This window comes from Varroa destructor, unplaced genomic scaffold (assembly GCF_002443255.2).
Source record: "Varroa destructor unplaced genomic scaffold, Vdes_3.0 BEIS01000001.1, whole genome shotgun sequence".
Classification (NCBI taxonomy): domain Eukaryota; kingdom Metazoa; phylum Arthropoda; class Arachnida; order Mesostigmata; family Varroidae; genus Varroa; species Varroa destructor.
Window position 1 is genome coordinate 20,446,349 of NW_019211454.1, and position 144,179 is coordinate 20,590,527.

The 144,179-nt window shown below is 39.3% G+C and overlaps 5 protein-coding genes and 1 long non-coding RNA gene across 32 annotated transcripts in view; 3 read left to right on the top strand and 3 right to left on the bottom strand.

Moving 5' to 3' along the window:
- Positions 1–1,965: 1,965 nt before the first annotated feature.
- Positions 1,966–59,002, top strand: LOC111244970 (uncharacterized). Of its 11 annotated transcripts, XM_086980220.1 has the most exons (13): positions 2,145–2,935; positions 3,327–4,404; positions 11,281–11,385; positions 12,353–12,431; positions 12,945–13,044; positions 22,913–22,979; positions 32,073–32,280; positions 32,426–32,501; positions 45,423–45,520; positions 54,398–54,610; positions 54,965–55,101; positions 55,505–55,716; positions 56,247–59,002. In XM_086980220.1, the coding sequence occupies exons 5-13, from the start codon at positions 13,023–13,025 to the stop codon at positions 58,754–58,756; spliced, it is 3,543 nt and encodes a 1,180-aa protein (XP_086836346.1). In that variant the 5' UTR covers positions 2,145–2,935; positions 3,327–4,404; positions 11,281–11,385; positions 12,353–12,431; positions 12,945–13,022; the 3' UTR covers positions 58,757–59,002. The 11 variants fall into 11 exon arrangements, with proteins under 11 accessions (XP_022648785.1, XP_086836383.1, XP_086836361.1 ...); XM_086980217.1 differs by lacking the exon at positions 11,281–11,385; XM_086980224.1 differs by lacking the exon at positions 3,327–4,404.
- A 6,315-nt stretch (positions 59,003–65,317) lies between these two features.
- LOC111247325 (nose resistant to fluoxetine protein 6-like) lies at positions 65,318–91,241 on the bottom strand. The gene is made up of 15 exons (XM_022798520.2): positions 90,813–91,241; positions 85,988–86,208; positions 85,350–85,470; positions 84,910–85,000; positions 83,992–84,059; positions 80,410–80,568; positions 79,651–79,747; positions 79,397–79,486; positions 77,610–77,781; positions 77,165–77,244; positions 75,551–75,670; positions 74,617–74,737; positions 72,957–73,143; positions 66,909–67,051; positions 65,318–66,635 (listed from the first exon to the last, which is right to left on the bottom strand). Exons 1-15 carry the CDS (start codon positions 91,171–91,173, stop codon positions 66,417–66,419), a joined length of 2,250 nt encoding a protein of 749 aa, XP_022654255.2. The 5' UTR covers positions 91,174–91,241; the 3' UTR covers positions 65,318–66,416.
- A 3,604-nt stretch (positions 91,242–94,845) lies between these two features.
- On the top strand, positions 94,846–106,378 carry LOC111254242 (uncharacterized). Of its 5 annotated transcripts, none has more exons than XR_015321835.1 (4): positions 94,846–95,356; positions 96,300–96,463; positions 96,590–96,664; positions 97,234–97,717. It is a non-coding gene; the product is annotated as an uncharacterized LOC111254242 (long non-coding RNA). The 5 variants fall into 5 exon arrangements; XR_015321830.1 differs by lacking the exon at positions 97,234–97,717 and adding an exon at positions 98,973–106,378 and having other exon boundaries at positions 94,853–95,356; XR_015321837.1 differs by having other exon boundaries at positions 94,854–95,356; positions 96,587–97,717.
- Positions 106,379–109,492: 3,114 nt separating this feature from the next.
- On the bottom strand, positions 109,493–114,826 carry LOC111246558 (nuclear receptor-binding factor 2-like). Of its 12 annotated transcripts, none has more exons than XM_022796370.2 (6): positions 114,649–114,811; positions 114,462–114,522; positions 113,957–114,150; positions 112,919–113,064; positions 112,146–112,366; positions 109,493–109,904 (listed from the first exon to the last, which is right to left on the bottom strand). In XM_022796370.2, the coding sequence occupies exons 2-6, from the start codon at positions 114,492–114,494 to the stop codon at positions 109,644–109,646; spliced, it is 855 nt and encodes a 284-aa protein (XP_022652105.1). In that variant the 5' UTR covers positions 114,495–114,522; positions 114,649–114,811; the 3' UTR covers positions 109,493–109,643. The 12 variants fall into 12 exon arrangements, 10 of the variants coding, with proteins under 10 accessions (XP_022652105.1, XP_022652132.1, XP_086837029.1 ...); XM_022796397.2 differs by having other exon boundaries at positions 113,957–114,124; positions 114,649–114,810; XM_086980931.1 differs by adding an exon at positions 111,672–111,703 and having other exon boundaries at positions 109,764–109,904; positions 114,462–114,825.
- Positions 114,827–119,488: 4,662 nt separating this feature from the next.
- Positions 119,489–137,429, top strand: LOC111246554 (cytochrome P450 4c3-like). 2 transcript variants are annotated; one of them, XM_022796338.2, is made up of 10 exons: positions 119,489–119,721; positions 121,946–122,186; positions 123,360–123,558; positions 127,733–127,923; positions 128,153–128,219; positions 128,355–128,544; positions 132,102–132,281; positions 132,756–132,929; positions 135,804–136,055; positions 137,030–137,429. In XM_022796338.2, the coding sequence occupies exons 1-10, from the start codon at positions 119,647–119,649 to the stop codon at positions 137,186–137,188; spliced, it is 1,728 nt and encodes a 575-aa protein (XP_022652073.1). In that variant the 5' UTR covers positions 119,489–119,646; the 3' UTR covers positions 137,189–137,429. The 2 variants fall into 2 exon arrangements, with proteins under 2 accessions (XP_022652073.1, XP_086837007.1); XM_086980881.1 differs by lacking the exon at positions 119,489–119,721 and adding an exon at positions 121,513–121,632.
- A 5,198-nt stretch (positions 137,430–142,627) lies between these two features.
- LOC111253132 (dnaJ homolog subfamily C member 5-like) overlaps positions 142,628–144,179 on the bottom strand; it is a 12,581-nt gene continuing 11,029 nt past the window's right edge. Inside the window, exon 5 of the mRNA XM_022812118.2 lies at positions 142,628–144,179. This exon is cut by the window's right edge and continues 315 nt beyond it. The gene's annotated coding sequence lies outside the window, so the exon portion shown is untranslated.

Here is a 144,179-nt window from a genome sequence, read left to right on the forward strand (position 1 = left end):
CCGCTAACGAATGATTTTCACGTACTTGCAGTAAACAATTGGCATTATTAGCTCGTAGAATCTTCCTGTGCATGCAGATATCAATCGTAGCTCTAAAAATAAATCTTTTACAACGGCAATCTATTGCTTTTAGACCGATTAGAAGGATATCAAGGCCCACGGCAGTGATTTGGAGAAGAAAATGCCCAAAGTAGACCGACCTTCAAGTGACCAATTACCTACTAAAAGGTTCGTCGCTTATCACACTCGGATAGAACCCTTGGAACTACAAAAGGGTTGGTGTAATACCAACGTTGGCGTAACAATAATCCTTGGATAGGCAGGTTAGTACGTTGTGTTATGAACGGCGACAAATAACTGCTAAAATAGCTTCTGACGAGATAAGTATGACGCTTAATAGGATCATAAAATTTGATGCCTACATAAATGATATGGTCAAGGCCACGGTCTGCATATGTTGTTTCATACGCTAGGTTAGCTTTGTCTAAGGCTAGACCAAAAAAACAATGGCCTTATATTAAGCTTTCGTTTTGCTTAAATTAAATATATTGCCTTTATTAGCAAAACGTCTTTTACCCAAAAGCATGATTTTGCACCAGAGCGCCCTGCAAACGTCTATGTAAAGAGTGCTCTTACGATGCACTGTTCCTTGTAAATTGGCCGTTCGTGTTAGCGTGACTAACTATTAGGGTAATGCCTTTTTTTCGGGTTTCTCACAAACTTTTACATCCAGGTAAACGTAAGTTGCACAGTAGCTCTTCAGTTCAGCTGGCCGAGATCGCGACGACTGGTATTACACATTATGCTCGCGTTTGGCTATTCTACTTTGTTCCCGCGACTATGTTTGTTATAACAGCTATTTATTATCGTTTTGTTAATCTGGAAAAGTTTATATTGTTCTGTGTTATAAACACATAGTTAATGCAGTGTGACTGACAAAGAAGATTAGTATTATATAGTATACGTAAGCATGGCCCAAATCGTGGAGAACAGCCCCAGCTTGCTTAGAGACGAATGAACAAATGACATAGGTAAGCCTCACAGTGTCGCTGTTTGTATGTCACTGTACGAATGCTTTTCGCCACGGAAGGCCGGCTGATCAATCAAAATCAGGATATTCATTCTGATTGTTCTGAGGGCTATCCAGAACTAGAGAACATCGTTTATTGATTCATGGCATGCCATGGAGTCAAAGCGTAAAAGTGTATCCGCAGTTACCAAATTTACTAGTAAAAGAAGTGTGACAAGAAAACATAGGCTACTACGAACGTTTCCTGAACGAAGGTGAGCACGAGCTTCGGCCGTAACAAATGTTTAATGCCGCCACTAGCTAGGATGACTAACGTTTCGTTAACGGTGAACAAACGGACGCGGAGTATTTTACCGATGGCATCAGAGTTGTAAAACTTACTCTTTTAGTCTTTGGAAAGGAGCGCTTTGAAGTTGACCAGTCAAACTACCCGGTAGAGGGCAACGTCCGTCTGATAAACGCAGCCTAGCCATAGTCAACAAATACGTGCACGTTGACGGCTATATAAATGCAGGAGAAATGGCTGCAGAACCCTTGTTTCTGCCTGCCAACGTAGACTACATACATACATATATATATATGCACGAAACTTAACGTCTGTGTGGACGATGCCATTTTTTTCTAGCATGGTGTTTCTTGGCTGTAGGATATCTTTCTTTTAAGCCCCGGAACATTTTTTATTGGACTCATAATTAATTGATTCTATTTAGGAGGAAGTTCTCATGCTTCCCGAAGTGTAAGTCATGGGATAATTCAGCAAACCTGACATTGTTTAGTAAACTTCTCTTGGAACATGCTATTAGCGAGATAAAGGCAGCGGGGAGAAATAAAAAGACAGGTAGACTTGCTGATGTTTCTTTTGCTACTGTATCAAATGGTGTTCGTTTGCGAGTTACCAACTAGGCTACGTACATTGTAGGGCAAGGCCACATCTGACGACGCCTTTCCGGGTGCCGGCAGCAAACAGCCAGTGCAACAAGGCCAGGAAAGTTGATAATTAGTCTCGAGCAGCAAAGATCGTTGAGGCAATTAGGCAATTTACTCAACAGTCTTCGGCCGTTTGGCCTCCGCCTTTCACAGCCTGGGAACCATATCGTAAAGGGTGCTGCCGCGAGGAGAAAGCGACCACTCAGCAAGACAGACATCCCAGCAACGGCCAGTTGCTGGAAGTGGACAACTAAAGACACTGTGCTGAAGGGCAAAGTCGGAAAAGATAACGACGATGACGACAGTGATGTAATAACAACAGCCATAGCTCCAGCAGCAAAAGAAGGAGAAAAAGCTTATACATATATGCTGACCAAGCATCTACTCTTCTGGTACAGGCGACATACTCAACGTTCGCTTAACATGCCTCGCCTTTACCGCCGCCTGAAACAAGAATACACCTACCCATTCATCTCATCTATTCATCATTGTGCATGTTCTCGCCTACAGTGACCGAAAATCCCGTTCGCGCTGTGTGACCAAATCAGTTATGTAAACCGCTTCCAATTAGAAGAAAAGCTGGTCTTAATAAGAACCGACGATTTTATAAAAAAAAAAAAAATACTTTGTTACGCTCTATGTTAACTCTCAGCTAGTTAGACGTGCTGCTTAATTACATTTGCCGCCACCAAGACAATCCTTAAAAAGAGGACATCTTACGAAAAATCCAATTAGTCGTGGAATCGGCCACAAGCTGATCTGCACATAAACACATGGGTCGGTCGAATTTAGAACTAGCTCAGTGCTGGCGAAACATTCGATTTCGGTCGCATATTGAGCTATCTCAGCTAATTTGACGACCACCTGTGACCTGACTCAATGTCGCTCGCCGCTAGAGCAAATCGCTGCCATTGTGGTGATGCTTCGCGAGGATTAATCTCTCTAAAAAGCGATGCAATGATCGGCACTGTACTATAGGTAAGTACCAGGGAATAAGGTGCAGGATGGTGATGTGTGAAATTTTCAATATAGACGGTCTGGAGCACAATGCAATAGGGAAGCATTTCTTAACAATTTTAATAAACAACGATATTAAATTCATTTAATAAACCGTGACCACAGTAATATATTTCGCATATAATTAACAGCCCCTGATTATTCTCGAGGAAGTTCGTCTGTTTATACATGCAGAGCTACCGAACATTTATATAAGGATAAATTCATGAAAATTACCTGCATATACTGCAGGTGAGCTGCCTGCTTGTTTTGATTTCCCAAATCACTGGTGGTTCAACTCCTATCCTCTGCAAATATGGTAGATCAATGCGCTGACGTTTATAACAAAAATTTCACAAATCTGGATTTACAGATTCGTATCTCAGCTCTGTAAATGTACGAGTATATCTGAATGAACGTGTGTGTAAGGGTTGGTAAACCGTCGATTATCTCTTCTGCCCATGTCCTTAATCAAAGTTACTCGCGTACCCCCTCCCCCCGAAAGGAGGTCATCTGTTGACGACAATATACGCTATTAGTTGATCTGATGCACCACAATTCTTTTTACTGAAACCTTTTGGGTAGTTTGCGTCCTTCCAAGTGATGCGCAGCTCGTTCGATGTTGACATGCTAAGCTGAGCTATATCGGAGAGAACGCTAGCTGAAATGAGAGATCGGTTGTTGGCCCGTACGTGTATACATTTAATACTATGGATAGCACTAATAGCTAGCCAACAGGTCCAATACCGTCAGTGTGAATTATACGCAAACACAAGAGCTATATTTTGAAATCAAGAAGGATACACTACACACAGTTGGGGTAGTAATGGCTGGGTAGAATCTAGGCGGAAAGGGCCTAGGCAAACCACCAGCAGGCCAAGGCAATGTAAGTCTACAACGGGGCTCCGCTGTACTAAGACGTCTCCTTCTAAAACTGTAGAGCCCTTCCCGAAGAAAGAAACCCGGTACAAAACGCAGGCTTCTAACCGGTTTTCAGTCAGCTATTGCGACAGAGCAGTGGGAAAGGAGTGCAAGAAGGAGAGCGACCGTGGCTATGGCTTTTAGCGATAGAACTGACCGACTGCTACTGGCCTGTGCTGTCCGTGTACTTGATCGCCTCAACGCTACACTGGTCAAAGTAGCCAGAGCGGTCGTCTTGAAGCTGAGCTTGGTGTTATCTGGTGCGGTAGGCTAGGCTCAGCGTTAGAACGCTATTAAAGAAGCGAGGCTCTACGGTTCGCTCGCTCGTAGGGTGTCGGTTGTTGCCACCGGGGAGCAGTCCTGTGTTGTGTTGCCTGTGAGAAGACCTTGAGTGCGAAATCATCGAGCAAAACTAATCAACTGAATTGAATTGTTCCTTAGTAATGTGTGCGTCGATCCTGCGAAGACTGTCTTCCAGGCTGCATAAGGACATGGATGATGCTGGCGATCATTTTATACACTCGTCAACGGTGCGTGTGCGAGCTCCTAAACATATACTTATCTGGAACATAACGTTTACTTAGTTTGGCTAATGATGGGAAGCGCATCACGCGGGAGACCTGCAACTTTTCCATTCAGCTAATGGGCCTTCGGCATTATTTTCGACCCTTCTTTGAAAAAACTCACCTGAATGAGCCTCTTGATTGGTTGACCCCTTATCAATTATGTGTTACGAACATATTTAGAAAACAGGCTCACCAATTTGCAGTTTCGATACATGTTATTGCTTAATTGTATTTCATAGATTCGCATCACAACCGATCGTGCAACGTAAAAGCACGGTACTACATGGTGAGTCATGCCAATCGCTATAACGGACGAATACTATGAAAGTATTGCGCACAAATATTAAACGTAAGAGGGTAAATTACCCAACGTGAATATGTAATATAACCCAATGTAGTAAAATAATAGAGGAAAAAATTGGTTCGGCTACGAACGTTAATTAGTAATTATCTACTCAGATAACAAAGCCCAGTACCATCGTGCGCACGCGCATACAATTATGCTAATTCTAAACTTCAAAGCACGTTCGTAAATTGTCTTAGTCTGTATCAAGCTCTTCTCAGCGAACTTGGGAAAATATTAACCTGTAATCTATATTAGTTCTTTACTCTACATATACGTTAGTAGCTTTCGCAAGAAGTTAGTGACTTCTGTTGGGACCGATTATGCGTGATAGCAAGAACGAATGATTGCAACGGGCAGTGATTTGAATTAAACGGATAGATTTTATGCTATTTTTACTTTGATATGGATTTGAGTACGCTGAAACTTTGGCAGCTAAGTGACGACTTAATCGGTCGAATAGGAATGTCCATCTGAGCTAAACTGTTGCAAAAGCCCAGATAGAGATAGCATACAGGGGTTGCAAGACCCGTAAGCAGCGAACAGAAATACGTGGCTTAAGGGCAATCAAATAACCGAATTTGGTACAGTGAAATATTGTGCAGCGTTGACTGAAAAGGACTTCGCAATACTGGAGAGACATTTCGACTGGAATACCTCTGACTGGTAAAAAAAAAAAGTAAGGAGCTTCAGGCGGGGGGTGATTGCCTCCAACAAAGAAATTAGCGAACATTCATCAATGTAGCCAAAATATGCTCACTTCATGTATTATTAATGTTGTTTTTTTATTGAAATTGATTTATAAACTTCGTGGGTGACACTATATGTATGCCAAAGAAAGAAACACGTAAATCAAATAAATCTGCCACGCACATTATGGGGCTTGCTTCTAAGTGACGTCAATCCTTAGTGACATACACTGAGGCTTATGTATGTGTGTTTTGGTTAGCCTATAGGGGTGGACGTGAGGAATCTTGGTCTCGCTAAAAGCAGCTAGGCTGTCTGGCATTTCTTTCGCACCACAACTCCGTCGACTCAGATGAAAGTATAGTTTGCGCACTTTGCAATGTACAGCGGGCACGCATCTCGACACGCAACCGTCCTCGTGATTGATGCATCCTGTTGAAAATAGTACAGCGGATTACTGCGTTGAGAACTCTCCCAGAGAATCGAAAATAAGGGCTGCAGTGTTTGTACATGCGCGTCGTTATGGCTGACTCTTATATTGTGTTTTGTTAAGACTTTGTGAGGAAACTAAGGAAACGACAGAAGGGCGGCCGCATGTATGCCGGTCGAACCCAAAATGTATGCCACGTAACCGGTAATCAGTACATCCCATATAGTTATCATTATGTAGATGTTCGAACAGCCTACGTAAATTTTAAAATACGCAAACTTGTATTGACTAGATGTGCTTAGCTAGGAATCATTATTGGTAGTTTGTATCATTTAACGACTTAAACACGTTACGAATTTGAGCTCGTCTTCTGAGCAACGTTCGAAGCCAGCTTCGACAGCGAATTCTGAACACCGAAGGTTTCCTCAAATACGCGTCAAGAGACCGTCATTTCTTCTATTGTTTGACTCTGGCCGTTCTTAGTAACTAGCAGTTGTTTGCCAGAGAGCGAATGCTTTGTGCGCTGGCCTTCAAGAACTGGGCCTCTTCCCGAGGTGAGCACCACCTCAGATCTTAGCAATGCCCTCTTGCTGTTAAGACATATTTTTCAGTAACGATCTCTAAAGATCACAGACGCAGCAAACGGGGTTTGGTGCAAAACTCAGCTTGCCAGTGGTAGATCGGGAACTGATGTCGGTGAAGTCTGCTGCCGCGGTTTTTCGTAAATTAAATTATATCAGACAGCGCTGTTACAGATATGTATGTGATAATGCAAGATAATTATCCGCTATGAAGAAGGCATGTACTCAGTTATTCATTTCGAACAAAAAGGAAAGGTATTAAAAATTAATTAAGTTGAACAAACGCAGTTTTGACATTGCTGAATCTTGCGATGCTGAAATATGTGGCTTTATACACCGTATTCTAACGGTCGTCTTCTTTTTCGTATATTTGTTAATTGATCGTAAAAAATACCGCTTTAGCTAATTCCACATGCTGATTTACACGCTACTAATTTGTGATTACGCAAAGGAGGGTCTTATCGAGCGTGCGTTTGGCTATAATGGCCTGCGCTAGCTATTACACTGGCATCAAGCAAGTGAGGTATGTTGACCCACATAGACACAAAAAAGGAGAGACGGTTTTCCCTGATGCGGTGTGCTAAGGTCAGACACTTATACCCACCGTTTGCGTCTAGAAACCCTTAGTATTAGTTGTTCACAAACAATCGTCGATTTCAGCAGCGCGTGCGAGATTCTTGCTTGCACCCAATGAGCGAGAGACATACCTTTCTCATTCTACAGTCCTTCGCCTCCATCTCTTCTTTCATGACTGATAAGGACCATTCAACTCCGTAACTGCGTCGAATACAAGGCTCTCCGGCTACCAAGGCTCTTCGAAGAGAAGTGCTGAAATCATCTTAGCATTTCTGCTCAAGTACCTGTCTCTTCGCTTGTCTGTCTAGGCTAGTTTGAAGAACTATACATCGGAAATTCATCCGCAATTAAAATGGAGCGCGTTGACTCACAAGCCCATTATGATAGTGCATCATCCGTTAGTCGCGCTCTTTTTCCCCTCACGATGCTACTACATCGCGACAGAAGGAGACAATATACTGCTATAGAAGAAATAGTCCAAAGGACGGGTAGTGGACGTCAGAAATCAGGGTACCTACCCCTTACTCAAACGATTTTAAGGCGTCATCGAAAGTGACTTTGATGGCTCGTAATGAAGATCGTAAAGGCAAGTGGCTCCTTGCTAAGGGACCACAAATTTGCCAAACAAAATGTCTAGCCAACAACAAAATTTGATCTATTTCATCTTAGCATGTTTTATTCAGGTGATTCTTCCTATTTCTATGCCCACTGACTACCCGCTTCACTAACACTACTGCTGTCATCGTAATGTTAATTTGATCGTCTCGAGCTGCATGACTGACTTATATAATGACTTGCTAAAACTGAACATGAGTGGGCATATGCGCACATGCGTTATATAACTAGGTAAACTAAGAAAAGGTTAAGATGGGGTTGAGACTGATCTTACGAAGAACAAGTTGGCTTTCATTACCGAGTAAGCTACAAAAGGATCAACTGGAGGACAACTGGATGATTCGCGGAGACCTTATGGTCTTCGGGACGCATCCAGTGAAGAGGATAGTCAATATAAATGGACCAATTGGCGTCGACCAGACCGAAAGGTAAATAAGAACCTTCAAGGGCCTTTGTAAGCTGGGAGCAAACTCGTTTTCCAATATGACATCGAAGGAACTCCAATTCTAAGGGAAAGAAGGATAATGCTATTATTAATGTCTGAATCATCTGACGCAGCTTATCGGAATCCGAGCATGGGAAATAAACAATAAGTGGATAGCAGAGATGAGCCTATATGAAAAGACTCGCCGCAGTGCTTCAGTATATATTATTGATGGAAAGAACAACATTAGGTAAACACCGTTTCTTCATATTGATTTACCTGCAGACTCAAAAGAGAAATACGTGGCAGAAGATTATTGAGGTTCTGTTTTTATGTCACATTTTTGGTTGCAAACCTTTAGAATAGCTTTTAGTTACATTCGCTAGCAGAAACAACAAACCGAAACAAAAAAGCATACCATACATAAAGCATACGTATCAGGAGCGCGATATTAAAGTTTTTCGTGAGAACTATTAAAACCCCTACGCTAACGCGCACCAGAATAACTGACCCAGTTATCGCTCGTTAAAGCTTGATCCGTAACTTTCTTAAAGAACTTCGTTTGTGAATTATGTTCATGGACACCAGCTTTCACTTCTAGGTGTTTGTTAGAAGAATGTAGGATTTTAGCCAGGGCTTTACAGTCGGCGTTCTCGTCTGTAAGCGCTTTCAACTGCTACACCTTCTCTTTTGTGGAGGAGGCGTAATGTTCCTGTTGTAAATAATATAACAGACAAATAATATCGAACAACTTAGTGCTAAAATTGATGACAATAACCGAAGTAAATCCCTAGGCGGAATAAACTATTAACTACAAAAAGACATGATACGTAGGCAAGTGCGAATCAAGTGTTACAGCCTAAAAAATTGTTCAAAAGAAATAAGCTAATGAATTCAACATTAAACTAGGAAACACGGAAGGTACAATCCGAAATAAGAGACAAACTTCACTTTCTACAAAGCCGTTTTTACCGTTCCTGCTCGTAGCCTGTATGGATAGTCCTTCCTACTGGCGCACCTACATTGAAATCTAACGACAACCGTTCACTGTTTGAAAATGAAGTAGATAACTATACAAAGAAATTTTTTTCTTTCGTTTATTTCGAGTGGCTTTTTGTAATTGACGCTAAGCGAAACTGGTCGGAAACCGTACGCTTCGTCGGAACAAGAAATTGCTTGGACGGAGCGCAAAACCTAAGCTGCGCTGAGATACAAATTAGACATTGGATACTATACAATATGCAACAGCCTCACTGTCGTCTGCGTCACATGTGGTACACGTCGTCTTTCCTCTTAGAAGAGTTTTGGAAGTAGCCGCTGAGGACCATCGTGATAGGTCGCTTTTCAAAAGATTTTCGTGTATAGCTCTCCAATTTTTACTTTTACCTCGGGACGCAACCCTTATCGTGCTCGCTGCTTTTTTTTGTAAATTGCTTTACCTGGCCTTTCCTTAGGCAAAAACCTGTATACAATTCATTTTTTCCCGCATCTTAACCGTAATTCATCATAGTACTGCCCTACTTACAGCAGTGGTGCCATAGGCGGCTCAGTATACTCTGCAGCGAGAAAGCCGCTGTGTTTTCCTTAAGCGGTCCTTGTTTTGTTTTGATTTCGTAGCGTTTGTTCAGACAGAGGCCCCTCATAGAACTACGGAGTACGCTACCAAAGCCAATAGCTTTGTTGTTCTTACAGCCAGTGTCCTGGGTCTCAACATTAACGTGCTAAGCTTCTGTGCAACTTTCTTTGTCGTTTGCTTCACGTGGGGTGTTCCAGTTGAGCCTTATTCGTAGGTGGCCAACTTTTATTACTGATTAAACCCGGTATTCCTTTGAAACAATGTCAAGGTCTCCGGACTGTTTCTGATGGCTAGCATGGCCTTTATTTGCTAGCTAGACTAGTTTTAGTCGATAGCTGCTGATCGAGCCCGCCGCGCTGCCCAAGGTTGGTTAAGTTTGTTTTGGTCTCGAGTCTCGTTTAACTGGATTTAGTTTGTTACTAGCACTAATTACCAACGTAATGTAAACGCTCCGTTGTAAGTGAGGCTATATAAAACTAATATCATGACCTGTAGTTAAATTTTTTGATTACTTAATAAGTTTAATATATTCCCTTCTCTCCTAGCATGCTTAATATCACTTTCAGTGCAATATTTCGAGCCATTTTTGAAGTCTCCGTATCTTTCGTCTTGTCTTGCCGCTCTCTCTTGAAGCGTTTCACGATCAATACGACGTTCAAAGAGGTCTATCTTTCTTAAATTTGAAGCAATTTTCTGAAAGAGCTTCCCTTCCGCCCATTTCGTTAATTAACTGGTATATGATAACGAGTTCAGTTATACTAACAACTATGCTAAGCAGAAGAGTAACCTGTATGAAATTGGTTGTTTAGTTGGCTTAGTAGTCTTAGGAATCAGTATCAACATAATCAATGTATAATTCCTTGGCAAGTGATCTTCTGCCAAGAATCTGCCGGTCGATTGTCGGGAACGTGGCTAAAGCAGTTTCTAACCCCATAATATACTGTTCTTCTATTTCTCCCACTGCTATTCTCATAAAACTGCTTTTGGGGGGTCAACTCAGCACAATTCTGGACTACATAGGCTACATGTTTCAGAAAATGACTTAATTGTTTGAAATTGGTATCTGATTTGAGATACAGTTGATTTAGGATTTTGGATGGCATTTCTCCTATAGTTTACCTTAAACTAACTCGTACCAATTTCACGAAAGATCGTCTTCGATTTCCTCGATGAGCTCTTATAACGGCTTTTCTTTGTTTCTTCTAGTTCCCAGCGTAAATTGGTTTTAGTTTTTTTTTTCAGAATACATACGATTACTTCATGAAACCCCTTCTGTTAGCTTCACATGGTACACGTACTTCTTTTTTTGCGCAACGTTTTCTAGCGTCTGCTTCTAGTAATTAGACCTTCGCCTATCGATCATGGAATGCAGTAAGTTTTCGCTACGAGCGAACGAGCGCAGTTGCCACTTCGCAGTCATCATTTCCGCTTTTATTGTTGGATTGTAACCCATAGAATCAAGGAAAGGAAACACGAAAGGCTTAGTACGATATCCAAAATCAAAAGGCAGTACTTTTTTTTACACAAGTCTTGGTGGGGAGTTGCAAAGGGAAGCCTAGTCTAAATACTACTTGCCATTGCGATCACCCTCGTTTCGGAAATTTTCAGTCTACTTCAAGGGCAAGATGAGCCCTTAAGGTTTTCTGTTATTTGCTGTGTTCGTAGCTTCAAAGCATCATCTGACGCAGTATCGCAAGAGTCATATTAGAAAAAGTGAGTCCTTCTTTAATGTCAACTGAAATCCTATATACATATATATATATATATATATCGGCTGTCATTTTACCAAAAGAATCCATCTCAATGATGGAGTTTCCAAGCCTGAATTGCTATCAGGTTAATCGGGCAACGCCGTAATAGAAAAAGTAAGGAATAGTGCCAATTCAAATCGCATGTGAGAAATATCCTAGCTGTCAGCACTTTTAGAGCAGAATAAAATCGAAAGAAAAAAGACTGAAGACGTAATATCCTTTAACGTTCGCGAAAACTTAATTTTTCTCTCAGAAAGGCCTTACACTGATTACCTCTGATTTCCACTCTGTCAATAAGCGTCAAATGCAAAATTATTGCGGTCCCACTAATCAAAACTTATTTTTTCAGCTATTTTAATTCGGGTTCATGTCAAGTTGACATTCGTTACGGAAGGCGATACAAAAAAAAGTCACTATTCAATTTAAAGAGCCTCCACTTACTGCAATGGAGAAGAACATGAACCGCGTATCCTAATATCATCCCTATATTCCTGTAATACTAAGCATACTACAGTGTGCCCTAATATTAGTTAATGAAACCGTTTGAATGGCTGTAACAGCCATTGTTGCAGTAATGGCATTATACCAATGTTATGGCATCATAGCATAGTACCGAAAAAATATAGAAACAGTATTAGGATACCCTCGTTACCAATACGTTGTACATTTGAGCCTGCCATTTTTTGCAATGATTTCCATATGTTCCGCTACTCGAAGAGATGTGAAATTAAAGCCCAATCTGTTAAGAGACTTTTCTAGGCTGTCCATTGATTGATTTCTGGCTCATAGTATACGTTCGATGCGCGGCAACGTTATGTTCTTTTATAATGCTTTCGCGAGGTCGTTAATCAATGAAATGTTTCTGGGAGGGATGTGCGAGGCTGATTTATTATGAGCAGTTTCAGATTGATTGAATGTTTTCTTTACAGGAGGCGCGGCGGCAGTCAGTCCACGATGATGCTGATGGCCACCTCATTTATAAAATTGGTGACGTCATCAACGAGAGATGTAAGCCAAAACTTAACCGTTACCTATCTATTTTTGTCTATTACCTAATGTGGCGCATATAGCTAATGTCGATGTTACCTGGAAATTTGAACACCATTTGGTTCCTTGTTACGAGTTAAATAACGATTTAAAAACACAATATCAAGCCCACTTGGGCTCATTAGCTAATGTTCGTAATACTTTTTTTAAAACGATTTATTTTTATGAATGCTAGTCCAGAGCTGCAGTGTTTTTCGTGACGGACGGCAAATGTGTAAGTCACGAAAAGCTGGACGTTTCCAAGTAGTTCTTGAAATTCTTCTAGCGCATCCGAGTTAATATATTACTACATACACTTACCAGCAGTGGTTTAGCGATAGGCCTTGCTTTGTTTGTATGCATTGGGACCTGTCACGCTGGCAGGCAAAGGACACTGACGAGTCGTCTTTGTGAAGAGTGTCTTCAATATTAACCTCTAGTTCAATTCAGACTAGACCCATCTTTCTGCAATCCTAATTTTTATTCCTTTTTCAGGAATCAATCTGGAAAGATGAAAATTAATGTTTTTACATCGGGGTAGAATTCTTTGGACAATGGGCCTAAACGGTGCAAATGTCATTAGATGGTTTTCGCTGTAAGTAAATATTGCTTTCTATTAAGAAAATTACCTATTTTTTTGTTTTCTTAAAGTCTCTCACCTTATCGTTACGATGGACAAGCATGATCTAAGTATAGCTATCCACCCTTAATTAAATTTTTATGCCTATATCATAAAAGCAGTTAAATAACTTGTTTGTAATCAATAAGTTATTGACATGAATTATAGCTTTTCTTGATATGCTGTGTTCATCGTCCTTTTGTCAAGCCAAGCCTACACACTTTGGATATGTAGGACTTAGGTTTATAATATATCCTACGAAACGTCTTCTTCGTTTAGTGAAATCGGTATCGGGTCTCTCGATAGCTCCGTAGGGAAGCGATGCATGACAGCCTCAGCGGCCATTTTCCGCTGGTAATTTCAGGGCCCCCTTTTTCGGCTTGTTCATAACAGCTTGGTAGAATAAGCCAAACCTGTCGTCTTCTACCTCTCCAATGAATTTTTTCACTTTGCCACCTTGCTTTGCCCAATGAGAATGCAGCGACTTTTATGAGCAAACCTCAGGACTTCGTCTTCTCTTCTTGCCTGTAATGCTGCCCTTCCCTTTCGCTCCTGTTGGTTTGTTCTACTCTCCCAGATGCGTCTTCTTCTTTGCATCTCCCTCGTAGCCCGATCCGTTTGAGGCGGGTCGCCGCAGTCTCTATACTCCACCAGTAAGTAGGCCGTTAGCGTCCTGCCTGAAAGGACCCCGCTGCAGTTTTTTTTTGCAAGCATTTACATGTAATCGCCTTCACTGTTCCCGGACAACGGCCTTGTCAGCTTGGGTAGACCCTCCGTCAATTTGATTTTTGAGCCGCGTATGAATGTCTGACACCTTGCGTTAGATAGGGGAGCACTGTTACGCTCAATCGTCGATGCTCACTTGGCATAGAACGTACCTGTGATCACCTGTTCAGCAGTTCGCAATTTTCTAATCTCTGGAAGCGCATCCTGACTCACGATTATGAAATATATATAAGCTGCACCCATTTGCCACGAAAGAAGGTGATGACCCCTTCATTGCTCGTGGCAACAAGGTCTCGTTCTACAAGCCACTCCTGTAAATAACGTTTCCATATTGTATAGCCGTTACCACAAAACGTTCCAATCTTTCCGTAGCAAATCACGGTACGATAATAAGACAACTTAATTTGCCACGTTTATTAATTCTGCGTGGAAGCTTTATGCCTGGTGAAAAGCTGAGCTTCATTCGTGGTACGACGTCGATCTTGCTCTCATTCAGAAATAGGATCCATGTCGCGTTATATTAACTTCGTGGTAAGCCCCGTTACCTCTCGGACATCTATTTTCTTATCTGCGTATAATGTGTGCAAAAATAGTCCCGCTGGTAGACTTGGCTTCATGGAGGTCTTTGTTCCTGTTCTTTATGGCAAAGCCCATCTTTGCTTTGACCCTGTTCAGCTTAATATGATCGCTGAGAGCGTGAAAAGTGGCCTCTTCCCAAGTCTGTCCCTCTTTCACCATAACCCTGGCAATGCTCTGCTCAGTAGTGTTTCTTTCCTTGGACCTGCATCGTTTGCATGAAAAGACAGGCCCCTTCTTTTCATTAGTTTGATGCGACAGTCGTATTTTCTGCAGTAGATTTTGAGCATTCATCAAATCCATAGCACGGGCCACTTCTTTGAAATGTGGAGCGTCGGACGATCTGCGATCCGTAAGTCCGTTAAATGTTTGCCGCTTTCAACGATCTTTGACAGAAGACACAAGAAGCCGATCAATGTTTTGTTTGGTTACCGTACCAATTAAGGGCTTGTTTTTGGACGCCAGTGGTTTGTAAGTGTCGGGAAGGTCCGTTGTCGACAGCCTTCAGCGCATGCTTCACAGCGTCCTCCTACCTTTTACAGGTAAGTTTATACCTGCAGCGGCAGATAACTATCGCGCAGAGAGCTGTTTCGTTACGGCATGTCTAAATGAGGTTTTTATGCGCGAATGTGGTGCATTTTCACGCTCTTCGGCCGGCGGGCCTCCCGAGCCATCTCTTGGCAACAAGATCTAATAGGCCATCAAGCATCTGCAACCTATCGAAAGCTTCTTCAACTTCCCTTACGAGGTTTGCATCTCTGAGCTTTTCCAGGCATTCCCTCTTTCCCTCCTTGTTGCGTCAAGAGCAAAAATATGCTTTCTGTCCTGGTGCAGTTATGCGTGCAGCCTTCGTGTTTGTTAAAATGGTCTGGTTGTATGCTAGCCGTACCCACAGCTGTCCACTCCACTTTTTCCAAGAGGCAAACCCTTATTTTGTCTAACGAGCTTCTCGAACGTGAGTCTCTCTTTTCGACCCTTCAGCGATTCCACGGACTTGTTGACTTTGCTGAAGGTATTTGCATAGTGCACCGGTAGACCGTTTGCCTGACCGAACCTTTTGTTTTATTCGACGTCGTTTCGAGCTGATTTGCTTAAAACACACTATGGAATATTTATTAAGCACTAGGGTGCTAGTCTGTATCTGCCACCTAGGATTCGAGCGTAGTGGTGTACTAGATAACTGAGAACTCATAACACTCGGCAGCTTAAGTGCACTTTTATATCCACTTTCTTCTACTGACTTGGGATGCTTTGGTAATACGGAAGGTCACCACTACTGTTGTCAGAAAACTGGGCCTTCGACTTTTTCGAAAAACTTCTATAGAACATATTCGTTTAGTTCGAAACACTCTTCGGCTGGCCTGATGAAATAAGCGCGTGATACCAATTTTGTTACTGAATAAGCAAGATTTTGTTTCTGTAACGATGATGAACGGAAGGCTGCGAAGAAATAACAAGATTAATGATACGGCATCTTAGACGAATTGTAATCGGCTAACTGTAAACGTGGACGTTAACTGTAATTTTGTTTAGGCCAAAAGTTAAATTCATTAGTATTCAAATAAACTGATGGAGTGACTATAAAACAGTAATGGATTAAGTGGATCAGAGTTTTCCTGCAGTTTGGTCGCAGTTCTTTTTTAAGCAGGACATTATGAGAACGTTAAAAAGAGATACTCAAATAGTGACGATTTAAATATTGGCGCTCAGGTGAAGCTCTTCCTCCGGCCTGATTTGGGCCTGCTTGTGCTAAACGTTCCAGACCTTCTGCCAAGACAACTAATGGCATTTTTACTTGAAAAGCAGCTCAAAAAAACTTTTTCCTTTGACGATTACCTAACGACAAGCATTTAAGAGCTGCCGCTATATTAGGTATATTAGAGGGATTGCTAACAAGGTCGCACAAAACATTGCCGGGAGGGTAAATCTTCTTTGGGGTAAAAGTTTTAAAAGTTAAGAAACACGACACATGAGCTTTTGATACTAGTCGTCAAGAATTCGTCTAGAAGTCACGGAGCGCGATATCCCGAAAGTCCCCGCTACCATGGCAGGTCTGCCTCTTGAATTATATACAGAATCGAGCTCAACTTTGTCTCCAAGCCCACAAAAACGTTCCACGTAGCCTGCCTTATCACAATGCTATGTCGTTTCACCAGTTCTATTCGCCCTGTCCATCGGACCTCTGAGTGATTGAAGCCCGCGCTAAGCTTTGATCCCAATGACTAGGAATGTAGTTCTGCACGCCGACGGCCTAGTTACCTAGTGGAAACAGCTGTTTTTAAGTCTAGCTGTTACCTTAAGGACATGCCAGTAATTGGGAATCCGACGAAAACTGTGGCAGGTAAGGCAGAAGACGTTTTCTCAATTACAAGCTACCTTCCACCTATGTTAACAACTTTTTATAATTCTGGCTACTTCTCTCGTTCAACAGTAAAAGTCTACTTGTGCACATCATAGGAAGGTGCAGAATGGTAATGGTAGCGACTTCAATTATTTGAAATCATGACCTTCTGTCGGTCTCTTTCCGCTTAGTCGATCTTCAAATAGCTTCGATAACTCTCTAGGATATAGAGAACATATGAAAGCTCCATTTTGCAAACTTGCACTAGTTAGATCGTCTCGATGATACGTATCTTAGGTACGTTCTTAAACCGTACCGTATGGCTTGAAACTAGCTAGGTTGATCCTTCGCTAGAACGTTCTTGGACCTATAGCAGCGCTTCAGCTTGATGCCACCCACTTTTCGTTTCAATGGATGCTTAGCGATCTAGAAACGGTCTAGCAGAACTAGACAGGAAGTTTACGAACTTGGCGCTACACTGAACCATGGACAGCGCTAAACGGCTTAAATTGTCTTATTGTAAATAAGTGACACAGTGCACGGCCTCTACCTTAAACTCCGGATTATCATCAATCAAATGAATTGTGTATATGCATCAGGTGTACACAATCAAGTGAGTGTGATAGATACACAGTGTAATATAGAGGTAATCGGAGCTCCCCGTAGGTCTAGTCTTGCTAGGGAACCTAGGATCCTAACCGTCCCAAGAAAGATACTGTCATTGATTATTCTAAAATATAAGGTGTATGTATAATATAAGGTGTGCAATATATTTTGTGATTTACCTAACAGAAGTGAATGAGGTCCACTGAACGCAACGGGATAACCGTTGATGCATACCCAGACTATATTAATTTACGTTACGCTAGGTATGAAGTGACCAACGAATCAGATTACCAATGAACGGCCTAAACGCGGACGTGTCCAATATTCCGATAGAACAATGAGTGACTGCCATAGAGTAGCACCATTGAAATTGTGGCCCATATTGGACGTAACCAATTACTCAATCAGGGCAACAAGGCGGTTGCACCAGTCTAATACGATCACTAAATCAGGGGAATAGACTCATTGTAGAGGTACAGATGCAACGGGATAATATAATTCATGTTCTTCTAGGGTCTTAGGAAAAATTTCAACTGGATATTTATCTAGATACGTGTATCTGAACGGACGTCGTTGCTTCTATTACTATCCAACGTGTAGGCAATCAAATTTTGGTACATCACGTTTAAAAAATTTAGACATAACTTGCTCATAGTGTACTCAACGCTCTCGGAAAAAAAATTTTGCAAAATTTTAGAGAATTAATTATGGATCTACCCAGCCAGCGTTGATGCCCAGCTGAAGAACCCCGGATGAATATGAAATGCACATACCGGCTTAGGTTTCATACATCTTTTTGAATGATAAATTGGATAATCCAGCTTTCTCCCGGTATCGAATTGGAGTTATATATTCCTTAGAATATGCTTTAAGTATATGCACAGTCGATTCAAAGATACAAATTTCTCTTTCGACAAAATTCTAACAAAAGAATACTCGATGTGGGAATTGAATAACCAGAGACCGTTAGCCAAGCATTGAACTTATCAAACCATTCGTAACGTATGAGCCCGTTGTGATCCTCTCATTGAACATATTATACAAACAAATAAACAACTAGTTTCCACGTGAACAAAGCAATATTATGCGTCAGGTTAACCACCTTGGCCTAGAATGCACCCATCAGGCCCGAGGTCTGCCCTGGCTTACCTTACTATTTAGAACTAACTCTATTAAAGATAAGAGGGCGCCTTGAAAATACCCTCACCGTAGCTCACTCGACTGAGCATGGATGTCTATGGTGCCTGTTTGTACCACTCAGCAACAGTGGCATCACTAAAACTGGCAGTCCTAACCTGGAGCGAACGGGCAAACGGGCTACCTACTACAACTATTCAGAATGCAGTAGCACCAGCTGCCGCAACTACTACTAGTATTAGCAACATCAACTCGACCCAGCATCAGCGCTTTTGGCTGCCATTACTAGCAGCTAACGGGCCGCTCGGCAACATCGCAATGGACAGACAAACAGAGAGGCAGTCGTTTTATGGCTAGCGAGCTAGAGGACCTTGCCTTCCCGCAAAGATGCGGAAAGCAGGATGAAATGTACACACACACACACACACACACACACACACACACACACACACAAAAACAGATATATATAGAGGGAGAAAGGGTCGGCGGTAGCAACTTCAGAGAATGCTTCCACGATCATCCCTGCTGATGTTGGCCTTTCCGCTACTAGGCCTGTTTCAATTCCCCTTTCATCCGTTGGCAAACCTGACAGCTGCAGCTGGGTCTGTGTAGACCCGTAAAAGAAAATCAACTCGCAGAAACCAGAACGCCTCAGCTATCGCCAGTTGTATTCGCTGGCACTAGAAACGCTGGTTACAACCTTTGTTTCTTTTTAGCAACGGCCAGCTAGGGAGCAGCCGAAGGGGTAGGGGGTAAACAGTATGTCTTTACCGGAAACTCGTTGGCGACAATAATCAAAGCCGCTGTCCATAATCTGACGCAGCGCTTGCGCCAATACAGTTTGAAAAGCCTTCCGTTTCTTATGCTACTGTGAATGCCCAAAAATTATCTTGTTTTGTTTTGTATACATGGACAAAGAGCCGTTTATGTTACACGGCAACCAACAGACCTCCGACTCCATAACTTAAGGCTTCACTATCTTATCGTTTAAAACGACAAGTTCTTAAGACTAGGTTTTAATGAAATAGCGTCTATTTCCTGCAGGTTGATCGTGGTGAGCTTATTATCCTAGTAGGTTCTAACCGTACCAAGCCGTAGAAAAAGCCTGTCTGAAAACTGTTTTTTAGGTTTATTCAAACGTCTAGCTGCCACGACATAGGGTAATATGTATGCCACCTCAAATCAGATAAAAAGAAATTTCATTTGATCACACATAGCTAAAATTCTATGTTGGGAAGATTAACTTAACCTACTGAACAACAAAGTAGCAGATTTTGAGATTCACCGAAAGCTTCCAAGTAGAAATTTAAGAGCCGAAATCATTGCTGGTTACTCGGGGCGTATCCAGGCCGGGCATGTGACGCGCTTCTGTTATGCCTATACTTAATATGTCTAACGTGTCTTTTCAGTAAACGTTCATAATAAATTAATATCAGGTAGTAGTCATAGTTAGCGTCACCGGTCCTTTTTTGCCAAGATAGTGAAAAAAAATTCACCACACAATTTTTGAAAAAGTATTTCAAAATGGATTTATTTACCATAGTGTAGCAAATGTTATTAAAGACGTTTTTAAGCATTAAGTTACGTAGGGAATATCGATATTCTGTGTCTGATCGGCAACGGACGGCATATTCAATGTAACTTTTAAAGCTGCTGCTGCTGTGTATTTTTTCATACCTCTCTATGAAGTATTTAAGGGTATTTTTTTGATAGCTAGTTGAAAACAGCTGTCGCTAACTGCACAGAGAGATGTGGCAAAATATCTCGAACTGTGGACAGGCATGAAGTAGTCCAAGGTTGCAGGGGGTTTGCTCTCGTGTCCACCCCTCTTTTTTTAACAACTCCCCTACAGAACAACATGTCACCAAACGGTACGACAAGGTTTGTCGTCGTTTTAGGAGAATAGGACAAGATGGACCGATAAAGCTGTTGGCAAGCCAACGAGCAGTCGTGCAGGGGTAAAGCTAGGGAGAATATTACCATTGCCGTAATCGAGGGTCGGATCATAGTTCAAACCACCAACTGCAGCTTCCATAGAAGCAGCAGCCTCTTGCTGTCCATGCGAGGCTCACCAAGCAGGGGGGTACGGAGAAATTAGCCTGGTATTGGGAAGAATGGGTCAACGGGATATGACGCTGAAGGGATTAGGGAGCTACAGAAGTAGAACTGCTGCACTCTTACCTGTATTCACAGATAGCCGGACCCGTAACAGTAACCATCATAGTCTTTCCCGCAGGCGCGGTCGCAGCTTCACTAAGCCCTTAGCCCGTCGTCCTCCTTCAACTTTTCTTTCTTTCTTTCTTGCTTGCTGCATCTCGTCCTTTACTTTACGAGGGTCATAAGTTCGCTTCAGGCGCCGGCTGTTTCCACTGCTGCCATAGCCACAACTACCGTAGTCATACCTCCAGTAGAAGCGACCATGGTGAGACTAGCATCGAGTACAGAACCCGCATACGCCAATGAGGTGTCATTTTGAAAGCTAAACAACTAGTCATGCGTTCCACACAACGATGTTGTAAGGAACATGTTCAGCTTGCGGGCAGCGTCGTTGAGGGGTTGGGGCTGTTAGTAAAGTAAAGGTAAATGCTGGACTGATGCAACGAATAAATGCGTCTAAACAGAAATCTTTCCTTAACAAGCGCCATCTCTGTAACACATAGCTGAACTATGTGGTGATACCATGGCTTGTCTTTTAATTTCGGCTATTCTGACACGTGTTAATTCTCCCAATAACTATAATGCTTCAATCTTGCTGCCGCAGCCAGGATCGTTGCCTTAAAAATAAGTTGTCAACATCATTTCTAATCTATTTATGCCAACTATCTTCGCTTGGTTGTTACTAATGTCCTAAATAATGCTAATACGGTATCGTATGAAAGGAAAGTCGTTCTTCCTTTTTTCCAATCGAATGCGCATCCTTTAGATTAGTTAACAGTCCTGCCTGTGCAGACCTCTGTGGTGAAATATGACAGATAAGCAACCACTGTTACAGTTAATACATACATTTGCATATGATGATTCATAGCCCTTCTGCAAACGTATCCGGTGCGGTGAAAGACCGATGAGGTGATTATGCATTCGGTCCGGGTGGACAAATTGTGTCAGTATGCGATTTCATAGCTTTATGGCCCCAATCGCACTCGTGATGTTTCCTAGTTCTTGGACATGATGAATCCTTGCAGTATCCCATTCGCTGTTGGGCGGTAAATTTGTACAATTACTGTCTATTCCGCTCTAGCTTTTAGCTACCGCTATTTGCTCAAGCTTTAGGGAATTTACGAATCCATCCGAATGAGCGGCATTTTTTTACGAGAGACAATTTCTAAGTAACACTTTTTGCTCAAACGCTTGTAACAGCCTTTATTAGCAGCTCGCATATGTTGGTGGCGTTATATGTTGCCACCAATACCGTTAGTAGTAGTTAATGGGTGTTGTTAGATCGTATGGACAGCCCGCCTCGCTTCTCCATCCCCCACGGGGTGCTTCGTGCCGGATTCTTGATTTCTCCAAAAACTCGACGACAACTGCGTTGTTGAATTTGTCTAAAATGAAGGCTTGTAAGTGACCGATGCGGCCAGGTCCCAAGAGTAGCTATCATATCAAAGGTAGCTGCATTGGTTAAGAAAACCCTATCCACTTCATGGACGCGTGACGGCGATCAACAGCATCTTTTCTTCAAAAGACACTACTATATAAATCCTTCTCCGAGAAGGATCAGGATAATATTTCTGTCCGAAGAGGTTTGCCGTACACTGAACGTGAGAGGTGCAAACAGACGTGATTTCCTGAATTTCTTCCACGTGCGACCACCAAACGTGTTCCTTGGCAAAAAACTATCCAGGAACCTTCAGAACGACCACAGTGTAATTCTTTAAGTTCATGTCGGCGTGGCTTCTGTGGGATAAACGCTTGTTTACTTCGAATCGTTTCGCCGTACACAATGAAGAACTCAGTGATTGGAGCACCTTTGTATTGTACTGTTTCCTCGGGCATGCCACTTTTAGGATCACCTAGAATTGCTCATTGGATTTCGCTTCAGGAAATCAACACCATCTCGTTCTGCTTCAAGCAGAGTATTCGCAGTTTCCCTTTCTTTTTCGGCATCTTTTCATAAATGTTGGTCCTTCGCGAGGAATACGGGACGAGAGCATTGACGTCGAAAACACGATCTAAAAATAATAAATTACTAAAATGATTTTTTGAAATAAAAAACTAAGCTTTTAACAAAGTGTTGATGTATTGACGACTATTAATAAACAGTTAATTTAAGCTGTAATAGCCATATATAGATCCCAACAAATCTACCGTAATACAATAGATGGTCATATAGTCTTACATCTCAGAGACAATGTTATGCGTGCACACAGAGTGTCCGGGCTGCCTAAATAAATATATATATAACGTAAAGTTAAAATGATGCCTAATGTTCGTTCTTTTATACTTTCTTTCTTGTTTCAGACGTGATTATTTCCACATTGGGAGAAGGGACATTTGGGAAGGTTGTCGAGGTGTTGGATGAAGAAACGTACGTATGTCTGAATTGGCTGATCTAGTTATATTACCCTTATACTGCTGCAGATTCTAAAACTATTTCGGATCATTGTTGACAGTTGCTTACAGTTGAGATACTGTCCTCAACCTAACAGCCAAGTACGTATTTCATTGGTACAATCTATTATGATTGAAAAGGCCATCAGTTCCGTCTATTTTATATACTGTTGCGTATTGCATAATAGAGCTAGAGCGCAAACCAAAGTGAGTCGAATAGAGCTACTTATATCCTTCATACCGTGCTAAACCCAGTCATCAAATACCGGAAAAAGCGGTTTTCAAACATTCTGGCTCAAACGTCCGTTATAGAATTCCTGCTACAGTTTTTAGCGTTTATAGTTTTAGTTTTACAAACTATGAGCAAAAGAAAAAGATACGTTAAAACCGACAACTCGGACCTAGGTTTCATGTTTTTATTAGGCACAACAAAGTTCATCTTTGAAAATTAGGATATGGGATGAATATATTCCGGAATACCATACTATTCCGGGCTATCAATTACAGCTTTGAGGCATGCAAAGCTTTCACTGGCAGTGACACTTGAACCTAGGTAAAGTTCAGGCGATGGCCGGCTGGATGAATGGACAGAGAAGGCCATGTTTAGAAATCGGTAGAACAATTCGCATAAGAGAACATAGAAATGCGCAACTTTTAACAAAAGATACGAAACAAGACGGGTCTCTCCACAGTGGGGAAGATACGTGCAGATATGAAGGAGTAATATTATCCGTAGAGCTTTCTGGATCTAGCGTTAAAGCAGCTTGTTTAAATGGATGTTCGCCTATAGCGTGTATTTACGCCCACGTTATCCCCAATGAGAAGTCATGATATCTATTTTCATGTCCATGATTCAAGTTACCACACCGGTTTTTTTTTTTTTGCACTGAACATACCACATGTGTTGTTATTTATCGCTTAAAAATATTAAATATTTTGAACAAAATAAAACGTTAAATTCATCTCCGCTCTGGGCTGGGCATGAATAGAGTAAAGAAACCCACAGTGTATATATAACAGCACGTTGCAATGCGCTATCACTAATAACAGTGTTATAGAGGTTTGGACAGGAAACATCGAAAAGGTGATTGTTACCTTTGTGACCTTAACATCGTTTCTTCGTCAGCTCTGGGTCGAAAGGCCGATCTCACGGTGGTTCCTATGAGCCCATGAAAGTTTTGGACACTCATCATCAGGATCCAATGAATGTCGCTGGGGTAGTGAAGCTGCAAATGGCTTAGAAGCCATACTTCGTAATCGAGTATTTTTCTAAGAACTGAATTCTGAATAGCTCCTTTCTCACGGTTCTAAAATTCTGTAGCTTGACGTCCGCGTGTGCATTGCTATGCTCCTTTACTGATGTAAAACGCTGCCGCGCATTTTCAGTAAAGGCCTTTCACTTCGTTATAAATATACGCGGTTATAAATAACCCTACCCCAAGTAACGTTTATATAACTTCTTATAGCATTTTGGAGGCGGCGTCTGGCGGTATATTCGAAATTCTACTTACAAATTTAAAATTACTCGATTTGCGTCATAGCACGAAGGCTCCTCAACGGTTCTCGCTAGTGGTAGGAAAGCCTGGCCTGTCAGCCTGATTCAGGTAACTCTATTAAAGACATCCTTACAGCGTTTAACGCGGCCGGTTGGAGAGCATTCTCATGAATCGTTTCTTGAATGTATTTGGCCAGCAGGCCGGCTTATTTAGGACGGAATTGACGTTACTTATTATTCCAAAGCCGATCGACCTAGCGTTCATTCTGATCCAAAGAGGATCGCTTTTGCGAAGTACATAGAAATTGAAACGATGGCATATCAAATCGTTTTCTCTAGCAATTTCTAAGAGTAATTTCAACATTGTGTTAAGATAAAACAAAAAAAAAAAATTGTTGAGATCGAGATTTTAAATGAAATTTAATTTTCGATAAAAATACCGAAACGTTTTTTCCACCGTGACTCTTCCGGTGCAAAGTCGAGCGATGTGAGCGATCTGCATCCAATTCCATTTCCCTGATTCGGTGAATCTATCAATTTACTTCAGTTACATGACTGTAATTACCCTATTATCCCGCTCGAGTGATAAGTCACGTCTAACATAATGTACGGTATCATTTCAATTGTATGCCCACTTTGTAGCACGTGAAGAAGTCAAAAAGTTTTCAATGTGGTCATTTTAATCCTCAAGCAATTCTCTAAGGGTAGACCAACTTTTCCAAATTGACATTACGCTTTATGGACAAAAACCTCCTACAGAAGATATCACTTATCGAGTGAGGAAGTACGAATTGTTCAGGTTTCGCTCATGACCAGAATTACTGAGAAAGTACCTTATCGAAGAAAGGTCTTGTATACATATAGGAGCTGATATGATTTGTACTTTAGCAATGTCCAACATTTTGGTTAAAGGAAAAAGAAAAATCAATATACGAATAAGCTGAAAAAGAGAGAAGAATTTCTATGGAAATTTTCCATATAGGCTGTTTACAGAAACTAAACAGTTGTTGAGCAAATTGCGTCTTCCATAGGTTAACATTGCACTCTGTGGGAAAGGTATTCATTCAGTTGATTTCAGCTTGCCATGACAACAACCAGGACGAGGCTCAGCCATCAATTGTCCAACACAACCACTTCGCAAAGTTAATTTGGGTTGCACAAGGACAGAGAGTTATTTCTACTAATGTACTTGATAGATCCGCGCGTTCATTTTGCCCTCAATTTGACCAATTTAATTCTTTGGTATTACATCAAGCCAATATCTTGAATTAGGTCGTTAAAGTATAGGATATATTTAGAAATAGTTATCCCGTTGCAATTACTCTGCCAGTTACCCTTTTGCATTGATTTTATCAATTTGTTCTATTTTGTTATAAGAACTATAGACTTGTCTCGCTCGCAGTATGTCAGCTTTTGACTTATTTTTCCCACGGCTTTGTAGTATCCACTCTGTTTCCGCGTTGCACGTAAATGGAATCAATTGTTGGCAGATTTCGGAAGGACACACTCGAATCGAATGGCCTTCGGCTCAAGTCGGCTAAATTATTGAATCGGCTCTTTAGACATAAATAAGCCTTAAAGTTTTCTAAAAAAATGATCGAAATAAAGATTTTCTTAATTTGCGACACGTCAACGCGGCTTTAATCATTCTGTCTTTATAATGAGTAGTTATAAATAAATTAAGTGAAGATAAAATGAATATTTCATAGTAATTCTATGTGTTTTGGTTGATTTGTGTACTTTATTCTCGGCACGTTACCAACTCTAAATAATTTTTCATCTTCTATATTTTTTTAATGTTTTGGCATTTTGTTGTGAAAATGACTTACAATATTTTTTTTTTTTAGGAAAATCAACACTTCAGTAACTGTTTTAACTTTCCAATTGGTACTTAACAAAAAACGCCCAGTAAACCGTCCAGGGTTATTTTGGAACAGCTTTTCATTCACTTTTATACACGAAGGAAATAAATGCTACATTAGATTTTTTTTATATGTTTTACGCGGAAATATAAATTTCAGTTATGGAAGGATAATGGCTCAGTTTGTCGAGATTTATCGATTAGGCAAGCAGTACGTGACGTATAAAAGAATGTTTCCCATATTTTGGCACGTTTCCCGAAAAATATCTCCGAAAACAATTTGCAAAAACAGTGTTGTCAAATTTCTAATTGGTGTATATTAGAAATTCGCTCAGTAAACCGTCCAGAATTTTCTCGAGACAAATTTTTACCTTATTGCCATATTGTCTTAAGAAAGCAAATGTTGCATTCGATTTCTCACCATTTTTACGCCAGGGTATCCAGTTTAAGTATAGCCATCTAGCGTAGCATTTTATAGCACGGCTCATCAATATTTATCGACTAATAGCAAAAAATACCCCTTCTACACAGATCTCCCTATAAATATCTCACCGCTGCTTTGTCAGAAAAAAAGTTTAAACTATTCTCATCAAAAGATAGTTCACATCAGCTTCTATAATTTACCTATAGATACCTGTAAAGGACTCAGAAGAAAAAAAAAAATAAAAACATGAAAAGCAATTTTACAAACGGGTTCTATAGTTAAATAGGCACCTTTAATGAAAGATCTGATCCATGCTTTACCTAGCGAAACAAATGATAGTGAAACTTCTGACCTAGAGCTTCACAGTTATCCTGTTGCGGTTTGAGGTTGCAGTTACCTCGTTACAGTAGTTCTTCTGATTTAGTCAATCTGCCGATGACCGTTAGAGTTACCTGTTGTAGTCTCATTGAAATATTCCAACCGTCTTGTTGGTGTGTCGCAGTTTGATATAATGTTTGATTTGTGTTGCATTTAATATAAGCCATTGCTCTACTGTAGATTTAGGCTTTTATGTTCGGCGCAGCTTTCTTGAAACCCTGCTATATCATTTTGTTGTCTTATTGCAACTTTCCGGTTATCGTTATTTTATACCTTTGATCTAGTCAATTTCGTACTTGGGATAAGCGATCCGTTAATTTTGTGCAATCATTCACCGAAAAAAATGTATTCGCACACTGAGATGGTTCATTCATTATTAATTATCATTCGATGGTCGGGAGGGGTAGCTCCATGACTCTAGGCACGATGCTTCCCAAGTAAGAAGAGTCTGTTAACATATAGTCTGCATCCTGCAACCCGATGTTCACAGAGATAATAAAGGCCCCAAAAAGTTCCTACCTACTAACTCGCTACGGTAGGCAATAAAGATGCCAAAACAGAGTCAGTTTCTTCAAGCTATCAGGGCGTTGTGTGGAGAATAGATAAATTCCCCCGTAAAATAAGACCTGGCAGGCCACAACAAATACTGTTGAATAGCTAAGAAAACATTTTTATTAGTGAAGAGATTGCCTACTACTGAGGTACTCGTTGTAGGTTCATTTTTAACTCTTGCCTGTAAGTCTATCCGTTTGTAGTATCAGAAGTGCTGCGAGGAGGCCAGTTCAACGATGTGTTGCAAGCCTTCACTATAAAACCCTGCGAATTATGCTTCTGGTGGCGATGCTGCCTTTGCGGAACGCTTTCTCAGGGTTATTTATCCTCGAGCGGTGCTAAGAGCTACGAAAAGTTAACCGTGTTTGAACATGGGTTGTCTCAGAGGAAAAGGCTATCCGTGATTTGTCCTCGCATTGTGTGGGTAGTCATGACGAGGCATGGTTACATCGGAAATTGCCCGCGGCTAGGTTCTACGTCAGCGCCTTTCAAAAGAGCGACTCTTTGAATTGTATCGTTGTTATTTCGGTGGCAATGAGATGCTCATGCATGACTATCCTAGCTCCATTGCATGGTCTCGTAGGGTTGAGGGTCCTCATCAGGATGATCGGGGCGCTGTACCGATGTCGGGATTGTCAAGAAATTCAGTCGTGGAGTAAGTCGCGTCGGTATTTCCTAGGACTTGACTGGAGGCTTGGTAAACTGTAGTCTCTTGAGGAAATCGACTGACGTAAAAATTATCATTATTTTGGACTGCTAGATATTAATGTGCATGTTGTTGAAAATGTGTGAAATAAAGCGTAGAACGAAAGACGTAGGTAAATCACGTCGATGCTCTATGCCGTAGGAGTGCGCTGTATAACACTGTTGGCATGCAAAATAATGGTAATGCGAGCGGTTTTTGGGTACCTAGCAGAGGCTACAAGTAGCCAACATCAGCTGCTGTAAGGCACAGGTTAGCGGCCGGGTAATGTATCGTGAAGGTCCCTTAGAGATGGGAGCATTTTTAATATATGCATTACGGCCACAGTTGACAATAGTTAAGAGCTGCCGGAAGTGCTCAGGGTACACCGTCAAGGTTCTGTCGCACGTCACGGAGCGATCGCTCAACGGGCTTAAAGACTTTTGCATTGAATCTGGGGCACTCGTTCTTTACAATAAACGCCGTTTAGCTGAGGTGGTCAACTACTCCCGGGTCTTGCTAAGGCTGCGTACTGCGCTCTCGTCGACATGAAGGAGAATCTCGAAACGAGAGCGCGCAGTGCGGACACGAAGCATAAACATTGCAGCGATGTCTAAAGAGACAACTGCAAGCGTTACTTTTGCGCAAACGAAGTATGTTTATGAGGTAGGTTTTATGCGTACCTACTAGCGCGTTGAGAAAGGTCATTTTGCCAACATTTGCCTCTAAACAAGCGCAGAACCCAAATTGGACTTCTTTCTGGACGTTAGGAGTTTTTCGTGTGTTAGTTATATTTAAATTCCTTATTGATCTAAACGTTCACAACGTTCGTTTAGTTTTCTTATCGGTAAGGATAGTTGAAGTCGTGTGAATTCTTGGTGTATTCTGTCGACCTGGTTTGAAGAAATCCCAAATTGCCTATGGCACATGTATGGTATCGGCATGTGCCGTCATCTAGTTTCAGTGTTCGTCTTCTCGGAAGAGCATCTAGACTCCCTCGAGCATGGTAGCTTGACGTGCGTCGCATGCTTTAAATGCATCTACCGTTGTAGGCCAACGGAAGTGATAGAGCAGGAGGTTTAAGTAATAAATCTCGTCCCAACGGGCGTTAACTGTGCAGATGCAACCAAGGACATTTGCTAACAAGTATATTGGGAAGTGGGTGATCCAGGAACCCTGCCTCCGTTTCGCCACTGGTTATTTGTCGCGTAGAACTTAACACTACCCAACGTTGAGATACTTATCTCAATATAGGGTAATGTTTGAGCGAACGGATATTGTTCGCAAAGCGTCATCAATGTACTGAGCTTCGTAGGCAATCTCCGAAGCTCAAGGTTATGTGCTCTCGTGGAAAAACATTTGCTGCTTTTGCGGTGAGTGCAGATAAAGTTCCTCAATATAAGGGTGTCATCTGTGAAGCGGAAAATTTCTGTACCCGGAAGCGAAAGCCCCAGGTCCTGTCGGGCTGCGTGACAAGCTAACAGGGTCTGACGTATCGAACGTTATGATTCTTATCTATCTCTTCAACCTTAAAGATAGCTTTGCCCCTACCCTTTAGTTCGTACATTATAATATATTGAATCGACTTAACAGAAGAGCATATTTTGATGTTCAAACGGCAGTCGAAGGCTTCTAGAAGGTCGATGTTGTACGGAACCACCCACTGCGATGCGATGGTATGGTTAACATGTTTCCGGCCATTTTTATAGCTCACGAAGCCGTTCATGTTGCGGATCGATGTCTACTCGTCGGATGAACATTGTCGGCGTACAATGTGCGTTGTGTGTAGGGGTTGGCGTATTTCATTGGAAATCTCATTGTGAACTGATTGTGACAAATGCGCAAAGCTGTGCACAGTTGTGCCTACTCAAACAAAAAAATAAGGGCGAGCGTTTTTTTCGTTGTCACTCTTATTTATTTCATGGAAATGAACAAACGCCTAAACGAATTCTTTGGAGTCACTTCTCTTAGGTATAAGATCACACATTATGCCCCCTCTAAGAACCTAAGCAAGGGGTCTTACCAGATTTATCTGGGTCTTCTCCAACAAGTCTATGAAATGGCACAGAAACGACTCAACCAACTATTAAACTTAAATCGTTTTTCTCCCTAATACCTAATTTTCCTATTATTATTATTAACTGCTAGCAATCAGTTTTGCCCACGCTGAAACAGCGCGGTATATACTTTTTACTTCTGGTTGTTATGGCAGTACATTCAAAGAGATACACATTTCTCACCCCTCTAACTATGTATGTATGTATGGTTCGCCCTTAGCAGCAAGCTTTCACGTTCGTCAGCGTCGTTGCTTTAGCCGATCTGATGTCGTATTCAGAAATTATAGGAGACTAACATTACACTTCAAAGCAAATGCAAAATTTTCCCTGTAGCGCAGCAATATTTGGCCAGTCAGCTCCATCTTCTACTGCGCTTCTTCCAGGGCGAACCTATATTACCTGCAAAAAATCAATCCGATCCGTTTGCCCATATGTTTCAAGACTGTTACTAGGGCGGGGCAAATCGCGTATTTTTGGCAAACGTTTCAGCAATATGAATTCTGAAAAGATTACTCGGAGAGTTCAAAGGAACTGGTTCGATTATTGATGTCCAACCATCGACACGTGTTTGTCTAGGTCATTCAACAGAGAAAATTACAGCTGTTCATTATACAGAAGCCGCAAATCCTGGAACATCCATTCAGTATCGTTCTCAAACATGCAACGCTTCAACACGCTCAAAGAAAAACAAATGATTTAGGTCCTTAGGCTTACAAAATCCAGCTCACCTGACAGACAAATCATGCGCAGCAAAAACAGATCATCAGTTGAGCAATTAATCAACGACGGCTAAACAATGAGACCTCCAGCAAAATTGTACTCGCCTATGAGGCCCATAATCATCTCCATGATCTCGTAAACATTTAAAATTATGACGCTTGCTATGAAGAAAACCTACTTGTCTTTTACGAGATGAAAACGTCACTGTTTTGTACGGATTTTAAGCTATGGGCATTACTAGACCATTTGTTCTATAAAAACCCTGCCGGAAATGTAAAAAAAGTCAGGACGCGGCAATTTAGTTTTTGTGCCAAAAGTGGGTAGTATGGATCTCAAAGACACGTACCTCCGACAGAATGATTCCACTTGTCATATATCATAAAAAACATTGAATATTATTGCACAATACATTCCCTGGCCATATGATCTCCTTTTAAGACTGCTAGAATTAGCCGTCTTTATCGTACAGCTCGATGTTTTCAAACTTCTTGGGTTTTTCAAGAGATTATGTCGCCCTTAAACTTCGACGGAAAAGACCAGCTGCCACAATTATGCCAAACCATCACTGATAATTTATGTCCTTGCGTCTATTTACAGTATACCGTATCGGAAAGTAATAATACTTTGTTGATTACTCGGTCACAGTGTTTTTATGTATGTCAATGTTTCGTTTTTTAGCCAGAGCTTTTACTGCCCAAACCACTACGCTAACTATTTTAACAATAACTTAAACAATATAATTTATGAGCAAGTGCAACAATAATAACTATTATTATTATTATTATTAATAGAACTTCTACTGATGTCGTTTATGTGTGTTTCTTGTTTTTTCATGCCTATTATGCACCTGATATGACGCATACAAAACAATGCTTTACCATAAATTACCGCTATCCACCAGTGACCAGAAGTTAGCACTAAAGGTAATCAAGAACGTAGACAAGTATCGTGAGGCAGCCAAGTTAGAAATAAACGTGTTGGAAAAATTGCGCCAAGGTAGAGAGCCAGCCCTCCAAACTCTCTGCGTACGGATGCTTGACTGGTTCGACTACTTCGGTCATATGTGTATATTATTTGAAATGCTGGGGATATCCGTCTTCGACTTTCTTGTAAGTACGATTTCAGTAACGCTAGGTTAAATGAGAGTAGTTACGACTAAACTAATAGAATCAACAACACATTTTTTTAGAAACGTATCCATCAGCTGTTAATCAATAAGTTATTAAGTTATTCAACTGAATGTGATTGTTTCAGAAAGAAAATCATTACCAGCCCTATCCCTTAGATCAAGTCCGACACATTGGATATCAGCTCATACTTTCCGTAATGCGTGAGTAGAATATCGTCATAATTGCAATTCACAATAAATATTTTAACTATTTTTTAGTAAATAACCCAGTTCACGAACCCGGTTGGAGACTTTACGGATATTTCTCTGCTGTGATTCTAAAAGGCATTTCTTGCTTTTTAGTTATCGTTCTGTAACTCTGCTTTGTGGGCATCCCAAAGGTAATGAGGTTCCTCTAAGTTAGAGAAATCCGATCGAGCACCATGAGAATTACTCTGATGGTTCCTATGCCACTGTGGAAAACCGGATGGTCAAGGTACACGGTAACACGCAACAATTACTGTCCTATATGAACTTATGTTTTCTATGTGCCCTGTCACTTTCTACTGTTCCGTTATCGTTAAGATGTTGTCTTAAAAAGAAGCGAGGAGGTTATGCTAGTAGTAGCTAAATCAAAGGCGTGCGGTTAAAAGGTCGTCCTTTCTTAGAGAGAGAAAGTTAACTACTTCCTTATTGCATGCAGACATACATACACACTATTTCCTTGTGTTTACTGCAGTTCGAATAATTTCTCCGTCACCTTCGTGAGTCCCTCTATTCGACGGACGATGTTCGTTTTGATGATCATGAAAAACTGGACATTAAAAACGATGCTAGCGTTTCATTTTTGATACCCAGTTATCTAGTTCGGTCACTTGGTCGTTGTGGCAGGAAAAGAGCTATCTGGTACTTAAAAAGTTTTGGCGAATTTGACCGTCTGGCCGCTGTGGTGAATAGCAGTGCCATCTGATACATGAAAGCTTTGGCCGTCTGGCTGTTGTGACAGGAAATGCTTCCATCTAGTACCTGAAAGATACTGCTAAGGCTGCTAAAGCCTGATTTCCAGTGGGGAGCCAAACAAAAGTAGCAGGATATAAGAAATCTCTAAAAGCCAACAATATTCTGGGGGGGGGGGGGGGCAAAAAAGAAGACCCAAACGAATACCACGCAGGGGCTGCGAGTTATGAGTATTAGTACACCAAGGAGAAAGAGTTTACAAATGAAAGCTGAGCATCCCAAATCGATACGAACGAAGCTCGTCGAGCAAGGTCCAAGCAGATGTTGAAACAATGTTCGTGGTAGTACTCACAGAACCGTAGAAGCAAAAGGTCCAAGAGCCACGAATTGGCTCAAGCTAATTTCAGGCTTGTGTCCTTAATTAGACGTAGCATGTAAGGCAGCGCTGAGAGCTGTGATATTAACTACCAATATCGATCTATGTCATCGTTGTGCTCGCTGCCCACAGATAGCAAGTGGTTTTGTCAAGTCACCTATCCTACAATTGGTGGTCAATACACTCGGGGTCACTAATGCACGGAATGTAGAATTTTTCAAAATCGTAATCGACTTTGCAAATATTATTTACAATTTTTAAAATAATTTTTGCTTTTTTTAACCGTTTTTAAAAAACAAGTTCGTTTATAAAACTCTAATTGGAATATGAAATATTATATTTCCTATATTTACATATCTAGATAAATAATGATGTACTCGATAGCTAAATTTTCATATAATGGTTGTAAGCGGCAATTGTTTTGACGCCACTAATGCGAGGTTTATGTATGCGAGGTATTTCAGAACTATGTGTTGACCATAACATATATCAGAACGAGCAGTAGATGTAATGTAACTCTTCGAGCCGTCTTCCAAATTAAGAACATTATAGTAGAACTTACTTGCTTTCAATACCCCTACATACAGGGTTTCTTATTGATATTGCTTTTTCTTTCGCTGTAGCGTATGTTCCTAAAATGTTTTGCTATACCTAGTATTCCAGTCACACGAAGCTATTCCTAAAAATTGCACGCACACTTCATACAAAACCCTTTCGGTGACACTGTCCCATGGCTGCTGAAAGTATCGAAGAATTACTTTCCTGTATTGAGCTGATCTGGTTTTACTTTTTTGCCTGTTGGTCGATAATTTTACCAGCACTATTTTGGGCCTCGATCCGCCGGCGTCAATAAAAATAGGCCCTTCAATTTTTTGCTCATACGTTTTCACTGCCGAACGTCGGCCTCGCGCGTATTGCGGTGAGTCATTCGAATATAAAAGTTGTTAGCAACGAAAATCTGTTGGCCTGATTTCAGCCCACGTTTTTTTTGTACAATTAGCACTTTCTTACCCTTTAATTCACGATTAGGTTACACAAGCTCAAAGCGGAGCCTTGAAAATAATAGTGTGTCGTGTTCTGTCTAATCCTTATAGTGAAAAGATTCTCATGCACGAGTTTTAAGATTAAAATAAACTTTATGCAAAAATATAAGCCTTAAGGCCACTGAGTTCTAATTTGAAGAGACTGAGATCAACCAGGAATTTTCCGAGTCTCATGCAATATACAACTATTAACTAACTAGCCTAACATAGCGACAACAACAACAGCAGGGCAATCTTAAACAATCTGGGCAAAATAGTTTTTGATTTTCGATGCAACAAGTATGTCGTGAAGAGTTTCACAGGTAGCTATTCAGTTGATTCAGCTAACAACGCTGTACGGTCATGCTAAAGAAGACACCTGAAAGGCTAACGGCGTTGATGAAGACCTGATGTTGTTTCGTTTGTGATAGACGTATACATTGATTTGTGCAAGTCAGGCCTTTGTAACTGTGAAACGCAGAGAATGTCAGACTCACTTTGATGCACGAATCGACGGATAGATATTTGTCTAATTGGTACAGCATTGCGCCATTAATACACATGTACATGAGTTAATGTTTCACCTAAAATTACAAGCGCATACGTAATAATGGGTTTAAGAAGGGATCTATAAAATACATGTTGGGCAAATTTCTAGTCCGAAAACTAGAGAGTATAGCAATGTCGCCATTGCGCTTTAGCCCAATTTAAGAAAATGACTAACCCAGTGTATTCGATGTCCAAACCTTAAGTGAGAATAATTTCGCAATGAACTTAAATGAGTGTGCGTTACTATAACATTGGAGAGTTTCAAAGACGACGTATTTCTTAAAGTATGAGACAAAAAAGCGTACCACATCAATCATAGCGCGTTGTCTTCTAGCCCATATGTCTTATCAATTTCCTATCGCGAGAATGTGAAGCTCTGTACCTTGAAAGTTTACGAAATGCCCGTATTTTGCACATGTAGCATAGCTGACAATAAGACTTATCGTGTCGCCCTGTTTTTAGCCACTAATATGCTAATTTGGTGAGAAAACAATTTCAACCTCAGTTAGTTTGAGGACACACAGTTGCGGCGAGAGGATCGTATATTAAATACGTAGGACGTTTTTAAAAATCGAACGAAACAAAGCATGTACAGGTTCAACAATTAATGCCTTCCAGAGGTTGAGGGACCTTATACTTTTGAGAAAAAATATGCTTGATAAGAACTACATATAATACTACAGAACTTTAAACATAAAGGTTTTCTGAAATTGGTCAGGAGAAGCGTTGTAGCCAGTTGTACCAATGCCGATAACGATACAGCAGGTGGGTAGAATGTTTCGATAACTAGAAAAACTTAATGTCATAGATAAATTTCTAATACTTTTAATAAAACAACTCACGCAGTGTGGCATAACAATAAACATCATCCGAGTCGCACCTATCTGCACGGCAGAAATTATTTTGTATGGAGGTATGACATGAAAGGTTTTTTGGTCTCTCATTCTTGGTCTCGTATTATATTGTGTATCCGTTTAATATTCAGTCAATTAGTTTTGTGACATCGGGAAAACTGTTTTGTAGAGCTCAAAGTGAGCATGATAGAAACGGGATTACAAAAGTGCATGAATTCTGCTAATGTGTAGAGGTTAAAACGATGCTAACAAAAGAAATGCGAGCAGTGGGAAGTAGGCGCTGAAGACTGGAAGGTCGTCCCCTTGAGAAGCCTCATGTTCAACATTCAACAGCACGACATACAGGTCTTCCTAAGCACATATCTCTTTTTGAAACATGAAATTCCTAAAGCTTCGAAAAGGACCCATTATCTATCCCTAAATGTTTGCGTTTTTCACTTTGAAACGAAGGTCCCCTCTTTGGCCTGCGATATAGTATCAGTGAAATCCATTTTGCTTGAAAGAACTTACCAAGTTGATACGTATGTTGTAAAATCCAGGACGAAGTGCGATCCGTTGGAATGGATGTCTTCTAGGTAGACATTTTTTAATCATTCTATAGGATGACACGTTTTATCCCTCTAGGTCTTCATCAAATAGGAATAAAAGCAAGCTTTCTTCTTGGAGACTAATGTCGCCAATGGGCGTTGTGTTATATGTATGTATATGAAACAGTTATCAACTGAATCGAGACAAATCATCAGAAGGCTGCTCGTTCTGCTAAAATAATTTTTGGTCTCGTTTTTTTGGGTAAGAAAAATCGCGAAGGTTCTATTATAGACAATTTAGTGACGTTTGAGAGGAATATAGGCGTAGTCCGACACAACAAAATAGCACTGCATGAGGTAACTCTATTAAATCGTAGCTCTTAATATCGAGTGTTTCGTATAGCCTTGTGCCAGTTTGCCTTGCGCAAGTATCGACGACGTTCTACAGATGTAATACTTATGTTTAATCTAGTGATGCAGCGATATTTGGCTTGTGTAAATGTATGTTCTAACAGGGAGCGATTAGATTTTTCCTAGTTTCAGCCCCGTGTTCAAAATAGGCACGAAATACCGTCCGACGAGTTGGCCAGTTGTGTTACAAGTTTAGCATTACCGTCTACGAAAGCTCCTACTTACATTTTGTAAAATTAAAAAAACAGTATTGCAGAAACTCCATCGTGAAAAAAAAAACAGGCCTGAAAGCGCGATTCTAAGTTAGCCACGATCATTACTAATTTGGACCAAACAGTGCACAAGTTTAGAACCCTAGCTGTGTACAAAAGTTTCTGTGAAAACCTATATTAGGCCAGGTAAGGGTTATAGGCTAGCGTCTTTGTTTTGAACGAAACAAGAAAACTGTAGCTCTGGCCAATACCATATCATTGATTAGTCAATTTCGTCACAATGTGTCCGCATATAGCGCTTATGGGCGACTATAATTTACGATCGGAACATTTGCTATTACGTTTTTTTCTGGATTAATAAAGAATGTTGTCAATTCACCGATTTCAATCTAAAGCTGAAAAGCTCGTAGGGGTTGAGCTCCTTAATGGGACCAATGACATCTAGCGACAACCAACTTAAACGAAACCAAAGGCTGAAAAAAAAAGCCGCGATAAGGTTTTCGTCTGAATACCGGACGCTATGGAAGCATGTATTTAGGAATCTCTTAGACACCTACGAAACTTATCTTTCCAATAGCCCAATAGAGAGAACATAGATTTGCCGATAAACGGTGGCTTCGTCCGCCTAAAAAAACCGTACTATTAAAAACGCATTTAGGGACGCTCCATTTTATGTCCAAAAAATTTAACAGCAGTACCCTAATTACTTAACTTGAACGCACTAATCGACCACACTTGTTTGAACATTACAAACTAAAAAAATCACATTCGTGGATCGTTATTAAGGCAAAAACTCTAAGCGTCATAATTAGCTGAAAAAAACGTACATTGGCGCTAACTGTTGGGTCGGCACTGAACAAAGGCGCCAGCGGCACCACATCCGCCGTCGATAGTCACAGTGAAATTGTACCGTTTCGATTCAATTGCAGTGCGGTTTGCTAAGACGGTGGCGGATTGAGCCATTAAGAGGTTACTCTGAACGCTTCGAACGAATCAAGATTTCATTTGCCAGAACATTTCGTGGGGGTAGGTTGAGTGGGAATCGAAAGGCTTACCCTGGGATATGTCCAGGAATAACCTCGAAATTGATCCAACGGCTTTGATTTTTGACGCGTTGACTTCGGCCAATGACAAAGCTTTCTCGCGAACGGCTCATTTTCATTCTTAGAAAATTCAAAAACGCCTACTCTGAATGGTAAGTTAAACAATATGCTTCAGTGGGCAGTGCTACCGACTTCAATCGATCAGTATAAAAGGTCGAGGCGTATTGAACGGATTGAATGTGCGGATGCACGGTACACTTCACTATGGCTCACTCACTGGCGGCTGCGCGTTGTTCGACAAGGAATATAGATTCGAAAGAAGACATTTTCAAGAACAACGCTTGAATGAGAAACCTATTAGAGAATATTTGAAGGACACTTCTGGGACAGCATCGACGGCTGCGAATTACGGAGGGCAAGAGTCAACAGTCGGCAACTCGATTCGGCTGGGATATGCGTGTACGGTATGTAATATATAGATCTGTTCCAGTGTCGAAGAGACTGCAAATCGCCCCGAAGAGTGTGTCTAACGGAAAGACTTTGTCAGTATCAATTCGTATATATAAAAATAATTTTCTCGATAGCAATTAAAAAAATGTTCCCAAAAATTTGTGCCATGTGTGTGGCACGGGAGCGCCACCACATTGTGGCTGTTCCGAAGGATCAGGCAAGCGCTTTTGCTTATGTTTAGACCGTTTTTGCTACTAAGGAAGCGCGCAGGATGGCAGAATTACTAAGCAATTATGAACTTAGACATTCGAATGCGAGAAGCAACGATCACTCGGTTTCGTCTTATTGTTTTTTTTCGAACATTTTCGATTTTCTCGGAACAAACAAATACAAAATGTTACTCTTCATATCGGACTACCTTGAAATTTGTTCGACAAAGCGTTGCCTATTCCAAGTGAGCTAACCTAAACACATCTTATCAGTTAAACTGGAAAATCTATGATCTCTAGAAGGAAATAGATAGTGGGATACGCCAGTCTAATTTTTTGACTTAGGTTGAAAAGTCCGATATCGCTGTTAGTTACTCCTTTGAACGGCTGTTTCCCCACAGTGAAGCCAAGTGTGCTGGATCCCAGCGCGACGCGAAATGTGCCTATGCCCAGATTCGAACCCACACCAAAACGTGTTTCTAAGATCAGCAGGCAAATATGTTACCCATCAAGCTATGACGGGAATGTGGTGATCCACCAGCTGCTATTCATCATCATCAGAAAAGTCTTATAGCAACGAGAACTTACCCTAAGAAAAGCGGGTGAAAACCACTGTTGGATATCTCTTTGCTTAATCCAAAGAGTTATTGAATCACGGCGATGAGATCTAATGTCACTAAATTGCTGGACTATGTGTTTTTGATTGCCGTACGTACATTGTTTCGTATTATATAGCATCAGATGTCCTTGATGTCCACTGCAAACACAACAATTACGTTATGTCTGAGCCTAGTCGACACTGCCACTGAATGCCCTCTATGCCCTGAATGCTAGAGATTCACTTATATCTCATCTGCGGTGACCGCATACTCCACACGGTTTTTCTGTTGAGTCAAGTTCCGCAAATCGCCCACAGGGCTCGCTACATCCATTTCATCTGCTATTTCCTCTGCTAACGGCGCATAATTAAAAAAACTGTTCAATTTCAAAATTCGCTTGTTATAGCCTAACATTGTGTTCGCAGTCACATTTGTTTATTTTTCAACCGATTTATTCTGTAAGTTTTCAGGTTTGGTGTTAAAATACTAAATTCAGCTATATCTTGAAACATTCTTTACTGACCAAGGCGGTTACAACTTTCACTTGCTAGGAATCTATCTAAACGGTGTCTGGACAAAAGAACCTCCCATTCAGGCTTTTTTTGCAGGTTTCGTAATCATTGTCTTGTGCGCCTTGGCATTGTTATAAAGCAATGTAAATTTGCATCGTGTATCGAGTCCCTTTTATTAGATAGCCTCATTTACTCGAAATTATTGAGCGATATACAGATCCGTGTTGATTATCTTCTTAGACATTTCCCAGCGTATAGTACCCTTCTACTTCATCAAACAGAACCTAGCTTCCTACGAAGATCTGACTTATCTCAGAACTTAGGCGTATCTTTCCAAAGTATTCATTCCTTTCTGTTTTATATCGATGTGAAGAAAACACTTTTCGACATCGCTGATAATTCCTACTATTATTGTGAGGTTGCTCGGTGACGGGCGAGATATTCAGAGACAATAAGTTTCACAGATCACCAAAGCTTCTGGTTTTGAATAAATATCATAAGTCTAAAGTGCCCAGTTTATTTTCATGCTTTCATGATTAATATTGTATTTCTTAGGTGTCATCAGCGTTTAAAAGTGCCTTTAGTCGATCCTCAGCGACTTCAAATGGCCGAATGGGCGGGGTGCACTCGATTTTCTTATTTATCCATCCTGCATTACTCACAAAGAGGTGGCGCGGGGCAAACTACACAGTCTACCGGCAAAGTTCGCAAGGCTAATCGATATATTTTAAGTACAATGACGTTATTAAAAGCAGTACCGTCAGGTGACAATGATTTGGGGAAGCTGATATCCATCCTGCTTAATATAATATTATAATACAGTTTAGGATTCAATGTTTCAAACCGTGCAGGGCCTACTTGGGTTCCTAGAAGAATAACAGCAGTCTATTAGATGCAGATATCGTTAGGGGTTCGGGAACATATGTATACAATATCCTATTTTTCCTTTTTCTTCGAAGCATGCTTGTGCTTTCATATCAGCATAAGCTCAACCTGCGCACAAAGTAGAGTTGCTGCGGTAATGGCGTAATTTTAGAAGAGAGTTCTATTTTAGGATCTCGCAGGTCCATTATATATTCTAAGTATAAATGTATGACTTATCAACCAGAGCATTATTGCCTTGTTTCGTCTGGTTTGAACTGAGTATTTTGTAGGTTAAGCCACTCCTCATATTTGCTCCGCCTTATTTACAAGACGAAGTTGCATTTATGTATATATATATATATATATGTTTGTATTTAGGAGTAATCGGGACTTATATTGGTGGGCTGTTTTACCGCAACGTGTAGCGTTCATTCTTCTGTCGTGATAGTAGAGAAAAACTAGGTCTTCATTAAGCGATGCAGGCGTACTATAGGCAAACCAAACGGTTAGTTTTTGAAATATGAGAGAGGATTAATTATGGTCGGCTGTTTTTGTACCGAACAAAGTCCTACTTAAATTATTACCTCGATAACACCGGACACCGATGCCGTTATCAGTCCCAAATAGGAGCAAGTGTAGCTTTATGGACTTAAATTTTCTAAATGTTACAGTTAAGAACTTCTTTATTTTGTAGCCTAAAATGTAGAAGTACTAAATCACTGATTTTCGAGAAATTACCAGTTAATAAATATGTCGCTTGCTTATATTGTGCCACCTGGTGGGGCTATATGAACCACTAATGATCCCGTTCAAAGATGTCAATTAAAGTTATGCAAGCGGTCAAGTATCGCGCTTCTGACCTTTTCCTGACAAGATTTCCAAAATATAGGATTGTTTTTCTAAGAGAACAGATATTCATATACAACTAAACAGCACATTCATTTTTAAAAATTAAAAAAAAAAGATTTTGGAGCCATAAGGAATGATTAATGGCTGTGTCAAATATTGTGATCCTTTGATCCTTCGCAGCCAGTGACAAGGTGCTGTTGCGCTGTACAGAGCGCAGAGTACAGAGAGCCCCGTCTAAAAGCTATAGCTTGTCTAGGTGCTGTGGAGAACGTGTAACAATGTCAACGCCATTCACTAAAGCTAGTTTGACCGCGTTTAGACCTGTTCGCGTCTCATGCTCATCTACGATTAGCAGACATGGTTTGTTTACGAGACAACAAATCACGACAAAACGCTCAACACAGCCTTAAAACATTCCCTTTGCAACCACTTGGACGAGTTTGCATTCGAAGAAACACCAAACACGACTCGAGCTTGCGGGAAAGCAGGACAACGAGCATTCTGACACGATACAGTGATGTCAATTTAAAAAGTAGTTTCGTTCCTTCAGGCGCAGCTACTTTTGAAGGGTTTATTACCGCAGGAAATCATCTTGACTAAAAATATTTAAAAGGGTAAAGTTGTACGACTCCATTAAGATTTGCATGTTTCTAGCGAAAACTTTGACCGCTTCCTTATTAGAGTCCATTATCCGTGCCAAAGGACTTCTGTTCGGCTTGCCCCAACGAAGACTGATCGTGTAGCGATAGGAAAACCATTATTCAATTTTCCCTGCAGCCCTTCAGATCATGATGCCGACTGCTCTACGTTTAGTCACTGGGTAAATTTGTCCGAAATTAGCCTCTTTTGGCTTGACTATGGTACAAGCTCGAATGATTCTTGTGCATTGGGCAAAGTGCGCCGCTAATATAGCCTACTGACATGCGTCAAACGTACGACGTGAACAAGGTAAAGAGAGCTCGTTTGCAGCTTTTTCCATAGCCTTAAACTGAAATTGCCCATCCCAAATTCGCGAGCTCTCTTCCTAACGGAAAGGACTCTATCTATAATAGTTGCCACTGCTTCCTGCGCAGTCATAGCTTGCATTCTGTCTCTATCAGCTTTCTTTTTTGCGTACACATAATATCAAGATTTCGAGTCCACTAGTAGTTAACCCCTCTACGAAACTAGGCAAGGAATGTGATCTCGATCGTTTCTTCACAACAAGTGACGATAAAAGGTACCGGAACAGGTTAGTTTAAATTGTTGTATGATGTATAACATGAAAGACCGTAACGATGTTAAAGGGACATAGCACTTAGACATTTGATAGATTTGCTGGTAAAATTGCGCGTTCTCGATGATGCCTCATAACGCATGGTTGTTTCACTGTTATATAAATCGGCCGAATGGTCTTAAAGCGGCAAGCACGCGTGCAGAATTTTAAAAAAACATAATATTTTAACCTTTCTTATATTGAATATTTCAAGTCACTATTTAGTGCTAACAATTTACCTCTAATTAGCAAGATAAAGCAAATCAACGACATTATTCAAAGGAAACTTGATGTTTTTATTTCGTTTCCTATAAGCTGGAAATCATACTAGCCTATATAGCTTCACCTCTCCTTGGCAAATATATAGCCCTCAGGGTGAAAATGTAACGTTGAAGTAACGACATTTATCAAGTGTAAGTTGCTTTCAATTTAGAGTTGAAAATGTAGCATTGAGACAGCTGAAATTGTAGTTGAAAAACGAGGCCGCTACTTCACTTTTGTATTGTTATTAGGTCTTGATAAAATGCGAAAAAAATACATAGCTTTTCTATACAGCACAACTTTTTAGGATCTTATTGCAGAGAAAAGATTCAAAAATTTGAATTACGCAAAATTTCTGATCCGATCCACTTAACTACATCCAAAAAAAATTAATGTGTTTTGAGAATTTCAAAGCAACGTTCGCTGGCTGCTCAAATCGCTCCCCTGTCCCCCACATCTCCTAAAGATTCTGAAGAAAACATCTGTATCCAGGATAGAAGGTTCACAATAGGAGGTTAGATTGAAAAAGTCAAAGAGAGCACCAAAAAACCATTTCGCTATTTCAAAGAAACTGGAGGCTGTTTTCGGGATGTGGTTATTTTATCCATTATGTGTCGTTCATGCGGGTCACAATTATGTTCGAATTCTCGCGCCATATTGCATTCGCCTGACCATTTGCTTTGTTAGGATCGTTGGTCTGCCGTTAGCGAACATTTTGGCGAGACCCTAACGAGCCTTGACGTACCAGTGTTATTGCTCTACATTGTTTCATCTACTTTGTTAGTTCGTTAGAAAAGTTATTCGTGGATCAGGAGATGAAACTTTTGTAAGCCTTGAATTTAAGCACTATGCGTACCTAGATGCAAGCACATCAAGTAAACAGATCCGCCACAGATGTGATGGCGACCCAGGCAACGGTTTCATCCACATTTCATTCAAATAATTTTTATTTAGATACAAAAGACAGCCACTTGGTCTTCTCGGATTTATGCCGAACGTACCATACGGGTGGTACATAAAAATCGTTGTTGATTGATTGAAATGATCCTTCTTCCCTAAACGGTTTTAAGTGGATTGAAATGTCTGCTTGTTACACAACCACGTTTCACCATTGCGAATTTGTTCCGTAAACCACGAGTAGTAAACCGTTTATGAGGACAAACACAGTAATTCGGTTAATTCGTGCCCATCACAAGAGATTCAGTTCTAACATCTTCTTGTCGTAGTGCATCACATGAGGTAAAAGCCCGGAGTTGAGGCAATGAATCTAATTTCGAGCATCAAATTTTATAAGTATTGACGTTCGAAAAATAAACATGTTCTAGAAGCTGGATCTAAATTTTGGCATTAGCTATTCCGATAAATTGCCGACTTACAATAACTGAAAAATCTAGTTTATAAAGTATAGTTTTCGTGCATCTTCATATGAAGTCACACTGGAGTAGTACAGAACCGATTTTCCATGAGACGACATAGGCAACATAGCATTTTGACAGCAGAGTTGGTGTTCACGCTAAAAATGGGTAGCATGTACGTCAAAACACGAAACAATTCTTTTCGGTTGTTAACTACAGACCCATTCATCCATTGCTTTGAATTTACTATTATAAGCATTTGGGGCTGATACTCGCAATATCAATTTGGTTTTATTTCCATCTAGTTACACACAAACACAAGACGCAGTTTGAGCGAAAATGATCCCGTTACCTTAATAGCCTTTTGCTTGTACAGAAAGATTGTGGGTTAAGAAAGCTTATTCCCTTTTGATGAAAGGCGGAACGATTGGGAGAGTACTCATGGAAGATCCAAAATGAAATAATTGCTCGACGTGTTCACTTTAACATCGCCACAGGTTTTGCCTGCTACTCTTTTGGAATAGGCCAATTGATTCACAAGAATCATGCCTCGGGTTCTAACTTCAGCTGGGTTTCACTAACCTTAAAATTCTTTGAATCCCTGCGACGTTACGTCTAAACAACACGGCAACATTAGTTTTCCAGCCCAGTTCACAATACAACTAGGTTCCCCAATATGCTACAAAGCAGGTGGGTTACTGCGTGGGTATTGGTGCTGAGGGATTCTAGCCATCATAAAAAATATAATTAGGTAAACCGTCGAGGAGGATAGTTGGTCACGTTAATATTATTAGCTTGTTTACCTAATTTAGAACGTTCTGATTGTTGTTAATTCCAGATCTACATCAGATGAAACTGACTCATACGGATCTGAAGCCAGAAAATATACTGTTTCTCAATTCCGAATATGATGTTTCCTACAGCAACACAAAAAAGGTGAAACTGAACTTTCGTTTATCTTTGACTGATCCTGCTCTCAGAATGCAATATATACATAAATATGCTTCAGTGTACGACTAGGGGACCAATCATTTGTAATTAGTTTTTTACTCTTTATAGGCAGCTGGCCAGTTTGAAGCTAGCAGATTAGCATCGCAAAGATTCAGCTCCCACAATCTAACTTTTGAAAATTCAATTTTGGATTAAATCAATCTAAGATACAATCCTTTCCTGTCGTTATCCCCCGGCACCTTTTATAAAAATGAGAATTTTCTTATATATAGTATTGGTACTACACTATTATTGTTACACTTTAAAGATATTGGGGATAGTTTGGTTACATAGTCCACGCTTTTTTCACAGTATCCATCGGGTGTAAGATAAAAGCTCTTTTATTATTCTAAGAATGCATTAATTGCAAATAAACAAGCAGAGCATTGATGTCGATGTCTTCTATTCTTACAATGTTCAGTATCATGTTTTGTGGAAGCTATACCTAAGTAACCTGAAAAATTCAGTAGACTTCTATCTAAAAAAGAAAGCTTTAGACTAGAAGCTAATCTGAAAACTGTTAGAGGGTGTTTTAAGCAGCGCTCTTTCAGGAAGCATTTTTTGAGCGCCTCCGTTAATAACGCCCTAGCTAATGTTTTGCGAACGGGCTTAGAGAGTAAAGAAAAAATTGTTAGACTGACACTCGCTAATTACCAGTAATTTAATGGCTTATATTTTCTATAGCAAGTCACATATGAAACAGCAGAGATAAAATAAACGCTTTTTAAGTATCGTAAATTTTGACGTCAGGAGATAGCCCTTGAAAAAATACGTCTGTTATTGAAGTCGTTTATTTTTTTAACTTGTTATTCAAAATTAAGCTTATGATCAATTTTCGAAATTATTATTTTAAGAATCTAGCATATGTGACACTAATCCTCGTATTCGGGTGCCGTTGGCGATGCTAGCTGTTCCATTAAATAAAGAATCAACCAAGGTGGGGGTGGCCGGGTCCTTTTGCAACGCAAAGATCAGGAAATATTCAACGAAAAAAATTAGTAAATAACTTCACTGATCATAGTCTGCCTACCTACCTAAAGGCTGTCACAAAACAAACATGTACGTTAAAACGAAAGTTAACGGCCGCTAAAATGCTTACCCTGGCATTTAATGGAGGAACTTAGAAACAAATGGGAATATGAACGTGGATATCACGCTAGATTTTACACTATCTATTACAGATATTGATATATACATATTGATCCATGCCATTGAATTGAGTCATTAGAACAACATTGTTCAGTTAGTTGACCAAACTAGATTTCCGTTTAAAATAGTAGAAAGCAATTTCATCGGAACGGTATCTTTAGGACAATGTTTGTGTTCGGAAAATGCCTAGGGACAGGTTTTCATGTATCCTGGTAAGATTCATCATGATAAGAGAAAGAAATCGTCGAAACATCTACTTTTCAACTGTAGCTAAAAGAGGCTAAAAGTACGTACTTTGCATTTAGCTTGACGGATTACTACGCTGACACGGTAATCCTTTGAGAGAAAAATGGCGTTAATGAGCCGTCTTTAACTCTACAGGGATTTACAGCATCATTTTACGTAAATATTAAATCTTCTAGAATCAACCTATAGCCCCAGTATATACATATGTACTTTTCTAGGGAGAAGGATTCGGCCACTGGTAATAATTGCCATTGCAGGCTCACGGTGAAAATCTTTGGAACCGGGTTTAAATGATGTGAAGTTTGTTTTTCTAATACCATTACTACTAATATCAAAACAATCGAACTAACAAACGTGACTTGAAAACGACTGCTGTAATAAGAATGACATGTCTGAGAAAAAGAAATCCCATGACAAGAATATAAAACAGTTTTTCTATACTATAGTGTAGGCCTAGCACAGGATAATATTTTGGGATTGTTATTTTGACAATGGTTCTCAATTTGCAAAAAAATTCAAATGTAAAAATAATTCAGCGTTTTTAGCCCTACAAAATAAGCACACATTGGCTTAACTTTTCTTCCTTGAATTTCAACTTTTTCCATAGTAGAATCGAATATAAGATTTATTTAGAAAACATTTTTGATATCCTAAAAATATCGAGGTTTTCATATTTTTGCTCTCTCGGCCGGCCTAATACTCATATAGAATTTTAAAAATTAGGACCAATTTCATCGTGAGATCCCGACAAAAATAACTGGAGAAGAAACGGGGCACCTCTGGTAGGGTATCGGTTTAGCAGTAGGGGAATTACTGCAATCGAGTGACAGTAACAAGCTTTAACGTAGAATGATTGGAAGAATAATAGTTCAGTGGAATCAGAAAATAGGTGTAGTAAAACAGTCAACTGTACGAAAAGTCAGCTTTAACCTACGTTCAGATAGAGACTGGCCGAGAAAGGGAAGGATAACCACTTGGGCCTGATTTCTCATTATAGCTATCCGCCGAAAATAAGCTGTTATACTGTATTGCCTTAAAATCCGCTATCACGCAAGTAGAGGCATTCCGTCCAACAATAAATATTCAATATTATAATCAAGCTATATACCGGTTAATTCGTCTGGCCTAATAATTATCAAAAAATTTTTCAAAAAAATCACAGTTTGCAAAAACACCCTTCCATAGTAGAATTTGACGTACTATCGAAAACAAGGGTAATTATTTCATACGAAGTGAACGAACGACTCCTAAGATACTATAAATTGAGATATAAACTATTTATAATAAGGATCGAGCAGTGCGGTCTAAGTTGATTCTCATTGTTGCGCATGGGCAGAAGTTCTAAACAAATAAAGAGGAAGCTGATCATATTTTTTCAAACTGTGATATGCGAACTTCCACTTTGTATACTCAAGCTGGTAAACGTAACCAATATTCTATATTTTATCGGCCCCAAATCCAAGATGGTATGCCGTAAAACGTAAATAACTCACCTCATTGATATGTCGTAATCTACTGAGTTATCTCAATTGCTTGTTAGAAGGACGTATTGCTTATTCGTTAAAATAACGGTAACCAATTTATGTGGAGCCTTTCGAATAACTCCAGTTTTTTTTAGTTGGTCCTAGATGTTAGAATATTTATCTTATTTGGGTACTTGCAGTTCCATCTCCGCGCTGGCACTCACGCTACACCGCCTCTGCTAGCATAGTAAGCGTGGTTGCTAAGCTGCTAAACGCCAATTTCTCTCTTAGAAAGTACTTTTTTTTTTTTTTAACTTTAGTACTGAAAGAAAGAACAACGTTACAACATACTGTTAGTGAAAGAGAGAGAGCTAGCTAGTTCTCTCTGTGTGCGTAGTTGTATATCGTTGCGAAGGATCGCTCTCTTGCGCTCGATCTGATCTGCGGCCTGATAGTATGAGATTTGGTATTTCACAGGTCGCTCATCAATAGCTGAAGAGTAAAGCAGTGGTTCGGTCATCGGAAGTTTTCAATCTGGGTCCCCCTTGACCTCTCAATAGCTTGTTTTGTTTAGCTGGACGCCAGTCTCTTGACCCAAGATAACTAGGTAGTCAGTCACGAACGACGCTAAGGCAGCTGTCGCATTGATGCTGTCGATTGCGTTAGTAAAAATACTTGACATGCTGTCCCTTATGGTAAAGGCTCTATACTGTTATTAACTAGATTTAAATTTCTCCTTTTGTCGCTTTCACTTATTCCTGTACGCATTCTGATCCATTACTACTTATGTATGCGTGTGATTTTTAAACAAATACGCAGCTTCTTTTAATTCAAATGAATTACGGCAACTACTTGGGCTCGGGATCGTACTTTGTATCGTGTTCTTTTCGCTTCTTTCGAACGAAAAAAGCTGGTTCAGATTTAAACAATTAACACAGAGCCTCAGTGCTGGCGATAACACCCGTTGCGCCCCGTATTAGAAAACAATCAACTTTCCCAGAGTGCTGCTCATATACGTAATGCACAGGATCGTCACAACTGTCAATTCTATATTTAAATAGTATTACTATTGCGCTACATATATATACCGTTGCACTTGTTTCCAGTTCGATTATATAGTCCATTGTTTTATAATATATGAGAGTTAGTAACGGGGACACTTCAGCAGAGCGGACCCCTTGTTTATGAGGTTGATAATGCGGAGCATAAACGGGACGAAATACAGCCTGACCGCTGTAATGGCGGTCTTTGGTGGCTAAGTTTGTGCGATGCTACGCTGAATGTCGTTGTGGCACTCGCAGCGAGCGACCACCGCTAAAACAACTCTCATCTTCCTATGCATATTGTCTTCAAAGCTGGCTGTCAGCGAAATGCTTTATCTTTGAAGTGTTAGAAAAACTAAAGGACCACATTCCTGCTCCTCTTCGGAGCCGATTCTCTTTTACTGTTTCGTTCATCGTAACGATTGGCTGGCGCACCACAAATATTCCACGATTGATGCCTTCGTAATGAAATATGTAGAACTACGGCCATGTTTGTCTACGACGCTGCATCCCAACCATCGTATCCATATTGCTTTAGCAGCACCGATGTGCATTCTCGAAGAGGGCAAACTCTGGCGAAACCTTGTTCGTTTTCATATATACACCAGAAGTATAATTGAGCTCGTTGTCAATATAAAAAATCGTTCTGAGTCTAGAAGAACATTTGGCATAAGCGCTCGTTGAAATGGGCGTCATCTCACTTCATAGAAGACCGAGCTGCTAGTAAAGAATAAAGTAAATCCATTAAAATTCCGTATTTGCTGTTTTGTGTCCAAGCAACCTCTGGATGTGCTCTTATAAAATTCTGGAGATAATGCATTAAAGCTTGATACGAATTTCTAACGTCATTAAACTGTCGATGCATCCCCGCGTGTTGTACATTCAGTGAGCAAAATAGCAGCCCAGATATTGACAGTGTGCCTCTCAACACCCCTCTTACTACCCTTGTAGATGTAGCTAGCTAGTACATTTACCTGGTGACAAAAACATCTTTCGAAACTACTAATGCTAGTGTTATTCCGCGTCCAGCTGAAGGCGGCTAGAATTTTACGTGGGAATATTAACCTGGTTTTCGGGTCGGTTTTTCATCGCTTCATAGTTAGTTCGCACCTATTCAATGAGAGCGGACGATGTAGAAAGCACGATTTGTATGACCTTGAAAGAGTTACAGAATCGATTTTTTTAAAAAATTGTTATAGGAATTGCAGCACAGTATGATCGCTAGCTTAATGTTCTTCCGCCCGCCCTTATGTGGACAACTTCCTTTTACGTGCTGAGGAGTAATTATGTCCATTGTTTATATAATACTTAGGGTATGCTCAAGTCGTGCAACTGGGCTTAATTCCGTACATTAGAGAAAACGATTCGTGCCTACTAGCGGACAATCGGCACACACTTTGATTAATACATATGGCTCTCAGTTAAATAATAAACTTGCAAGTTACGTCAGAGATGGCCAAGCAATTCGACAGACTCTGCCCACAGCAGCTACAAGTCGATAACGGCTGCCCCGTATAAGTCTCTTTCCAGCACTTTTTGGCTTATAGAAAAGCTGCAACAGGTACCGAGCTCTAACAAGACTAAGCACAAGGTACGCACACATGTTTTGCTAATGACGCTTTTAGTAAACTACTAAAGCGGTTTCATCCAAAAAAAAAAACAAACATGATAAAACGTGACTTTATCTGCCCAGACAAATCATTTGACCAGGAAAGACTGTATAATTTCGTGTTTTTTTTTTATCGTACGTCAAATATTTTGAATGTTAGTAATACGCGGACACAACTCGCTGGCCTCGCGTCTGCAGCTGACTAGATCGCTTGTAAGGATCTATGAGCTTGAATGTCGTGTGCCAACGTGCTTTCCCCGGCGACGTTCTCCAATCTGTGTGCATTGTAGTAAAACAATACTTGTTTTGAAGCGGCTTGTATTCACAGACACCACATGCACGGAAGGTGTGGCACGCCTAAATTGAGAACGATGCATCTCTTAAATTATGCCTAAGAAAAGAACTCAAAACAATTTTTTAACGCGCTAGACGTGTCATGCCTGATGGTCACGTGTATTCAAAACAACCGTCCGATCAAGCCGAGACTTAAGCTACTCTCTAGTCGTTTTCAAAATAGCCTTTTTTTTTTCAACTCGCAAAAGCTTTCAAGCGGTTAACGTTCCGTTCAAATACGCCACATACGAAAAATGCCAATGAAATCAAATACTGGCTTGATAACAAGCCCAAAAGCTCAATAAATACAAGAGGGTCTAACAAATACTAACTGTTTAAATTTATCTGAACGACCCTATATTTTATAAACAACCCTATATTTTAAAGATTATTTTCTAAAATTTAAATTAAAAATTAAAGTAACATAATATAATTAAGAAAAAAAAAAACCGAGGTGCATTTTGATGAATTTTCTGGTCTGTCTTATGAAGATTCGTCAATTTTTTAAAACCCGCATAGAAACTGGAAATCAAGTGGTGTCAATTTCGAACATTCTTGATGGAAGCTTGTTTTGCCCAACGATAGAATAATAGTTGATCTTCGCTCACATTCCGAAAACGACAGACCGTTTTTTGCAATAGTGAATTTACTACTCTCGCCTAAAAGCAACTGGCTTTTCTCCGGTACCGGAAGTAGCGTATGAACGCATGCCCGTAGCGGCAAGCAAACCGCCAAAGTTTTTTCAATTGGAACGCACGATCCTGCATAGTTAAAGCGCCGACTCTCATGCAGAGGAATAGCACCAGGTCCTGAGCTGGCGTTGAGAGTCACAAGCATAAACGCATAGCGAGCTTTAGCAGTACAGTAGATGGGTCCGCGTGCTTCGTTTTGCACGTCTTCCGTCCCATAATTCCCCAATAATCCCATCAGTTGGTGTTGCGCTTGGGCTAACACAGGCTAACTTGGGCATGCGCTAAGAGTTATTTCGTTGTAGATTTTTTGTTCCATCTAATGCTTTATCTTTTCAGTTATTATAGCGCTCAAATATGAACGTAAATCAGTATGAATATCTGTTACATGTCCTTATAGATCTACAACTTTAACGTTGGTCGATTGCAGCTTTCTTGAGACCCTGTTGCAACTAACCCCGTTATAGAAATTTTATTTTCCTGACTCAGTAAATCTATTAGCATAATTTATTCCATTGCGGCTACCCTGTTCCACGTATCTTGACTTATTCCAATTAGATTATCTCAATATTACTGCAGTAGTGCTGCAGTTCTCTTATCAGCTAGTTCTCATTTTTGATTCGTGTCCTACCTAATATCACAAGGTTACTGCTCGATTACCGACCGATGCTTCTACAGAGACCCAATTACAGTTTCTGCAAGGACCTGATTATCATTTCTGTTATCCCGCTGCAATTTTTCGCCCACATTTACCTATAGTTTTCCAGTGAATTAGCTGATTTCTTATGTCGCGCCATAACCTGTTACCTTGACATAGTCATTCTATTGGCCTTGTGCTTTCTGAAATGAATGTTTACTTTGGTGCAATTATTTCTTCTGCCTTATTACAAAGTTGCTATAATCGCGATACTCGAGTATATTTGCCCAGTTTTCCTACTTTGCCTGACCTGTCTACCAGCTTCCACGTCGCCAATTTTGTTCCTGTTTTTGCGAGTTGGAAAATAACTAACCATTTGGGATAAGGCGTTCATGAATGTCTAATGGTCGTCGGACAAACCTATCAATGTACCCACATAAACAATATGACCGAAATAAGAAAAATTTGACCACCCCTAAAAAACCGATTAAAGAATATGACACATAGAAGTGCTAAATCGGCCAAAAGTCATGAGTCAAAGAAATATTATGGCTGCTCTTGAAGATGCGCGTGGAACTTCTTTTACGGACCACTTTAAATGGGCCATGGCGAGTTTGTGGTCTTGTTTTTTTTAAAGAACTAGTCTTCTTTCGGTAGCAAAGATTGTGGATGAATTCATGCCCGCTGTGAAAAACAGCCCACCAACGTTTACCCTGGTTTACACGACACTATATGTATATCTAGCCATCTAGCGGGTCGAAAAATTTTGATAGCGTTTATATTATTTGCGATTTGGCAGGTATAACATCTAGTGAATGTTAATGAGTGAATCAATTGAGTACGATTGAATAATAATGAGCTTACGATTGCATACACCGTATAGCGTTGAAGATCCACTAGAGATATGATCGCAGCTTAGCGTCAGAAGCGGTAAAGCAAATGGCCCTAGTTACGAACACTTTCGAGTAAAATAGAGCACAGACAACGCACTCCCTGTCAGCTTACTAGGGAGTTCCTATGAAACTATATTTAAATATGAAAATATTGGAGATGAAAAAAATATTTCCTACGAACTCAATCTGCAGAGTATGGAGACACGTATAATACACTCTAGAGATGTTGCACAGCCGTTATCACCAAAAGGCCTGCCTAGAACACGCCCTCGCTGCCCACGGAATATGGGTCAATGTGTATCGCCCACGATCAAAGGATCAGGCAAGAGACTGATATCGAACAATAAAGAAAGCTATTTCGGTGCCAGTGCCGAATAAATTCAGACGCAAGCCAACGCAGTGAACATTCGTATCTGTTTTTCGAAATATTCCCCGTAAGGAAAATGATATAGCACATATGTCGAATTCCGAAAAGCTTTATAGACAGACATGTGGCGCAGCAGTCGACAGTGTGGTTCGTCGATAACAACCGATTGCCTTATATCCACGTTTCAATCATGGCCTGAATCGTGTATTCTGCCATCGATTCTACTAAACAAGCTATCAATGAAGAGATTAGGTCTGGCACCAATGTTAAGAACATCCGAGCGTTGGCCCCAATATGCAAACAACAAAGGATATGAACGTACATTAAAATGTGGTCTCCTTAGCTGTCATGATTTAAGACTTAAATTTGTACAACTGCATTGATTTGGTTACAGAAACGCGAAATCCGCCGTGTTCGTGACACCCGAATCAAGCTGATCGATTTTGGTTCAGCAACATTCGACCACGAGCATCACTCAACAGTTGTATCAACGAGACACTATCGCGCCCCAGAGGTTATCCTCGAGCTCGGCTGGAACTGCACATGCGACGTCTGGTCAATTGGATGTATCCTTTTCGAGCTCTACCTTGGAATAACCCTTTTCCAGGTGGGTGTTGGCTGAACTAAATAAAATTTACTTTAGATGTAACCGCAGCAATAACACGTTTTATTTATGAACAGAAGGGATAACAGGCAAGGTTTTCGTCCATTTACCCCTACCGAGCCCCGTCTCTGTTTATTTTGCGATTTGCTAAACTCTGGCGGCAAGTTAAACTGGTCTATTTTTCGATTAGCGAAGATGGGCAAAGATAGTGAAATAAGAACGGGCTTCAAAGGGTCAGCGCCAGCAATCCAAAGTTTGTAATATTAGCTGAGCTTTAAACGCAAAATGGAGAAGACGCACACGAGCACAGAAGGTGACTAATGGTACGGAATCATATAATTTCGCTTTACCTTTCAGACGCACGATAATCGGGAACACTTGGCTATGATGGAAAGAATTCTTGGACCGATACCGTATCGCATGTGTCGTAAAACAAAGACTAAATACTTCTATCATGGTCATCTGGACTGGGATGAAAAAAGTTCAGCGGGAAAGTATGTTAACCAGTAGTTACTTTCTCCCTTGCTCTCTGTTATATTATTTCGAAGACATGACCACAATTACAGAGGTAATCAGTCTTCATGGGCGAGGTATGTTACGTGGCAGAGGAGCCAAAGTAAACGAAAGCCTACTGGATATTGATAAACACCCAGGATAGTATTAGTCCGACTCGTAAAGCTTTTCTCGCATGGACTTTTTACGTCGGAAGCTTTCTTAATGCATTGGTGCTATCAGCACTATAGCAACGAATGAAACCTAAACCCGCTTAAAAAGTTGAGAATGGTAACTAAAACTTCTCAAGAAGGTGACTGGCAATGCAATTGAATGATGATATAATTGAAATGAGCTGTTTTCGCTGACCTGATCCGAGTTTTGCTGTGTCTCTGTTTTGTACAGATATGTTCGGGAAAATTGTAAACCTTTATTGAGATACATGGTATCCGACGACCAGGATACGCGCAACCTTTTCGAAATGATCGCGCGAATGCTTGAATACGAGCCATCGGCCCGGATCACATTAGCAGAGACCCTTGAGCACCCCTTCTTCGAAACGCTTGATCCTTCACTTCGCATACATAAGCTACCCGGCCGGTACCTGTTAAAACAAGGTAAGCGCTTCCGTTGCCGCGCTGCTGGCGTACAGCTACTGCTATTTTTATTATCATTGTTATTATTACCTTTGTGAGCCCTGCTAAAACTACTATTACTACTACTAGCATTACCGCCATTAAGGGGGCGTCTATTGTTGAGAACAGGGGAAGCTACCTGTATGACAACCTGTCAGTTGGCCCTATCAGTTAGATATAATTGATTTAAGACATTGAGAGTAACACGAATTCGCCTATAGACGCGATCTGAGTGGGAGCGACGGGACTCCAAAGGAAGGCTTCTCTTGGCCACCGCCTGGTCCCTAGCCTTGCTATTCGCAGCCTTCATCAGCTCTTTTTGATGCTCCACGGCCATTTGGCCTCCCGCGCCGCAACCCCTCGGCTACCCGTTTCGAAGGGAGTAACTACTCCGACATTGAACCATGTGCACCTTGCCACTAGCTAGCATCAATGCCTCAGTTCGTCGATCCTCGCTGCTCGACTGCGCAAGACATTGTCTAGCTCAAGCTCTTGTCCGTTCCTCTTGGCAGGTTCCGTGCCTGCGACCCCCGCGGCTTCGAATCCCTCGGTCTCTACCTCGGTACCCCTGCCCGGCCCGTCCGCTGTTTTCGACACTCCTACAATTTCCAGCTCAGTCTTCAACTGCATTGATCCCGTCGTTGACTTCGAGGCGCAAGTGTCCTCACAAGTTCAGGATCCGACCATATCGACAGGTGATAGGTGCGCGTTTTATCGGCCGACGAAACAAGCCAGTGAAATAAACATGTCTAAACTTGGTAGCCGTGAACCCGCACTAACACCATCCAAAAATATAAGCAAATTCAGAGAAATCGAAGAAGAGGATTCTAGCGGTGAGGGCTCGGATGGCATTTCGATTGAACGCAGCAATTCTTGGACAAGCGCATCGAGTACTGGCTCAAAGCATGCTATAGCCAGTCGTGATCCTTTTAGCTTAGAAGGTTCGCCAGGGCCCTTTGACCTCGGTACTCTAATCTATGGGGATATCCGGGAAAACCCGGCGCTAATTCAGAAAATTATCGATAGGGGTTCTTGCCAGCCGTCATTGCCGTTACACAACTTTACAGACCTCTATTATCGAAAACATGACTCCCGTACCTGGCTTTCGTATTCGACATCGAGGGACGCGATTTTCTGCCTGCCGTGCTTCCTGTTCGCAGTACGTGACGCAGCCTCGTACGACAACACGTTCACAGAAATAGGAATGACCGAATGGGGGTCGCTTAAGGAAAACATTGAGCGGCATGAAGCATGCAGAATGCATTTACTTGCCGTCGCGGTGCTCCGTATATGGTGTAAAGCAAAGAATCCGGAAGATCAGATCGCTCTTTCTGGCAAGGAGATCGCTTCATTTCGAGAGATTGCTCAGCGCCTCTTAGAGGTACTATTTTTCTACTGCCGACAGCCTGCCTTAGCAGGTAATAGTGATATAAAGTCAAAGGAAGCGCCTGGTTTTATGGACTTGGTGAGGCTCGTGGCAAAGAAAGAACTCGGACTTTCCCTTTACCTTGCGGAGATGGCAACTCGAGGAGGAGGGGAAGGTGGTCTGTTAAGTTACATGGGCCGTCTTGAGTTGGTTCGTCTAACAGCCCAACAGTTGATTTCCCACATAGCGCAAAAGATAAGCGAGACGCGTTTTTACACACTAGTGATCGACGCGTGCGCTAACAATCGAATATCAATTACAGCGCGCTATGTTATGAGAAAATCCATAGATACAAAGGTACTTGATTCGTTCTTGGGGATGATCTATGTGTGTGAAGGGGCCTCTTCAGGCAATGCCCTGCTTAACTATATAAAGAACATTGGTATTTCAATTGAATACTGCAGAGGATTGTCATTTGACGGTCACCCGGGAATGCGGCGTCATTACGCGGACATTACTGACGAGGTTCAAGCAATTCAGCCGCTGACGATGTTCACCCATTCGGCTACACATCCAATAAATTTCGTACTGTCTGACTCAGCTCTCATTCATATAGAAGTATCCTTATTCTTTGAAGCTATTCGCCGCTTTTTTGGCCACTTTGCTAGTAACAGAAAAAGATGGAACGCTCTAGAGTGCTGCTTAGTGGGCAGTGAAATCGAGGAGAGATGTACTAATGGTCGTTGGGAAATTCATTTGGAAGCCGTCGATGCCATCATCATTTCATACGACGAACTTACTTCATTGTTGCGTAGAACGGCTACCGACAGCAGATGTACTCAAGAAGAGCGGGTAGACCTGCTGATGGTGGAGAACCAAATGAAACGCTTTACTTTTATTGTTCTTCTTCAAATTTGGCGGTCCGTACTCCGCAAAGCGAAAGTGGTCACCAAACTACTTCAGAAGGATGACTGTCATCTTTCGAAATCATCTGTGATTCTTGGCGGGCTTGTGGAAGATCTCAAAGAAATGAAATCTGCGGTTCTATGCTACATTAAGAAGGCTAAAGCGTTTGCTGAAAGTCATTCACTCCAAGCAGAATGGAACGCAGATGAAACTATCTATTCGCAAAAGGCTTTTGAAATTGAAATATTTTTTCCTATGATGGAAAGCCTTATTGGACAGGTGGAGACTCGTTATGACAGCGTCACAAAAGCCCACGTACTCTTTGGCTTCCTTAACCCTACTGGACTTGTAGAAGCCCGAGAAAATGACATAAAAAATAGCGTCGCCAATATTGGCATCGTTTACCGAGCAGACCTCGAAGAGCAGGCCCTTTTGAGCGAGTTATTGTCTGCTCGAATTGCTTTCCACGAGGAGCTTTTGGCAATGAAATCGCCTAAAGAGATCCTTGACCTTCTTGTAAGTATGCGTCTTACGGAAGACTTCTGTAATATGTACACGTTGTTAAAGTTATGTCTCTGTCAACCGACGTACGTCTCGCCAGCGACTATGGAGAAAACAAAGCGGATTCGAAGTGCCGTACAACTGGGGGACTCGGAACTAGCAATCATAGCTGCTGAAAATGCTTTGGCTGACGACGCAGACTTCAGTTCTGTCATAGATACCCTGATTGGCACAATCGCGAGACGTTAATCAGCGGCTCAAACGCTAAAAACGTTAAAACGCTAAACGTTAAAAAGGACTTGATGATTTGTTTACTCGTCTCTGGAATCATTGTTCATGCTACTTCAGATATATGTACAGTGGATAACAATGTTATGTTATTTATTCTAGTTTATAATGATTTTACTTTGTTGAAGTTCGATACAAACACATATGCTTAGTGTTCTTATTTTGCTTGTTGGAAATAAATACTAGAGATTGATCAATGCTTATAAATTCCTTTTGCGTTTTCAACATTAGTTAGTCCAAACATGATTTAATCGCATGGATTACCAACATGGACTATACCGTGAGTTTGTATTAATTTCTTAAGTGAAATTGCCACAAGGCCGCATTCCCGTATGTAGAAATATTCAGGTTTTCATGTAAACGTCAAAAAATGATAATACTAAATATGAAACAGCTCTTGCCCGATGTGCGTCACAGATATTCCCGATAAGGCTAGCGACACGCATAGTAGGGTATGAGGATTCTGCGCTACGAGAAGTATGTGATCATCGGTCACGCTCGTTTCAGTTTTCCACTTTTTGTTATTTCCTTAATTCGAAAACAGCGGGAATGGCATTTCTCGACAAAGATCCGATATAATTTTTGTCGGATATGTATTTGTTTTTTTGACGCTTTTGCAATTCCTTCGACGTGAAGAAGTCCTCGGAACTGCCTATTAGTTATGGTATCAAAGACTTGTCTCCACTAGAATGGATTGAGCCGAGGTGGATTTTGCTAGATTTATCAGTGATGTCTCCGACAGTACACGTAGCCATTTGTCAACTGTGAAATTATACTGAGCACCTCGTTGTAGTAGATTATTATGATGACCGGAGGTATCCTTTTGTTTCTGCATTGGTGAACCAAAGTAGTGGGTAATTTTCTCATAGAGCGAAAGCGTACGTAAGCCATTACATTGCAGGCAGTGTGGACTATGAAGGCGACCGCAAGAGACATTCGGTATCAAGTTGACATTCTGACCCGTCCGGCCACAACTCTCAATTAGGCAGTCAGCAGAGTAGTCTTCGGGAGAACCGCAAGATTCTTCATTTTCAAGACGAAAATCTTCCTCGACGATCCCTGGTTCCACATCGTCAAGACGTTCATCATGTTAAAGATCATAACGCAAGTCTTCAAAACTCTACGTATAGCCGATGCCAGCAGTGCGCTCTTTCTTGACGTGGGCGTTTGCGGCGAAGACTTTTTTCGCCGCTTAACTTTTTACAAATTTAGTGCTACTGTTATTCACGATAGAGTGCCTTCTATTGCCCTTTTTATCTCTAGTACCCTACTAAAGAACTGATAGGGAGACGAATATATTAATGCGTGTATTCTCTTAAACAAACAAGCCTGTTATGTTGCCGGGCGAACCGCTAAACTAATGGATTGACATTTATACCAAGTTGTTTAGATGCACGAAACATTGTCTGATAAATTTTTAATGTTAAGGAAAGCTGTCAATATTATTTTTATATCCATAATATATCTATCGGTAGGTATACAATAGTTAGACTAGGAGGTATCTCAAAGAGATTATGTACCTTCCTAATTCATGTATGTGGCCAACTTACAGGATAGTCAGCCTGTGCTCGATAACTGAAACTGTAAATATAACTTAATAGAGTCCTTACACGCCAAATCAGTTGTCATTCCTCTGTCACTAACAACTTTCAATTATTCGAATCGGCGGAACGTTGAAATATAAAGCACGTCCTCTAATTTTCCTACCATCTTGTTAGTAAGCTAGATATATCACATACGCAAAAATCTATGTCCCTGTATAAAGTACGTCAAGTTAGGTCGACCGCGAACGAATTACGTTATTTTTATTCAAGCTTTACGAAAATGGACAAGACAAGGCCGATTACACATTAAAAATGCATGTATATACACACATATAATTACATGAAAAGTGATATTCAGATCAAGGTAAGCCAAGAAATAAAGTTAGTATAATTATAAAAGGTAAGTGAATGTAAGTAATCGTTATGCCAAAGAAGGCTCATAATGATTTCTACCGAATAAATTCTGCGTACGCGCCTGTAATTTATTACAGCATTTCATTCAATTAACATACTATTCGTTCCATCAATAATAAGAGCACTTTGTTCTGTTTGAAGCACCTCATGTACGTTCATCGCATAAACTTCGATACTCTACCTCAAGCGGTTGGCAGAACTCATCTAATTTTTTAGACGGGAAACTAAACGGCAGAAAGCAAACAATTATTTTCCATATCAAACGCCAAGTTTCGAGTAAAAAGGTATCGCATCAATGATGTACTATTCTGCCTGGACACATCTCGAACTTTCGACAGCAGGTTCTTATCATTCAGTTAAAGACACCCATAAAAAAAGACCATGATTCTTTTATTATAATAAAATTCATACATATAGTTGGTAAACCCCTCAACTTTTTGGCATGGTTCTAATGTTCGGAGGTTGACAAATGGATACATAATAATTGTATATCCATCGGCCATCGTTACCTACTTTGTAGTTTTTCGATCACTAACCTAACAATTCTAAAAGCCCGATCTTTAAATAATCGTTTATTTATAATACATATTTGAATCTGCCTAGTAAATAAAGCCAGTTGGTGCTTGGGTTTGCGCTCTAACAGTTCGACCCTACCATTAATAAATAAAAATATGGAATAATAATACTAAGAACAATCGATATTGTAAAAGGGGAAAATCTATAATAAAGTCCTAAATTCTTTCCATACAACAATAATAACTGATACAATGAAAAAGCTGCCATTACCATTTATATTATAGCTTTAATATTTAGCCTTAGTTGGTTATCAAACATCATTTAGCTAATCAAACTTTATTTCGTTGCGGAATTTTATTCCATTTTGAATAAGGCCAAATGTTTGCCCATCTATGATTATTATAGACTGTTATTAGCAATGACCGATTTCAGGCGGATATTCAAGTCAGTCTTTCAAAAGCTAGTATCTCTATTTGCCATAAACCGATCAATACGTTTTTTAAAATACAGAAAAGGGAAGATACGTTAATCGGGCGGGTGAAAAGAAAACATCTTAGTTAGGTTTGTATAATTTTTAGCATTGAGTCATAAAAATGTTGAGGTTAAACGTTTGTCGTGGCGGAACGTGATTTCTCCTTTAATTTTTTTTCTGCGACTTGAATCAAATGGCCGACTGGCGCACAGTACCTGTACAAGGTAACGTGTCGATTATTTCTTGTTTTTCTCACGATGGATACTCACGTACTTTTCGCAATCTAGCCAACATGCATATGTGAGGTCTGATTGGCTAGGGGGAATCCTGTATCCCACGAGGTATAGGATACACCTGCACGTGCCTTTTCTTAAGTGATGAGGTCATCATTTCAAAGAAGAGCGAACCTTCTTACACGGCCCGCTATAATGTTACGTCTACGTACCCCACAGTTTTTTTCACGAGTCGGAATTGCATTAAGCCCTTTCTAGAATCGAACTTCCTACACGGATTTTTTGAGACCTCCGTCGTTGACAGCTTTGCATCTCGAATGAAACATGTAATTGAATCGAACACGATGCAAAGGAGAGCTAAAAGGAAATCCTACAAATCCAATAAACAACCAATCAAAACAGAATTCGCGCTCATCTAGACCTGGAATAGCAATTTCAAGTGTTCTAACATACTTTATTTATGATTTGCTTCAGCGCCTGGACTAGTTAGGAACAGAATGTTCAGGGGAGTGCTAATTCAACAAACTGCATGCTTCGTAAGTTAAAGTTTCCCCTGTGGGACAATAGTGATTGCGTTCTAGCAGTATCATCTACGCGTTCATCTCTTTCTTCAATTAAAGGCAACTTGTAGCGATGTGTGTCTAACTTTTTACACCAAATAGTACAGCCAGACATCGAGAGTTTAACTGCGTTTAAAAGCAGTTTTTGGAGCAAGAAGGGTAAAGTTAAACCAAAACGGACAGCTCTAGAAGTTCCATGGCAACGTAGAAGAACATTTGATGAATAGTCACTTGTATCGAAATGAATATCTCAATAGTCTCTATTTGACAATTCATATCCACTACATGTTGAATAACATATAAAAACCAACTGAACGTCCATGCCAACTCGATAATTTATACTTCAATATTAAGAATTAAACATTGATAATTTATCAACGACATTTGCTTCCGCAGTATAGGGCACGGTGATCCGCAATCTCAGGTGGATAGTGCCAAGCGTCAAAGTAAATGATAGAGTCCACGAACTACATATCTACGTGTTACTTTGTAACAATTCTTCCACAGGCATTGTTTCCCACTCGTAATTACTTATTGCTTCTGTATTTAAAAAAAATCAGGGTCAATATTGATCGCTTTCTTTTCGCAAGGTTTAATGGACTGTGGACATTTAGATGTTTTAGAGACCACGCGTTATTTCCAAAGTTTTGTACGAAGACCAACATATCTGCAAGCAAGCAGGCCAGCACAGCTCTTGCTAACCGGATATAAACCTAGGAGTCTTCTTAGAAGAAGTAGATTTGACTCTGTCTGGTCATGGTGGTTACCATCATAGGTGAATTAAGGGGAAGCTAGTTTCACTTACTTTGAGTCTAACAGTAGGCGGAAGCTTTGAAACGGAACTCCAAGCAATCTCCTTCCCGTCTACGCGTAAACAAAAGGTCTGACTCTGTCCAGAGATCTGAGAGGGACAGGTACTGCAGAATATTATTGATACTACCTTTACCTGAAAATATCTAACCCTGCTTTCAAAAAGAATCCCTGCGGGTTATTAATCGAAAAGCACTTCGCGCTCCGCTCCATTTACACGCCGGACTATTACACGCTTGGAGTCAAAATGATCACCAAGACTGTAAGCTTATTCTTATTTTCCATAATATGGCGCTCTGAGGAAAGCGCATCGGATTCCCCCGGATCGACTGACTAATATTAATGACGGACAAGCTTCGAGTTACTATCGCTTGTTTCTTGGGAGATCGGCTTCCCTACGTCGTCTGCGTGCGTAATGATATGGATGCCTGCGTGTCATCTGGTATGGAAAGTCAGAAACTATTAACGCAAATAATAACGGATCGATGTTGTTTCCCTATGCAAATCGTTCGTCTAGACGATAGGCTGGCTTTCGGTCGCTCCGTCACCCAGTGTTGTTGAACTGTAGTACGGCCCTGGAAATATGAACTGTCTTTATCGGAACTTAACAGTATGTCAACTTCTCGTGTTTGCAAGCCATAGTACAATCGCACAAATATACAAACGTACTATATAAAACTTCGCTTTTCTTCAAACATCATATACTAATGCCGAACGAACAGATAAGAGGAGCCTTTGTCCTGAACACTTGCCGTTCGTCCGGCAGTTCGAGATATGGCACGAATTTACGTACGAGGATATTAGTCATACTTACGCACGTAAAGATATTAGCTTTCTTGGCAGTGTCTCGTCACAATAACATGGATTTGTTGATCATTGTTTACCCTTTGGGATCAGTGTGAGCATTACAGTTTATCGTCATTATAAATAATGCCTCCATTGGGTCGGCTTGTTCGAGCTGATCAGGTAAATGCTAAAAAGCTTTATCCAGCATTTAGCTAATGTAATTAATTTTCTGGAATTTTCGTTCAGCTAGAGACTAATTGAGTATTTAGTTCGCAAATTTATTTGCTCGACGTTCACGTACCAAATCTGGTCCTCTTGAGGTCAGATGAAGCTGGTACGGAAATGATCACCAGATTTATAATCAACTCAAGATCCAATATTGCTACACGAACGTTCGTTGCCCTGACTGTGCCATGCAACCGACACAGCGGCTGGGAAACGTTTTTTCTGTTGTATTAAAAACTGTACAATGTGTTATATTATGTGTCTCACATTAAGAAGGAAATTATGTAAAACTTTAGTTCGTGATTTGACCAAATGGAGAAAATGGTGCCTACAGGCAATTAGGTACTTAGATTGTTATGTCTATTTGACTGAAAAAATACATCAGTTGCCGGTTTGGTGACGGGTAGAGTCGAAAAAAGTGTTTCCATAAGACTTTGCAGTATGTCGAGAGCCATACCCGATGCTGTTAACATATAACGACCGGATTAGTTTAGGTTCAACTGCGCAATTAGCAAGCTTTTCGGTGGTAATAGCAACAAGGTCGTACGAGACATTTATGACTGGCCATAGCCACTTTGTCCTGCTAGTGCCTAATAAAGAGAGAGCGCTGCTTGCTGAGCTCGCCCCAGTAAGGGCGAACATTTTCTTTAACAACCATCTTTATAGGGAACGCAAACCACATTCAACCTATTAGGTACAGTCAGCGCGCCTTAGGATGAAACAATACAACCAGAATATCTACTGGGATGTAATCGTTTGTGATTATCCTACCAGGTACAATACAATGTACAACAAACATTACAGTCCAAACATGTTACAAAACAACGTATGCACAAGCACATATTACTTGTTAGGAATAATGCAGGCAGTTCTATGAACTGGGCTGGGTTTGAAGTAAACCCGTCCTTTGTTTTGCATTGGGCGCTAGCTCTCTGAACAATATTTAACGGAAATGCCAGATGTAAAAATCCAAACGTTTATTATAATTATCATTCGGTTGATTTATGTAAATTGAACAAAAAAGTTAACTACGGATATGATTTTAATTACAATGATATATTCAGTCTACGTGTCTACTAAGCTTAACAGAAATAACTATGTAAAGGATCGATCTTTAGGGGCACACAATCGGGCCAGCACAAACGTCCACCATTACGCATTCCCAGGTGGGCACAACTGACCAAATCCACAGCTGCATACGCAAGGCGGGGACGAAAGTACTAAAAGTAGGCTTACAATTGGCAAACAGGCAGGCTTACTTTGGACTAGAGATAACTGGAGATAATTTTGTTGTACAGTGATGGCTCAGATCAGACGGATGGTTATAAATGGTACATAGGCAATGCCGACTTGTTCCTATTATCGATCGTTTGACATGGGTCGCTTTAATTTCGTCAGTTACTAACTAAACTGAAAAATGGATACGTAAATGACACGTTTCTACGTGTACGTTATTTTACCCCTATTTGTGCTCATGTCATGTTTTTTTCATTCTCTCGCGCTGTCACATGGGAAATTATAATCATCGTAAAGCTTTCTTTATTTATTTTTTATTTTATTTACAACTGGTATTGCTTTGCGAAAGACGTGTACGAAACATACTTGTAGTAAAAATTTAATACGCGACCTATGTCGCCATATGCAATATAATTCCTAAAAACTTTATAGACAAATAGTTAGCCACAATTGCTACATATCAACCATATCCGACAAGATTAATGGATACGTTTCCAAAGTATATTAGAGAGGCTAATAGTGGCTAGGAGCTCAAAGTAATTTAGAATTGATTTGTGAAATCATATGCGTTATGACGATTATAGGTTAATACTGATCGCTATCTGCAAGTGAATCCCTCTCCACCTAAGGATTCCCTAAGTCTACCTGTCTCAAGCTGTAAGCCTACTTTTGCCCTTTCACATATAACATAACGTATATTTAAGGAAAAAATATGATATGACTCTCACCGTGCCTAGTTCTATCTAGTGGCAGTGTGTGACAAAGTCATCGAGGTTACACAAGATCTGGTCGAGACATAAATTACAAACTATGAATTAATAAGTTTTAGTACAGCTTATATGCTTGTTTGAGATCAATTTCTTTATATTCCTTACTATCCTTTAAGCCGTTATCTTTGTCGTCGTGGTGTCCCACCTCGTGAGGGCTCTCAGTATGCCGTTTAAAGAACAGAGCATCTCCTGCAATGACAGGTGCCTCGACGCACAAGTGAAGTACATAGGCCACACCTGCGCTTAGTAGGTAAACGCCTAGTGAATCACGGACCTGCATATAGAGACAAACATTCGGAATTTATTGGAAACATTTCTATATATATATATATATAGGCTTTCGTAAAGTCTTATTCTATTACTTTTGCTGTAGAGATAAATGATATCGAGTCGATACTTCTATGTTATCGAACTATTGATAGTAAAATTTTGAAATCAATGGACAATAATAGTTTTCATTTTCCTTGAATCAAGACGTCGAAGTTTTACAGAACAACTACAACTATTCCAAATCAGTTTTACTTATAACTGAAAGTTGACCACAAACCATTCGAGTGTGAAGCGCCTGTTGAGCCGTCGCGTTTGTACCGAGGAAGTATATAAGAATCGGATAGTGAACAAGGTAAATTGCATAGGACAGTTTACCCAAAAACACTAGCGGAGTACTCGACAGTAACGACGACAAATTATCTAGAAGAACACGATAAACAAATGTAAAGCGTGTCAACATGGTACCGTAGTTATTTTTTAAAGGTTAGAGTATATCCTTCATTACATCATATTCTATGTTGGCGGATTTAATACATAATCTCTTAACCTTAAGTTTTATCTGAAGCACTAAGTAAACATAATAGGTATGCAAGTACCTAGTAATTTCATCGCCTACTCTAACAGAACCGCCATACCTATCGTAGTCCAAAAGCACAGAAAAGATGGCGGGAGGTAATAGTATCGGAAAACAATACAGCGTTCTCTACAGTAAATCCATAGACGCTTAACGGTTTTCAGTAGTTTCGCAAATATTATTAGCAACATGTTTTTTAAAATCCAGAGTCTTTCCGTCAGGAAGGAGGCAGAAAACGCTGCCCGATGATTAACCGCGATACCTTTTGTTGCTCATAACGTAAACCTTTAAACATGTGTTCCTCTGAAAATATCAACATTGCAACTAATCCAAGAAATTAACAATACTGAGCGAGACCGCGAGTTATATGACATACATCGAACGGCTCTATAATTTCCGCGTATTTTTTATTGTCGCTTTGATCACTTCGTGAAAGATGTGAGGCACCGCTAAATTTGTTGCTCAACGGCAGCTTACGGCACATCTTTCCTTCTCCTATGTTTACGTATATTGGGAGCACCAGCAGACAACTTTTTTCGTTAACATATCAAAATATAGGGGATATATTACTAATTTAACACAAATCGAGCTTAAGAAACAACATAATTTTATAATACACTTTCAGAGTGCAGGAAGGATGCTACGTCTGTCAGGGTACTAGTCCTTTCGAGTCGTAAGCGTTATACTTTTTAGAACAGCCACCTGGAATAACTAGTAAAACAAATATCTAAAGCTTTTTCGAAATTTCCAACTGTACATGAGACTGATATTTCTTATTAAATTGAGATTAATAACTGGTAATATCCATGTTGATTTTGAAAGAGGAACTCAATACATTACGGGAAAGTCTTGCAGTGAGTGTATGAGTGTGTTGTTTATAAACATTTATTCGTTGCATATGGTAATCTACGAAGCCGTTGAAGTCGAATGCGTATGGCGAGGCTAGCTCAATGAGCTAATTGTACTGCAGTCTTTCATCGGATAAGGAAAACTAGCTTTACACGGTGCCCTAAATACTCCCTAATAACAGAGTTTATTACCATATTCAATCAGCCAACGCCACCGGACGGCAGGATGACCTCATCCGAGAGTCACGGTCTTGCGCTTTATAGAATCACGTATTTATTTTAGATATTTCATTAAAAACGTTCTTCAGTTAGGAGCCTAACCGGATTGGTTCTTGTCGGACAACATATCATGAAACGGCATGGTAATCATGTAAACAGCTAGTAACCCCAAAAAGCCTTATGTTTCTCATTATTACTGTCTGACAGCCCTTGCTAGCGCTGAGATATGAATCAGCACGGCAGCATACTTCATAGTTATGCTTATCATAACAATGCACTCAATAGATGTGCACTCCTCACCGAGATTACGCCGTGCTATAGTACACCACTGCTGTTTCTATCGAAGAGCAATATGTTTAACGCCTTACTGAGACGTTGACATGAGTTAAACGAAAGGTCCAAGCTGTCATTGCGGCCAGGCATCATCGAAGGTTACGCTTCATGGAGCTCATCACGCCCACTTTCTCATAGCGGTTAAGGACTAATTTCATGGGCATTTGAAACTGCCTGTTTTCATTGTTGCATGGCGTTCGTGGGTAAGCGACGTCACAGTTGACAAAATGCTCCTAATCTCGAAGCTGGACTGTTCTTCTCTGCGCATAGCACCGCACCTCAATTCGCGTAAAAACAAAATAATGCGTTAGATGAACTTTGAGGACACTAGCCCACACACAGTCCCTACGCCCCAATGCAACAAAACATGACAAACATGAGCCGGTCAGCTTTCCGACTTTTTTGGTTACGCGTACACCAAGAACTGTCTCATTAATGTACTGTTACCGCTGCCCCGAAAATGGCATCCCAACAAAATATCTCGGTTGACGCACATCGAACTTGCAAAATGACGGCACCGGCACAACGTAAAACTGGAAGTCCACTTGACATTAACGCATCAGCTGTAAAACACCGGTCGGCTATATATCGATGTCTGCCACACATTACTGTCAGATCAAGGGTCAAACGTGTTCTAGGCGCGGGACCTTTCCGGCAAGCAATACCGAACTAAACAAGTTAATTTCACGTACGAATTTATCCGTACTTCTGTGATAGGGACAGCAAAAACAATACACTTCGCCGTCCGTTCTCGAAGCGGATTAAGGCTGTTGGAATATGTTCTAATAATTTTTCAATAGATGTCGCACGCTCGTTGTCCATGGCGTCGTCGAACAGCACAACGCATGTTAGTCTAGTACTTCTTTGCGACCCCACAAAAAGAAGGTTCTCCGGAGATCTGCTAAAACGTTCACTAGTCAAGCCAATATCTACAATAGCATTTGTTAAGCGACAACTGCCGCGCGATTCGTTGGAAAACGTTTGCCAGAATTTTGAAAATCAGTTCAACGTGAAATTTCCAATACTTTCATCTCTTAAAGGCCACTTCCTTAAATGTATGGGTGTGCAGAAATAGCAGCACTTATTCACTCTATTAGTCCAGATTTAAATGTATATTTCAAATGAAAGGGCAAACAAGATGGTCGCAAAACGCAGTTGTCTCAGTTACGGCCATTTACAGAGCTTATTCTATACAGTAAGAAAGAACACCGACTCTTTATGCGAGAAATCTTTATTAAGCATGTCGCCGCTTTCTTTGAAAAGGACTGCTGGCAAACATGTGGAGTGCAGGATCTTATTCGGTTCCCTTTCTCGCAACTAATTGTTTACCTCAAGCGACGATATGCCGATAAGATTAAACTGTTGTATACCTATCGGGAATCGTATGGACGAAAGTGAAGAGCCGTAGGTGCTGCCGGAATAAATTTATTCATATTGCACAGAACCCCCACTTTTCTTGTACCTCAGAATTGTCGTTTCTTTTAAGACGTAAAACTTTGCTCGATTAAACGTTTACTCAAATATTCATTGATATATTGGGATTTCCATAATTCTTCTATCTTTCGTCGCATCGAAGAGGCCGCCAAGTTGATTTACGCAAGTAGCATTACGACTACGGTGGAGATTTTTGCGATATGGGAAAAAAAACTAGTGAAGATCTTATTTATCATTCCATGCCGAATTTCGCGCATCTCATCCGGGACTAACCCAAGGATAAGAACGTTTGTTCCAATCCATCAATATGAATTGTGTCACAAGTTCGTTGTATTTTGTTGTGGGAAGTTTTGAGACACAGTGCGTTACTGAGGTTGTGCATTTGTGATTGATCTTTGCGCACAATTAAATAAGAGACGTTATCAGATTATCCAATTGCACAAAGTGCCATCTTTCGAGAATAACATTAATGAAGATTACGCTTAATGACCATGAAGGACAGTGGAGCTTTTAAGTAGAAAAACAAAATTCTAGCACGTGCTCTTCTCTCGGCGTGCTATTGCGACGGGACATTGTAGCTTGCCAATTCAATATATGGGCAATAGGGGTTTATATTTTTTCTTCATCAACAGTAGGTTTTCCCATTACGAAAACGCGATTCGCTTTACGCTTGGATAATTCGATGTCCGTGTCATCTCTGTTCAGCCTCGTGTCAACCAAGTTTTCTATTTTTCTTAGTGCAAGAATGGAGCCGGCTACTATAGCTACCAACTGTGCATTAGGACAAAAATACTTCAGAATACTGCTAGCGGATCATCAGACAGGAGGTGTCGTTGTTTGTTCTCGCCGAGTTGTATAAGAAAAGCCTGAATGTTTATAAGTGAAGTTGTTTTAAGTGACTTAGACCAAACTTTTTCAACGGATAGAAATAGATTTAGTCGGATAGAAATCATCCCCAGTATCCCCTGACACGTATCTTCTCACACCACTTCGATAGTTCTTAATCGCTTCAAACTGTTCTCAAAACAGTACGAGAACGAGGCTTACGGGTCACAGCAGGGCGTCAGACGGATTATCTCCCTTAGAAAGATGCCCTATGATGTTGCCACGTTGAACATGTCCTATAGACAGGTGTGCAGATTGAACGGATTTGTTGTTGTTTTTCACTCTCCCATTCGTTACAACCCAGACAGTTTACATAAATCTGAGTCAGTTACCATTGTCCGTTTTCGTCCAAGCGGTGTAACCGCACTCGTTCTCGCTCAGCTTTGCCTAACTGACAGCTAGATCTGAGTCCGAAGAGTTTTTCGCCTTGCTGCCTATTTTAATAAGGGCTTAAGTCTCCTGTAAAGGCCAATTGCATGTTATGCAGTTGCATTAGGAAAGTAGGTAGCCGTAGATGTTCAAACTGAGTAGTCACCTTCTTTGTGGCGCAGTTGACCCTTAGAACACGCCAAACCTCTTCTTTACCTACAAGATGCTCTTTCACCTCGTAACTGTCCTTTTTTAGCCGCAATAGGCAAACCTTTGGAGGGTGTGTGATTATATTTCAAAACAGTCTGAGGTATCGTGGAAAACGAAAACTTGAACAGTGCATCTATTAAAAATAGGCGTCCTAATCGTGAAGAGAACTGGACTGTGAGACCAACATACTGAAGTCATGTCGTTAGGTAACTCTACTGCCAGCCCACACAAACAAGGCTACCTCAAAAACGCCTCAAATTTGCCATGTTGGTAACCTTGATGCACTTGACAGTCATATTTGGGTCTATGTACAGCAACCCGTGTGAATTTGCTATCCAATGAAGACGCGTTTAGCGTGCTTGCCAGTCACATCAAATGCAATGGCCGACCCATAAGCACTGCCGATAACAACAATTATTTATTGCACATGAGGCACCAGTGACATTTTCGGATATTGCATCTAAAATCTACGACAAACGTAAGCAGCTATCGCCTGTAGAGGAAAAGAGATCAAACGACACATATCGGCGATTGATGCAGATGATTTGGTAACGCTAATAGCGTTAGCACTAGGGTCGTCTACCTTAAGGATCAACTTAAAAATTTCAAAGCTTCCGACGCAACTGATGGACTGCGTTGTTCACAACAATCGTTCAACAATCGTAGTTGTGTCGACATCGAGAAAAGCGAGAGTAGTGCGGTCTTTGAGCGACATTAAAGTTTTCCAAATTCTGTGCAACGCTCGGTCACATCTATGCAGATCCTGGGGGTACAGCTCTCATATCTCAATAAATTCTGTGCGAAATGAACGGGTCCAATTCAGAGACAGCTGTTGACGACATCGGCTAACGGTGATGCTGCCCTATCCAACCGACCTTTAGCAACGCAGCAGCAGAGAATCAAACTGGCTATAGTTCCGCTGTGTGTCAGAAGCGTTTGCTTGCGTATTTGCGGGGCTTCACTAACCATGATGAGCAATCGATCCTTCAGTAACCGTTAAAAAAGTCCAAACCTGGACATCGGTTCCATGTCTGCCGCGAATTTTATCAAATGGACAACACAAAGATAACGAGTTGTGACATTAATGATAATCTTGGAGCCAATTATGGAGAAAACCACAGCATCATTATATCAATTGGTGTTGTCGGGCATCGACACCAATAAAAAGGCACCTCGCTATGTTTAACCGTTTGTGTAATCACAGACGTACACTAGACGCACACGAGCCAATAATTTGAAGTTTCTGAGCACTACGCGATATACGTGTATGCAATTACCTCGGTTAAAGTTTAATGCAAAGTGAGTAGCGGAAACCTCAGATGGCATTACATACCTATATATCATCTTATTGACAACGAAAAGCTTTATTTTTATTTTTGAGAACCAAGCCATTATACACATCGCCAGTATGGGGCACTGTCTGTCAAATAACAGACGAAACTTGTTTACTTACTAGCGTTTCCTGTTGCGCAGGCAAAAATAAGCCAGGCAGAAAAAACTGAATAGACGTGTCGGTGCAATCCTGCGTACAAGGCATCACCCCAAGGCGGGATGTCAGTATTTCTATACCAAAGGACAGGGAGAATACTGACTACGAGCGACGATCCCAGCGTTAACGCCCAAATGGGACGGGTCACGTACTGCAATAGCATAAACATTAAAATATATGCGCTTAAATAATATTCCAGACCAAGAAAAACAAGTGTTGTAACATATAGCTAGCAAAATTTAATGGTAACATCGCATAGTAGCTATTATCTGTTATATTGAAACACAAACTCGCACCTTGCCCCCACAAAGATCGGATGCCACTACACGAGAAAATTCTGTGGGCCTTCAAATAGATTTCTGACCGTTGTGTCCGGCAGTATAAAAATCATGTAACGAAATTCGATTCCCCATATTTTTTTTCCAAGTTACGCCATAGACTACACATATTTTGTTTTTGTCTGCCAGACCGTTTTATTGCAGGGAGTGCGCTGTGTATCTTACCTTATTTGGTACCTGAAACACTTACAAGGCTAAAAAAATAACGATAATAATGTATCTGAAAACATTTTAGTAGGTATCGTAGAAGGACTAGATGGCCATTGAAGATCAAAGAAACGTAAAGTATTTGCCATCAATTACCAGGAAATCGAACTGTTCTTAGGGTAAAAGTAGTTTATTGCAGTAATCTGGAAACGACTTCCACGAAGCACAATGCTAAATGTTGAAGTTCCAGCAAAATCCTTGGCTAGCTTGTTAATTCATTCCGTTGAAGCCTGGATGCCACGCTTATAGCATTTTTACGGCTATAGTTCTCTACGGTCAATAGAATTTAACATTGATATTCGGAGTTGGCGTCTAAACCTTCTACATTTTTTTCTTCTATCACGATATCTCTGAATATATTATTCTAGTCCACCAGATATTTGAAGCGAGACAACTATCGGAAGCACATTAGGGCATATTGTGCAATAACAACAGCGGATTTTGTTTCCACAGTACCTTTATGATATACTACGCGGCTCGTAGAAAAGGCCTTTTTTCCCTTACAATAAAGAGGTAAGTATTAAATTATAGTATCGAATATCTAAACAAGAGTGCAAGAGAATCTGCTCATATTTAGCACTCTTGACCTATATTAGCGCTCTTTTGACGTTTGAAGTTGTCGAAGTTTTTTAAACCATTGTAGTATAATAGAAACATTGAATCTCCTCCTCATAAACAAAATAGATTCTGCGATCTTCATCTATCCTTCAAAGATCATTACGAACGATTATTGTAACGGAGAGGTCACAGTTAAATGAGGTATGAATTTACAGTTACGAAAAAGTGCCTTATACGTTGTGGAATGCACCCTTCACTAAATGTGGATCTACGTTTTACACGACAGCAGCTGTACCTTTATCGCTCGTCATACAAAAGACTTTGGCTGAACAACTCCCCAATATAGCGGTACTTTTTAACTGCCTTCGAGATTTGGTCCAATTGGTAATAAGGTACTTTTCAATGGCATATCATCAACTAAATTTAAAATTACCCTAATCCCTTGAACGTATTTCGGAAAACAAATGTGAAATGTTTATGGGGAACCATTGATTTTAACAAAACATTTTCTTATAACTTACCGATGGTATCTTGAGATTTTTATGACGTTGCGCGAGAAATCCGGTAAGAATACCGGCACCTACCATCCCAATATGAGTTGTTGGCAGGAAATAAACATACTTCGACACACGAATCAATTCACTGTAAATTGAACGGTGGAAATTACGATAGGTACGGGCAGTATTATTCCAATGAGGAATAACGTTTCTTATGAGATTAGTATGTTCTAAATAAAAAAAAAAAACTTTTATAAGTTTCGTTGGATTATTTTATTGTATTAAACCCTTTGTAACCAGTTCAGCCTATAGAGCACATGACATAAAAAATAAGTTTATAGTAGCCTAAACTATTAGGGAACTCATTTGGGGAAAACGAATGAGCTATATCTTGAAAAAGTTGATTCTAATTTCATAAGGTTCAAGTATCAGGATACCTGGGATAACAACGCATGCCAATGCCTGTCCTATGTTGAGTAGAAAAGCCGAAAATAATATACTATATATATATATATAATTAAATGTATGTGACGACTTGTAGGGGTAAAGTCATTAATAATCCGGCACACACTGGGTATTCGTATGACTAAAAAATAAACCCAACGTATAAATGTCTTGGCACTTGGTAAAAAAAAAAAAGCAATTATTCGTACAAATAGAGCCATTAAGAGTACGCTAAGTTAGAGAAGCTGTTTTGGACTTATGAATGGTGAAAACTTAAATCAGCGATCATTTATAAGCTTCTACCTGCGAACGCGTGCAAGAGGATCGTGCATGAGATCGAATGTATTGGCCTGAGGTCCAAACACCTTTAATACTTCTAGTAGAGCCAATTTAAATAACAAGATATTCTAAGAACTTATGCGACATATCATGTTCCATTTAGGAAACAATTTAAAGGCACCTGAGGCAACTTGGCTTCGCCGAGCTCATTAAAGAAAAAAGGTCGACCACTCACGTTTGGTTAATATTAAAGCCCATGAAAGGCAGTAGTTGAAGAAGGTATGTCACGATGGCTATCGCAATTCCTGTGAGGCAGAAGATGGCCACGATGAGTGCAGTCATTAAGCGAGGATAGCTAGAAAATAATTAAGGGTACAGTATTATCTCTAATCTTTGGCCCATGTAATTCAAGATGCCATAGGTAGACTTGAAAGCGAAAATGCGTTGATTAGAGCCAGTAGATGAGTCAACGCATCATTCTTATTTTGTTCGTATATACGAAGCAATAATCCGCTATGTGTATAAGATCTGAAACGCAACTTTAAATTGTCCGCTACTCCTACCCATTCCGTAGTCACGGGCGCATGAAGAAAAAACATGGCGGAGATCATTCTGTACTTTTATCACACGAGAACAGTAACTAACACAAAGTTACACGTTTTATAGTACCGATGTTTCATCGCATCTTTTTTACGGCAGTGGATTTGCAACTGTACAATAAACTTCGTAAGGCAATATGCCTCAAATGTCACGCGGCCTCATTGGCGGCGGCGCGCTGGCCGCTAACTCTAATCGGGCGCCTCGACCTTGGAAATTTTTCAGTCCCAAAAGCTAAAGGCTTCGGAGTTTTAGAACTTTGAACTTTGAATTTACACGTTTAGACAATACAACTGTACTTTCATAAAGCTTGCTTCTAAACGAAATACGGGAGTGAAGCTTGTAAGTGCAGCGATAACTTATGATTGATGGTGGACGTATCTGCAGTCGACAAACAGAAGATTTGTTGAAGATTTCAGTCGAAGGAGGCTTCCACTTGACTTAGTGGCCTCAATTAAGGTTCACTAAGCCAGCTAGAAGGCCGACGACAAATATATTTCTTTAGTGATATTAGTCTAATAACAAAAATCAGCAATATCTTCAGTCATTGTTGGTATGCTAATTATCATTATAACGCGTGTATACGAGTTAAAAGCAATGATCATTCTAACAACCTAGAAACAAGTGAAGTATAGCGTATGAGCGCCTAAAACGTGCATTATTCATTCAAAAGCACATCAACATAAAATCTGCACGTGTCACAGTTATGTGCGTACTATCCCGTAAACCCGGTGGCCGTACTCCGAGCAAACGTTTACATTAGTACTATCAAGTTTAAGCTGATCTGGAATATAGTATTTTTTGCACTGCTAATGCCTGATCAAAATGAATGTCAGGCATCGGGTCTTGTTAGTGCTTGTGTTTATTCGTGAAAAATTCTGCTGAAGTACCTTCAAGTGAGAGCACCTATCATCATCACTTGGCTAAATGTTCTCTAAATAAAATCTAATTAACACTGTTCTAATAATAAACATGCAGATTATTTTACAAATAGCAGCTATAATAATTAAATAAATAGTATGTATTGACTTAGATGATCATATGGAGGTGGAATCATAGGCGAATTATAATTATAATGAATTAAATACTGCATCGCGCAAGGAAAGAGCCTTCTTATGTAATGGAATATAAAAGTATATAAAGTAAAAATATATAAAATGCTACTTTTTTAATACTACGAGCTTAATTAATTAATTAATTAATTAAATTTCACTATGGGAAATATTTTAGATATTTCAATAGCGGGTCTTACCTTGGGTAAAAGATCATTATGGGAAGTATCATTAGAACTATCTGGTAATCCGCCGAGATGTACCATAAGTGTGAGAGGCACTGAAATTTAATCCGTGTAAATAAAAAAAAATCTTTATAAGTCTGTGTTTTAAAAAACAGCCTCGGTACAATCAAATCGTGCCGATAGATAACTCCAAAATATTCCCCAAACTATAGGTACTACTTAATTGGGAAGATGTAACAAAAGTTGTAGTTTGGCGCTCGTTTAGGCTGACTCCTACTGGGTGCAAATTTTAGATACCGCACCCAGAAGAGGTGATTTCAAGGGCTTGTTTATTTAGAAAAGGTCACTTGGTGTTAATAAAAAAGGAAACGTTGTCCACACACTGAAATAACTCGCTATGTAGAACATAGGTGACGAGTGATTTGGCAGGTTATCAAAAACAGTAAATTTGGATACTTGCCATATGATTAATAGCATCAGTGTTCACAAGTACCAGAGGCACCTTGTACCAGCTATCCTTGCAGTTAGTGAACATCCGAAAATGCGTATCGGTTAGAGGACCATGGACGATGTACGGAAGGGCCAGTGCCACCACCAAAACTACTAAAGCTGGCAGCATTAGACGATAGTACCTGTTCAAAGTAATTATAAAGTTAATGAAGAAATGTTAGCAAGGAAATCCTGCGGAGTAGTAATTTATTAAAAGGAACAGTGCAGTACCATAAATTGATGATGATACTAGCGTAATTTTCACAAAAAATGAATATTTCACTATGTGTGCCGGGTTTATCCGGTAAAGTGGGATATAGTAGTGTGCAGAAGCCTTTGTAATATATTATATTGGATAAACAAGAAACACAGTTCGACGCGTGTCTTTGATGGAGCACAATTGTTTTTTGGATAATACATTTAGCAAACAATGTAGCGCATATAATGTTTATAATCATCATCTTTCCCTCATCTTTGGGTGTGTTTACGATCACATCCATTCAAAGCTCAAAGCGTATGTGCGCTCTTTTTCTCGCTGTTCATATGTATGTATATGCATACATACATAAACAGGATACTTTGTCTAAATTCGGATCATTTATAGGTTGTTCTTAGAACTGTATCTAAAGCAAAATGAAAATTTCACAAATTTTGTTGCATGTTTATTCAATATAGCAACTGTCTGCCGCAATTACATCTTTATTTTGGAACCTAAACCACCTAGTAGTCTTTTTTAAATGATCCTTTTTTCAAATAACTTTTTAACACCAATACTGCGTCAAGCAGTACTGGTAAGCTATTTTGCTTGGTAGATTGCCTAAATATGCTGGCTAAGGATATGTTTTACACTGATAACAGGCCAGAAGTCCCAGATTGCAAGGGCTCAAACGGTTATCTAAATAACCCAACTGAAAATTAATATTTTCCTTTCTGAAACGGTCGTTAAATCTCATATAAAAAATACAGGTGTGTCAAAAATGTTTTTTTTGATGAACTTTAAATCTAAACTGTCCACAGGTTTTTTCTGTTCGCCTCCTCAGTTTTTAAGAGCCACATGAAAACTAGCAATAACGTGAAGGGTCGATTTCGAATAGGAGTTTCTAGTTTCGATGACGCTTACTTATAAATAGAAGTCTATCTATGCTCATATTACGAAAACGGCACCGTATCTTCCAGCATGACGGCTCTGTTGCTTTTTTTCCAGCAAGAACTGGATTTTTTGTACGCTTTTTTCGTACGCTAAGGCTTACGACAAAAAGCCCGTTCAAGCTTTTGCAGGAAATAGAACAGGCAAATAAAAAAAAAAACTCTTGAATTTTTACCGGAGCATTTTTATTCGGCACACTAGGTACACGGGCCATGCAATATTTTTTATTAGCACTTCGAATATTATTCATAGTATCTTGTTCGTAGTATGCCTTCGTTGAAGTTCGTGGACAGACGATTGGCCTACACATACATGTATATCTCGGCACCCAAATGAAAGTGAATTGTAACCTTAGCCGCAAAAGTGTCAAACAATGCTGATATCATTTATTCTTCGGTGTTCTTGCGGGTGGGCCTGATAAGCAGTTCTGGTAGCAAAATTTAAAATCATTCCTTTGGAGCTAGCCACGAACATTTTTCAAGAGGATAAATATATTCTCGTAGGTCCAACAGAACAAAATCATTTTATATCGTCGCTCTCATCAATATCAAACAGTTGATGGTCACCTCTTTGTAAACAATCTGATCTCTGTGCATGCATAAAATGCTCACCTTCGAATAATGGAGATGATATAAAATCGCAAATGTGTCGTTTTCCAGTGTTTGTCTTTCGCCACGTACGTGAAACTCATGATGAAACCGCTGGAAAAGTAATGTCGAAGGTTACAAATTTTTGTACTTCTTCTGACACAGTACAGAAAAAGTTTGTGATGACCTTAACATTACCTAGGCGAAAAGAAAATTGCATTCGTGCTTTTCTCACAGAAACAAAAGAAATTCATAATTTTTTTTATTAGTAATAGTACCTGGACACAAAAAATACGGATACTCCTAAGAAGGCTCCAGTCGCCGCTATTTGGAAGAAGATTGTCGTCGTCACATCTAAAGCTTCCTTTACGGTAACTAGAAGATTTCAAATATACAACGTATTAATAGTACATGCATACGTCTTAGCGATGCAAAATTAGAATATAAATCGTGCAAATTTTGACGCTATATTTGAGCTCTTGACAAATAAAACAAGTAGTGCTATTGTATTAATATGTTTGACGCGCTGCCCATCATGGTCTTGTTTCGTCTGATGTATCCCGTCCACTTGCCACAAGTAGTTACCAGAAGAGAATTTATTACGCTTAAATCCTATTTGTTATTATTTTGCGTTCCCAAATTTTGCATCAGAACATTAGTTCGTCCAATGCACCCCAACTCGTTATGAAACGACCCGATAAAGCATCATACGATTCAACGGTAAACATAACATAGTATAGTTCTGAATAGTTTTCAAAGGCGAAACGTTACATACTAGCATTATGTGATCTACTACTCTAAGTGACTTTCATCGACCATGCAGCGAAATGTAAATATTACGGAGAGATATATAAGCCTAGGGCGACGTTCACTCAAACATCTAAGCCAAGTCTACGATAAAAATTACGAGCAAAACACGTACAAATTAGAACAAGAACCACTTAGTCATACAGACAGCGCCCTCTGGACACAGATGTTTGCGACAGCATTTCATCAAGTGTTTTCTACCCGCCGCTATACGCTTATTTACGACTCACATATTACGTATGGGTCGAGGAGGAGATAGCAATGTCCCAACACTATCCAATATGCAAGGAGTGCCTTGAGTCCATGAAGAAAGGTCATCTGATTTGGATTGGTCGTGACCAGCTTCCTGTGATTACGTATTGCGCTAAACACTTTGACCCACGGTCGTGCTTCGAAGGTCACAAAAAAGAGTACACGTTTTAAAAGTTAATATTGTATAAGTTAAGGCATCGAAATATTGTAAGTCCTATATGCAAAACCTAAAAAATCTTTCTCAAATTAGAAACTTAGCATACTCTAGATAAGTTACGTTCTGTTTGATTACACCTGGTGTAGTGTTTTTTGGGACTGATTGACAACTTTAATAAAAACAACTTAGTATAAGTTATCTTTTTTAATATTTCCTGTACTTTTCGCACTACAATGCCCTCATGCAATTTTCCTGTATCATAAAGCTCTATCACAGGATTACCCAATCTACTCATAGTGCTTTTTTGGAGCAATGTTTCCGAAGTAGTCATGCCGTTGGCATTAGTAAGTACGGTGGTAATGTAGGTCGCAAATGCTCATATATCTGCTGTGTTGACGTTCACCTAAAACAAAGCATATTAAAAGATTTCGGAATAATGGGGCCATCGTTCGACTCACCATCGTTGTATTGGGTTGGAGCAAAGGTTAAATAATCTTCCCCTATCTCTTAACTTATTTTTTCTAGAAAGAAATTTTCTAGTCTCAAGATAAACACCTCGACCAGCCAGTTTTTCTCGATTCGGTTGCGACTCTTATTCACCACTGATTGGAAAAGAGGCGATTTGTACGCATGAAGTATGGAGAACAAGGCGAGTGTAGAAAAATCTCTTAAACAGGTCATTGAAGAGTAACTTTGATGACCTTTACTATGTGAGGTCTAGTATTGCACTGGAAGAAATGCGATACCTGTCTTTTTTCCTAGTGATCTCCTTTCTCTCGACCCAGCTCTTCAGTTAACAGATCGACCATAGATACCAGGACCAGGCTCCATACGAACTAGTTGTCGCTCTGCAGACTGACGTTTAGTTTACTTGTCATTAAAAAAATCATAGCTGTAGTTTAAGTGGAAGGCTGATCACTATTCATTGGGTTTAGCGCTTTTCGAATCTCGTTTTGCTCTACTGGGAGAAAAGCTGTAGATTCGTTTTGGCTGTCTTCTCTCGTCTTTTGGGTTCGAGGCCATCGTGGTGCGATGGCCATTCTCCTGCAGTGAGCTGAGCTCGTTGGTGCCCGACCGGAGCGGCGATCTCGCAAAGAAATCTACTTCCGTTTTTTGGCTTCTCCTTTTACTTTAGGCAACGTGTGAAGTTCGCACAATGATCCGTCCCGCCACAATTATCGCGGAAAAGCCACTCCACCTTGCATTACGGCCGTCACAACGTTGATGCTTCGTCGTGACCACCTCGAAGAATAAATTCGAACGATCTATGGCCAATCGTCTAAGATCGCGGGCAGCGCAAAAAAGACCTACTCATTCATCGGGTGAGTAGTCCATCTTATATGCAGTTTGTCCCGTTAGAAGACCTTGTCGACAATGGCGTCGTTTGCACCCCGCAGCACCGAAGACATCGGCCAGTAAAACTCTGCACAGGTTTACTAAATACAAAGTTGTCCCTAAAAGCCCAGTGCCACTATATTTTTAATCGGGGTGCGCCTGTAGTAGGCCATTCCGGCCAAGGCTGTAACCCCGTGCTATTCCTCGAGCGTTTGTACAACAGCTCGAGAATCCCATCGCAACATATCTTCTCGCTAATCCGAACGTCGCCTTTACGCAGAACTTAGCGTGCCTGAGTATAAAATTTTGCTACACCAGATCAACGCCATGTTGTAGTTTCCTGAGAACCCCTGCGAAAGAGACCATATCATCAATATTCCGAAATATTACAGAATGTGACGACTTGATAGGGGACGCACTATTACTTTTGATGGTTGCAATCACCATGTGTGGTAGGTTATAACGAATGAACAACCAGTTTCGTGATCTTCCTGAGGAGACCGCTTGTCTGTGTTCACCAGAAAGCAAGGGATCGGGTCGTGGTATGCTCATTTAGGGAAACGACTTCCGAAGTAAGTTTCGTTTAGAGTTTCTCGATTTGATCGGGGAAGGGAACCCAAATCATGCAAATTGCCACTTCAGTTCTCCTAGAGGCAGTACTCCCGTTCTCGCTAATCTCCTGTATGACCCGGAATATGAGCTGGTCGACTTTTCGCCTGCCTCAAGCCTATAGATCTGAAAGACTACGCCTGCCCATGTCCCATGATTCTCATGGTCATCCTGTCATTATCAAACTGCGCAGGGGATAGGGATGCAGTGTGTTGGGAACAGGCCACTTTGCAGCTCGGCACACTGTCGAACAACCGTAGGTCCAAAGCTGGGCCTTTTACGATTATACGCTAGCTAGCATTGCCGCCCAATTCTCTTCCGCTCATGAGGTTCTTGATAATTTCAGGTTTCATTGGTGCGACCCGACCCTTCGTGCAGGTAGTGGGGCTTAATTTGTCTAGGAACGGCCTCACTGCTTGGTTACAATCCAAATGCACTTCTGGAATTCCGGACGTCATTTGCTTCACCCGACCATGCAATATTTTATGTAAACAATTGTCGCCGTTATTTTTCCCGTTAGAGTAGTGGCTTAACTCTGCAGCTAGTTCGTCATCTCCGTGACAGTTTCTGGAGCTCCGCACCAAATTGTGAGTCAGGCTTCCCTGCTATCGCCGTACTTGGAGATGGAAGATCTTCCATTAAAACCGCTGTTCTATCATAAGGCCAAAGCGCGAGTGCACACAGATCTCTTTTTAACTGCCTTGTCTTTCTCAAGCATTTCTCACTGGATGGGAGCTTTTCAGTCCGGCCAAACGCAAATAATAGCTTCTCTAATGGGAGTTGACTCGAATTTGGGTTTGGCCGTATCTTCCGGAATTACCTATCCCCTTTTCCGTTTTTTATCACCGTGGAAACACTTTTTGAAAGAATCCCATAGGTTCTAGATGCTTACCGATGTTGAAATGACTGTAACTCATCTTTAAGGTTATTCAACAAGTTGTTTGCCGGCCGTCTGCCCTCAAAGATGCTTTCAAATGGTCTTCGTCACCCCTACATGAAAACAGGAAAAATTGACTAGGTATCATAAACACACCTATTTTTCACCTGGGACATTCACCTTTGGATCCTGACCTCGGGGTAAAATTGTGTTCCCTGTACAACGAAAATTACAATACGTTTTATAGACATGGGGGTAAGCATATTTTGGAATTGTATATGGAATTAGAGTAATAGTGAAGAGATGAAAGAGAAAAATGACGTTTACGTCACGACTCAAGTTCCAACCGAATAGAAGGCCCATATAACAGATACTGATGTGCACCATCGTAACTTCTAAGCACAAAAACTATAATACATCATAAATTTTAGAACAATAACAAGGTTAACTGGCGGTTATTCTGGATGCTTATATATTGATACATCATCCTAAGGGTTCATATTATCATAGATATAAACAGATAAATTGTTAAAAAAACTATAAGCTGCTCCATTAAGTTGTAAAAAGTGTAACATTTCTTACAGTTTAGTCCTCGGATGTCAAGCAGAGTAGACATTATCATAATAAATGTGAGAACGCAAGGAACAAAGCTGAAATAGTAGAAATTATCCAATTAGTTCGCAAAACTCAATGAATGTTTTTCCTACACATTTTGAAATAGCCACCACTGAAGTAACTTGCGATTATTCAATTCCAAATCAACTTTGCTGGGAAACTGTGCTTACGGTAAAAAGTTTATCTTTGATATTTCATGTTTTCAAGTTTATCTTAGCCGCGCAGTCCAAAGGCTCCTATTGCACGCAACTTGATTTTAATAGACGAATCAAATGGCTAATCATTGCAATTTATAGGACACCTACTTTATTACATTATTTAACTGACGTAGGCTTTAAGCACATATTTGGCTGATAGTAAAAAATATTTATTTATTTTTTGAAAAAGATACTCTTCTTTGTGATATATTGACGTTAAATTTAGTCAATGAGCGATTTAAGGTGGTCTTTTGCCTTACGTTAACTAAATTCTTTGAAACGGGTGACTTCGTATTCATATTGGAATGGCCTAAAATAACCTACGACCTAGCTTTAGATAAATGTTACTTTGCAATCATTTTTATTTAAAATACTAAAGGCAATCGGCTCTTTTTCCTTTATAATAATACCGATAATAGTAATAATAACATTCTTTATTCACACGATTTTTAATAATTATAGATCATAATATTTTTTAAAACGCCCTGAGAGTTTTGGTGAACTACAAAAGTGTGTCAGCATATATTGTATAACGGAAATCAATCGAAAAAGGTAAAACGTACGTTTTTTATGCTCTAAGTGACGATTCTGAAAATATACGAATACGTAGACTTAATTTTTACATGAATCAGCATTTCCGTAATTAATATAATAAGCCGCAGGGAAAGTATTATTCTTATCGACTCACATGGCGACGTAGTACACAGGATCTTTGTGAGCGTCCGTTTCGTCGTTGTGGCACGATAAAATGTCAGCAAACTGGTCGTAACGTGAAGCAACTGTGTTCCCAAAAATTAGCATCCAAATAATTAAATAACAAGCACTGTAAAGTACCTACGCTGCCCGTAAAGATATACACAGACAATCGATAGAATACCATATGGGTTAACTTCACCTATTTGTCTTTAAGAATGCGGTTTCTGTAGACGACACTCTACATGCACGGAAAACTTCTTATGTTTGTAGGTCAATAAGACTGATTAGATCTAAGACTTTCTTGACTTTCTGTCAGGAAGGGTAGTCAGAAAGACCGAGCGACTTGAAGCACTGGTAAAACTTCAATTAAGTAGATAAGAAATAAAAGCGTTGCAATTCAAACGTTATATCAGGTAAACGAATTAAGTGGACCTTTCTTTACGATGATGTTCATTTCCTCTGCCGAGCAGAGAGAGGGTACGCAAAGTCCTAACCGAAGTCCTGGGCGATACAAGCTATCCTGATCGTAGATTAATGGTGGCACCGATTTTCGCTGTCGACAGTAAGATTATTTTATTTTAATACTTCTTTATTCCTGATATTTGATTTTCATTACACAGCCGTTAAAAATAGTCTTGTTGATTTCATTTAAAGGGTTTAGAATTAGTCTTTCCTATGTTTGACAGATTCGTTGAATATACGGTATGAAAAGTAAATAACTATTAGGTTCTGGAAATCCCGATGCACACAGCTATGTACAGTTCATAGAATCTCAGTCATAGTAGTACACCACGAACAAAGATTTTGTTTGCAGGATCAGTGGCATTAATAACATGCTAAAACACTTAACGACAAGCTTTTTACGATTTCATATAATTCATGTATCATACGGCAAGTCTTCAAGGTTGTCTAATACAAACATGAAAGCCACTTTGGATAGATTCAGGATCTGTTAAAAACAGAACTGTCACCCTAACTTGAACCAGAATTGCCAAACCTACATAAGTTAAGCACTTATCTTTCTTTAACCTTTGTTTATCGATTTTTAGAGTATCAGCATTCAGACTCACTTGAATGTCACCGAGCTTGTCGACGTACTCAAGAAGAGTATCGTACGCTTCCCTACTAGGCATCACGTTTAGTCCGCAGTACTGGCCCATAAATAGTAGGGGTGACGACGTGTTATCGTTTTCCTCGTATGCCCGCGTTGAAAGACACTGGCCGTAGCTTCCCAACGACGTCATTGTCAGGTACATGATGCCACTGGGCACCAGACCGGCTGCTGTCAACACTGTAACCAAAAGAGAACGCGTTGATATGATGTTCAGGTTGAGGTACACTTGAAGCTTACTCCTTGTACAGTCGCGTTTAAGTTTCTTTTTGTCTTTACCTACTGCTGATACGCTTTAAACAACAGGTCTGAAGGCATCTCGTTCATGCAGCTGAGTAGAATTCAATCGAAGCTCAGGATAGAAGCACAGTATCCATTGCTTTCTTTGTACCTGTGGCACCTTTGATAAGTCCTCTGATGTCCGAGGCACTTTGACCGGAAAACTCTAACGTTTATGCTTTATGCTACAGCAACGCTTATGCATATCCTCTGGTAATAATAGAACCTCCAATTAAGACAGTCACTGTTCGCACGAATTGTCGTAAAAATGCACTTATCTCATTGATGCAGAATTTGAACGAATCAATCCTAAAGCTTCGTGGGCCTTACAATTATTTCTACGATCTTCGGGCTTAGTCATGCTAACTGAATGATCTTGGTGTTAGCAGCAAAGGAAATAGGCCCTCAGTTAGACATTTTTGTGTTGTACATATTTCAAAGTCATCGATCTATCTAACAAATATCTTTGACATATCATTTTATGGTAATAATGCTGAAAGGTTTGTCGTGTGTGACAGGTTCAGAACCGGGTTGAATGTCAAGGTCTTAGATTGTAACATGAGTAAGAGCCTTCTTACTTAACAAAAACACCGATTCCAAAAACAAGCCAATTTATAGTTAAGTCGCAGTCATTCTTTACGACTTTTCCCTATATCTCAATCAGTTACTCAATTCTTTTTCACTAGGAACTTTTAGGTCTATTGTTGAAGAACTTGTCTAGTTAGTTTTTGAGAGCCTCTTCATTGTCGAACATTCTGTTATAAATTCTCTTTACTACTGGTTGGCAGGGGTGGTAATCTGTTGCCGTGAGGTCTATGATGCATGCAGAAAAACCTCCAACATTTACAGGGCGACTTCAACGACCTTTTACTATGTGTAGCCTGCCATCTTTATGGAGAAGGATGATTTTACGTTATCTATCGAATCTTCTCTGGTGAATAGCCTTGTTCAGTCGATAAAACACAAATCGTTATTGGCCACATTTTTCTTTTCGAGCATTTGCCACTAGGATCCTTCTAGTGTCATAAAACGCAAATCACAGTCTTTCTGAAATAAATATTTAGCTTATCTCTAGACTTAGATATATCTGCCGGAGCTACGAACTGCTTGATCCGCTTGTTATTTAAGACCTTCTGCCCATTAGGAAAACATCATTTCTAACAATCGTGTATAGAAATTTACTATTATGGCTGCGCGTTTCACGGTGCTAGACGACATATTAAAAACCAATGTAAGGTTAGATATTTTAGTGCGCCTCACGCAGTCCATAGCGCATCCAGACTCCTGATTCCTGATAACATTTGAGTTGCTGTTATCTGTAGCACATTGACTAGAACGGTGATAAGTCTGACCATCCGCGACAGTGATCAAGATAATGTATTTCACGTGAATTGTTTCGCAATTTAAATATTAATGGCATACAAATATAAGGTGTTATATTAATGTTTTGGGGCACTCTGTAATAACAAATAACGTACACGCAGCGTACGGCTTTTTTCTAAGCACGTATCTAGACGGATTATTCAACGAACTTTTTCATATATGCTAAAAGTGCCATTCTCGACGGCCATGTTTATTCAATACAACTACCATTCATCGCGATTACAGACAGCGTTAATTCTTGCTCTGATAGCACAGATGAGATAGAAATTGTTGGACTCCCGCCCATACATAATATGCATAGCTCGGACATAATAAACCAATAAATTCGAATCTGGGCTGTTCGGTGCCCCCAGAATATGGTGGTATTTCTGCATTAATCGGCTGATTCGAGCCGGTGCAGTTTTCCATGGCATCGTACGTTCACTTGCACCAAGTTCCTTCACTAACAGCTTGAAACGGAAGGATGATTAAAAATGCACCTTTGAACGGCAACGACTGACTTTATAGTTCTTTCTCTGTCGCGGATATTCTCCGTTGTGGATATGTTGAAACCTGCTTATGTTCTGGCCGCAGCCATATTGGCACTATTCATTTGGGATAGCACAAAAGGCTTATAAGATTGGTGGAGTTTCGTCCATCAACTAGGGATTGTAAAATAGCCGATTCTCCCTCAAATGTTGAAACCGACGTACTTGTTCGCCACGAGAAGTATGTTGTTTTGTTATAGAGAGGACCGGATTACATCCGGCACCGTAGGTAGCAGATGAACGCGTGCCTGTTACGGAAAACATTGTCCCACTTTAGAAAGGTGTGTGTGTATATATATATATATATATATGAGCAAGCATTATTCTATGAATAAAAACACGTCTGCGGCCAAGCTAGACCGTGCTTCAATTCTAATTTAATGATGTAACGAGTGCAAAAGGTGGAGAAACTCAGTTGAAACACATTCAGGATCAAGCCAAGCGGCTTTGTGTGTGAAAGTACTATTCGTTACGATATTGTGAACCATTTACTTCTTTGTACTGACCCGCCGAGACGTTTCGGTGTTGACAAACAAATTAAACGAATTATATCTCCGATCGACGCTATGTCCCTACGCAGTATCGGGCTACTTAATTGAGTTAATGTCAAAAGTGAAGGCCTATTGTTCTTGTCGAGTGATCGTTACTGATACAAAGCCATCGTCAGAACAGCCGTTCGCTGGACGATCCACGTATCGGGCTCATTCGCTGGTGTTTCAGTGTGAAAGTAAGCTTGGATCTTTGCTATGCACGTCCAGAGAATCAAATAGCGCTCGCTATTTACAAGTAATGTCATACAATTAATGTCAGTAATAACATAATTATTACTGACTATTTTTTCAATTATTATATTGAAAGATGGCACATTTGCTCAACAAAAAGACGAAGAAGAGTGGATATTTGTGAAGTGATAGTTCGTTATATACAATGGTAAAGTTGAATAGCTTTTGTTGAGTCTAGACAAATCGCCTACGGTTATTCGTTCGCTCGGGCAATCCCAATATTCAGTTCGAGCGCATTATTATGATAGATGATTATATTTCGGCCAAATAATTAATAATAACGAAGGGAGATAATTAAGTGGTCATGTTGATGTTGGTTTTATCAATCCTCCTTTGAATTTGCGTTTGGTTTTCAAAAAAGCCCCGGATCCTTAGATCCTGTTGCAGCCTAGACAGCCCAACGCTCTCTTTTAAACGTCCCTATTAAGCACTTTCATAGAAACACGCGCAAATCTATCCAAAAATAATTTACGACGGTATAAAAGATACCGAAACGTTTTGCATGTGTTATCGCCGTAAACAACATAGCATATAGATGACTTTTTACTTGATTTATCAAGAACCCCCGAGACGGACAGTATAATTGGAGTTATATTGCTGTCCGTCGTGGTGACGGCAACAAAGCTCACTTTAGGAAACGCCGCAGCCAATCTGTCAACATTAGCAGTTGACAAAAGTTGTCTAGTACCAGTGACCGGGCGGGGACGATGTCAAGTTCATTCAGAATGAAAGCTTCGAGAGCCATGTTTTACAATAGTAAACACAATAAATCAATGATTGTGCAATTAGGAAACATCCTATTGTTATGTTATGGTGTAGCAAAAGAAACATCTCTAAAATGTGTATATGCTACATTGTTTAGAAACAATCGTATATCCACAGCTACAGCCTACATCTTACTTATACAGACCCTAAACAGTGATCTCTTCAACATTTCTGGCAGCAGCGAAGATGCTGTGCCGTTTACGTAAGACGCTTCCGAGACGTATTGTGACGTAATGATAAGTTCCGCATTTAAGCGCAGCCACATCACACAGGTGGTGAATGAATATTCGTCATATTGCATGCATTATATTATATAGTATCTAACTATGCAGCTCACACACGTTTCTGGAAAATGGGTTTCCGCGTTGAAATATATATATATATATCTATCGGGTAAGGGTTCAATTATTTTCTATAGGCTTTGATTAATTTCTACTAAAGAAATATTTATTTGAGAATTTGAATTATGAAACGGTTTTAAAGAGTTATTTCAGCCGTATCGTTCACTCTTATGTCATACGGATATTTATATGAACACTGCTCATAAATGCTTATATATGGCATTTTATTACAGTGGATCCAAATGCATAAATAAAAATTACGGTACGAATACACGTAGTATACGTTTCAATCGTTGAAGCGTGTCGCTTTTGTCCTTAGATGATACGTGTATTTCTATGTGAAGGAAAGAGGCTATAATCAAAGGTGTTCGTTAGATCGCATGAGTATTTGATGTAGCGCTAGAATAGCCCGTGAGTGTAATTTGTTCTATTAAACCCCTACATGGTTAATAATTATCTTAAGGGGTAATTAGAAAATAAGAGACGCTTTTTTGTTGTATTCCAAACTGATGTTTCGCTATTAAATGCGGGTGTCCCTTTGCCTCTGTCACAAACAATGACTGTCAGTTGTTAGAACAATTGCATGTTCTCGCTTTTAGCCTCATCTTCGTGGCAGGCCTATCACCTATAAAGCGGACTTCATAGACGCCATCATAGGTTCTCAGTATAGTTACAAATCGGTAACAGCTAACATCCTAAATACTCACTTTTTAAAGCCCATGGTTCGCTTCTTCGTATAGCCGACATAAACTTAAGAAGAGACCCAGAGCACTCACTAGAGATGTCACTTTCAATGAAGACGTCCTGTGCAATCGGCAATATTTTTCGAAAAAGGAAAGAAGCGATATCTTTAAGCAGAGCACGTCCCTCGTCTAAACTCGCAGAGCATCCTGGAGCAAATACTAGTACACTTAGCATTATCCATGAGATCACACAACACACACTCATGGTTTCTATCGAAAAACCTGTAGGAACGCGCCCTTTCATTATGAACACTGTTTTCAACGAGGCACTGCGGTCGTGGCCCAATGAGCGATAGTAAAGCCGGTGTGCTGAAATATTTGTCATTGCATTAGATATGTAGCTTCCTTCTCACTCAACATTTGAGGAAGACTTTACCCACTTTACTTTGTGCCGTCACACGCCACTTTATGCCGTACACATAGTTCACATTCACAGGGACGTTACGGACAGCCAGATCAGACAGACATCTCGCGCGCGCGATTTCAATGGGCGCACGCGGCCTTCGTCCTCCTTAGTTCTTCCAGAACTTTTCTCAGCTAAACGACCAACACATGTTAAGCCGTTGCGAAAACCGATACCACGGTTTAATTGGGTATAGATAAAAAAAAATAATAATAATTAAACTACACCTGTTTGAACCTCTAAGGTTCGTGTTTACGGGCTGAATCGTAATCGTAAGACTATGCAGTCTATAAACAAGCAATGTCGCATGATTGGTTCATATGCGCTTTCCTACACTTATTTACTGCTTCACAGAAAAGAGGAAGCTAACATTTTTAGAACGGTACGTTTTCTGTATTTTCTTTTTGGGAGGTTGCGCATGCAGCCGTAACGTCTGAACGGTTATAGATATGTGTATCATATGAAACAATAAGACAGTTATATACTATAAAAAATTAATTTCCTTTTATTGGAGTGCTTGAATATCCAAGCCATCTAGACTTCAACAAGCTCTAAATAGGTGAGCTTCCATTGTGTAATTTATGACCCGTTCTGTGGCAATACGTTAGACGATATTAGTATAAAGACAAGCAGGTGAATAGACTGTTATATGTTTGTGATGTTGCTTACGGTAATCAACACAATCTGATTCTACATATTTTGATGCATTATATACCTAGCGCCTTTTTCTCCAGTCATAGCAACAACAGTGTTGAAATTAAAATTATTATATAGTCAAATCAATCAGAAACGTATAACTTATGTTATTTATATATATGGAGGTTAAAAAATAAAAGTTTAACTCATAAAATTTTCGTAATTTTAACCGCAGCAAAATGTTTGCCAAACCAAAATCTTCATAAGAAACATTTAAATTAGAAGGTAAATTTTAATGTTATGAAAAATTGATGGCTGTGATTACAACTGAGGATACCTGATTAGGCTAGCTCGCTATTACTGCTTGACGAGGAATTCCGTATGTAAAACCAAGCTAAGGTCGAAATCGCGAGAGTGGCACACCAATTGAAGTATGTTATTTACGCAGGGAATTTCGTTGAAGATCTAAAAGTTACTGGAAAAAGAACAGCAGGCCACGGAACGATTGTTCAGTTATTGATTGACCAATAACACACCAAAGCTTGAATAAAGACGAAAGAGACAGCCGATCATATTGAAACGAGCTCAATGAAGCTAGTAACGCGGCAGAAGCACGTCTAGCACTCTTATCACGAAATACTGGAAGAGCCAGAACAAAAAAATAAAAGGACGGGAAAATAATCTGGAAAAGATTGATTCTATGTTAGTTTAACCTAAGGCATTAAGATAAAAAAAATCAAATGTCCAAAAATTTCTGATTTCAGTTGCAACGACCCAGCATAAAAAACTGCAGAAGCCAACTGAAATAGTTAATTAGATGCTCAATAGAAAGTATACCGACAAGTATCCTTTAGCGCGCAAGAACAACTTCAAGAAAAATCAGGGCATTACATAATGAATTAAAATGGAGAACAAATGCACGAATTAGGATTACTGCCATTTTGAGAGAACCGAACTACCAACTAAACATAAACTGAACTTAATGAAAAAGAATTTTGTGAATACTACGTAGGACCTCAATATAGGTGCAGGCATGGAAGATGTTGAGTTTTTTCTACAGACTGCACTAAAAAACAGCTTCGTAAATTGTCAGGCATATTCTAGCAACGCTTTGCTAAAACTTACCGAAACTTATTGACGAATTTAGAAACTCTATAGCAGCAGGTTATGGTAGAATGCAAAGCCGTATTGCAGAAAAACTATATCCTTTTTGCTTGCCTATTATAATGTCTGTACAATTAAGTATCTATTGGTCAGTGCATTTTCCTATGATATTTAAAAAATTACCCCCGTTCACAAAGAGAGAAACGTGACCTTTGATGGTCTTCGACCAATAACAGTGCCCTTTGTTTTTAGTAAACTGCTGGAAAAGTCTTAAATAGTCAACTGATTCAGTGCCTAGGTCAGCATATAATTATTACCAAAAGCTAATACCAGTGAAAGGTAAGCCTAAATCTGGAGGACGCAATTGTAACTTTTAGGACTTTTGGATTTGAAGGGTCTGATTTACATAGTGCCTTCCCTTTGCCTAGATAACACAGCAAAAAGCCGTATCTATTCATATTTGATAAATACAAACCAAATGGTAAAAAGCCCGAATGAGACAAGCTTAAGCAAAAAAAGTCAAATATAGAACTTCACGGCGTTCAAACATCCGTTAATTTTGTACACATTTTATGACACCTGCACCGTAATTACAAGTGGCAAAAGAGATGCGCTGAAAAATGACATGACGAAATAACAAACGAGCAAACATTAGTTGTTGCCCTAGCGTCAGAAATCTCAAACTCAATATGGACGAAATCAAAATACCGAGCATTTGCGCATTAAAGCATATTATCAACAGGAGTACGGAAAAAGACTCGCTGATACATTTACATCTCACCATTAGTTACACATCATTAGTCATAATCAGTACATTTTCATTACCCGTCATCAGTATATTTCTGTTTAGAGCAACCTATAAGTCATTATCAGCTTCTAAAAGGAATACTAAATCAAATAAAAAAAATATGCTCAGTATGCGGCATCTACAAACCATTCACTCGCCTCGGCTCGTACAATTATATATGTGGAGGGGCGGGGGGAGATTTACATAAACAAAGAGAAATTAAGTGCAGAGAGAGAAGTTCTGCGGACGTCTATAAAACTCAGTCGAGGACCCTAGCCCCGTGTAAAACTAGTCACGGACAGAAACCTAATAGCTTATAAGTCAATAAATATTAAATGAACATATTCTAATTATTACAACATTTTTTTTTACTAGAATTAATATTTAAAACAGCTTAGCCTGCTTAAAATGGCTTGTTGTTTATTTAGCCAACGAAAAACAACAATGGCATAAACAATACTACATCGTAAAAGAAAGAGGACAGTCCACATTAGTTTGGCTCAACGCTGGCTTTATATGCGCTTTGGAATACATGTACCTTCTCACCGGGTTGTCTGAGAGGTAAAACAAACCGTTATGATTTACCTGCTTGATCTATAATTACACCGCCTCTATCCAGCCTGTATGAGGCGTATCTTTTTAAAGACGCGCATTATCGACCTAATATTTATTATCGTCTACGCTTCCAGCCCAATTTTTAATTGGGCTTAAGTTACAGCCTCGTTTTTCCAGTAATCAAATTACCTTGATGTAAGGTAATGCTGACATAATCTAGGTCTTCCCATTTAGCCCCTCCTTTTGAAAGAGCAATAATTTGATACATAGATTTTTTTGAAGGCGTAGAAAGCACTTTAACTTGTTTTATCGCACTTCTCGAACTGTGCCGAGCAAGACATATTTTGTTGAATCTATTCTCCAACGCGTCTTGAAGCTTACAGATGGAACTGGCCTTTGCCTACCTTTGACCTAGGTTTCGAAGGTTAACCGCACGGTGGTAAATTCGGCTTCAAGACTTGTAAACTTGTTCTTGCTGCAGCCTAAATGTTGAAACATAAATGACTGCTGTTATTCGATTGTACCGGATGAACCTTCCAACAATAAAAGAAACAAGAGAAGACAGCTTAAAAAGCTGTGTGATTTCTCTGTCCAGAATCGTGCTCTTCAAAGAACCGTTTCGACTGAACTATTTGCCCTAAACATTTAGATAATTCGAAGGCGGCTCGTATGAATATAAAGCAGTAATACACGAAACTCGTTTGAGCGGTATCTTGTAGATCAGGTTAAAAATTAGCGTCACGTTTGCTTGGCTGAATCTTACACTTCATAATATTATAACAAAATTATATCTTTCTGAAATCTCAAGAGCGGTTATATGCGTATGTACCGTTTGATTTTACAAGAATAGCTCGGTGAACTAAGAGCAATTTGTCACACAAAATACAGCTCCCTGTTCTGGCTACTCGATTACCTTCAGTTACACTGAATTTTTCTTCAAGTAAATGAAGTCTCGCCGATCCTGAGAAGACACAAACCGCTCGGAGTAATGCCATCTGAATATAGGTGTTAAGCCACTCACAGGTAAGATAATATTAAAAATTGTTTAGCTCTGTTTTTGCCTTGACATGATTATAAAAGAAATTATAGTTCTATCAGCCTCTATCCTTCAGCTTAAAGCGTTAGTTTTTCTGTATTTCAAAAAGGATACGAAGGAGGGGAGTGACAAGCGAAGGATTATTACGCATGTTGGTTTTATTTAAATTCCTGAGGCAAGAATCATAAAAAAATCATAAAGGTATCGTGCCAGCGCACTGGATAGCAAACAAGAAAAAAGTGGTCGCTTACGATTTATCTTAAATTTAGAACTAAGTTAGCCTCCAATGCGAAAATTATTTCATTCATAGGTTATCCAGCCTAATGGAGCCCTTCTAGCTTACTAGTCTCGCCAAAGCTTTTTGTTGTATATAACTTATTACCGGAAATGTTGAGCGCGTTACCTCAAGCATACTGAACGTTTCAAAAATACAATTTCTACAGTTTTTGCTCTCGTGTGTTTTTCCCACGGAACTGAGACTCTTAATAGATGAAAGGTTATTCATTGCATTGTACGAATGGTAATAATATTTTTAAGGGCTAGGTGCTAAGAACGTAATTACATCAACGTACGTATGGGTTGGCAATTATACCATTAATGTTTGAATATTTATAATAACGACTCGTAATAGACGTACTGGTCGATGTACGGAAGATGACCACATTCAGTTATTTAGGCCGTCTTCAGTCTCGTTCAGTGATGCATAAAATGTTCAGAGTTGAACGTCGAATTATGCCTCAAGTAAACTGGCTGTTAGCGCGAAACGAAGTATGCTATTGAAGGGGTTGTGGGGATTCGAACCTGAAGAATCCAGCGTCTCCACAAGCTTAATAATGAAACACGTTAGCTTGACATCATCACGGTTACTGGATAATGTGTTGCTATTCATTCACGTCTACTCATTAGTTTTCATTTCGATTTTTGTTACAGCTAAACGGCTGTTGTTATCCTTATTTCTTTGTTCCTACGTTTCTTGACACCACAGCCGTAGCCACAACCGAGCATGCAAACGTCAGAAATGTGTTGCTGGAACGTCGGCGGAAAATCTGAGCAGACGGATATGATATATCTGTAATATCAGTCGTCTAAAAAGGGTAATGTCAAAAAACTGAAATGTATAAAATAGCAGCCTCAGCTAGATTACCACAAATAACTAAAATCTAGAATAAAGGAAAAACATCATATTATAGTTTATGTTTCATGAAATTTTATTGTAGCAGATCCGGCATGGTCATCTGAACGACACATATCACATGTGGACATACTACCTTACTGCTGGTGTCAGTAGTCTTTACGTGAGTATTTACTATCGAATCAGCAAAATCCGGGCTGAGTCAATGTCATACCAAGGCGACCAGGTAATTGGCTACCCCTTAGATGGTATCTACTTCACTTTTTCATACGGCCCGAAACCTGGACAAATACGATATCAGTTGTTGCTGCACTGCAGCTATACATGCACGGGCAATCTGCCCTCTTCTATCAATTTGCTGTGCATCTAGCGACAAAGTTGTCGCCGACTATTGATATATTTTAGTCTGGCAGCAAGAATGTCGTTTATCAAATAATTAATTATGATTAGTTCGCAACCGAAAATAGAAATACCTCCTTTACTGATATCGCTGACCTATCCTGGAAGCACCGCAACTGACATTGTTGTCGACAGAACTCTTATTATAGCGAATGTCAATGTCTTAGTATTCTCTGGTTGGTCGCTCTGCTTCAAGCGAACCCCTTCTAGAGATGAAGGACTACAATGTTGCGGCAATGAGCGCTTCCGGAGACCAGGGCCAAACTATCATGACCTTTTTAAACAGCAGCACTATCAACTATCGTGATGACGGTTTCTCCGTAATCTTTCAAGGTAATTGGCTGTCGATTGTCGACTACTCAATTTCGAAAACGTGATCTTTTTAAAATTACATCTCACTTAGATGTCTGCAGGCGTCGACTTGTAGCTGCGCCTCCAATGGGTAGTTTTTCGAGTTTGCAATCCAATAAACAAACAAATACAAAGGCAATGTGCTATTTGGTATTGCCCTCATTTTACAGCCTTATTTCTATTCTCAACATCTACTAACCTCTATCAACAAACTCGATCTTGTATACAAGTGATCCTTTACGTCATATTAAGCCTAATTTGCATATATGGCGTTGCTTAATACAAAGGCTCTTACCGATTGTTAAAGGGCCACTAAGATGATAACGATAATAACATCAGCCAGGTTTACTCCGCATCAATGTGCTATATTATAGCAATAAAATAAATATAAAGGTCCAAAACTGTACCGAGGAATAAGGCAAACATAATGATCAAAGTCGTGTAATAATATATGTCATGTACCGATTTTTTCTTTTTTTTTTTTTTTAGATTATTTGCGACTAAACTTTCCTCTCGACAATTACTTGCTATTTCGATTCATTTTTACTGAATATTCGTTTTTTCGTTAATTCAGTAGGTCGAATGGGCAGTCTTTGTGTGCAAAGCCAGAATTTTCCTATCGATTAAAATACAATGGACATATATACTACAGGCCACATCTACATGTGACGCAGCCGGCAATCTATAGATATTAACACTGCCGAAACAAATGAAATACTTTAGCTTAGTTATAAGAAATCCTTGGAAAGGGATGAATGACAATGTGTTCCTTTACGGATCTTAGATCGGAAACATAATAAGATACATTATGCCAGTCCGGCCATGTAGGCTCATTCAAGGATGAAAGCGGATAGGTTGGCGCATGGATCGAGTCTAAGTCGAACAATTATATTAAAATAAGCACAACTAATGACGTCTATGGCTTCGAGCGGTCAGTTCTCAACATATTAAATTATTATTCCATGTTCAGAATATATACGAAACGATCGGCAATTAAATGACACTTATTTATAGCGTTTAATCACAGCACCTAAAAATCAATAGAGTTGCTCGGAATGATATGCCGTTTCTGACTAGAAATTGGAGGCATGGTAAAGGAAGCAAGTTCTGGTAGAAAACACCTGGCGAGTGTACATAGATATACCTTTCTTTACTAAAATGTACCGCCTTATATTTTCACGTCTAATTAAGGAATGTAGGTATAATAACCTTCGGGCCACATTAGCTTGTATGTAGTGTATTAATTCAAAATGTAAGAGATATTAGGTGAGTTTGACCATAGTATATTAAAGAATATAGTTAGTGTAGCAGCATACTGAAACGAACGTATAATTAATGAATCAAGAAAGTAAATTAATTCAGCTCACTAAATATCGTATTAAATGTGACACTACAGCTGAGCTGGCTGACGACGCTTTTCAGGAGTTCTAGTTTTTATGATTAACGCGAAGTAAACATCTAGTCAAGACATTACACAAAACAATTGAGTCATTGTTTCTGCCTGTACATTTTGCGTAGAAGATGATGGTTACTGTCTAGTCTCGGATCGGCATTCTCCGACCCGAAATGAGAGCTCTCATCAACAGTTAAATTACGTGAATACATTGGTTTCTGTTCTACGTTACGCCGCTTACGTTTTGCTTCGTTTTTCAGTTACAAACACTTTTAGGTGCATATGACCTTTTATATAAAAGAAAGTCCCTTTATTGTTTCATCATTAGGAACAAACATGTTAGCAGTCGGAAGAAAAGCAGCGGAGGTCTACTACAAGGAACCTTGCGATGGCCCTTTTTAGCGGTACCACAAATTTCTGTGATAACCTCCATCACCCAATCGGTCTTTAGAGTAGCGGCGCTGAATGCAGAGAGAGATGCTCGTGGGAGATATGTGCCATTTAAGCGCAACACCGTGATAATAATACTAATAAAATTATTAATAACAACGGTGTCTAGGAGGACGAATAGAAGCGACAGCCATCGTCGAACGATTGAGTTCTGGTGCAAATTCTGATAGTGGCTGTATCACAATCACAACAATTACCTCTCGCTCCTGGTATTTAGCGGCAGCAGTAGTAGCACCAGATAAAAGAAATTATCGTCATGGTCTGTCATTATCATCATCGGAGCGATCCCATGCCTGGGCCGATGCCGACATAGCCATCACAGCCACCATGAAACGACCCCAACTGCAGTGATTATCGCTGTTGTTTTTAATGACGTTATCGGCGCTGCTGTTCTGGTGGTTATAATACGGATAGCGCAGTGTCCATGGCCATAAATTATCTGTTGTCGCCAGTGACTCATCCAGCGACGTGATCCGTTATCATTACCGGAAGCCTTCGTAAGATAGGCAACGATTATTAAGTTTCGACAAATGAGTGTACACTTTTATGTACAGCTTCTGTTTTATTTTTGAATTCTCTCTCAAATAGGCTATTAACGATTCGATTACATTACGGTGCTATGATTAAACACACGTTTAAGTGTTTCTTCTTCTTTTATATTTCAGCATTTGTTTGGCTTTAAATTTCCTTTATTGAATTACACGTGTTGATTGAAAGGCTTTACTTGCGATTCCTTCCTGGTTTTTTCAGTCCGAGATTTAGTGATCTCAGTCGAAACACCCGCGCTTATTTTGAAATTTATTTGAAAAGAGATTAAGATTATTTAGAAAAAATTGTCTCAATTTTTAGCTAAACAAACGTTTGTCATATGCGAGTGGATAAATGTAACACCTAAGAAAACAAGTTTTCTGTGAATCTACTAACTGAGAATAAACGATGATTCGACTGTGCATTTGACTTGTCTACCTCCCCTTGATATCAGTCTGCTATAAAAGTTTGGACACTTAGTACTTACTTGTCAACTATTTACATTCACAGCATGTATGATACAATAAAAGTCTTATGCGATTAATTGTCTTAACATTCTATAACTGTTTTACGGCAACATTTTCTTTAGCAAATCTTGTAATTTTTATAATTTCAAACAAAACTAAATATAATATAGCCGATTCTAAACTATCACCTGTGTTAATTTCCGTCGTTGATCATCGCTATCAGTGGTTTTAAGAGCGGGTCTAATGGAGCCGATTCATTAGAAAAATGTCCGCCGATAACCCTTTGGATTCATAAACAAAAGCAATATTGACTTAAAATATTGAACCGCAAGGAACGAAACTGTCTGTGATATCCTATGCAACGTTCCATTTACTTATTTCTGTCGTAAGTAGACAATGCCTAATCGCAATGCGGCTAGAAGGTGGCTGATTCAGTCCTGACTGCGGGCTCCGTACAACGGTCTATTCCATGTTGTAAATATAATAATAATAATAATAAGCGTACTCCAAATAAAGCATGACGTTTGTATTCTGCTCAATGGTTGTTAGCACCGGGTTAAGATACATAGACTAAACTTACTTAATTAAAATGACACAACAGAATTTATTTTATTTGTCACAATAAATATTATCCCATTAAAGTAGAATCGGAATTATGCTATGGGTATCAAAGAAATAAGCAACAGTTTCATTTTCAATGGTTTCAAGATATTATATCAGGATAGTTGTAATCTAGTAAGGTAGGTGGCTTATCTCCTCTGTAATCCTAGTTGTGCTAGCGCTTGTATTTACTACCTGCGCTAAAAGCAAGACTCGAGGCTATCAATTCTGATAACCATACACTTTTTGCTATCTTTTTAAAAAAAATGAACACTTGTCAAGACTTGCCGTATTAACTAGAGTAAAGCGGCCCTAGTTAAGTACCTGAAAATGAAATCAGCGTACTTTTTAATTTAAAAAAAGCAGTTCAGGATTATATAAGTTTAGTCTGCGAAGGCATTATAATAACAATCTAGAAAATGTCCTATTAGAAAGATCTCCTTTCTAATAGGCAACGAACCCAGTAAAACACCAAATTATCTTCTTACCTGCACTTAATAGTATACGATGTTTAAGGCACCTAAAAGCTTACCGCTACTCAGTAAATCATAAAATAAATGTGTCGTATACTGCGCTGAATAGTAACAGTCATTGTGAAAATAATTTTCATTGCACTATAAACGGATGTTACCGTCAATTGTTAATTAAATCCCTAATTTCTTTAACGGAGATTTTTGAATCAAGATCTGCGCGCGTAAAGCGGAACCAACACATTTTGGCGCCCATGACGCCCCGCATTTTAAGAAAGTTGTTTCAAAAGATAAAGCTTCAAGTATCTTGCAGCATGTGCCTAGTTATAAATTCTGCAAGACTGAATTGTTGAAATGCTACCTCTATGCATAAGTTATATTTTTTTGCCGCATACAAAAACACGGCGTTCTAATCAAATTCTAGCAAAGAATGAATTTATTATACATTCGCTATCGTTCTTTGTGATCTTCTTTCACCTCTCAACGAATCTGTTTCCTTTCGATAGAAATGTCTAGGCGCTAAAGATCTCGTCTAATTTGTTTTTGAGATTCTCCTCACTACTAAACATAGTGTTATAAAGTGTATTTCCTAGTGGTGGTAAAGATAGTAATAAACATGTACAAGGTCTGGAGATTATAGTGAATGCCAAAAATCTCTTTTGCCATGTGAGAGCTGGCATTACTGTGGGGAAGCATGACTTCGTCTTGCCTGCCGTCGGATCGCCTTGTTCAGTTGACACTACTGGGCCGTATGCAGATACTGGTTGAATGTTTTATTTTTCACACCTTTCTTCGATATCCCTCCAGTCTCATCAAATTGATCTGGCTTACCTTTGAGTTCAGGCGTATTTCTATGCTCTACCCTTTTACTTTTCCGTTTCATATCAAAACAGTCATACTGCTTCCTGACATCATTAGCAATTCTATGCAGAACTCTGCCCTTCTGGTTGAGCTTAACGCAGCGTCGGGTCATACGTTGAAAGTCAATGAAAAGCCCTATTTCCTTGCGCGCTTTCCCTAGCATCCAGGGCCGTAACTTCTAATAGATTTCGATATCCCCAAAATTCCCGTTGATGACAGTCGAACGTTCGCAACAAATTAACAACTTTTTCACCAACGAAGTTCTCGAGAGCTATTGCCTCCAAGTTCAAAATGCCACCTTGAATTTAACAAACACCTTTAAAAAGTTATTGCCGTAGACGGTGCAACTGACCCAAGTTAACAGAGTAAGTGTCAAAAGTGTACTTTTTTCGTACCTTTTTTTTGGCGCCTGAGCCTAAGATAACATACTGTTCACGTAATAATGAGCGTGTAACAAGTTTACAATGTGAATCATACATACCTTTTAAATGGTCAACTCAGAGGAACAAATAGTGCAAGGTTAAAAGAAAAAGTAAACATCTGGAGTAATAGCGCCATTATTTATGTAGCACCTTAATAAACGATTTCATTTGTTATATGGATCTAATAGAACAGGCATCTCGTAGAACAACGAGTAACTGTAATCAAGGACTTAGCATCCTGTTTTTTTTGTTTGTTCAAGTTCATTCACATGGAGCATATGATGATGCTTGCCTGAGCAGACTACGATTTTTCCAGCAGTTACACCATGTGAATTTTCAATTATTACCAATACATTATGTTTTTCTCAGTTTTATATATTTACTTTAAAATAATATTAGTGAAGCCACTGATAGCGGTATTTACATCACAATAATCATAAATTAAAAGTGACAGTACCTACCAAATCACATTTTCTTTAAGTAATTAATATAAGTATTAAAGATAAATAGCAAATTTTTTCACGTGTATGTTTAGAGATATTGTCTAAAATACGTTACGGAATGGACCGATTTTATGTTTTCCGAAGCCTTACGTTCTCCTTTCGGATGCAAAAATTAGTTGTAGTCGAATGGCCTTAACAACCTATGTACTTTTCAAACAACCATGACTTGACTTTTTATCAAGAATTCGATTAACATGTTGAAAAGAAACCAATGGCGATACTGGGGGAAACAGTAAGTGATGTTAAAAACTTCAAAATTTGTATTGACGATTTCTGGGATTATGCACCAATATCGCAAAAGATATACAAAAGCAAAGGGTATTGTTAAGTCGATAGAGCAGAAAACGTGCTATGCTCAAAAGGCCGAGCGACCTTAGATTATGAATGCAGTGCACTGCTATCTTCAAACAGTTTAATCGGTGCACCGAATTCGTTCATGTAACAATAATAAATATAAAAACTACATACAACAATGTATTGCACACTACGAACCTGAGTATGTTGCATTTATTTATTATTAGACTAACTGAAAGTTGTTGAAAATCTAATGAAAAATTAATCAAAGATTCACAGAATTTTTTAAAATTTCTGGGCGTTTTCTGAGTATTTGATACTGTTCTTGTTTATGCCGTTCTCTTAAGAAAAAGTAAAGTGCTTTATCTGATAATAATGATTGATTTAAAAAGCTTTCAACTGTAAATGCGCCCTTGTATTGATTACTCGGACAATGAGACCAATCTCCAATAAAAGGAAATTCATTTAGTCATCAGTACTTATCATAATCATCACCATACCGCTTACATGTATATTTACCAGCTGACGATATTAACGTTACATGGCGCAATATTATTTACTCGTTTCTAAATTGGCTCAACTGATGGTAGACTGCTTGAAAACCCCAAATAGGGTTGCTGAAGCTTATATCATTAAGTATGAAATTTAAACACAGGAATATCGTTATTTGGTTACTGCTATTCCGCATGTTATTCCGCTATTGCGCAATAGGGCACTATTTTAAGCTATTTTTTTCGTAGGGCGAACTCTTCTATAACTTAGGTTGGACAAGTTCGTTATCATTACCTAGTTTCTGATCGGCTGTCTTCAGTAAAAAAATTCAACTAACCTTTGAGCAAGAGTTTCATTGAAAAAATAGATCTTCTTCAAAACATAGTGCTACTAAATGCTTTGTTTGAGTTTCCTGCTAAGTCTCCTCTGTTTACAAGCAGTTTTCTCGGTCACTGAGGAAATCCTTCAGTATTTTCACACATGTAGCTGATCCGTGGTTCAGATAAACTAAGTATTCGATGCTACATTAGATGTATAGGTTGAGAAAATATTTTACTTGATTTTTTGATAAGAAGTTCTGCGTGACCTGTTATCTGAAAAAGGTCTCCTTCTCATAGGACATCTCTTTATTAAAGCATGTACAGCCAAGCAAAAAAGCTGGACTGCCATTCTAGTCTCTTCGGCATATCACACGTGGTGTCTGATGGTGTTGTGGTAAAGTGTTCGGTTATGAAACTTTGGGACAAGTTATGTGGTCTAGGTCCGAGATCGAACGAAGACATACCTTATTTCGCGCTCATAACCACCCGTTTGTAGTGATGCCTAGTATCCATATCAGGTGTACAACTCCAAAACACTAATTAGCATGTATATGCAAAACATCATTTTGCTCTTGTCTTATTTCTGGGATATTCTAGATTGGCTGAACACTCTAAAGAACACTAACTAAATATGATCATTCGAAAGAAGTTTGAAAAACAAATATAGCACAAGATGTAAAGTACAGACGGCACCGCATACCTTATGCTGCCAACTTTATTTTTCAGGTCAGTCTTAATTTTCGCAAAGTCATTGCTAAACTGACCCATGTTCATTCGTGTTAGACTCCTAACGCATTTGATCTGTTACTCTGCTATGTCTTCGCTGTTCTCTCCCTACCGCGGCCCAGCGTGAGCGCGCTGAAAAACGCTCGTCAAGCCTTGTACGCTGAACTAGCTCAAGCTTTGCAAACCTTTCTGTCTTACGCGCTTCACTTTCTTTCTTTAAAGCCGCAAATGACCTTCCAATAATTGATCATTAAGATTCGTGAATTTGCACATCATCTTTGCGTCCTTTTGCCTAACTACTTTCCGTAGTAAACGTAGGAACAAGCTAGTGTATTAAATTTTTTGGAAGATATTTAGGCAGCTGGCTCGAATATCTTTCAAACCATGCAAAGTATGTAATAGATTAATTGGGACCTCAAGATCTGAGGCTATGCACTTGTGATAGGAAGTGGTGCGTTTATGGAGCCTTGAGAGCCCTAGAAAAGGCAACGGCAAGCATGACGAAAAAGTTGACCGTAAATTCTACTTCGAAAAGGACGCCATGTATGACAGTGAACAAACGAAAGGACTATAGTCTAGTGATTTTTCGAATTCCCAGGTGTCACCTGTAGGGTAGAGTTCTAGATACCCCCTTAATCACCCAAAGCTCCATTACGGGTAGAAAGACGATATTATGACGTACTCTCCCTTACTGTTGACAGGTTTGAAAGCACTTTAGGAGCTTCTTATTAACTGTGTGTATGTGATATGTATAATCATGTCCATTTGGATTATAAATGGTTTGTTAGAAAATCGATGGTAGAACACGCCACGCCACATATCGCTCTCTTTAAAGTATTAAAGCAACCCAAATAAAGCACGCGTAAACCTGGAAAATACAAGAGCCAAAGCCATTCCTTGATTCTGTTTTCCTCGATCGAGGCCGTTCCTGATTGCAACATGTCGGTTAGCTTATGTGATGTCATCGCGTACCCACATTGTGTGCGATAGCCGTCCCACATGTCAGTCAACAACTTTAGGGTGCGAGATATATCACAGTGTCGATTGATTGCTTTATCGGTAATATTTGGCGATAGCAAAGGCTCTTGAGATGCTTTGTGAGTATAAGCTTACGCCCAAATCTATTCAGCATTGTCACTCATGTTAAGTTGGCTCCTCAGAGGTTCAACACTATTAGCCTGAAATTGTTTATAAATTGGAGGGCATCACAAACTTATCTATGTCTAGCCTATGGCGACGGTTTTGCTGGTAATACTTACCCAGATTTTCTCTAAATTACACTACCAGATCCTCCATCCGCCATGGACTCAGTTCATCATATAGCTATGTTTTCCCTTTATGTCTTCGTTTCCGTTTTATAATGTGCGCTTTGGAGAATCCTATATTAAATTTCTTCGTGCAGTGTACTGTATGGGGTCCTAAAGTATTAACGCTTCTTCATTGCTGTTCGACGTCTCAATTTCTGTTCCTAAAACGCTCGCGCCTGTAACGAGCTGTTCTTCTACTAAGGACTTTCTGCCCAGTGTTTTTACGACTCCGCTGGGTCCCCACTTTCAAGAAATAAACATAATCGCTGCTCGATTGTTTTTAGCACCAAACAATGTCTTTTCCTTTCAACTCATTGTTTAATGACAACACTAAACAGCTTATAATCATAAATAACTAAATATTGATATAAATACATATTTGCCAAAGTCCATCCGCTGATGTTTTGTATAGGAGTTACTCAAAATTTTCGATAACTGCTCTGTGAACAATAGCATTTATCCGAAATTCTGAAACAGCTTAGGCAATCTAAGTAACCACTAATTCCCGCGACGACAAAGACAGCTCAGTTGGAGAGCTTTTGAAACAAGCGTTGAGATTGTACCGCTGAGCACGAAATCAACGTGCACCTCTCCCTGATGACGTATCGCTTTTACCAAAAAAATTACAAGACGCTTTAACCTTTTTCGCACAGCTGTTTTTCGAACAATCTAGGCAAACGAATAACTGATAATAAGTAAACGAGTGTAATAATTTGAAGAAGATTCTCTCATTTTTTTAACCATGAAAAATATATCTTAATAAATCAACCTAAGGTAACCCCCATAGATATATATGTGTTCGTACGGTAAACAAGTGCTTTTTTACTCGAATGTAAATCATGGTAGTATGAACAGTCAATTGATTTTTTCATTCTTGAACTTCGCGAAATTCTTCATACCATTGAGCCTAGCGAAAACGAGGTGTGTTGACCAATTAAAATCTGTGATGATGGAAGTTGATAATAACGATAAATAAACCTAAGGTTACCATCAGTGGGAAGCGTTCCCTAATCCTAAGCAACGTCAATAACGATAAGCAAACATAAACGATACAATAAAAAACAACATTTACGATATACTGTGTTTGCTTTTGCACATCTTAACAACAGAAAGGGTCTGTCTTCAGTCGCAGGGGACATTGATCGAAACGCCGTTTTTCAGTAACGAAGAAACAAAAGTAATCAATGAATGAGAATCACAATATCGAATCACTGGAAGTTGCCGCTTTATGGCGGCGTTGGTTGTGGTGGCGGGAAAGGCTACACGGTGACGTCACTTCCGGATCTTTTTCAGCTTCAGCGGGACTCTACCTGTTACCGCTTGTTATCGTAGTGGCAGTGCTGCAGTGTTTAGCACGGCTAAAGTAAAGCAACAAGTCGCCATATCACATCGGTATGCTTTGACTTTGTGGAAAACAAGATTACGTGTTTGACGAGAGTGTGCGTTTTTGCGAACGCGAATGAGGTGATAAGGATGATAGTAAAACATATTTAATTATTTCGTCAAAGAAAATCGACTCTCATTATTATTATTATTCTTATCGCCACATGCAACCTGGACGCCTGTTTTCTATAAAATCGCGTAAATACAAGTAATCTTCGCATTAGTTGTTTCAATTCAGCCTATACCGCTGCTGCTCCGTGCGTGTTTGCACGCGTCATAGCATGAGAATATGGCCCTCGGAGTTGATGAAGTAAGCGAAGCAACCTTTACGTTACGATGTTTACATGTTTTTTTGAAGGTATTATTTTCCATTTTTTCTTACTCATTGTTTACTTCTTATATATGGTTAAAAGCGCTCTTTCTGCTCGCTCGGCGTGATATAACGGTAGTGTGCTAGAATCACTTTTTCCACAGAGTTGTTACCAGTGTATATCATCATAAATCAGAGATTGAAATATATGGCTCCAAGAAAGAAGGCAAAACCCAGGATCCAACTAAAGTTATACTTTGCGTTTGATGGAACTGCGAGGGCTTAATTCATTGGGAATTGCTTCCCACGAACAGTACAGTTAATCGACATTATTTGGTTCAGTAGCATCAAGTCAACCATACTATTCAACACAAAAAAACCCAGACGCAACCACGTCATCCTGCTTTATGGCAGCAAGACAAAAATGGTCAAAGCTGTTCTCCTGAATTTCAAATAGTGAGATTTTGTTGCACCCTCAATACTTTCTGAAGTTTGCACCGACGTTTCGACCCCTTTTCCATCCGCTATGCAGTAACCTCCATAACTTTACCCTCAATTCCTATCAACTAAAACCGTAGTTGGAAAGAGTTTTTCGAGATGAAGGTCGCTACCCTCTGATGAAACAGCGTACATCACTCGTTAGGAAGATGAAAGTTGTGCGCAGTGACAAACAATACACAAAATAATGATTTTATATCATAGGAATAAAAAATGTAACGCTTTCTACTGTGTAAAAAGGCGCAATAATTGCTTGCAACCTAATGGATTGTTCAGACCACCATATCATCGCGTCACTTGCGGTCTATTGCTTTTTATCACGTGCTATACACTTTACACGTCAAGTTTCCACGAATCCAATGGACCCCCACATGCTTAAGATGTACCTTGTGCCAGATACCATTAGGCACAGCGTTTCCCGGCGCACTCGATAAAAAACCTGGCGTGGTGACGAAAATACACTGTTACATTGTGAGTTTGTTTGTAAATGTTTTTTTAACACAATATAATGAACTGTAACGATCTGGTATTTCTGAGTACGTATTGTATAAAAATATAATCATAGTATAGAGTTATGTATGTATTTATTTGCAAGTCATTGTAGCTACCTAATAAAGGTAATCAAAATTATATGTGTAATTGTGCCTCAGCCTCAATGGTAAACCATGCGAAATGGACTGGGGTTCAGCATGGTGCCAAGCTGTGGAAAGGGCGAGAGGATTCAACCAATTAGTAGGTACTACAAAGGTTACAAATTATTACTACTATCATTATTAGGAAAACGTTTTCTCAATAGGGTCACTTCTTATTTAACATTTCTTCTTATTTTATGTGTTTGCACATTTTTTTTGAGTTTCTTTTATCGTGTAATTTCAATCACATTTATCTTTATATAGAAGATTTCCGTTGTAGCGAGTGTATTGATTACCAGAGTACGAACCAAATATTTTATTGATGTTAGTTTTACCTGTTTCTCGGGTATTGCATTCTATTTTCCATTGTTATGACAAAAAAGCCTATTGTTGTGTCCATCGACCTGCCAGTTTAAGTAAACCAAGCTGCCGTGGTTGCAAGAAAGGGACCTCACTTGTTCTCGAGTTTAGTAAGCGAACATGCAAACAACGAGAAACACTTAGCAGGATCTAATTTAAGTAGCAATACATAAAAACATAACATGCACAGGCTAAGAATATATTAACAAGTAAAAATTGTCTATGTAATTATAAATACGACATTCTATTTTATTAGCTTATATATGAAATTATTTAACATATCTCCAGCCTTCACATTATGCATTGGTTATGTTAGCGTTAGCAGCGTTGTCAAACAGCGTCTAATAAACCCTTCTCACTAATTTACATTTTGATACTAACTAAAAAGCGACGTTGTAGATGTGGAGAAGCCCTCGAAAGTTGGTCTCTCAAGGGGAGGTAGTTCAGGTAGGGATTGGTCCGCCCTGTCATCCGGACCTGATGTCGGGGCCTTTTCTAGCAAACGCAATTTTGCTCGCAATATTTCGACCTCGTTCTCCAGCTGTTTGTTACGTTGTTGAAGCTTATCATAGCTTTCCGCCATTGAATCAAAAACCCTCCGAATTTCAAAGTTATTCGTTCTGAGTTCTTCTATCACCTGCAAGTTACGCATATTATTAAGAAATGTTCATCATTTCCACAGTGGCCTTATAGAAGCAACATGGCTTACAGCTATCTGACCTGTTACTAAAATTATCTGTGTCAATCTGGTGCTCTGCATTCCTAAAATAATCGACATAAACTGATTAATTTGATATAACCAGTATACTTCCATCCTAGAATGTACTGCCATGTATATACCTCAAAATGCCCAGTTCTAATTCGAACTCCTTTTTACACCATCTGTCTCAGATCAAATCCCACAGATCTGTGTAATCTATCTACTTAATATACCACTAAAAGGTTATCCATCGGTCTATTTGTCCTTCCGTCTGTGTTTCTCAGACCCAAATCGGCCTCGTAAGATATTAAGGTCACTAGAGTATCATTTTGGATGAGCTCCACAAGGAAAATAGCTGAATTGTTAAAGGCTCTTTCCGGAAAGAAGTCTCATCATTGTATAGAACGTAATGTTAATTTGAGCATGCTCATCATATAAAGTGATTCACTTCGCAACCTTTGATTATTTTGTAAAATGTGTGTATTGAATAATTCTTTGTTTTTCAAGATCTACAAAAAGAATGTAATATTGTATGAGATGGGTAATTTTCGATCCTCCCTGTGTTACGAATGACAGGGAAACGGTGGCATTCGCCAAAATGATTGATAATTGATAAAATACGACTCACCGTATTTTATTTTTATTTGTTTTTCTATGCAGTTTATTTTTTTCTGTATACAAATCTTAGTTTAAATTTGATTCATTTACGATACGGTTGATGCATTTAGAACTATGGTTTACATTTTTCAATTAAATTAATGTTTTGCTTCGAGTAAGATAATGCGGTCACGGGGACAACGTAAATGGAACAACGCGAGGAGCGGAATAATTGCAACAATATGAATGTTGCTAATAGATAGCCAGCAAAATAAAGTTGTAATAAAAATAAATTGGAATTGGTATTGGAACTGGTACTTCAGAAGAATTCGAAACGGGTAACATAGATCTGTAACCGGATTATCGTTTATGTTAGGCTAAGCGTGACCCGAACCAAATTTGCAAACGGAGTACGGGCTAAACAGAGCAAAGTTATTGCTAGAAAATAATATTGTACGCTATAATTTATTTAAGGCTGAACGTAAACAAAGTCAAATCAGTTAAACCATAACTAAAACAAGCCCGTGGATATGTCTAGTCTACTTATATATTTACTATGTAACTAAAATTGTGTGTTCATTTGTCTACCTGTCCAACCCAACTTGGATTACGATGATTTTCGCTGGGTACCTAAAGTTTCATCCGGCGAACAGCTGCGTGAAAAATGGAGCCAATCGGATTCATGTATTTATGTCAGGTGAGGTCCCACATAAACCAATCAGATGATTAAATCAACCTTCAAACAGGTACGAGACAAACCCGTGCATCTGTCTGTGCGTGAAGCGAGTTTGTCCAACTTTGGTGTAGTTTGTCTTGATTGGTAGTAGAAAATGGCTGGCCGCTAATTTTATACTAAAGGAGTCAACTCCAATGATTCTCTTAATCTTGCGATAAAATCTCTCCACTTGGTCGGAAAAGCGTCTCCTAAGTTCCTATACCGAAGAGAGATTGGCAAAATGGTTTACGAACACGAGTATCCCACTATGCTTTTGGTATCACAAGATAGATCATATCATATTGTGCGGATGAATTATTCTGAGTTTACTTGATGTACCAGATAGCTGGTACAGGTAAACGTTGTCGGCGACCAAGCGTTTGAATACATACTTGTGACACGTTATGCTTTTTGCCTGAACTGCCTGTAACTGGAAGAGGATAACCAAGGAAAAAGGGTAATAGAAAATGGGTTATCAGGCAGTATGGCCACCGGCGCGCCAAATTTCAAATCAATCAAGCTCGAGCACTCAAAAACGTATAGCGAACAGGAGGTGAAACTCGCAGGTTGAGCTAAACTAAGAAAGATGGCTAGCTATCATTGTTACAAGGAAACTTAAGAAAATCGTGCAGTAATGCCATTAAGCATGATTAGAACGAAAGGCTCTTTGGAAATAAGGCGTGTTAGAAATTGCATAATACCATATGAATTGCTTTTTGTCAAAAAAACTTCGACAGCAGAAATGTTTTTAATTTGTATTATTTGAAATCCCTACTTTAGGTCCGAAAAAAAAATCGTCTACAAGTATAAAAGTATCTAAAATGGGAAATAAGCGAGTATTGAGAAAATAATGGAACTTTACTGACCTGTCCATTCTCTAGTAGATTACTTGTGCTGCCGTTTATAGATTCATTGCTTTTAGAAATAGTTTTGTATATCTGTAACAGCAACTCATCATTACGATCGGTTATGGAGTGGAGCTGTTTAGTGAAGCTTTCCCGGAAATCTTGCGGCTTGAATCGGGTAGATGTACCAACACTGTCTGCGCAGTCTGGTAAAGCCATTTCCGCCAGTTCGATCGTATCTGCTGTATTCCTATGAGACAGGAAAAGCAAACGTTTTCCTTGATGTTTAAATTGTTAACCTTACGCTTAACAAGAAGGGTACTTGTACAACTTAAATTGACCTTGATATCAACACAGTACGACACAGTAAGCCAGGTAGAGATTACCGTAATTACGTTACCAAAACCAGAAAGCTGCATATGAGCGAGCTTACTCTCAACTCTTTCCGGAAACATAAAACGGAACAACTTTCATTATATACGCAAACGGCGTCATAAATATAATGTAGCATAGTTCCGGTTTTATTTGGGCAATTCTTAGTTATGAAAAAAAATCATGACCATATGTGGATCTGTACGTACTGGCTAGGCGTCAACGCAGACCAAAATGTATTTAAATTACCTTGTGCTGCAATGAAATACACATGTCGTTTTATAGTACTTCGTTGCACATTATTCGAAAATAATTATAATAAAAAGAAATAACTGATGTTTATTCTTATATTTCGTCACTCTCTCTGGTTTTTCTGTTCAGCGCATAGACAGTTTGCGAGGACTATAGATTTTGATTTTGACCTGATGTATAAAATCGACGTATGCCTCGTTTGCTGATTTCGTTGTAACTCCTGTTTGTAGCACACCACCTGCTTTTGACGATTGTGAAAAGCGATTTGCAGCTGGAGAGATTCTTGAACAGTTGGATCATTTGATAACGCACGAGCCTGAAACATAAAATACAATACGATCTGAGCCCATAATATCTTACAAATTTTAAAACAAAAAACTAACTACGATTTATTAATAACAATCATAATCATAGTCTTTTTTAGAAATCCTAGTGCAATCATGATGTACCGAAAAACTGCTAGAAAGTGTTTAAATACACGTTAAATTCAATATAGACTAATTTGTAGTGTGCGAATATTTTATGTGCAGTGTAACGCCATAAACCAAAACTGAAAACGTAAGAAGGCTTGTGAAGATTTAAAGCCGTTTGCATCAAATTACGGTTGTTAAAAAAATGTTAACAAAAACCTTGTTTAAAATGCTCGATAAACACTTTATTTAGTCAAACACGTAGATGGACTGACACAAAAACTAAGGAGGCAGATCTTGGTAAAAACTAAGTAAACTGTTTAAGTTCTCTTTACGTTTACTGAAATCGGTTCAGTGTTTCTCGTTATAGATTGGAGCTATTTTTTGTTTGGCTTATGAAGCCATTTATTTCTGCCGCCAGCAGGTCTCTTCATCAGGCAGAAGAGTTTGACTCAATGCAGTTGACTACTGCGGTAACGGTCATGTGTTTCCGGGAAAGTAAGTTAACGAACATTGTTAGTTACGGGGCCATTTTAATTAAACCGAAGAAAGCGTAAGTAAAAAATATTGTAACGAATAAATCCTATTTCTATGTTCTAAGCATACAAGCACAAAGGAGTATAGCATGCACTACCCATTTTATTCAAAGTGGAAATTTTGATCCATGGCCAGTTGAACAGTTTAACGTTCAACAAATATTGAACAACCTCAGTCATTTGCCTGACAAGCTATTTACTGCTCATTTCTGAAAAGCCAGTCATCTTCACCACATAGTTTTTGTTCTAGCACCTAACTTACATTGAATTATCAATGAAGTTCACCTTTTCCAGATGTAAGGTTGCTTCTTCGTGTGCCACTATGGCTTCTTCGAAGCGTAAAGCTTTAAGCAATCGATCTGCACGACGCCTCTCGCGATGAGCTAGTTCGATTTGTAGCTCCTCATGTTGGTCCATCATATGCACATGACTAACAGCAGCAAACACACAGTATCGCTGCACTCCATTAAACGATGTTATTTAATAGAAAAATTATGTTTCTTTATTTAATCATACCTGTTGTATAGTATAGATCATTGACGGGGCTTGAGCCGAAATCCGATAGGACTAAAATTAAATAGAATATTTAGAACGAGGAGCCTCTATCTGGTTAATCTCTGAAATAGAGTTCAACATATTACATTAAGAGAAGAAAAATAAAAGGGAACGTGACATTAAAAGAAGAAGTCGCTGTACGCGAACAGTTCAGAATATACATTTTTGGAAAGGAAACATTTAATCGTATTTCAAAAAAGAACGAATCGTACCTCAGGCCACCATACCTCCGCACGATATATCATCAATGACACCGGCCAAAGCTTGCTTAACCTGTTAAGTAAGGCCCAAAACGGCAGAATCAACAACCTGCAGCCTTCGAGAGGGGTTTCGCCCGCCAAGCTCACCTAAGCCTGGCTCGGATGTAACGGAGGGGTGTCTTTGAAACAAACGACTTACCCTTATCGTAGGTCGTGCTATTCAGAAAACAAGAGTTACAACGCATAAATACGTAAGCCCAGTAGTGCAACACTCCCACTGCTGTAGACAGAAATTCGACGTCACATTTCTACCAATAGTAGAAAACAGCTGAGTACTTAAACAACCAGCTTAACATACCGACCGTGGAGAGGGAAGGAACAATGATGAAGTGATCAGTGCTTGGGAGAAGCCCACTGTGCGGGCCTGCCGCTAACAGAAACGTTTAGGTAGCCTAAAATGCTTATTCTAGTACCCTTTCACTGAAAAATAGTTATAAAAGGGCTATAGAAAAGCTACATTTATAAAATGGACGAACAGGAAAATGAAGGTTTAAAAACGTTACGATCATTGATATGTATAATCTGTTCGTTCACGGGCATCAGTGTTGTGTCACTAACTTGAACACTCCCATTGGATTCATTCAATTTCTATAGATAACTGATATTCTAATTAGTCCCAGGATGTTGTTGTCGGCATCTAAATTTTCTCGAATAACTCGAACGCGACCGGGCCAGCGGAGATAACTTTAATATAAAATTGTATACCTATTTTTATACCCTTTGGGGTATCTATTCGTGCTAACATAGATGCAAGTTTTACCTTAAAAAAATCAGAGTACTGCTATGAATAATATGAGTTTATCGGCGTTATATGAAAACTAACAATCATATACGGTTCCACGTGGCATCATATCCCCTGAGACATTTTTTGCTAATTGAAAATTCCTCATTGAACCATTTTTAATGCACTTCTTACTTTTATGATACATAGCGTGATGTTTATGATGAACTATGGGTGCGTAGTCCTGAGGCCGTAGTGCTTGAATAACGCTCTACAAATATAGTAGATAAACTATGGGCCGATCAAAGGCATGCTTGAACGTTGTCCTAAAACACCTTACGTGGTTCTCTCTAATTACTACAACTAGATCTGTCTTTGTCACAACTATTTCTGGCAGTATCGATAATATATTACCAGATAAATGGATTGGAACTCGTGTGGCCAAGTGTAGCCAGTTGACGAACTTAAAGGAAGAAACATGTGCCTTATGCATGTTCTTTAGAGCTCTCTCCAAATTTCTTCGTCGTGTTAATCTAACTTGCATATCTCGGGGTGTAATTAAAAAAGCTTCATACGACCTAATAGGCAGCCTATGAGTACGAGACAATTCAATTAAAGCGTGACCGTCAGCCAGAAGCCATAAACTCCTGTAAAACATATGTCTTATCTTTCCTTTTTTATCGTCGTAATAGACGATACCGGCCCGAAAAAAACGCATTGTTCACGATTAGAAGCAGTAGAGAATATAACTGCAGTGACATTTGAAGACAGCAAGTCTCTACTGAGCATTAAAACATTTATAGATACTTTTTACGTTTTTTTGTCATTGAGCCTCATTAATGACTAACTAGTTCAAGTTATCAGTAGCTCAAGATATAAACCTGTCTCAGCCAATTCGGGCCTTCGTCTGTGAATCGATATTTCAAACAGAATCCTTAGGCGGTAGGTTTATTTTATCTTCGTTTTGAGCGTTTTCCAGTTTCTGTTAAACGATGAATGCCAAATTTCTGTACTCCTTAATAATACTGTCAACTATTTTTTATAATGGCGTACGTCTTGTGTGAACAATACGGCCAATATACAGCAGATGGTTACTTCAATAAAATCAGCAATAAAAATAAAGCCCGTAGAGATTTCAAGGAGAACAAAGAAATGTCCCTTTGGAGAAACACTGTTAATATGATAGCGATGTGGGAGGGATACATCTGAAGGTCGCGTGGCTGTTACACGTTCCTTTTTTCTTCATTAAAATTCATCTTTTTCCCAATTTCCCCTATTTTATTTATTCCCTATTTCCTAATATATAACTGTCCTTAAAATAATCTCTATTTTACATTTCAGTTGTTGAGAAAGTAACCAAACCCTTTTTTTTGAATTTCATAAAAATTTTTCTAAAATGAATTTCATAGAAATTCTTAATGGTTGATGAATAGACAACATATGGCCCAAACATAATCGAATCTGTCTCATATTAGCAAAAAATTATTCCTTGAAAAGATATCCATCAAATCATCAAAACTTAAAAGTGCAGCTTATCACGAGACAGATATGTTATTAACTTTATCCTACGCCAGGCTTTTTGAGAGAATGTACATAAATATACACAGGTAAGCAATCTGACGCTTCGCCCTGCGGCCATTTTCTATGTTCGATTACTTGGCCTGTGTGATGAAATCAGTGAAATGATATTTCGGACTTGCCGTCATAGTGGTCATATTCGTGTGTTGAACCAACAACCGGCCTTTATCGGCAACTCTGACAGTTCAAAAATACAACGATAGCTTTCGAGGTATTCCAGTTACACACGGACAGACATTGCGTTCTCATATTATAGTACAGCGTAACTCGCGTCCGATCTAGGTTGCAAAAAAATACAAAACGATTCCGAGCAATCATGTCGTTACAAAGAACAATGTTACACTTGGCAAACTATACTTTCTTCCAAAACCGGGCCTCACCATAGTGTACTGCTCAAACATAAAGGATGGTGATGAAATCTGCTTAAAGTAACCTCCACTACTCAGGCCGTCACAGCCGTTATCCGGAAGCTGGCCATTCACTAAATCACACTGAAGTAAACTTAATAACCTTTACAGTTCGTGAAGCTCAAGAATCGAAAGCTTTGAAAAAATCTATTTTTGCCAGCAATTTAATGCCTATTTTACGTCGTTGTAGCGTGTGTGTTGTCGTCTTCAACTTATCTGTCGTCAACCCCTTTTGGTCCACGTCACAAAAAGTGTTACGTTATTGCATAATAAGCAATAAGCAACGATCTGGTAGACTTCGACATTTTCTTGAACGAGCCGAGCTATGGATTTTCGAGTTATTGGCTAGTTGTTATTTACTGAGTGCTGAATACTCTTTTTGTGCTCATGAAAAATTCGGGCCTGGTTTTAAAGATTCTATGATCTCCCTGTCTGTTCGTTTAGTTCGCATATCGAAAATACTCCCTGAATTTTCTAAGGCAATGTAAGCATTTCTCCAGGATGAAGTAGGACTGTTACTTTGGCATTGGGACGCCAAATTAGAGAACAGACAGAAACACAGGACCGAGTCAAGACTGCCCTAATAACAACCTCGCATATGCGCTTACCAAGTGCTTTCAAATCGGTACGTACGCTATATTTTAAATTGAGAATAAGATAAATTGTACGATAAAAACTATGGAGAGCTGCATGAAATGATTTTACAGAAGTATACGACTGAAAGAAAAATCTAATTTTTTAAATATAAATCTATTGTTGTTAGCCTGTGTCAACGGCGTATTAGCGGATAATTTTTACAATGATACATAATTTTCATTAGATACGTTTTCATAGAGTTTATTTTTTGAAATATATCGGAGAAAGACAGAAAAAGAGAGAATTAAATTTCAAAAATGTATTTCTCAACAACCGGTCTATTGACTGTAGTTGATAATTCAATGCTGTACTATTTTTTGGTGTTTTGGTGGCAAGCTGATGCCCTTCATATAAACAGATGGTTCTAATACCGTTTCTTTAGATGAAAGGTGATTCATGTTTACGGAACATATGAAAATTTTCGGAACACCTTAATGTGGAAGTTTTGGAGTATTTTGAAACTCTTACAAGCGATAATTTGAACGACATTCTCAAAAAAAAAAGTGGACTTAATAGAGAAACTTTTTCCGTGATGAAAATAACCACTATTTAACAACGTGAAGAACGCAGATAAGTATGTATGTTTTATCTTAAAGAAGTATTTAATAGTTCCAGTTAGAGTTGTACGAATAACTATCGTCCAGTTGCTATAAGCTTCACAGTCTACGTTGTTGTACTGAACGAAAAGATGGGGTATTATACTTGGGTCTCCTCCTCTATCAATCTAATACTTTTCTACTTACAAACACTTATTATGTTTCCACTTGTTATTGACCAATGCGCCGCATATACGGGACAAAAACAGTGGCCATCTGTCACAGCTTCGTATAAGCCACCCGCTTGACACTTGACATCAAATACCCATTTTCCCGCAGCCCACCAGTGGACCAACCCAATGAAACAATATTAATGCCGAAAAATCCAACTTAGTAGAGCGCATGTGGTCTTTAAAAGCTAACCGGAATTGTACAGTAGCAATGGGGATTTTCTAATATTTCTTATTGTTTCACCCAGTCGCTTGGAGCTATCTACAATAACAGCATTGTTAAAATGTTGATTAAACTGTTTAAGTTATACTGCAATACTCTTTAACATAGGCCGTATAGATATAGTAGAGGAAAACTCCGCACATGATATGTTCCGCATCGTATTTAATCCTTGTATTTTAGTTGAGGAACTCTTATAGATTGGCATAGGTTTTACGCAATGGCGCTAAATGTAAATAGGAATAATGTCTGGCTTAGGTAATACAGGATATATAGATATATATATATATATATATATATTATAGTGATATGTACAAAAAACATTGTATGTACTATTATGATTTTTGCTACAGAAATGATCATACGCCATTTGTGACGTCTCTGCATAGGCTGAGCTGCTCTTTTCAAAAGCGGTGAGGAGGAATTCAGGGGTTTGATGAGTAAATATTTAGTCTCTGCTGTAAAGTGAGCATTTATATTTGAAGCCGCACTTAAATTATAATATAAGCCTTACGTTATTTAAGGATAATTATATTCTGTAACGTAACTTCGTAAGCGAAATTCGCTTCAGGAAAGAAGGCTACAGGGCCAAAATTGACGTGCTAGAAGATGATACGTTATCCGAACTCCACTCGCCACTCGACTGTGCTCCCCTTGTATCAAGAGATGTCCGTTATAGGTTTTCACATTGGTATGAAGAGCACACATATAAACATAAATAAGAGATACGCGCGGATGCTATACGCTTAACCAAGTCTAAAACCGACGGCTGCTTATCTTTGTGAGAGGTGCCTATAAGATCTGTTCTAATGTCAGCATCGCTTATACATAAAATGGACGAATCAAGGATATCGCAGTACAAGAGCAGTGACTCAGGTTTTGCAGTGAGTACGCCTTTCAGTGAGTGGCGGCGTGTGCCACCTTTAGTATGGTTTACTTCAGTGTTAGGTTCAATAAACTTTGATAAATTTCAAAGGAGATTAAAGTGATACGTTTCGAACTGAAACAACATCTTTTCCAACTATAAACTATTTGATACTGTATGCAAATGTGAAATTTATTCACTCCGTGTACAAAGAACCATGCTAGATAATTCCTGATCTAGAAAATTCTACCTAATCTAGAAGTGGTTATCAACCTGTTAGCTGATTTTTTTCCAGCTGATGTGATATCATCTTGAGAACGAATTTGATTTTTGCATTAATATATCAATAGTTACTAATTATTATATAATTATCCTTACGACAATCAACAATAACGGCTATTGATTAAGTAAGGTAGCATAAATGTAACAGAGTAGTGTTTGTTGTGTATATATGTTTGTTGTATAAAATAAACCTCCCGCTGCATGGATCTGTGGATGAAATTCCCATTTAAAAGTACTTCCTTATGCTGGGACTGGTTCATTTTAAAGCGATGCATGTAACACATAAGTGAAGCGTGCTTCAAATATCTGTAAAAGTTATAATTATAAAAAATGGGCTACTAATTCAAAATTAAATGCTGTAACTTATCAAACTATTATCGCCAAGGTGCGTCCCCACTCTAACAGTCTTGACAACTGATCAAGTTTGTTTTTTTTTTTTTTTTTTATATATTTTTGTGCTATCTTTGCGTGAGAAGTATCAGTGCACTTTACGTAACGGTATACGGATTATTCATTTATTATGTTCAAAAATGTTACGATATGCTTTTAAACTGTACAGCCGTTGAGATGAACCGAATTTATTCCTTCGAGCTTTTTAACGGACGGAAAAAGTTGCGTTTTTTCAAGCGTCTATCGTAAACAAAGCACAATATAATGAGGAAGTTTCAGTTAGCAAAGTTTCCCAATCAAACAAATCCTGATTAGTATTGGATGATCTTTTATGGCACAATTTTGATAGTGCTGTTTGGCCAGGAAGAGAAAGCTTACGAGTGCAAGTTTTATAAGATCTCTATACTGAGTAGACTGGCTCGCGTAAAAGTTCATATAATGACTGTCCTCCTTATTTGAGTGTTTGGTATGGCTAGTTTGTAACACATAAAGGAATCGAGCACTGATAGAAAAAAAGATAAATTGACTTATGAAATAGGTTATTGAAAACACCTGGCTATTTGAAGATCAAAAGACCACATCGTTTGAGAAAAAACTAGTTTTAATATTGCAAGTTTTAATATTAATTAACGCAAGACCTATAACGTATCTGTTTGTTCACTGCTAATATTCCTAAAACAGTTTAAATATTTTGTTTATTTCATGATATAGCACTTTCTCTATTTTCTTCCACATATTTTCTAGTAAAATTACAAATGGCATCTACTGACTTGGGTGCGCAACTCGAAACGTACAATTTAGACAAGCTTACCTTTATGGCCGAAAAATGTCACAGAAGTTTCCTTGTTGGAGAGGAAAATGGCATGTACAATGACAAAAGCATTTTCCCGAAAGGAAAATCCTGATTAGACGACGTTTCTTTTTCATGCGATCTTGTATGTAGACAGGCGTTCGTAAAAATCCTTGATTTTCGGTTCTTGTATGTACACAGACGCGCTGAAGATTATACTAAGCAATACATGACTATGATCTCTCCTCTTAATTGAACCGCGATTGTCCTATCGCAGAGTGATTCATCAATGAACCATCATTTCAACAAGCTTAGGATGATAAACAACTTATTTTCGCCGATTTTGCGCGGTCCAATTTGAATATGAATACAAGTGAGATCGTGAATTCAATTATTCTCGTAAATATTCGGGCTTCCTTAAGGATCGAATGCGGAATAGTTGGCTTACTGCGACCATTGTTCCATAATGTTAGAGCGTTCTTTTATTTTACAATCTATAAACACTTAGTTTGCTTGCGCTTGTTCTTTTATGATAATTATAATAGTAATACTATGAGCAATAATTTATTATTATCTATTGGTTTACGTTCTATATCTATTCTAACTATTTCTTTTGGCTATGAGTGAGCACGTTTGCTATGCAGTGTTTCGAGTCGTAACTCGTAAACGAGTATATTTTGACTAAGTCATACGCTCATGTCAGAAGTATACGTTTGTATAGAAAAAGTGAATTTGGGATTTTCTGCAATTGTATCGTCTTCTTTTTGTTTCTTATTCGAAGGTTGTGGACGTCGGGTTGACTGGAGTGAACGTAAGATGGCAGCCTGTTTTGCAGTGGTATATCGGCATGACGTTCGTGGTCTTCGTCAGCCTTGCAGCACTTATATGGCTGTACAAGTACGCGCGTATCTGGTATGCATTACATCACTTGCCTGGTCCACAAGATTGGTTTCCACCAGGGTATTTGCTAATGGAATATGCGCAAAAGGCGGCAAATACGCACTATACGGATTTTAGCTATGGTAGTATGAACACGTATTCGTTACGTAACGTCCTATTTTGTCAACACATTTTTTTTTGTAAAAACATACTAAACAGCTGACAAGAATTCAAGCGCTTTCAAACCTTATCTTTTATTTAGAAAAACTAATCTACGTTTTGATTTTGATTGTGTACGTATAAAAAATGCTCGTTGATCGGTTAACGCGTTTCGAACCATAGAATATATGCAAGGCAAAAAAGCTCTGGTTGTAGCTGATCTGTCATCGGTCCCAGAAAGAGCTTATGTAACATGCCAGTTACACTGAATAATAATAATGAAGACCTGTCAAGTGTTTGTCATTTACATTAGAAAAATTGTGGAATTGTTGGACATTTGCTATCTATCGTCTTTGGAACTACTATTGATCGTCCCAATGATTTTACCACCAACTATGGTATAACTTACCAAGCAAAAGGCTAAAGTAAATTAAAGAGTGAACGTTCGAGCCATGGTAAATGGCGTAGTGATTACTCTCAATGCTATCATTGGCTGTTTGATTAGTGGCTTAATAGCGTCTACAAATGGGCTTCCCGACCCATTTATCCTCGATGCATGCATGTCGTGCCATCTGCGGTTCTTTGCCCCAGGATAGCTTGCGTGAGTAACGATAATAGGCTCATTTGTGCGTCGCTGCCACTGGGAAGTTCCGGCTAGATGCTCATTTTAGCTACTTGGCAGACAACGAAAATTATGATTAACTGAAGTTTGTCCCAGTGCTGGTCGTTGAGATGTTTTAATTAAGTTGGCATTTGACCAACGCATAACTACGATCATTTAGCATAGTGTTGAGAATTGTACAAACAAAGACAATAAGTGGACAGAGAAAGTTTCGTCTTTAAAGGGCAACGTATTTCGGTGTTTGTTGATTACTGTTTTTCGGGAAAATATGTTGACCGAAGGCGTGTGCCAGTTTCTATCTAGTGTATGAATATCACTTTTGTTTACGCTGTGCATAAGTCACAGATAGAATTTGAAATTTGTACAGGTCATCAAAATAATAACTCAAGCGAAAGACAGAGAAACTCCTTAAACTGTCTTTTGACTTAAGTGTGCACGAACAACACTCTTTCTCTCTGTACAACTGCCACAGCTGAAACTCACCGGATATCTATAAATGCCGATGAGAATCATCTTCTCTTATCGTTTCTATCAGAGTTCAGCAATGCGATTCGTTCACTGGCTAAAACATATGATTCGGAGGGCCTATTCAGGATATACCTCGGCCTACAGCCAAGTGTGGTCGTCTACCGAGCTGAATTTGCCGAAAAGATACTCTCGGATCCCCAGAACATCGGGAAGCACTCCAGCTACCGCTTCCTTTATCCTTGGCTTGGCTTGTCACTCCTTACCAGGTAAGATAAAATAGAGCTATGGAAAATATATATACGTTGCGGACGTCACGTTGTGCACTGTCGTCATGTGTCCTAGTAAGCTTCTCTCTGTTTTTTTTACCTTTGATCTTTGAAAGCTTGTGGCGAAAGTAGACCGCTGACTGCTTATATATGGGCTAACGTTAAACAAATTAACGAATACACAATCACTTGGATTGAAGATCATGTTTAAAGTAGGTGTTTCCGCCTTAGAATCAACGATAGTCCCATCAAGTGTGCTTCGTATCGTGCAAGTGCTGCATGATGTAAGTAATAAAGTAATTCAATCAATAATGAATTTATACTATCTAATACCAAGTGCCTAAAGAGCGGCATGGATGCATTTTAGACAGCGAAACTGTGAGTTGATTTAATGATCTTCAAATGATCATGATCTAAGTGGATTTTGAGAGTCCCATAACGGGATGCGCAGTTTTTACCCACTTTATAATTATCAAAACGTAATTATATTTATACAAAGGCTAGTTTTATCAGAGATAATAATAATACTGTTGTGAGGTCTGTGGGTCACCCTCAAAGATGAAGTTAGCGCTCACAAGTACGTTTGGCGCAAGTTTCTCAGGAGCGTGTCTTTTGAAGCGTACCCTTGAGAGGCAAGCAATGTAACTCAACTATACACAGCTTACACATAAATAGCTGAACTTACTATGAAGTATTAGTAGCATAACGGACCTCCTTGCTACATGTAACAGTCTCATTAACGGGGCTGCACGCATAAGTAAAGCCAATAATCTATTATCACCAGTAGTTGTAATTAGCGTCTTATATACACAGTTTTAAATATAAGTAGAAAAAAGTTTGTATTGTTAGTCGCTTAATAGAAAGTGAGTTATTTACTGACTTTACGCGAATTCGTTACTGAAAAACACTGGCTGGCTGGCAGAACTTCTAGCTTTTTACTCATTTACCGATCGAATTTTTCGGTAAACGAGCGTTCTGTCCTTTCCCGTTATTCCGAAGTTCACTGTTCAACTTCTCGAAAATGTAGACTGCTCGTACACAGCCATGGCGTACGTCCGATTCATATGATGATCCATATACTTTATTTATTGTCAATAGGGTTTCATAATTACTGCTTCCATACTTCGTAACCTATTTTAGATGCTAGTTCTTTGACCATGTTTGTTGGTCCTCGTGTTGCTTCAACTTAAGGCCACGCGCACAAAACAAGGTACTTCTTATGACCACAGTCACGATAGGCAGTTTACTTTAATAAGTAATCTATTTTAGAAGCGATAGCTGGCTCGTTAAAGGCGGAAGCGCTCGTGTTTCACGTATTCTTGGACATACAGTGGGTCAAATTAAATACGTCAGTATTTCCATCCGTAAGCGCTATTGTTAACGTCGTAGAGAATGTTAATTGTCCATCGGGTTGTGGCTATATCTTACATTATATTTGAAATAGGATTGAAGAAGAAATGATAGTGGAGGGAACTTTGTCATACTTAAATTAACAGAGGCCTGTACGCGATTTTCACAGTTTGTACTCGGAACCCGGAACGTACTTCTGAGGAAGGCAAGTGCTTATTCTTAATGGCACGATGTTTCGTCACGGATGGAATTGTCTGCCCAATTGTGTTTGCAGAAACGTATATTATATTTCACTAAAAACTCAAAACGGGATTTAGCCAACTTAGCTTCAGCTCGACAGTTACCGTTGGGCAAGATTCCCTACGACGGTGAAGACTGCGAGGTCGAGAGCTGGGGTATTAACACTCAGGCTCGATTTGTATAAAAATACCATAGTCGTTCACATCGGTCGAATTAATGAGCTATAAAAATTAGACGAATCGGTACTACACGATCTGGGCGAGGACCAAAAAGAGTCGTAGAGACGTTTGCTTTCCGTGCTCACGTGTTATGACGGTAACCCACTATTGCACTATATTATTCTTGATGAAAGTAGATCTTCTTCGATAATCACAAATGATCACATCAGTGAACAGATGCAACTGGACCATCATGACATTACTCTAAAGTAAAGGCAGTGTTTTAATAGATTGTGTTGTCTATTTACTAGCCTAGAGTGGGCATTATCCACTACAACTGTATACGTTCTGAGTTCATTGATTACGGCTAAAATGCACTTTTAGCAATTAGGTAAACAAACAAACCATGAAACAATTAAGATAATTTAATAAACTAAATTACTTGTTTTGTAGAGGCACGTTCCACTTTGCACCGCAAAGATCACGGTGGCAAAAATACAGAGCGCTACAATCGGAGGATGTCTGCTATCCACTATATTCACCCGTTATTTCTCCCACAGATTACCGTTTTTTTTCAGTTCGACAATTTCTTAATTAGCAAAATGATGCTAAAATTGCTTTTTGAAACGCTGAGACGACACTCGAGACCGAGACTTCTACAATAGGGAAATTAAGAGATTGTCACCCAAATGGTAAAAGCCGTATTTATATTAGCTTTTGAAAAAATTGATGAACTTAAATTCACTATCTTGTATTTCATACTTGGCAACTTAACATACTCCGGATCAGTTGTCATAATAATGAAAATCGATAAAATTCTGTCGGTTTCTTTTCGGATGAAGCGATTGTCAGTTAAGCGTAAAATCAATACGGTTCTGTCAGTATGTTTAAACACTTTTTGTCACGCCTAAGTAGTAGTAGCAGTAGTAGCGTCAGCTAACAGTACGTGGACCTTTTTCTCATCTTATAGTTTACCATGGTTTTACAGGGTAAAGCAATAAACACAAACTGGCCACTATTGTGTTATGCGCAGTTATTAACGAAGAAAAATGAACTTACACATGGGGCTAACGGCAGTCTTTGCTCAGATAATTTTATCGGTTGATCGTTATGAAAACAAGCTAACAAGATCTAGATAAGGAAATGGCCAAGCAATTTACTAAAGATAAATTGTGGTAACCAAACTGTACAGGTTGTAAAAAGTATCTTTAATATTTGATCTACTATAGCCGGGGACCTTTCGAACTCTATAGCGCAGTGGCTAAGCTTTAAATGGTAAATGAATATAAGGTTACCTTAGAAGGCGAAGGGGAAACAGGCTACGACCAACTTAAGATCATTCCCCCTATACTATAGTTGAAACCTTTCGGTCATATTTTCCTAAAACGCAACAAACGGCCACCAGCTGACGAAGACAAATGGGAGAAACTCTATTTTTGTTTTGATTGTGCCCTTTCCGCCCAGCGCGTAGTTCGGGTACTCGCTTTACCCAACTAATGTCTTTTTTCCGGGAAGATAAATTCTTCGTATAAAGTAATATGGATAACTCCCAAAGAAGGCACATTGTATTGATGTTTTTCCTATAAACATGTGAAGTCGAATATAACTATTGGCCCTATCAGTCCGATCCACCGCATGTTTTGGATTACACGATTTTTTTTTTGGCAAATATCTGAACGAGCACTTTGGACTGTGTTGAATTGAATGATCAAAGCCTGAAGGTAGCATAGCAACCACTGTTTTGTTTCATAGGAATATTGTGCAACTAATATAACCACTAGACACTGAAAACCCATCATTATTATTTTTCTAAAAATAGGCTCTTCTCAATTTTCTGATTCTCGCAAATTGTAGGAGTACGGATTTGTGACAATTCCCTAGCTCTGACGTTTACATTCATTCTAATAAGCTTGTTTTAAGAGTTCATATATCGTTCAGCTACAGGCTTGGAAGCTTATTAGGCATGGCAACAAAGTAACGAAGAACCCTGAATTTTAAAAGCGGAGGCCATATAAACTAAACGATTCATTAATTAACCGGGTAAATTTATAATTTTTCTAATTTATTGTTTTTACTTCCCGTCCTACTATCACGTATATATCCTTTGTTTCTTAACGTTTGACGTCAGCAATGTGCCGTCTGCAAAACTTCCGTGCAAAACTCAAGGGGCACAAAATCCCCTACACGTACATATATTCGCTTGTATACTCTAGGCTCAAAGTAATAGCATTATAAATCGCACTACTAACTATACGTTCGCTGTATATAAATTTAACTGATGCCAATATTTTTTAAGTGTGTTTCGGCAGAAACGGATTTCGGCAGATGATCTACTGTATATGAAATTAACAAGCTGCTTCATCACTAATTGTGACAACTTTTCTATCTTTTGAGAAATCCTGTTTTGCTTTGTTGAAATCTTTTAGCACAGGGAATGAGTGGAGACAACGCAGGAAGTTGCTAACGCCGGCATTCCACTTTAAAACATTGGATAATTATGTACCGACCATTAATGCACGCTGCGCCGAGTTTGTTGACTACCTAAACGCGCTTCCACAAAAAGAAGACATCCGTTTGTTCTACGAAATATCAAAACTGACGCTTGACTGCGTAGGAGGTAAGTGGTCATGTTAATTATTAGAAAATACGGGTGCGATCGAAGTCCGCACTCGTCCGTAATAGGAACTACATTTACGACTTTTCATAATGTGTATGAGCCGTTTTCAATAATTTCGTTTCCATCGTAAAATAGTTTCCAATAATGTAGTACATAAGATGTAGGTCTAGAAGTACGTTATGTAAAGGAACTGAAGGAAAGGCACATATAAGGCCATCTTCTGTTTCAGACACGACAATGGGGTTTAAGATGGAGTCATTAAAACGAAAAAGTACCTACAGCTACGCCTTAGCCATGTAAGTTGGTCAAATTGAGCACCTATAATAACTTGTCATACCTAGCCCTGTCCATGTTCGTATTTATATATTATTTATTCCCTTTGGCAATATATATATATATATAGAGTTACCTAATTAGTAACTTAAATATAGGTTTCAGTACCTGGTTATAGCTCGCACGCTACGCCCGTGGGTTTGGCCGAATTGGATCTACGAAATGTTGGACGAAGGTCGAGCGGCGCGACGCTGTTGTGAGGTCCTTCATCATTGGTCCCGAACAATCATACGCGCACGACGCGATTACCTAGTGAACCTTAGTGAGAACACCAAAGAGATTGGCAAGGTAATTTTAACACCTGACATGTTATCGTTAAATGGAGACCATGTTATTTTCTAGGATGGCTTGTATTATCTAACATAAATTATATTACACTACCATTTGCAATTACGGAACAGTCCAATTAAGTATCAGCTACCATGAAAGCGTTCGACTGAAGGTCACTTACGTAATTGGCATGCCCGATGTAATTCTGTCCGCGGCTTTGGCAATAAAAAAGTTCCCAATGCTTATTAAATGCATTCACTTTCAGTTAAACAAGTAAATAAAAAGAAAGGTAAAAAAATATAACTAAATTGATCTTCTAACATCCTCTTAGTGGAGAGATGTCTAGAGAAGTGTTCGTCTTGTAAATTGTGACCTAAAAAAAAAGGCGAAATCGTGTAGCAGGCTTATGTACGAAGCAAAAAAACGTGTAAAATATTTTCTTGTAAACGATTTTATTTAGATTTATTTATAAAAAAAAAAAAAAAAAAATGTATATGATATTAATAGGTAATCTCAAAGAAAAATATATTGTAGAAAATCATCTTAGATGACCATAAACTTTGAAGTTAGAAATGATATATGTGCGTTATCATACGATATCCATTATGCTTATTGATCTGTGATGACTCCCTGCAGAAATGTTTTTTTCTCTAATTTGGTAAAGCCACAACGTATGATGTCTATGAAACTCTTAATATTTTCTGTTTCGTAGCTTCTCGAAGAAATGTCATTAGAAAATAACTACTCGCTGCCACGTTAAAACCTTAGCGCTAATATAACTTTCGAAGCTGCATGTACACTGAGGTAAAGAGGTTCAGCAAGAGAGGGGGGGGGGGGGGGGGGGCTTGTCAAATTGAGCGTCCTGCCCAAAATCTATCGGCTTTGCTTAATTTTATCTGTTTGGCTTGATGTTACGCCCACGTAGTGCTATCACGTAATTATGAGCATCGTACTCCATGCAAGTAACGGAAATATTTTGACAACCAGCAATAGCTACTAAAGGTTGTAAAATAGAAACGTTAACTAAGGTGTTGGATGATGCGCTACGGCCCAGTGGAACTAAACGATGATATAAATTCGACCATGGCCTGAAAGGCTAGCATCGACATTTGGCAGCATGGTTGAAAAACAGTGAGACCCAGAGGATGAGCAAGGAAAGCTGGCTTAGAAACCTAATAGCAGATCTAAGGATATGAAAGGAAAAGGAAGGAGAGATAACGTACGGTGGCATCTGTAACGCATTTAGAATATATCCCCATAACAGGATTAGGTTTGTCCTACCGATGAAAATTTCTTGTACTGGATATTGTCTGGTATGCCCTGTTTTTTTTTCTCATACACTCCTCCGAATATTGACAGCGATTTTCCGTTATTCGTCAAAGAAACTTCAGTGACGGCTCGTATTACTAGAAAGGCAAAGAAGGGCATCTTGCCATTTTTTTCGACACCTAAGAAGTTACTTTACCGTAAGAACAATGCTTACCGAAAAGTCTATTTTAGCCTATATATTGTTGCATGTCATTAGTGAATATCTGATCCATTGCTATGGACCGCTACAACTGAAAGTAAAGGTGCTACGTGAAACATGCATTAATCTATTTTAAGCGAGGCAGGGTTACTTCTCATATGGAGCTCTGTGAGACTTTATCGAATTTTATCCGGATCTCAATTCAGACCTTAGAGATTCATAAGAAGTCTCAATTAATTCCTTATGGATTATATCTATAACTGATATTGTGCTCAAAAATATGTTCGACTTTTATTACTCTTCATTTTATTTGTACTATATTTTAGAGTCGCATTTTACAAAACGAGTTCTTTCCGGCGGTTCTTCTTTATTGAGCAATCGGTGTGTCTGTGTTCATCGTTAGTTCTACCAATTCAACGCCCAGGCCCGACAAAAATATCTAATCTAAACTAGACTTTTTTTCTTCAAAAGAATATAATCAATTGAAATTATGGGCGATATTTTAATTGCCACTGTGATAGAGTGGCAACTGAGATGGTGACAAGTTGAGCGCTTTCGTTTAGAAAAGATGACCCGTTCCTAGTCAAACAAGTCCATATTCTCTGTAACTAAAAATTTGCATTGATAAATACAATACGTTATTTCAGCACTAATAATTATACGTAATGGAAACGCAACCGTACTATGTCTATATTGTACCTGCTGGACCACTAAGAATAGTAACTGCCATGTTTCGACATGTTGCCTGTAAAAGGTAACTGTCATACTGGATGGCTGTGTATTAACAACGGTGACTTCGATGAGTCTTCTTTGAGACCTCTGCCGTGACGATTTCATTGATGAAGGACGCATCAGGGTCCTACACACCAGCGATGTTTTTGCCGATAATATAATGTTCGTTAAGACTTTACGGAATGAGATGAGCTTGCCGTTCCCTAGTTAGACCTAGGCCTAGCTTCAATCCTGGGCGTTGAATGCCGTACGCTTAGTTCTTGCTTTGGCAGATTACCAAGGAGCCGGTAGTGCATGTATAACCACCAAATTTAGTAGGCTCATTTTTCTTTCACGGTTCTGATACCAAATGTTGCCTGCGACGAGTATCTCTCGGAAACACGTTTAGCCATGTAACACGAAAACTTAGCAATGGCTTCTGTGCGTTTTGCAGAAATACAATTCTTGATATTGATGAGGCAAGACATCTTCTGACTGACTGACTGAAGACAGCTACGTGCATCTTCATAATGTGCTAATTCTAAGAAGACCGAATGGCGCATTCGAGCAAGGGAAAATCCGTTCCTCAAATGAATACATATAGTTTCATTCTAGTTTGCACTTTTATTTTGAAGTGCTTTACTCTAAGTTACTATGTTTAGCTTCGTTTTTAAGTATTGAGTTAATCATGGTAATTCAAACCTGGGCAGCGCGATAACAGCGCTATTGATCGATCTGCCACGGCTAATTCGAAAAGGAAACAAAGTCGAAATAAATGTATGCGTCCTTTCCGATAACGGCAAGGAGAGCAACTTAGAACATATAGTTCTACGTTGTGAGGCCCTAAACGATGCAAGAACCAGACCAATGAAGGAAAAACACGTAGCGAAATGGTAAAGCATATGACAAGAAATCCGGTGAAATGAAGAGAGGTCACCAGATGATAGAACGTAGTAATCGGAATAAACGAGCATCAGGGAAGTCATACGACACGGACTTTGGCAACAGTGTTAACAGAAAACAACGGAAAATAGAAAAACAATACAGGACCCTGGTTTCAGCCTCCTTTGAAAGGGGTTCAAAGCATACTATTACTACAGAGTGCTGAAGTACTACCTCAGTAACTCTAGCCTACTGACATGAAACAAGAAAAGTGAACTATTAAGATTAGCTCAAAACCCTGGGGATTTAATGGGTCGGGGTTATCTCCAGTTGTAGCCAGTTTCACATAGCCTGACCTAAAGGATCGATTCAACATATCTTGGCGGCGTTCACGTATGTCAAAAACGTTGCTAATTGTCCTCGTCCTGTGTGTTTGTGACACTAATAATCTTAAACCTTGAGGTACGTATTGATCTTAGCTATTTAGTACAAGATTTTGTTGGTCTTCTTTCAGTACGATCCAAATGCACGAGCGACTCCCCTGTTGTTGAATGACGTGGATGAAGATGATGTACAATCGAAGCTTCCAAAAACGGGAACCTCTTTCTTGGACACGTTATTAGCGATGCATCTCCGCGATCCTAAGCTTACACTCGAACATATTCGAGAGGAGGTCGATACGGTTCTGTTCGCGGTTCGTACTCGGCTTAAGTAGTATTTCGATTTAGTTACATAACACGGTTGAATTTCGAAAGCGTATATGCCTGAGTCATTAGTGAGCTTCTAACGTGAACGCTATTTCCCGAACAAATGTAAATTTATTTTAAAAGTAACATTCTATACAATTTCTATACAATACACTTAAATTTAATAGAATTATTGCACATGTTGCGATAATTTTGTTTTTCCAAATATAACAAGTCGCTAGATATGAAATATCACAGACCAATAAGGTTTTCAGCTAAAGACTGAGATACGTCACCATATTTCAGTGACCCTCTAATTAGGAAATTACCACAATTCGATTGCGAAACTTCACCTGTTTTACACTACATGCCAAAACATTTAACACATGTACATTCCTTCAGTCCAGGCCAAAGCATAATTTTAAATTTTAATTTGTTTTCTCTACTTATATCATTTCTAATCTATCTGTACTGTGTCGTAGGGGCAAGATACAACTGCGACTACGGTGGCCTTCACCCTCTACTTGCTGGGTTTGCATAAAGAGAGCGAACAGCGTGTTTTAGATGAAATAGATGATGTATTTGGGGATGATTTCACCAGAGATATAACACAAGAAGATTTAAGGAAGCTAAAGTATCTCGACGCTTGCGCTAAAGTAAGTTTATCGTACATCTATGTTTGTGACGCCCTTTGATGATGTTACTTTAAAGGTACTTTACCACAAATATTGTTACAGTTCATTCTAAAAAACTGGATAGTTGAAACTAGTCTTACCTGGCTCCATTGCCCGGAACGGTCTCTACAGCACCTAGTTTTACGATATATATAAATGCTGTTTCCATCTGTCTTACGATATCCTTCTATCTTGCAAATGAGAAAATGGAATCCGTGAACTCCAAAGCTAGTGAATAGCTCTGTTGATGAGTTCGCAGCCATTGTTAGGGTCTGAAGAGCGAAGAGTAGCTCCTTTTCCTCTTCTGTTATTCAGCCTTCACTATGCGATATGCTACTGTTTCGTCGTCAGACATTTCGGTACAGCAAGGGGTAAATACAGCAAGCGGTGTCAGTTCGAAGGGTGACGGTCGAATGCCATCAAACACGAAACTTCAGTTTTGCCTATCGTTGGTAAACATCCGGTGCTCAGATTTCCCAGTTGATCGGGATATTGTAAATGATAGTTGATGGCTCAGACTAAGCAGTTTGACTGCAGTGCCTATCGCATAGTTGCTAAGGGTCTTCATTGCTTTCCTGGATTGTTCCAGTTGGGTTGTAATGTTTCCAAATATCGTTGAGGTTAAGCCAAACTATATGAAGAGAACGACTTTTCCTAAGCCTTTTTTCCGTCCAAAAGAAACGAATAGCGCTTTCGAGGCTGCCTTATCGTCTCAATTTTGTGTCTCCAGTCTTCGCCTTACTTATCTAGAGGCCGACATGGTTTCATACTATCGCTAGCGCTTGTTGTAGGTGCAACCTGCCGTTGCTGTACCTAGCGATATCGCTAACATGAAGAATCATTTTTACAAGATAGGGTCGTTGTCTGCTTTAGAGGGTTGGGGTAAGTAACTGATGACGAGCAAGAACAGCAACTCGCGTAGGCTGTGCTACTGGGCAAACCCTGTTGTCTGTTGGGCGCTGGCTCGTTTCGATACCCCATAGTTCTCATGATTTTCTCCATGATTTTAAATGAACTGTTACTGACTGCCATTGTAGTCAAAAGGAAATCCTCTACAAATTTTTGGGAAATTTTCCACCATCTATAGAGGTCTTGTCGTCCAACACGATGCAAGCGCCATCGCCTCTTTGATGATGCGTTGTCATAGGTTTCACTCAGTTTGAAAATCTGCTAGTTGGGCGGTCCGAGAATCGTATTAACGATTTCACTTGTTGTAAAATGTTCGGCAAAATCACTGAAATAGGTATGTTAGACGGTCGAGCACACAACTGTATATCACTTACTATTAATTACAATGACGCAGACCTACAGCATAATGTCTTATGAAAAACAGATGCTTGAATTGTGTATTAGTAAAATCCCTTGAGATGTTCGTAATTACATTGCTCTTCCTGATTTAAAAAGCATGCTAATAATATGTTTTAGAAATTCATGGATAAAGCGTTTACGTTGTTGAATTGTTACCCATTAAGGTTCACCAGGACTAATCAAGGCACGCTAGACAAACTCTCGGCCAGACGATTAGTTCAACATCAGCCTTCCTCTGTGTATATATATATAACGCTTATGTGCCTTTCTGAAAATTACACTAAATATAATATCGGATAGGGCGTTTATACGAATTTATCTAATGAGATGCCTTAACTGAAATAATCCTACCTAACAAAATAAATACGAGGTTATGGACGAACGAGTCATTTTTACAAATGAGATGACTGTTTTGTTACCTTTGTTGAATGGTAAGCGAAAGGTCTCAGCTCATCATTCAACATGCAGGTTCTACCACTTACGATACCCCAATAATCCGATTCACTGATACAAGAACAGATACGCCTCACGAGCATGTGGGCCACCCCCATTATTGTAGTACGGAGCAAGTAAATTTACAGATGTATCGAAAGATTAATATTGCTGCAATAACGTAACGAATTAGCTAATTAAGACAGCAAACAAATTAGTTCATCTTAGAGGTTAGAATTACTTTTGCGCTCAAACTTAAAGTAGCACATAAGTCAGCTGGTAAGCTCCCAACGAGATATGGCACTACCACCTTCCTTAAGAAAGGCTGGGTTTCAATTGTAGATCTGGGCAGACTTCTGTGAACTGCAAATTCATTTTCGTGGATATCGACATATAACGCGTCCCCAAATTGTTCCATTTCAATTTCGAAGCGGATCTGTTTTCTAACTTTTTAAAAACAAGTTGTTGAGTAATATCTGTGCTGCTTTCTCAGCAAGGCTTCGACACGTGAAGCCTCGAATTCAAGAGGTCTCGAATTGATTACTGAGTGATTTCTTTGAGCTCTCTGAAACAGGCGTTTTTTTTCTTCTAAATGATTTGATGACCAAATTCCAGGGAACTATAGTCTACTTTCTGATAGAACTTGAGCTTAATTGTATTTAAAAGACGTCAGCTTCCCGTTGCATCGTTAGTCATATGTGGAGAAACAAAAGCATTGCTATTCGATAATAGAAATGAAAGTTGTAATTCTGAGTGAGCTCGGTTCTGGTGCGCGAAGTTGAGACAAATCTCAGTGCAAAACCGGAGCTCTTAAGCGGACGAAGTAATAGGTAAGATGCGTTATTCAATTACGGTCTCTTTGGTGCGCTCTGTAACCAGTAGTGGTAGAAAAAATATAACAGTATTTGAGGCTTTTGCCATAGCCACGTCTTGAAAATACGCCAGCAATATTTAAGCACAACCAGAAAACTGGGAATTTAACTATACATCGAACTGTAAGTATTTCAATAATCCGTCATAGGTAAGATTAAACTGAAATCAATATGTATCTTTTTAACCCAGTAAATGAATCGCTATAATCGCCTTGAAAAAAGTACACACTTCTTTACATTTCAGGAAGCCATGCGCCTATTTCCTCCAATACCAATAATAGGGCGTCGACTGGAGACAGACATGAAGATGGGTGACTACGTTATTCCACGTGGTGTCGAGCTGATTACACTCGTATCCCAACTTCATCGAGACCCTGAGTATTTTCCTGACCCGGAGCGATTCTGCCCTGATCGTTTTTTTGGCGGTCGGAGGCCCGACAGCCCTTTCGCTTACATCCCGTTTTCTGCTGGACCACGTAACTGTATCGGTCAAAAGGTGGGATGAAGCTATTGTTGTGTTGACGTTTGATTAGTTGATACATTTTATGCATTCGACAGAATCCATCTAAATAAGCCCATATGAGTACGCGTTAATTATTCTGTTTTTGGATAATATCGACACGGACGCTAAGTTAGTGTTTATCGCTCATTTCCGATAAAATTTCCTTTGTCGATTTTCTTTTGTTGTAATTTGTAGATTCGGATCAAATGCGCACTAAAAGCTTACGTTTTATTATTTTCCCAATACTGTTTAGTATAGACGATCAAAGAAGTTATCAGGCATGAAATGCAAAGCTTGGACGAAATGAAATCTTGTATGTGGTCCACATAGACAGTAAAATTCGAGGCTTTAAAATACAAACAATCTATTCGGTGAACGGAATACGCACAATGGATTTTTTTCTTTGCCATAAATACACAGACTGTGTTTTTGGAGTACAAACATTAATGCAATAAGAAATCGTCGTTGTGATTTACGGTTTGTGTGTTAAAGTTCACATCAAACGACTTGTATGTCTGTAAGTTTCTCTCTACGGCTCCCGTTTGACCCACTTCGTGGGACCACTTTGTATTATTCAAAGTATTATTGATAATATGGTAGTGCAATAAAGCTAAATAGTAAATTCAAGCTTGGCTAAAAAATATGAAAACAATACAAAAAAAACTCACAAAGCCTGCTTAAAAGCCCCTTAGACTCATCTAAAAAGTACCTCCACATCAAAATTGAACACGGAAGATATTTGAGAATTTCGGCGAAAATGGGCCGGCCGGCCGGCCCGCTCAGCAACGAAGCTGCCGTATGCCGGCGTGCCGCACTGTACATGTACCCATATTCCGTAAATTATTTCATATCGAAGCGATTTAAAACAGCCTTAACGTGAACAGATGAATGTTATTTAACTCTAAATATTCGTAAGCACTATCCCGATAGAGGTGGCAAATAATAATTCACACATATGTTTATTGTAGGTGGCACTGCTCGAAATGAAAATAATTCTGGCTCATTTCCTTCGCCATTACCGCGTGGAACCTAGTTGGCCTATCCACAAACTGAAAATCTGCTTCGAGGTAGTTACTCGGGCAAAAGGAGGCCTCCGTGTCAGGCTTGTACCACGTCGGCCGCAGTAACAAATGCTTGCCGCAGATAGTTAAAGAACAAATAGTAGAAATTAGTGGACGAATCCAGATAGGTTTATATCTGTTGCTATATAGGTTAACGATTCAGCCAAATGCGTTTCCGATACAGTACCAAAGAGCTACGCTCTTTTTTACTTTACTTAAAGACGCTACTATTTTTACTCTACTTTAAGGTGTTACTATTTTACTACAGTTAAATAAATAAATAAATTAATGTTATTTTTTCATATTAGTGCTTGGTATTTCCTTTTCTCTATGATTCGACATAGCATTTTGCGTATGACCAATAGAACTAGATTCGGTCTACTTTTAAGTATCTTTCCCAACTTTTTTATTCAAAGGTCATCGCGTAGGTCATCTGTTAAACTGAGATTTATTACTTTCCTGTCGATTATTTTGTTATGTCACGCTATAGTTGTATTTTTTGACTTACTAATGGACTCGCCTACGCATTACTACTGACAGTGTGCTTATCTCAAATTTATTTACCTTTTTTTTTGTAGGTTAAAAATTTATAAGCTTCCGTAATTGCAGTCGTATACCGTAAAATACAGCCATTTCCTCAGTTCAGCTCAGCTAAAAGCTAACGTTTAGTAATCATGCCTTTCCTCACGTGCACATTGTAATCCAAATTTGTGTAGTAGCCAAACTAATTTTGTCCTTATTACTGGCCTGATAATAATAGAGGGGTCCGTTCTTACCCACATACATCGCTATGGAGTTTGCACAGTCAGTAGGCTAAATAAGGTCGCTAATATATTAGCCAGATTGGCCACACCTGCTTCAGCCTTTGCATCTGCTCTGAACGAGATACATGCATAACATTATCAATATATATAGACGTAGGATTGTGGGGTTATATGGATCACTGCCTCCCGAGCATATTGGAAACCGGCCGTTTTCGATACCGGTTTTATAGAAAAATCAAAGATACAAATGGCCTAAACATGTAACTTTTTACTTAAGAGATATGCGTAGATACCTATATAACAAGCTAAACTAAGATCCTACATGCTGTTAATAATATGTCACGCAAGAAAATTTTGGGGACTTCACTATCATAACATTTCATCTCAGTGAAGCAGTATTCCTAACATATGTACCACATTATGAATAATTATGATCATCACTCCAGACTTTACCGCACCAAAGTGATAAGTGGTACTGAAATCACGCAGTCCTTTGACGTTGGAGAACGGTGCAAACATTTCGAGCGTTTCTCGCTTCGTCCCTGAATCAAACATGGTTTTTTGGTGTGCCGATACCCGGGCCATTCAAGAGCCGGCTTCTAACAGCATAGCAGGGCTTCATCTAAACCTATGGATCATCATCACCTTTGGCCTAGCTTGGCTGTAAGAGTAGCTTTGTTAAAGGACCGACTCCGTCTTTCTCCTCTGGCCCTCAGGCTATATGAAATCTTGCTATATGAAAATTGTCCCTAAAGATCCCATCAAAGATCCAAGGAAAACTGCAGAGTTTTTAGCCTTTCGAAGCAGCACAAGCCTGATGAAGCGAACACAGCTGCCAACCACTGCTAAAGCATACAATACGTTACTGTGCGGAACTTTCAGGGGGACTTAGATTACTCGTAAGCTCGTTTCAACGGTCCCTGCTGCAAACGTGCGAACCCCTCTTTGATAACACGACTAAGCGAATCGGCGACCTCATGTTGGGGCTTGTTGACCTCTCTCCTCATAGATAATAACCTAGCGAGTTCAACTCTAAACTATTCGGTAGTTATAGGCTTCCATTCCAGAAGACCATGCTTGTATTCTGAAACAGTCAACCTTCCACTAATTGACTGGTACGACCATATGGGAAAAAGTTTTTCCGTTCTGTTAGACACTTCAGGTATCCAGTTTAACACTTTCTAAAACACACAAATCAATGTTTTTAATTACATGTTTTCTTTCTCAGAAGCGGGATGATGGGATGACGTTTCCCCTACTAGGCACCACGCTCAGAACACGAACTTTGATAAGAAAACTCGTTTCGAGCGGACACAATACAATAGAATGTGTCTAAAAATTTTGTTGACCTCAGAAAGTTGCTGTTTATGACAAAAAACGTGTATCTAAGGCCTAAGCCAGTAATACACGGTATCAGCGGTTGCCTGAAGTTTCCTTGCCATTAACATGGTTATGCTGATAGTAGGATTATTCGAAATGCACCTTTACACGCAATCAATTAGCTTTTAAGGGCACGTTGTTTCACGTCTATCATCGCTTTTCCGTTAGTCGTTGCTGGAACCTGTTATTGCAGGAACTGCAGCTGCAGATCTTCTGTGGCCGCCAATGCTTTTGCAATTCCGTACACTGTTGTTTGGATCACTGCTACGGAGTGCTGTTTTCAGTCATGATTGTAAAGTTTTGCACCTTCTTTGGACCAAGCTCTCATCCGGTAACATCAGTTTCGAATGGACTAATAGAAAAAATGTCCAATACGCAGAGTTATCAGCTTAATTTCGATTTCTTTTATTTCAAATCAGAGAAAAACAGTCTTGAAGAAATGTCGTGCTAGGAAAATCCCGAGAGTGATAAAGTATTCCATAAAAGTGTGCGTTACATTATTTATTTGTTATATCTAAGATAGGTCAGAGAGGACACCGTTAAGTCTTACCTTTTAACATCTGCCGTGCATAAATAATTGAATCCTGTTACCATTTTGTCGTTTATACAGTTGTGCATTAAAAGACGCTGTAGGTAGGTGACTACGACGTTCAACCTTCAATGACTCCAAAATCGAAGGCGTTCACCGTCTATCTTGTCGCGTTAAGAGTCTCACACGGCAGCGCGCTTGGCCAAATTAAGATACACAAAAACCGTTTGTTGTTGTTGTCTAGTTAGTGTTAGGTATCCTAGTTCAATTTATGTCCTAAGGAAATCACAAATTTAAGAGAAAAATTCTTGGTGAAAATCATGATAGGCGACTGTATTGCTGAAGAGGCAGGATATATCAGTCGTCACCGACAGGTAACACTTGACTCTAATAAAAGTCAGGAACCCCTTATTTGTCTCTCTCGCGCGACTTAGTCTATGTAGTACAGATATAAAGCACGTGAACGGTTCGTTATCATTCGCCCCTGTTCAAATGAAAACTCCAACAACGAAGGACGTGTAGTATTACGATGTATAGATGTCGAAGGGCGATAATGTCGTCGGCCACGTACATGCACGTAATTTCGCGTTTATTCACTCAGCCGCACAATGTTTAAGCCACCGGCTTGACTAAAGTAAAAACGTTTTAATAACAGATCCGTGAGAAATTTCGACACTCACTATGAGATCTTCTAAGCGATTGTCTAGAATTCGCATCGAACATATGGCCCTTGACACTCGTAAATGAAACAACTATTTTAACTTGAAAATAAGAAATCTGATTAATGTTTATTTAGCACAAATTACCCGTGAACACTTTATTAGCTACGTCATAGTGATTGCGCAACATAATTTACAGTTTAATAAAATATTTACATGATACGTATATGAAGTATATATATACGTATATGATATATATATGAAGTCTATGTATAAAGTTCGTTCTGTTTAGCGGTCGACACCCAGCTGATAACGCTGGTAATCGCTCACCATTTATCTCGACGTGTTTATGAGTTTCCCGTCACCACCGGTTCTGTTCAGCATAATACAAATCATTATTAAAGTAAAGTGGGGTGTTCGCCTTGTATGCATCTTGCACGTAAGCTCCATCATAATCTGGTAACGTTTTATTTCGACGATGGTGTTACTATTGACTACCTCCAGATGCAGCATCGTGTCAAACCATTGGCCATCAAAGCAAGGATAAGCCAAAACTACAACAATTCCCGAAAAAACTGGGCAAAAAACATGCCCAGTATACATAAACGTAGACGATAGGCCATTTTTGCAAAATTATAATAATAAAAAAATGTCATACATTCACAATACGAATAAATGTATCATCAATAAAGACCGTCGTAGTTCATATATTCTCCAGAATATTCATGGTTATATACCAACAAGCTAAAAGGGCTTTGTATGACACCTGAATCACTACTTTTTGTAGTTTCGCTTGTTTCGTCTGCACATACTCTAGGGATCTTGTCTAGGGAGTGATCTAGGGAGCAGATGTTTTGTGACTACGATAGAAGACTTCTCAGTTCTCCCAGTGGCGTATGCACAACCTTCAATGAGATGCTTTAGGTACTAGTTATACACGAATATATAATAATAAACAAACTTGTTACAGATTCTATCTAGCTACTAGCTTAGTTAGTGGCACAAGTATTGTCTTGTGTTTATTTTTAGGTAGGAGGAATAATTATATGGATCTAAAAGTGACTGGTGAAGCAAATTTCAGTAAAAACCCAAGGCTTATTTCACGGAGGAAGGAGCTCTTATCCTTCTCGCGAGGCTACGAATTTCGACACGAGCTTTCGACTAGGAGGTCAGGTTTGCCGTGTAATTTTCATCTGTGCCAAAAAAAATGTCACGCATTTGATCCCCAAGCTTAATCAAATTAGGTTTCTCGTTGACAGACTTCGACTGTGACAGACATGTTTGGTAACCTAGTACAGAAAGCAGTTGTAAATGGTCTCATGGTTGACTCCTTATACTGTGTGTCAACTATTCATGCATTTAGCTGTCCTTATCAAAGTCGTCAAGATGTCGTCGCCGTGCGTATAAATCCGTTGTGGAGCAACCAGTTTGACCTTCAGCTAAGACAACATGTTACGACCTACATTTTGCGGGCCTGCTGCAGGCTGAGCAAAGAACTCTCCCATAGCATTGCTCTGTTTATATTTCAGCTGATGCCACTTCTAACATTCCCACTTTTACCAATGTCGCAGATCATGTGTCTCTCGAAATATTGTATTCGTCAAAGGAAAAGTTATATTACTAGGGAATTTTTTGCTCGAGTCAAAATTAAAGACTTTATTCCATGTCAATTATAACTGCATGTAATTGATTGTACAGGTAACTTACAAGATTATTCGCAGGAACAAAAATTGTACACATTTGTGCAGCAAACAATCGTACACAGTGTGGACCCTGATGAAACTCATCGATGAGTTCGTCATCATATTTCGCGCAGGACTTTGTTATCTGTAGGTTCATACAGTCAAACCGCAACGAGTAGAACACTAAAAATAGATAATTAGTTGAAAAATACTGACACCTTTAACACTGTTTGTTAGTATTGAAAAAGTACTTTTCCTTATAATACGAAAAAAACTAGTGAAAACAGGACAAAATCATCACAAAACGGCAGATCAAATAACAACTGCTGGTTACTCGTCATCAGGCTTTTATCCACGTAAAACATCCGAAATCCATCTTACATTTTTGACTTGGTATGCATATATATATATATATATATATATATATATATATATAAGCGGAAGCTCAGCAACTTCCTCCGTACGTTAAGTGCTATAAAATGTCATGATTTAAGAGCTGAATTAACACCCACACATCTTTATCAAATCCCTTCCTGAATCAAAATCGGCAGTACGCTCTGTTGGCAATGCTAAGCTAGTCCAAATCAATCTTTCTATTCAATATTCTTCGTGTCTTTAAAACAGCGCTCGATTCTATCTCGAGAATATTCGTAGACAAGGTTGGCACAAGTAGGGATACTCTCCGGGTTTAATCAAGGGCACCTTTCATAGTAACGTCATTACCGGTTCAAAACGAACGTATTTAAATTCAATGCGTTATTCTTCACGCTCCCTTTTCCTCATTAAGGACTTATCATCCTTATCGCCAACCGGGAACGATCTCCTAATATAGAGGCCAAGCAAATTCTACCGGAAATACGCACTAAAAACTCAAACTGAACGTCTAAGTTACTCAGCTTTATCTTTAAAATTGACATAAACGTCATTCAATTTACAAGGGCAAAGGCTCGCTAACAATCATTTGTGGAAGTTCGTTTTGTTTCAAGATCAACCTTGTTACAACTTGCCAACACTGGCACTAATAATAACAGGGATATTTGTCCTTGATCACATAGATAAAGCATTAACAGACCATGGTCAACGCTGTCGCAATCGAAAAGTCGCAGAACTATCAATCAAGACGAGTTTGCAAATTGCGGAATTCTGTTCCGGGAAGTTATTAGTGTGTGAGCCTCTTGAGCTTATGTCCGAACAAGTAGCATTGAAGCTCGTGCGGAACGTTCACGTAAAACAAATCGTCTAGGATGTCTATCGACCAACACCTCAGTGTTCATCAAAACTATCCAAAAAACGGGATGCTTTTTCCGTACACCGTAACACTTGTGCAGACACAAAGGTTAAAGATAGCGAATGTAGACTTAATCCCTTTCAATCGACCGCAGATGAAGATCAAAGTTAGTAGCGCGTGGATCTTATCACCTAATTAACAAAGCGTAAGAACAGCACAACCCCAATGAGAGCTATATTTGTCGACCTAAGAAAATTAGGTGCTCTAGATATTCTGGCCGGCTTACAAAAAAAAAACACATAGCCAGTTCAATATGTTCATGTAGACAGGCATATTTCAGAGTATGTTGTACACTTGATTATGCAAATTTTATCGTTTATCAATTTTATTAGCGGAATGAAATAAATTGAGTTTTATAACTGAACATTTAGGGTTATATGAAGTTGCTTTTTTCAGCCATTTTGAATTATGTTCAGACATAATCCGAAGTCTTCCACGAATCGTTCAGAAGCATCCTAACAATGTACGGCAATACCGAAGCCCGTCGATTTCGGGCAGTAGTAGGAGATTCAAATCTAGCTGACACATCGCTCGTATTCCAAAAACTAACCCTATGCCGTGAGTATTCTCGACGCTAGAAGAAAGAATATCGATTACTGCAGCGAACTAACGGAGAAAGTCTATTCGGATTTATTTGGGTCGTCCTGTATATCAGGCTAGATGAAAACACTACGCTTATCTTGAAGTTTCCTCTTTCTGATATATAAAATTCTTAACAGATAACGGGTGTACATTTTTTTTTGTAAAGTGTGCAC

Excerpts from the sequence above, each read along its gene's own strand:
- LOC111244970 (XM_022793050.2), top strand. The coding sequence starts at position 4,318 with ATGTGTGCGTCGATCCTGCGAAGACTGTCTTCCAGGCTGCATAAGGAC. Across the intron at positions 32,281-32,425 it reads TATCCGTCTTCGACTTTCTT|AAAGAAAATCATTACCAGCC; the intron begins GTAAGTACGATT and ends TGATTGTTTCAG. Across the intron at positions 55,102-55,504 it reads GAAAAAAGTTCAGCGGGAAA|ATATGTTCGGGAAAATTGTA; the intron begins GTATGTTAACCA and ends TGTTTTGTACAG.
- LOC111247325 (XM_022798520.2), bottom strand. The coding sequence starts at position 91,173 with ATGACAAATATTTCAGCACACCGGCTTTACTATCGCTCATTGGGCCAC. Across the intron at positions 85,471-85,987 it reads ACAAGCTCGGTGACATTCAA|CGAAAATCGGTGCCACCATT; the intron begins GTGAGTCTGAAT and ends TACTGTCGACAG. Across the intron at positions 79,487-79,650 it reads TCCGTATTTTTTGTGTCCAG|CGGTTTCATCATGAGTTTCA; the intron begins GTACTATTACTA and ends TTACTTTTCCAG.
- LOC111246558 (XM_086980894.1), bottom strand. The coding sequence starts at position 114,494 with ATGATATATCGTGCGGAGGTATGGTGGCCTGAG. Across the intron at positions 113,065-113,956 it reads AACTTCATTGATAATTCAAT|GCTCGTGCGTTATCAAATGA; the intron begins GTAAGTTAGGTG and ends TTTATGTTTCAG. Across the intron at positions 112,367-112,918 it reads ACGTCGATTTTATACATCAG|CAGATACGATCGAACTGGCG; the intron begins GTCAAAATCAAA and ends ATAGGAATACAG.
- LOC111246554 (XM_086980881.1), top strand. The coding sequence starts at position 121,528 with ATGAATACAAGTGAGATCGTGAATTCAATTATTCTCGTAAATATTCGG. Across the intron at positions 128,220-128,354 it reads TACAGCTACGCCTTAGCCAT|GTTTCAGTACCTGGTTATAG; the intron begins GTAAGTTGGTCA and ends ACTTAAATATAG. Across the intron at positions 128,545-132,101 it reads ACACCAAAGAGATTGGCAAG|TACGATCCAAATGCACGAGC; the intron begins GTAATTTTAACA and ends GTCTTCTTTCAG.